General features: G+C 46.5%; 2 pseudogenes across 1 annotated transcript; both read right to left on the bottom strand.

Moving 5' to 3' along the window:
- Nucleotides 1–58,466: 58,466 nt before the first annotated feature.
- On the bottom strand, nt 58,467–105,436 carry LOC146871929 (uncharacterized; annotated as a pseudogene). The gene is made up of 5 exons (XR_014959629.1): nt 104,882–105,436; nt 84,512–84,676; nt 62,130–62,245; nt 60,792–60,907; nt 58,467–59,405 (listed from the first exon to the last, which is right to left on the bottom strand). The product of XR_014959629.1 is annotated as an uncharacterized LOC146871929 (transcript).
- A 3,202-nt stretch (nt 105,437–108,638) lies between these two features.
- On the bottom strand, nt 108,639–122,759 carry LOC146871928 (26S proteasome regulatory subunit 10B-like; annotated as a pseudogene).
- Between the last annotated feature and the right edge of the window lie 21,420 nt (nt 122,760–144,179).

Genomic DNA, 144,179 nt, shown 5'->3' with positions numbered 1-144,179 from the left:
CTCGCTTGTAAATACTGTGCATGATTATACATGGCAAGCACATGGGTGTGTGCTAAGAGTCTGCTTCTTCCCCCAAAAAATCGCTCCCCCTTTCCATCTAATGCAACTGTGAAATCACCAGAGCAATACGCAATAAATCTCTGCCTATAATTCCTCTCTGCACACAGAGTCATGTTTTCACATTAGTCCCAAAACGAAATTTCTTTGCCAATTTGAAAGCACACTTACTGCTCTTTTTTTTTGGGGCAAGTGAAAATCTCTTTTACAGACTGACACATTATGAAACCACTTTTTTCGATTTTCTTAAATGCACATGTCCAAACTTCTTTTTCAGACCACCTCCATGTGTAACCTGGGTGGCTGCCTACACTCCAGCAAGGGCAACCAGCCTTAGTGATGCTGAATGTATTTGCATTACAGACTGAAACCTGAAAACCCCACTCGCTTGTAAATACTGTGCATGATTATACATGGCAAGCACATGGGTGTGTGCTAAGAGTCTGCTTCTTCCCCCAAAAAATCGCTCCCCCTTTCCATCTAATGCAACTGTGAAATCACCAGAGCAATACGCAATAAATCTCTGCCTATAATTCCTCTCTGCACACAGAGTCATGTTTTCACATTAGTCCCAAAACGAAATTTCTTTGCCAATTTGAAAGCACACTTACTGCTCTTTTTTTTGGGGGCAAGTGAAAATCACTTTTACAGACTGACACATTATGAAACCACTTTTTTCGATTTTCTTAAATGCACATGTCCAAACTTCTTTTTCAGACCACCTCCATGTGTAACCTGGGTGGCTGCCTACACTCCAGCAAGGGCAACCAGCCTTAGTGATGCTGAATGTATTTGCATTACAGACTGAAACCTGAAAACCCCACTCGCTTGTAAATACTGTGCATGATTATACATGGCAAGCACATGGGTGTGTGCTAAGAGTCTGCTTCTTCCCCCAAAAAATCGCTCCCCCTTTCCATCTAATGCAACTGTGAAATCACCAGAGCAATACGCAATAAATCTCTGCCTATAATTCCTCTCTGCACACAGAGTCATGTTTTCACATTAGTCCCAAAACGAAATTTCTTTGCCAATTTGAAAGCACACTTACTGCTCTTTTTTTTTTGGGCAACTGAAAATCACTTTTACAGACTGACACATTATGAAACCACTTTTTTCGATTTTCTTAAATGCACATGTCCAAACTTCTTTTTCAGACCACCTCCATGTGTAACCTGGGTGGCTGCCTACACTCCAGCAAGGGCAACCAGCCTTAGTGATGCTGAATGTATTTGCATTACAGACTGAAACCTGAAAACCCCACTCGCTTGTAAATACTGTGCATGATTATACATGGCAAGCACATGGGTGTGTGCTAAGAGTCTGCTTCTTCCCCCAAAAAATCGCTCCCCCTTTCCATCTAATGCAACTGTGAAATCACCAGAGCAATACGCAATAAATCTCTGCCTATAATTCCTCTCTGCACACAGAGTCATGTTTTCACATTAGTCCCAAAACGAAATTTCTTTGCCAATTTGAAAGCACACTTACTGCTCTTTTTTTTTGGGGCAAGTGAAAATCACTTTTACAGACTGTCACATTATGAAACCACTTTTTTCGATTTTCTTAAATGCACATGTCCAAACTTCTTTTTCAGACCACCTCCATGTGTAACCTGGGTGGCTGCCTACACTCCAGCAAGGGCAACCAGCCTTAGTGATGCTGAATGTATTTGCATTACAGACTGAAACCTGAAAACCCCACTCGCTTGTAAATACTGTGCATGATTATACATGGCAAGCACATGGGTGTGTGCTAAGAGTCTGCTTCTTCCCCCAAAAAATCGCTCCCCCTTTCCATCTAATGCAACTGTGAAATCACCAGAGCAATACGCAATAAATCTCTGCCTATAATTCCTCTCTGCACACAGAGTCATGTTTTCACATTAGTCCCAAAACGAAATTTCTTTGCCAATTTGAAAGCACACTTACTGCTCTTTTTTTTTGGGGCAAGTGAAAATCACTTTTACAGACTGTCACATTATGAAACCACTTTTTTCGATTTTCTTAAATGCACATGTCCAAACTTCTTTTTCAGACCACCTCCATGTGTAACCTGGGTGGCTGCCTACACTCCAGCAAGGGCAACCAGCCTTAGTGATGCTGAATGTATTTGCATTACAGACTGAAACCTGAAAACCCCACTCGCTTGTAAATACTGTGCATGATTATACATGGCAAGCACATGGGTGTGTGCTAAGAGTCTGCTTCTTCCCCAAAAAAATCGCTCCCCCTTTCCATCTAATGCAACTGTGAAATCACCAGAGCAATACGCAATAAATCTCTGCCTATAATTCCTCTCTGCACACAGAGTCATGTTTTCACATTAGTCCCAAAACGAAATTTCTTTGCCAATTTGAAAGCACACTTACTGCTCTTTTTTTTTGGGGCAAGTGAAAATCACTTTTACAGACTGTCACATTATGAAACCACTTTTTTCGATTTTCTTAAATGCACATGTCCAAACTTCTTTTTCAGACCACCTCCATGTGTAACCTGGGTGGCTGCCTACACTCCAGCAAGGCCAACCAGCCTTAGTGATGCTGAATGTATTTGCATTACAGACTGAAACCTGAAAACCCCACTCGCTTGTAAATACTGTGCATGATTATACATGGCAAGCACATGGGTGTGTGCTAAGAGTCTGCTTCTTCCCCCAAAAAATCGCTCCCCCTTTCCATCTAATGCAACTGTGAAATCACCAGAGCAATACGCAATAAATCTCTGCCTATAATTCCTCTCTGCACACAGAGTCATGTTTTCACATTAGTCCCAAAACGAAATTTCTTTGCCAATTTGAAAGCACACTTACTGCTCTTTTTTTTTGGGGCAAGTGAAAATCACTTTTACAGACTGACACATTATGAAACCACTTTTTTCGATTTTCTTAAATGCACATGTCCAAACTTCTTTTTCAGACCACCTCCATGTGTAACCTGGGTGGCTGCCTACACTCCAGCAAGGGCAACCAGCCTTAGTGATGCTGAATGTATTTGCATTACAGACTGAAACCTGAAAACCCCACTCGCTTGTAAATACTGTGCATGATTATACATGGCAAGCACATGGGTGTGTGCTAAGAGTCTGCTTCTTCCCCCAAAAAATCGCTCCCCCTTTCCATCTAATGCAACTGTGAAATCACCAGAGCAATACGCAATAAATCTCTGCCTATAATTCCTCTCTGCACACAGAGTCATGTTTTCACATTAGTCCCAAAACGAAATTTCTTTGCCAATTTGAAAGCACACTTACTGCTCTTTTTTTTTTTGGGCAAGTGAAAATCACTTTTACAGACTGACACATTATGAAACCACTTTTTTCGATTTTCTTAAATGCACATGTCCAAACTTCTTTTTCAGACCACCACCATGTATAACCTGGGTGGCTGCCTACACTCCAGCAAGGGCAACCAGCCTTAGTGATGCTGAATGTATTTGCATTACAGACTGAAACCTGAAAACCCCACTCGCTTGTAAATACTGTGCATGATTATACATGGCAAGCACATGGGTGTGTGTTAAGAGTCTGCTTCTTCCCCCAAAAAATCGCTCCCCCTTTCCATCTAATGCAACTGTGAAATCACCAGAGCAATACGCAATAAATCTCTGCCTATAATTCCTCTCTGCACACAGAGTCATGTTTTCACATTAGTCCCAAAACGAAATTTCTTTGCCAATTTGAAAGCACACTTACTGCTCTTTTTTTGGGGGGCAAGTGAAAATCACTTTTACAGACTGTCACATTATGAAACCACTTTTTTCGATTTTCTTAAATGCACATGTCCAAACTTCTTTTTCAGACCACCTCCATGTGTAACCTGGGTGGCTGCCTACACTCCAGCAAGGGCAACCAGCCTTAGTGATGCTGAATGTATTTGCATTACAGACTGAAACCTGAAAACCCCACTCGCTTGTAAATACTGTGCATGATTATACATGGCAAGCACATGGGTGTGTGCTAAGAGTCTGCTTCTTCCCCAAAAAAATCGCTCCCCCTTTCCATCTAATGCAACTGTGAAATCACCAGAGCAATACGCAATAAATCTCTGCCTATAATTCCTCTCTGCACACAGAGTCATGTTTTCACATTAGTCCCAAAACGAAATTTCTTTGCCAATTTGAAAGCACACTTACTGCTCTTTTTTTTTGGGGCAAGTGAAAATCACTTTTACAGACTGACACATTATGAAACCACTTTTTTCGATTTTCTTAAATGCACATGTCCAAACTTCTTTTTCAGACCACCTCCATGTGTAACCTGGGTGGCTGCCTACACTCCAGCAAGGGCAACCAGCCTTAGTGATGCTGAATGTATTTGCATTACAGACTGAAACCTGAAAACCCCACTCGCTTTTAAATACTGTGCATGATTATACATGGCAAGCACATGGGTGTGTGCTAAGAGTCTGCTTCTTCCCCCAAAAAATCGCTCCCCCTTTCCATCTAATGCAACTGTGAAATCACCAGAGCAATACGCAATAAATCTCTGCCTATAATTCCTCTCTGCACACAGAGTCATGTTTTCACATTAGTCCCAAAACGAAATTTCTTTGCCAATTTGAAAGCACACTTACTGCTCTTTTTTTCTTGGGCAAGTGAAAATCACTTTTACAGACTGACACATTATGAAACCACTTTTTTCGATTTTCTTAAATGCACATGTCCAAACTTCTTTTTCAGACCACCTCCATGTGTAACCTGGGTGGCTGCCTACACTCCAGCAAGGGCAACCAGCCTTAGTGATGCTGAATGTATTTGCATTACAGACTGAAACCTGAAAACCCCACTCGCTTGTAAATACTGTGCATGATTATACATGGCAAGCACATGGGTGTGTGCTAAGAGTCTGCTTCTTCCCCCAAAAAATCGCTCCCCCTTTCCATCTAATGCAACTGTGAAATCACCAGAGCAATACGCAATAAATCTCTGCCTATAATTCCTCTCTGCACACAGAGTCATGTTTTCACATTAGTCCCAAAACGAAATTTCTTTGCCAATTTGAAAGCACACTTACTGCTCTTTTTTTTTGGGGCAAGTGAAAATCACTTTTACAGACTGTCACATTATGAAACCACTTTTTTCGATTTTCTTAAATGCACATGTCCAAACTTCTTTTTCAGACCACCTCCATGTGTAACCTGGGTGGCTGCCTACACTCCAGCAAGGGCAACCAGCCTTAGTGATGCTGAATGTATTTGCATTACTGAGTCCAACCTCAAACCCTTAAACTATTCTTTTTTTTTCCAGTACACCTTAATTTATTGTGAAAACATACTCCATATTATTTTACATGTTCCTCACATTTAAATTTCTCCCAAAACAGAAAATGATAAACGCAACTACAACAAAAAGAATTTCCATTTCTATTATTCATTTCTTAAGTTACCACATACATCCCCTCTCAAACTCTAAACTCACCTTTAAAATTAGTTAGTTGTGAAAGAAATGTGACACTCAAACAGCAGATTATCAGAGCCAGGATCTCTGTTGTGTTCACCTCTCTCCTCTCAGCAGAACCAGATAATGGCAAACTTTCCCTCTATTTTTCCACACATATACATGTAAGTTTCAAATCTCAGTGCTTCCCCCTTTTTTTCAAATGTAATCACACATTTCTATTGGTTGAAAACCAACCCTTTTCCAAAAGTACCCTGCCCCCAACTTGACTTCTGCCTAGTACCCTTCCCCCAACTTGACTTCTGCCTGCTACCATAGCAACAGCTCATGGAACACTGCTGTGTGGAGTTAGGTCAGAAGTTCGCCACACAATGTTTCAATTCCACAGAGCAAGAGTGCTTGACTTTTCAAACCTAACAGCAAATCCATAGTGCTGTTCTTTGGTAACACATTTTTTTGTACCAATACAAAACATGCTTCTATTAGTTTACACATACAGCCTAGTTTTTATTCTAGAATGGTATGAAACAGCCAATCAGTTCTTTTTGTTTTGAAAAAAATATGTATGCCTCCATTTCCAAACTGTCTTTCTTTTCATATTGCCATTCTACTGAAAGACACCTCCTGAGTGCATCCAGTTCTCCTTTGAAGATGTTCACAGTGTGGATTGTAGGGCACAGCTATGTCTTCTGGAGTGAAAAGTTTGCAGAGAAAACAGATATGGTGAGAGACCTTGCTTTGCCAAATGTAGACATTAAATGGATTGGTCAGAGAGGGTTAAAGTGGCACCAATTGATGCCATTGGTGAAATCCTTCATGCAAATCCAACACCCTGACCTCATAATAGTGCACTGTGGTGGCAATGACCTAGGCACTTTGACTGGGGTAGGTCTGGAAATGCTTATGAAGGACACCTTTGCACAACTGTTTTCACTTTTCCCTAAAACTGCCTTTGTGTTTTCCAACATATGCCAAAGGCAAAAATGGAACTGGTCCAATCATTTCTGTCCGCAGATTGACAAAGCAAGAAAGCACGTCAACAAATCTGTTTCTGCTTTCCTCCGTGACTGTGGTATGGGTGCCATTTACCACAACAACTTGCGTTTTGACATGCAAGACATTTATAGAGGAGATGGTGTGCACTTCAATGATAAAGGGAACAGAGTCTTCCTCTTGAACCTTAGACTCTGCATCGGTACTTACTTGTAGGTACCACTAAAAAATCATTTCATAAACAAAACGGCTCTTTTTAGAGCCCCCTAATATCTAAACACTTAAATCTGAATTTCATTTATTTTTTTATTTTTTTTTTCTACCGTACGCTTACCGTAAGCTTACCGTACGCGTACCCCGTGATTTTTTTAAAAAATCAATAAATGTTTTCTTTGTACTTTACAGTCCTTCTTTGACCCCCTCACAAATGTAAGGGGGTCTGTAACTCTCCTCATTGCCCCCTTTTCTTGTTTTCACTCTTTTTTTTCTGAGTGAAACACACAAAATGGCGGCCGCCGCTTCCTGGTTTCGGCCGATTCGAATGTTTACTAAGATCTAACAGCCAATCAGAATCGCGCTCGCGCACGCCACCGTACGCGTACCGTAAGCTTACCGTAAGCGTACGGTAAGCGTACCGTAAGCGGGCTCAGATATATATATTGATTTAAAGGCTATTTTCTCAGAATCTACTGAACAGATTTACACCAAACCTACAAAAGGCACTTCCTTGACATAGGGACTACCTCTCTGCCAAATTTCTAGTAATTCTGTTCAGCCGTTCGGGCTGTAGCTCGTTCTAAAGGTCCTATGGAAAAATGCATGGGAAAAACGCGTTTTGGGACCCCCCTTTTATCTCAGCCCCCGCTTGACGTATCCCCCCGAGACTTTCAGGGAAGGAGCGGAGCGTAGCGCCCCACCTATTTTGAGAAATTCGCGAGGATTCATCGACCGGCGCCAAAGTTATTCAAAATAGAATGTTGCGGATTTCCTATGGAAAAGGGGTCCTAACTGATGCTGAATGTATTTGCATTACTGAGTCCAACCTCAAACCCTTAAACTATTCTTTTTTTTTCCAGTACACCTTAATTTATTGTGAAAACATACTCCATATTATTTTACATGTTCCTCACATTTAAATTTCTCCCAAAACAGAAAATGATAAACGCAACTACAACAAAAAGAATTTCCATTTCTATTATTCATTTCTTAAGTTACCACATACATCCCCTCTCAAACTCTAAACTCACCTTTAAAATTAGTTAGTTGTGAAAGAAATGTGACACTCAAACAGCAGATTATCAGAGCTAGGATCTCTGTTGTGTTCACCTCTCTCCTCTCAGCAGAACCAGATAATGGCAAACTTTCCCTCTATTTTTCCACACATATACATGTAAGTTTCAAATCTCAGTGCTTCCCCCTTTTTTTCAAATGTAATCACACATTTCTACTGGTTGAAAACCAACCCTTTTCCAAAAGTACCCTGCCCCCAACTTGACTTCTGCCTAGTACCCTTCCCCCAACTTGACTTCTGCCTGCTACCATAGCAACAGCTCATGGAACACTGCTGTGTGGAGTTAGGTCAGAAGTTCGCCACACAATGTTTCAATTCCACAGAGCAAGAGTGCTTGACTTTTCAAACCTAACAGCAAATCCATAGTACTGTTCTTTGGTAACACATTTTTTTGTACCAATACAAAACATGCTTCTATTAGTTTACACATACAGCCTAGTTTTTATTCTAGAATGGTATGAAACAGCCAATCAGTTCTTTTTGTTTTGAAAAAAATATGTATGCCTCCATTTCCAAACTGTCTTTCTTTTCATATTGCCATTCTACTGAAAGACACCTCCTGAGTGCATCCAGTTCTCCTTTGAAGATGTTCACAGTGTGGATTGTAGGGCACAGCTATGTCTTCTGGAGTGAAAAGTTTGCAGAGAAAACAGATATGGTGAGAGACCTTGCTTTGCCAAATGTAGACATTAAATGGATTGGTCAGAGAGGGTTAAAGTGGCACCAATTGATGCCATTGGTGAAATCCTTCATGCAAATCCAACACCCTGACCTCATAATAGTGCACTGTGGTGGCAATGACCTAGGCACTTTGACTGGGGTAGGTCTGGAAATGCTTATGAAGGACACCTTTGCACAACTGTTTTCACTTTTCCCTAAAACTGCCTTTGTGTTTTCCAACATATGCCAAAGGCAAAAATGGAACTGGTCCAATCATTTCTGTCCGCAGATTGACAAAGCAAGAAAGCACGTCAACAAATCTGTTTCTGCTTTCCTCCGTGACTATGGTATGGGTGCCATTTACCACAACAACTTGCGTTTTGACATGCAAGACATTTATAGAGGAGATGGTGTGCACTTCAATGATAAAGGGAACAGAGTCTTCCTCTTGAACCTTAGACTCTGCATCGGTACTTACTTGTAGGTACCACTAAAAAATCATTTCATAAACACAACGGCTCTTTTTAGAGCCCCCTAATATCTAAACACTTAAATCTGAATTTCATTTTTTTTTTTTTTTTTTTTTTCTACCGTACGCTTACAGTAAGCTTACCGTACGCGTACCCCGTGATTTTTAAAAAAAATCAATAAATGTTTTCTTTGTACTTTACAGTCCTTCTTTGACCCCCTCACAAATGTAAGGGGGTCTGTAACTCTCCTCATTGCCCCCTTTTCTTGTTTTCACTCTTTTTTTTCTGAGTGAAACACACAAAATGGCGGCCGCCGCTTCCTGGTTTCGGCCGATTCGAATGTTTACTAAGATCTAACAGCCAATCAGAATCGCGCTCGCGCACGCCACCGTACGCGTACCGTAAGCTTACCGTAAGCGTACGGTAAGCGTACCGTAAGCGGGCTCAGATATATATATTGATTTAAAGGCTATTTTCTCAGAATCTACTGAACAGATTTACACCAAACCTACAAAAGGCACTTCCTTGACATAGGGACTACCTCTCTGCCAAATTTCTAGTAATTCTGTTCAGCCGTTCGGGCTGTAGCTCGTTCTAAAGGTCCTATGGAAAAATGCATGGGAAAAACGCGTTTTGGGACCCCCCTTTTATCTCAGCCCCCGCTTGACGTATCCCCCCGAGACTTTCAGGGAAGGAGCGGAGCGTAGCGCCCCACCTATTTTGAGAAATTCGCGAGGATTCATCGACCGGCGCCAAAGTTATTCAAAATAGAATGTTGCGGATTTCCTATGGAAAAGGGGTCCTAACTATAACTACCTACTGGCGACCGCCAGTAGGTAATATATATATATATATATATTACCTACTGGCGGTCGCCAGTAGGTAGTTATAGTTAGGACCTATTTTCCATAGGAAATCCGCAACATTCTATTCCCAATAAGTCTGGCGCCGGTTGACGTATCTTCGCGAAATTTTGCAAACTTTTGGCCAGCTCTGGTCTGCTTCTATCCTGAAAGTTTCGTGGTGATTCGTCAAGCGGGGGCTGAGAAAAAAGGGGAGTCCCAAAACGCGTTTTCCCCATGCTATTTCCCATAGGACCTGTTGATGGAGCTACAGCCCGAACTGCTGAACGGAATTACACCAAATTTGGCAAAGAGGTAGTCCTCAGTTCAGACTTGTGCCTTTTGCATAAATGGTGTAAATCTGTTCAGTAGTTCCTGAGAAAATTAGACTAAAAAAGATAGATATATCTATGGCCTCGGAGGATCCGCGCACCCTAAGCGCACCCTATGCGCACCCTCCCCGAACCGAGCTCGCACCCTCCCGATCACGTGCTGAATGCTAATTGGCTGTCAAGTGTCTGTCTACATTCGAAACCAGGAACTGTTGGCAGCCATTTTGTGCCTCAGTAGAAGCGAGGCTGAAGAAGTAAGGGGAATAAGTGTTTAAAACATATAAAGGGGGCAGGGTAGAAATACTCTGACCCTCTAGTGTTGCTTAGGGGGTCCCAGAAGGACCCCCTGGGGCCCCCTTTTTTTAAGAAAAAAAAATTGGCGAAATGTTTGGAGGGTGCGCGGATCCGGACGGAAAAAAAACCCCCTGTTAATAATTAGCCTCCGGGTGGGCCAAATCCCGGGGGTAAAATGTTTGGAAATTATTAGGGTGAGGGGGGCTGCGTGGCCCCCCTCCTGGAGCCTTTGAGGGCCCTGGGGACCACCACCCCCCAGGGCCGGCCCCTACAGTGTCCTGGGGTGTCCACCCCCAGGACACTGTTGTTTGCTATGAAATGGCAGGAGTCTCCTGCCCTCCCATAGCAAACTTCGTTAGGATTTTGAAAGAGAGAGCAGGGAAACCTGCTCTCTCTTTCAAAATCCAAACAATATTGCTTTTCCACACGGGGAGCAGCATGTCAGCAGCTCCTCATGTGGAAAAGCAATGCCGGCTCCCGAAGGACGCTGGGAGCCGGTTGGGACCGTAGGGGCGTTGGGGCTCCCCCCATGGTCTCCAATGTTTTTTTAATAAAAATTAGTGTTAGGGGCTATTTATTTTTTTACGGTAAAATTAGGAGTCGCGCATCCTAACGCGTTGGGTGCACGGTTCCTCTCGCATTGGGTGCGCAGTTCCTAACGTGTTGGGTGCGCGGATCCAAGGAAAAAAAACTGAAATTTTTGGGAGATAAACATCAAGCTTAAGTGTTTTGTTCTTGAGTGGCTCTAAAAAGAGCCGTTGTGTTCATTGAGAGTTTTTGGTACTTATAAGTAAGTACCTATACAGAGTCTAAAGTTGTTGAGGAAGACTCTGTTTCCTTCATCAGTAAAGTGTGCTCCATCTCTCCTATACATCTCTTGCATATGAAAGCGCAGATTGTTATTGTAAATGGACCCCATTCTATAGTCTCGGAGAAAAGCAGAAACAGATTTATTCACATGTTTCCTAGCTTTCTCAATTTGTGGACAAAAATGATTGGACCAGTTCAATTTCTGCCTTTGGCATATGTTGGAATACACAAAGGCAGTTTTGGGAAAAAGTTAAATCAATTCTGCAAAGGTGTCCTTCATAAGCATTTCCAGACCTACCCCAGTCAAAGTGCCTAGGTCATTGCCACCACAGTGCACTATTATGAGGTCAGGGTGTTGGATATGCATAAAGGATTTTACCAATGGCATCAATTGGTGCCACTTTAACCCTCTCTGTCCTATCCATTTAATGTCTACATTTGGCAAACTTAGGTCTTTGTGAATGCCTTTGTTTTCTGCATACCTTTGGCTCCAGAAAATATAGCTGTGTCCCACAATCCACACTCTAAGCATCTTGAAAGGAGGTCTGGATGCACTCAGATGGTCTCTGTAAATGAAATGGCAGTTTGAAAAGTAAGATTTTTCTAAAATGATGGCTAAGATGCAGTTTTAAAAAAAGACAAGAAACCATTGGTTGTTTGACAACCTTCTACACTAAAAGGTAGGGTGCATGTTTCTGTTTTTTAAACGCATGATTCTTATTGGTTAACAAAAAGTGATTGAAAGGAACATTATATATGATAAGCTGATATGTTGAAAAGTCAAGCACACTTGCTGTTTTGATTAGCAACATTGTGTGCTGAACTTGTGACCTGTGTGTTCAGTTCAGTGTTCCATGACCTGCTTCTGTGGTAACAGGCAGAAGGCAGATTGGGGGTAGGGTTGAAATTTATGTCGTTTGGAAAGGGTTGAAATGTTTAACCAATAGAAATGTGTGTTTGGTTTTGAATTTATGTGGGAAGGAATGTGATTTGATGTTTACATGTATATGTGTGGAAAATGAGAGGGAAACTTTGCCATTCTTTGGTTTTGCTGACAGGTGTACAGTGCAGAGATTCTGTATAGGAAAATCTGGTGTGTGACTGATATACTTCTTAATCTACAAAACAACTTGAAAGGTGAGTTATTTAATGGTGAGGGGATGTATGTGCTGTATTTTGATTTTAATCAGACTAATGTATTTTTCCTGGTAAAGTGCAGGGAGTACTTTTGTCTACAATCTTATTGACAGTGTGTGTGCATGTAGAAATCATTCTGTGATAAGCATTTGTGTTTTTCATGTCTTTGCAGAAAGATAACTGTGCTGTTTTTATATTTTGGTACAATTAAAAATCAGTCATTGTTCATAAATTTGCAAAATGAGTCATGTTTCTACACTAAAATGTAGTATTCGTAGATTAAGAAATGTGTTTTGGTATAGTGCAAGAGATAGTGTTGTTTGTCTAGGATCACACAGTGAGTCTGTGTGCATTTAGGAATCATTTTGAGAGAAACATTTTGGTACTAATCTGTAGTAGTAGATTTTCTGCAATGTGTGCAGTCACCTTAGATCTTGTAGACTAGTAAATGTGTTTTGTACAAGGGATCGTTGTCTGTCTACAATCATACTGTGAGTCTGTGTGTATTTGGGTAAGCATTGTGAGAGAAGCATTTGGTAAAATTATGTATTTGCTGACAGACAATTGTTTTAAAACCTGTCATGTTGTCAAGTTTTAGTAGCATTAGAAGCCAGTCTTTGCTTGTGCATTGATAAAATGAGTCAGGCTTTGACACTAAAGTGCAGTACTTAAATATGTAGATTGTGTGCAGTCCCCTTACCCCTTCCATAGTAGTGAACGAGTTTTGGCAAACTCCTAGGATAGTGTTGCCTGTCTAAAATCACACAGTGAGTCTGTGTGCATTTGGGTGAGCATTGTGAGAGAAGCATTTGGTAAAATTATGTATTTGCTGACAGATAACTGTTTTAAAACCTGCCATGTTGTCAAGTTTTAGTAGCATTAGAAGGCAGTCTTTGCTTATGCATTGACAAAATTAGTTAGGCTTTGACAATAAAGTGCAGTACTTAAATATGTAGATTGTGTGCAGTCCCCTTACCCCTTCCATAGTAGTGAATGAGTTTTGGTAAACTCCTAGTGATAGTGTTGCTTGTCTAGAATCACACTGTGAGACACATGTAGTGAACCATGCATTACCACATAGAGGGCTACAAATGTCTATGCAGTATGCATGCAGTCTTCTAACACACTATACACTTGTCTTTAACAGCTTCAATTCCCCAGTCAGTATCCATGTACTTTCAGCAAACATCCTGTCACTCCCCTTGCAGTGTTCCAATGACTTATTCAGCACCATGTAGTAATGCATTCACTGCGCCAAAACTGAAACACTTGTAAATTCATCCAGGTACGCTTCTTGCAATAGTCTAATCATTCAGTCAGTACCTAAGTACTAATGGAGTGAGGCAGGCCTTAGCACATGGATTGATTCAAACGTGTTTCCAGTATGCATGGAGGCCTCTAACTACCAACACAATTGCCTTTCAGACCTTCAATTTCTCTGTCAGTATCTATAAACTCCAATAAACACTCTGTCACTTTAATTGCACACCTCCACTGACTCATTTGGCAGTAAGTACTAACCTATTCACTGCACTAGAATCCAAAATCTTAAAAAGATTCACCGAGTCACTCTTTTTGTAGTACTCTAATGATTCAGTCAGTAGTCAGGTAGTTTTGCAGTGATCCAAGTGTTACTCTATGGACTGTTTCAAACGTCTATCCATTATGGATCTAGGTCTCTAGCCACCTACATACTTGTTCGCAAACACTCTGTCACTCTCCTTATACTCCTCCAGTGACCCATTCAGCACCATGTACTAATCCATTCACTGCGCCAAAAGTCAACCATTTATAAATTCAACCAGGCTCTCTCCTTGCAGTACTCTAATCATTCAGTCAGTACCCAAGTACTCATGCAGTGAGACAGGCCTTAGCACATGAATTGCTTCAAATGTCTATCCACTATGCATGCAGTCCTCTAACCACCTACACACTTGTCTTTCAAACCTTCAATTCCCTAGTCAGTATTCAGACACTTCTAGCAAACACCCTGTCACTCCCCTTGCAGTCCTCTAGTAACCCATTCAGCACCATGGACTAATCCCTTCACTGTGCCAAAACCCGAACACTTATAAATTCACCCAGGCACTCTCCTTGCAGTACTCTAATCATTTAGTAAGTATCCAAGTACTATTGGAGTGAGACAGGCCTTCACATATGGATGGATTCAAACATGTGTCCATTATGCATGTAGGTCTCTAATCACCTACACACTTGTCTTTCACACCATCAATATCCATGTCAGTATTCATACACTTCTAGGAAACACCCTGTCACTCACCCAGTGTGTCTCCTTATAGTATTGTAATCATTCAGTCAGTTAGCATGTAGTCTTTTAGTGAGGTAGGCTTTAGGTAATGAACTGCTTCAAAGTAGTATGCACTATGCATGTAGTGTTTTAACCATCTTCACACTTGTACTTCAGGGCTATAGTTTCTTAGTCGTTTTTTACATAAAATGTGTTTCTACAGTAATAGAATAGTATAAATTTGAAAGTTATTAATATACTTTTATTTGTGATTCTTTTTTACAGATACTGTTTTTCAACGTTAAAATAGAGAAATCATGCCAGAAAAAAAAGAACAGAGACAGGAGAATTACTTGAAGAAACATCAACCACAAGTATTGAATGTAAAGGATAATGTGGCTAAAAAGAAAAAATCTTCTGGTAAGATCACAAAGCAATTTATTAAAAATGTTTGTAGGAGCAAACAGAATGTACAGAATGCTGAAACCACTGAGAATGTTTCAACTAGAAAAAAAAAATCAAAATAAGAGGAAAAGCAAAAAAACAAATGTTCAGTCAAAGGAGACAAAGTATGCTAAAAGATGGCAAAATCAGTATAAGGAATTACGCAAAAAAATATTTTACAAGAGAGTAGTACATAATTTGCTGAAAGATGTGAAGAAATATAAAAAGAGAGCTCTATTTTATAAAAAGAAGAAGCATATTGAAAACATTGTTGAAAAGGCTTTTGAAGTAAAAAGGAAACTATTAATTTTAGTATTAAAAGAATTCGATTACTAGATTAACCAATCCATTTCTTGAAGGCCAAAAGTAGGAGGAAAAGAGTAATTAATAGAAAAAATTATTGTGATGTTTTTTTGGGAGAATGGAAACACAGTTCCAGTTCAGAGCCTTTCTTTAATGAAGAGAGTTATTTACAGAGCAAAAAAATGACTGTTTGCAGTTGACACCAGTGGTAGAGGTTATGAAGTTAGAGATGGTTGTCCAATTGAGAAAGAGAAAATGGTTTAAAGAAATGCAGAAGTAGTGATAGCTGATGAAGTTCTAGGGAGACGTCCTAAACACCCTGTGTATACTTGGGATTGCAGTAGTATTTGTAGTGTACGACAGGAATCTATTGATAAATTATGTAGTTTTTTTACGAGCATATAGTAAAAAAAGTGTGAAAAAAAGTGTGAAAAAAAAAGATTAAGGTGTTGCAAGGACTAGACCCTTGCAGAGTGAGAAAAAATACTGGTTTGCAAGGTCATTCTCTGGCTTGTCTTTTCTATGAAAGTTTGTGAAAGTGTTTTGTCACCATTTCAGGATGCTGGCAGTACATCATACTCAAATGCGGAAGTTAGTGAGAAGATTGTATTATGTGAAAAGTCCAGCACTAAAGTTAAATGAGTTGAACAGTGCTCTTTTGCGTGGCTCAGTATCAGATGTTAAGAAGGTTTATGATGATATTGAGTTTTGTTACTTTGGTCCTCAGCAAGAGAGTGCAGAAACTGACACATTAGTAGAACAAAATGTTGAAGACAATGTAGAACCCGTAATTACAAAAAATTTTGAGGATGAAATCACAAAGTTTAAGGTAATTTCAGGTGAAAGACCAAATGTTTCTTGTATTTGTTGTCGGCGAACTCACTATAAAAATCAGACTAGGGGTGTCAATCTGTATTTAAAAAGTGAAATTGAAGATAATGATAAGTGGATGGAATTTGCAACTTATTTGTTGGTAGAGGATTGTTTAGATTTGGGATTTGAGCAGCGTATTTGCAAATATTGTTATAACAAATTAGATGAGAATAAAATGCCTGCTAGAGATGTTCATAATAATCTAGAGTTGGTTGCTATTCCTCCAGAGCTGATAGATTTAAATACGTATGAGTCTATTCTCATTCAATGTGTTCACCCGTTTCAGGCTATTGTTCGTATGGAGCCTAAAACAGGTAAATTACCTCCATCAGAGTTGCAAAGAGGATTGAAAGGAAGAGTTGTGTATTTACCGTTAGATTTAAGGAAAAATATTGAAACTATTGGTGTAGACCATGCAGAAAATGAGACACTAGTCATTCTCGTTAATGGTGTTCCTACTAAGAATAAGAAAATCTGGCAAGAGTTAGTGGATGTTAGAAAAGTGCAAAAGGCATCATTGTATCTGTTAAAAAATAATGAGTACTATAGAAATGTGTTTGTAGGAGAAGAAGAAATAGATTTAGCAGAAGATACTGAAACATTAAGTGGACAAATTGAAAAAGTGGACATGTCCAGATGTGAAGAAATCTATGAACATTACAGTGTACATCCACTTCATTTCAAAGAAGTGATGGGGAATACGATTGAGTTGTTCCAAATGAAAAAAGCAACAGGAAGTCCCATGAGTGTATGGGAAGAGAGTTTGGAAGCTCGTTGTTTCCCGCAGTTGTTTCCAACAGGAAAAGGTGGACGATATGATGAACATCCTGTGTAGATTCCTGCATCTGAATATCGGACAACAAGATTATATGCAGAAGATCCAAGATCTCGACAATGTATCCCTTCTGTTTGAAAGTGACTTGTCTGGACTTTCATATGCAGTAAATCACATTTTAAAAACTGGAATGCATCTGCAAAATGTAACTGCAAAGGATTTTATGGATAAAGTGCATCAGAGAGATGATCATTTAGAATCTCAGTTGATTAATCTAATGGCATGTCAGCGTGGGACTAATGAATATTGGTGCCGTCGTCATGGAGAACTGAAATGTATGCTACGGAACTTGGGAACTCGTACTTGGTTTGGCTTGCTGAGTATGCTTGAGATGATTTACTTGAATTTCTTCGAGAGGCAAATTCCAATATAAAAAATATTGAATACAAGACACCTGGAGAATTGTGCTCATTGGATCCTGTTAATGTATGCAGATATTTCAATCATAGATTTGAAGCTGTGATGTCTTTCATCTGCAATAAAAAGAATCCTCCTCTTGGAGAAGTTGTGGATTTCTTTTGGAGAAAGGAGTATCAAGCAAGAGGTGCTCCTCATATACATATGTTGTTATGGATCAAGGACGCCCCCAAATTTGGAACAGATTCAGATGAAACTGTTTTGTCTTTCGTTGAAGATTATGCCACATGTGCTGTACCCAACAGCAGAGAACATAAAAACTTAAAACAACAAGTCTTACGATTCCAAAGCCATTGATGTGGAAAATACTGTCGACGAAAGTACAAGTCAAAGGATAAGTTCTATACCAAATGTCGTTTTGGATTTCCACGTCCTGTATTATCCAAAGGAAGAGTGAACAGTTTTATGTCAGCTATGCGACATACCATCACAAGAAAATCTCCGAAAAATACCTACAACTTAAGAAGAAGTGAAGAATCAAAATATATAAATGACTACAATCCAGTTATTTTATCCATGTGGAATGCTAACATGGATATTCAGTATGTTGCGGACAATTCCATTGCTGTTGCACGATATGTAACGTCCTACATTACTAAATCAGAAAAGACAGAATTGAAAGAAATGTGGGAAGAGATTTCTCACGACTCAGAGAAGACTCTAAGTAAAAAATTATACAGTTTCAGTTTGAAGATGTTATCGCATCGTGAAATTGGAGCATATGAATGTTCAGATCGGTTATCATCTGCAAGTCTGCAAGTCTATATTCCAAAAGTAGAAGAATCATTTGGGTGAGTCTAGGTCTTGCAGGAATGCGAAATCGGGTACTGAAATCTGTTCAAGTAATTGAATATTTAGCAGAAAAAGAACCAGAAAGTATAGATATTTTGAAAACGAATATGTTGGACACATATTAACCAAACAGAAGTCATCATCTTGAGAACATGTGTCTCTATGAAGTGCTGCAAAACTACACTTTTAAACGGAATACTACAGAGAACATCAATGATGGAAAATATGCATTGATTGGTTCTGACGGATGTCTGGTGAAACACAGGAAAGGAAATGTAATTAATCACAGGAAACTGAGTTGCAACACTGCTGATAAAAGGGAATTTTACTATTTAGCCCTTTTGCAAATGTTCAAACCATGGCGTTCAGAACTGGAATTACTTGGAGATTTTCAGAGCTATGAAGATGCATTTAATGCTTGTAAAGATAGCATACAATGCAGTGATTTTGCAAATTATGTGAAAATGTTGAATGATGAAAATAATCAAGAAGCTACAATTGCAGCTGAGATTGCTAGAGACAGTTTTCAAGACAGTCAAAGTTCTGCTGCAGTGAGTCAAGATCCACTTGGACAACCAATTGTTGAAAATGAAGCAGCAACTGCCATGAATGAGGTGGAAACAGCAATGTATCACGCTCAAGAAGATGTAATACAGTTAGGAAAAATGGAAGAACTACTAAGGGGCCGATTCCGATCCTGTAAAAAGGCCCTACGAATCGTCGTACGGAGCATTTTCTCCGTACGACTCGCACCCGGTAAACTGTCCCTACAACCTAGGAAGTACGATTCGTACAGAAAGCCTATTTCCGTACGAATCGTACAAAAGACCGTACGTGGAAAAAATACCTACGATTCTGATCCGGAACAGCTTGTATGCGACGTCCGGAGGTATTCAGTAGGCTTGGGCGAAGCACTACGCTACGCTCGCGTAGTTTGCGAAGTTCGCGCTACTTCGCACTACGCGAACTGCACGTAGCACAGTGCGAACACGCGTAGCGTAGTGTTGCGTAGTGCTGCGGTCATTTTTTGCTTGCTCGCGGTCCTCAACGTCAAGTTGGCGACCGCGAGCAAGCAAAATGACATCCTGGCGAGACTTTTTCCTTGTTCGCGATCGCGAGCATGGAAAATAAACCTCCCGGCGAGATTCCCAACGCGAGGAGGTCAGGTTTCTCATTGCGAGGGGTCGCGTATGCTCGCGACCGCTCGCGATGAGAAACTACCAGTTCGCGTTGAGAAAGCTGCCGCTCGAGTAAAAATCTACTCGAGCAGCAGAAAACTACAGCTCGCACTGTGCAAGATGCCATTTTCAATGATTGCACAATGCCGGTTGCTTGTCCGCACTGTGCAATCATTGAAAACAACATCTTGCACAGTGCGAACATGTTACTACGCAGTTCGCGAAGTGCTACGCGTAGCTCGCGTAGTGCGAACTTCACTTTGCGTAGCTTCGCGAAGTGCTACTTCGCGAACTACGCCCACCCTTAGTATTCAGGCAGCGGTTTCCGGCCCAGCAAGTACGATTCGTCCTTACGTCGCTCCGTACGGATCTTTTTCTCCGGGAGTCAAATGCAGCCGGAAAAGCAGAGTTCGATGCGAACCGCTACGCAGCGGAGCCCCGGTTCGCGACATACAGGCCAAGAACCCCATTGTACGTGTCTTCCCGGTCCTCTTGGCCTACGACCTGGTACACCGCCGCAGAAGGTGAGAACAACACCCAGGGGCCGGGGGGTGGTGAGGGGCACGAAACATACCCCATAACCAAACCCAAACCTATAATATGGAGGCCATACATTACCACCAGTGTCTGGTCACTTTGGGGGGCATGTCCAGCAACCCCTGCGTACCGCAACAACGGAAGTGGACGTGTATGGTGCGTACCACACGTACCCCTACGGCACCATTACAACAGTGGCACGGACCGTACCCACGCGTGAATGCGTGGGTACGGTGCGTACCACACATACCCCTACGGCACCATGACATCTCAGGTATGGACCATACCCACACATGAATGCGTTGGTACGGTGCGTACCACACATACCCCTACGGCACCATGACAACTCAGGTATGGACCGTACCCTGGGTACGGTGCGTACCATACGTATCCCTACGGCACCATTACAACTCAGGTAAAGACCGTACCCACGCATGAATGCGTGAGTACGGTGCGTACCACACGTACCCCTACGGCACCATGCCAACTCAGGTACGGACCGTACCCACGCATGAATGCGTGAGTACGGTGCGTACCACACGTACCCCTACGGCACCATGCCAACTCAGGTACGGACCGTACCCACGCATGAATGCGTGGGTACGGTGCGTACCACACATACCCCTACGGCACCATTACAACTCAGGTACGGACCGTACCCACGCATGAATGCGTGAGTACGGTGCGTACCACACGTACCCCTACGGCACCATGCCAACTCAGGTACTTACCGTACCCACGCATGAATGCATGGGTACGGTGCGTACCACACGTACCCCTACGGCACCATGACAACTCAGGTACGGACCGTACCCACGCGTGAATGCGTGGGTACGGTGCGTACCACACATACCCCTACGGCACCATGACAACTCAGGTATGGACCATACCCACACATGAATGCGTTGGTACGGTGCGTACCACACGTACCCCTACGGCACCATGACAACTCAGGTATGGACCGCACCCTGGGTACGGTGCGTTCCATACGTATCCCTACGGCACCATTACAACTCAGGTACGGACCGTACCCACGCATGAATGCGTGAGTACGGTGCGTACCACACGTACCCCTAGGGCACCATGCCAACTCAGGTACGGACCGTACCCACGCATGAATGCGTGGGTACGGTGCGTACCACACGTACCCCTACGGCACCATTACAACTCAGGTACGGACCGTACCCACGCATGAATGCGTGAGTACGGTGCGTACCACACGTACCCCTACGGCACCATGCCAACACAGGTACGGACCGTACCCACGCATGAATGCGTGGGTACGGTGCGTACCACACGTACCCCTACGGCACCATGACAACTCAGGTACGGACCGTACCCACGCATGAATGCGTGGCCCCATGCCAACTCAGGTACGGACCAAACCCACGCATTAATGCGTGGGTACGGTGCGTACCACACGTACCCCTACGGCACCATTACAACTCAGGTACGGACCGTACCCATGCATGAATGCGTGGGTACGGTGCGTACCACACGTACCCCATTACGGCAGCAGTAAATTTGGGATAGGATGCGTACACACACCAGGAATGTGGGCCTAGAGGACTGGCCCAGCATGTTACCTTCATATCGGTGTGTGTGTAGGTCCAGGTCAGCAGTGTACAGCCCCAAGGGGGTGCGTGGGTGGGTGCATATGACTCCCAGCAGCGTCCAGACATATGAGGGGTGGGTGCAGAGGACTCCCAGCAGTAGACAGACATATGCGGGTGAGTGCATATCACTACCAGCAGCGTCCAGACATATGAGGGGTGGGTGCATATCACTACCAGCAGCGTCCAGACATATGAGGGGTGGGTGCAGAGGACTCCCAGCAGTGGACAGACATATGAGGGGTGGGTGCATATCACTACCAGCAGTGGACAGAAATATGAGGGGTGGGTGCATATCACTACCAGCAGTGGACAGACATATGGGTGTGGGTGCATATCACTACCAGCAGTGGACAGACATATGGGGGTGGGTGCCTATCACTACCAGCAGCGTCCAGACATATGAGGGGTGGGTGCAGAGGACTCCCAGCAGTGGACAGACATATGAGGGGTGGGTGCAGAGGACTCCCAGCAGTGGAGAGACATGTGCAGGGTGGGTGCATATCACTACCAGCAGTGGACAGACATATGGGGTGGGTGCATATCACTACCAGCAGCATCCAGACATATGAGGGGTGGGTGCAGAGGACTCCCAGCAGTGGACAGACATATGAGGGGTGGGTGCAGAGGACTCCCAGCAGTGTTCAGACATATGAGGGGTGGGTGTAGAGGACTTCCAGCAGTGGACAGACATATGCGGGGTGGGTGCATATCACTACAAGCAGCGTCCAGACATATGAGGGGTGGGTACATATCACTACCAGCAGCGTCCAGACATATGAGGGGTGGGTGCAGAGGACTCCCAGCAGTGGACAGACATATGAGGGGTGGGTGCATATCACTACCAGCAGTGGACAGACATATGAGGGTGGGTGCATATCACTACCAGCAGCGTCCAGACATATGAGGGGTGGGTGTTGAGGACTCCCAGCAGTGGAGAGACATATGAGGGGTGGGTGCAGAGGACTCCGAGCAGTGGACAGACATATGAGGGGTGGGTGCATATCACTACCAGCAGCATCCAGACATATGAGGGGTGGGTGCAGAGGACTCCCAGCAGTGGACAGACATATGAGGGGTGGGTGCATATCACTACCAGCAGCGTCCAGACATATGAGGGGTGGGTGCAGAGGACTCCGAGCAGTGGACAGACATATGAGGGGTGGGTGCAGAGGACTCCCAGCAGTGGACAGACATGTGCGGGGTGGGTGCATATCACTACCAGCAGTGGACAGACATATGGGGGTGGGTGCATATCACTACCAGCAGCATCCAGACATATGAGGGGTGGGTGCAGAGGACTCCCAGCAGTGGACAGACATATGAGGGGTGGGTGCAGAGGACTCCCAGCAGTGTCCAGACATATGAGGGGTGGCTGTAGAGGACTCCCAGCAGTGGACAGACATATGCGGGGTGGGTGCATATCACTACCAGCAGCGTCCAGACATATGAGGGGTGGGTGCATATCACTACCAGCAGCGTCCAGACATATGAGGGGTGGGTGCAGAGGACTCCCAGCAGTGGACAGACATATGAGGGGTGGGTGCATATCACTACCAGCAGTGGACAGACATATGAGGGTGGGTGCATATCACTACCAGCAGTGTCCAGACATATGAGGGGTGGGTGCAGAGGACTCCCAGCAGTGGACAGACATATGAGGGGTGGGTGCAGAGGACTCCCAGCAGTGGACAGACATATGAGGGGTGGGTGCATTTCACTACCAGCAGCATCCAGACATATGAGGGGTGGGTGCAGAGGACTCCCAGCAGCGGACAGACATATGAGGGGTGGGTGCATATCACTACCAGCAGCGTCCAGACATATGAGGGGTGGGTGCAGAGGACTCCCAGCAGTGGACAGACTTTTGAGGGGTGGGTGCATATCACTACCAGCAGCGTCCAGACATATGAGGGGTGGGTGCAGAGGACTCCCTGCAGTGGACAGACATATGCGGGGTGGGTGCATATCACTACCAGCAGCGTCCAGACGTATGAGGGGTGGGTGCATATCACTACCAGCAGCGTCCAAACATATGAGGGGTGGGTGCAGAGGACTCCCAGCAATGGACAGACACATGAGGGGTGGGTGCAGAGGACTCCCAGCAGTGGACAGACATATGTGGGGTGGGTGCATATCACTACCAGCAGCGTCCAGACATATGAGGGGTGGGTGCATATCACTACCAGCAGCGTCCAGACATAGAAGGGGTGGGTGCAGAGGACTCCCAGCAGTGGACAGACATATGAGGGTTGGGTGCATATCACTACCAGCAGCGTCCAGACATTTGAGGGGTGGGTGCAGAGGACTCCCAGCAGTGGACAGACATATGAGGGGTGGGTGCAGAGGACTCCCAGCAGTGGACAGACATGTGCGGGGTGGGTGCATATCACTACCAGCAGCGTCCAGACATATGAGGGGTGGGTGCATATCACTACCAGCAGCATCCAGACATACGAGGGGTGGGTGCAGAGGACTTCCAGCAGTGGACAGACACATGAGGGGTGGGTGCATATCACTACCAGCAGCGTCCAGACATATGTAGGGTGGGTGCAGAGGACTCCCAGCAGTGGACAGACATATGAGGGGTGGGTGCATATCACTAACAGCAGTGTCCAGACATATGAGGGGTGGGTGCAGAGGACTCCCAGCAGTGGACAGACATATGAGGGGTGGGTGCAGAGGACTTCCAGCAGTGGACAGACATATGAGGGGTGGGTGCAGAGGACTCCCAGCAGTGGACAGACATATGAGGGGTGGGTGCATATCACTACCAGCAGCATCCAGACATATGAGTGGTGGGTGCAGAGGACTCCCAGCAGTGGACAGACATATGAGGGGTGGGTGCATATCAATACCAGCAGCGTTCAGACATATGAGGGGTGGGTGCAGAGGACTCCCAGCAGTGGACAGACATATGAGGGGTGGGTGCATATCACTACCAGCAGCGTCCAGACATATGAGGGGTGGGTGCAGAGGACTCCCAGCAGTGGACAGACATATGCGGGGTGGGTGCATATCACTACCAGCAGCGTCCAGACGTATGAGGGGTGGGTGCATATCACTACCAGCAGCGTCCAAACATATGAGGGGTGGGTGCAGAGGACTCCCAGCAGTGGACAGACACATGAGGGGTGGGTGCAGAGGGCTCCCAGCAGTGGACAGACATATGTGGGGTGGGTGCATATCACTACCAGCAGCATCCAGACATATGAGGGGTGGGTCCATATCACTGCCAGCAGCGTCCAGACATATGAGGGGTGGGTGCAGAGGACTCCCAGCAGTGGACAGACATATGAGGGGTGGGTGCATATCACTACCAGCAGCGTCCAGACATATGAGGGGTGGGTGCAGAGGACTCCCAGCAGTGGACAGACATATGAGGGGTGGGTGCAGAGGACTCCCAGCAGTGGACAGACATATGCGGGATGGGTGCATATCACTACCAGCAGCGTCCAGACATATGAGGGGTGGGTGCATATCACTACCAGCAGCATCCAGACATATGAGGGGTGGGTGCAGAGGACTTCCAGCAGTGGACAGACACATGAGGGGTGGGTGCATATCACTACCAGCAGCGTCCAGACATATGAGGGGTGGGTGCAGAGGACTCCGAGCAGTGGACAGACATATGAGGGGTGGGTGCAGAGGACTCCCAGCAGTGGACAGACATGTGCGGGGTGGGTGCATATCACTACCAGCAGTGGACAGACATATGGGGGTGGGTGCATATCACTACCAGCAGCATCCAGACATATAAGGGGTGGGTGCAGAGGACTCCCAGCAGTGGACAGACATATGAGGGGTGGGTGCAGAGGACTCCCAGCAGTGTCCAGACATATGAGGGGTGGCTGTAGAGGACTCCCAGCAGTGGACAGACATATGCAGGGTGGGTGCATATCACTACCAGCAGCGTCCAGACATATGAGGGGTGGGTGCATATCACTACCAGCAGCGTCCAGACATATGAGGGGTGGGTGCAGAGGACTCCCAGCAGTGGACAGACATATGAGGGGTGGGTGCATATCACTACCAGCAGTGGACAGACATATGAGGGTGGGTGCATATCACTACCAGCAGCGTCCAGACATATGAGGGGTGGGTGCAGAGGACTCCCAGCAGTGGACAGACATATGAGGGGTGGGTGCAGAGGACTCCCAGCAGTGGACAGACATATGAGGGGTGGGTGCATATCACTACCAGCAACATCCAGACATATGAGGGGTGGGTGCAGAGGACTCCCAGCAGTGGACAGACATATGAGGGGTGGGTGCATATCACTACCAGCAGCGTCCAGACATATGAGGGGTGGGTGCAGAGGACTCCCAGCAGTGGACAGACACATGAGGGGTGGGTGCATATCACTACCAGCAGCGTCCAGACATATGAGGGGTGGGTGCAGAGGACTCCCAGCAGTGGACATACATATGAGGGGTGGGTGCAGAGGACTCCCTGCAGTGGACAGACATATGCGGGGTGGGTGCATATCACTACCAGCAGCGTCCAGACGTATGAGGGGTGGGTGCATATCACTACCAGCAGCGTCCAAACATATGAGGGGTGGGTGCAGAGGACTCCCAGCAATGGAAAGACACATGAGAGGGGTGGGTGCAGAGGACTCCCAGCAGTGGACAGACATATGAGGGGTGGGTGCAGACGACTCCCAGCAGTGGACAGACATATGCGGGGTGGGTGCATATCACTACCAGCAGCGTCCAGACATATGAGGGGTGGGTGCATATCACTACCAGCAGCATCCAGACATATGAGGGGTGGGTGCAGAGGACTTCCAGCAGTGGACTGACACATGAGGGGTGGGTGCATATCACTACCAGCAGCATCCAGACATATGAAGGGTGGGTGCAGAGAACTCCCAGCAGTGGACAGACATATGAGGGGTGGGTGCATATCACTAACAGCAGTGTCCAGACATATGAGGGGTGGGTGCAGAGGACTCCCAGCAGTGGACAGACATATGAGGGGTGGGTGCAGAGGACTCCCAGCAGTGGACAGACATATGAGGGGTGGGTGCATATCACTACCAGCAGCATCCAGACATATGAGTGGTGGGTGCAGAGGACTACCAGCAGCGTCCAGACGTATGAGGGGTGGGTGCATATCACTACCAGCAGCGTCCAAACATATGAGGGGTGGGTGCAGAGGACTCCCAGCAGTGGACAGACACATGAGGGGTGGGTGCAGAGGAATCCCTGCAGTGGACAGACATATGCGGGGTGGGTGCATATCACTACCAGCAGCGTCCAGACATATGAGGGGTGGGTCCATATCACTGCCAGCAGCATCCAGACATATGAGGGGTGGGTGCAGAGGACTCCCAGCAGTGGACAGACACATGAGGGGTGGGTGCATATCACTACCAGCAGCGTCCAGACATATGAGGGGTGGGTGCAGAGGACTCCCAGCAGTGGACAGACATATGAGGGGTGGGTGCAGAGGACTCCCAGCAGTGGACAGACATATGCGGGGTGGGTGCATATCACTACCAGCAGCGTCCAGACATATGAGGGGTGGGTGCATATCACTACCAGCAGCATCCAGACATATGAGGGGTGGGTGCAGAGGACTTCCAGAAGTGGACAGACACATGAGGGGTGGGTGCATATCACTACCAGCAGCGTCCAGACATATGAAGGGTGGGTGCAGAGGAATCCCAGCAGTGGACAGACATATGAGGGGTGGGTGCATATCACTACCAGCAGCGTCCAGACATATGAGGGGTGGGTGCAGAGGACTCCCAGCAGTGGACAGACATATGAGGGGTGGGTGCAGAGGACTCCCAGCAGTGTCCAGACATATGAGGGGTGGGTGCAGAGGACTCCCAGCAGTGGACAGACATATGAGGGGTGGGTGCAGAGGACTACCAGCAGCGTCCAGACATATGAGGGGTGGGTGCAGAGGACTCCCAGCAGTGGACAGACATATGAGGGGTGGGTGCAGAGGACTACCAGCAGTGGACAGACATATACGGGGTGGGTGCATATCACTACCAGCAGTGTCCAGACATATGAGGGGTGGGTGCATATTACTACCAGCACCATCCAGACATATGAGGGGTGGGTGCAGAGGACTCCCAGCAGGGGACAGACATATGTGGGGTGTGTGCAGAGGACTCCCAGCAGTGTCCCACTCCCAGGAGGATGGATGTCTTACACACACTGCATGGCACACCACATGTGGGTGTGAGGACATATAACACATACATACCCAACCATGGCGGATGCAGCACAATACACACCCAGATTTCATGCCAACAGACTGTATAGTCACGTAACTGCATACAAAACTAAGATAGCCAAAGGGAACACACACTGTCACGCACATCCCAGGACTGATAGGAATGTCCAGGTGCTGGTCCAGCCACCAAGATGTTGTCTCTCATGGAAGGAATAGGGTTCAAGTCCACCAGATACAATGCCCACAATTGTGAGTCAGGTGCCCAAATACCCTGCATAACAAGTACCATTTGTGTGGTAGGCCGTGATTACACACATGCATAGTGCTGAAAAGGGACAATTTGTCCCTGAAGGCATTCCTACATACCCAAAACACAAGTACAGTGACTAGCACGGATGGCACAGACGATTCAGCAGGAGACATAGGTGAGCAGGCATGGCCATTGTTGAAGGGATCCGTCACCAACAAAGGAAATGCTGACACAGGTCAGCACAACAATTGTGCAACTGTTTGCAGGGAAGATGTCATGTGCCACAGTGGAAGGAACACTCCTTGGGACAATGTATCCAAAGAAAAGGAACACACACTACCAATGCTTCTTTGCAGAGACATTGTGATGGCACACAGATACCATGGTCCATCTCATGACCATCATACAAAAACATTTCTCAGAACCCTAGCACATTACCAGAACAACAATTCCAGGAGCCCTATCACCAACATCGAGTACCTGAAATGCAATAGTGTTGAAAGTAAAAGAAAAGGCTTTATTCAGCACACAAAAATAATAAATTAAGAATACACTATCTACAAAGGCCAATGGCCAGTCCTTTGTTATAGTCCAAGGGTGGACGTAGGGGATTGTGTCCACCCCTACCTTGCCTGCACAAAGTAACCCTAAGGTTTGTCGACCAGGGGGGGGCATCATCTGGGGCAGGACCAGGCACCGCTGGGACAGGAGGGGGTTGGGTAGGTGTGGTGGGTGCAGGGCTGGATGTCTCCACCAGAGGGGGTGGGGCAGCGCCAAAGGTGGAGGTGAGCTCGGCGCTGCACACTGCTGCCAGGGCATCCAGAGTAACCCCTGCACCTGAAGAGACCCCAGGGCCAACAGAGGGGGGGTGGCCGAGGGATGGGGTGCAGCGCTCATGGGGGAGGGGGTGGACATGGGGGGACTCAACTCCCCTGCCCGGGGACTTCCTCGCACACTTGCGGGGTGGTGTCACAGTGGGGGTGAGGGCCAGCCCACCCATGTAGAGCTCTTTGGGTGACAATTTGGCAGGGGAGCTAAGGGGAGTAGATTTGGAGGGACTGGGTTGTGAGGACTGCGGACTCTGACTGTTGCTGCGTGTCTGTCGTTTGCCCCCAGACCCTGTGGGTGTGCCTACATCCCCCTGAGTGTGTGTGCCAGGAGGTGTGCGCAGTGCCTTACTTGGGGATGTGCTGGATGTGTCTGTTGGGGTGCGTGCCCGTGACTGTCTGTGTGTTTGTTGGGCAGTCATGGGAGAGGGCAGTGTGGATGGGTCCGGGGTAGGGGGGGGGGCAGAGTGCCACAGGAGAGAAACTGCTTCCGTCAGTGAAGAGTCCATGGACCGCAGAATCCTGCTTTGCTCAGACATCATTGATGACATGCCCTCCACGAATGACACCAACTGTGTGAGCAGTTTAGTGTGTCCATGGAGGACATGCAGCACTGATGCCTGACCAACCTGCAACTGGCGCAGTGTGTCCACAGACTCTTCACTGAGGGCACCAGGGGTGACAGGGGCAGGGGGTGCGGTGCCTGGTCCGAAGGAGACACGGTGGGACCCTGCACGGACAGAAGGGACGGGAGCAACTGGGAGGGCGGAGATGTCAATGGAGGAGGCGGGTACAGATGGTGGGATGCTGCCAGTTGTTGGGGCATCCGCGGCCGCCTCAGGGAGTTCAGCCTCGGACCCGTCGGCATCGTAGATGCTCTCGCCTCCAGACAGGTCCTCCGACTGACTCCCCTCGCCCTCTGTGTCACTGGCTCCTGCTGACTCCACAGCACTCAAGGTCCATGCAGGTGTCTCCCTCGCTTGCGGATGATGATGCTGTGGGCAAGAAGAAGAAACCAAAATGCATCAGTCACCTGTATACATCTGACACATGAGCACAAGAACAATTGGTCACAGTGCATATCAGGCAATGCATCATGAGTAACAGCTAGCTTACTCCGCACATATGTAAGCCCTGTACTGCCCAGTTGTTAGACCCACCATGCCACTTTGACACCAGGAAAATACATACACAAAAGGCCACAACTTGAATGAGAAATACACTGAGAAGCTAGTGTCTGTGAACCGGTGAGCACAGCAATACAATGAAGCCATGACACCTCTTGTCTAGCCTGAAAGAAACAGTAGTGATGCACTCAAGGTAAACTAACTCACCTTAATACTCAAGGTGTCACCACACTCAGAGACCTGTAAGTCCTTTGGAACACAAAACGAACAAATGTTGCTACCTTGGGACTCGCAATACTTTACACAATCTACATATTTGGAATGTGCCAATTGGCCATTTCGTGAAAACAACACTCATGTGGCTGCATGCAATATGTCGCACAAGGCAGTGCACACAAAAGTACATGTACACTGTCATTGAAGAAGCTGGCACCTTTGCTGAGAAGGGTATGCTCAGACGTGAGTCCCTTGCTCACTTTGCCACTAGATTCAAGCAAGCCTGGCTGAAGACGGCTGAAATGCCAGAAACTAGTCCTAGGAAGCTTGTTTCCGGTCCAGGGAAGGCATGGCTTGGCAGTTCGGGCTGGACTGTTCCCATGAGGCACAGGGTCAGACTGATTTGCATATGGCCATGTCTGAACTGGGGTGGCAGAGTGGGCTAAAGAACGGTGATGGATCAAACCCAGATCTGTTGACTGGGTGTGAGTGTTTGATTGGTTCTGATGCTCGGTCCATCACCACCTCCTTTTGTACCGCTTTGTTCGCCATTAGTTGGCAGGGTTTGCTCAGAAGTGAGTCCCTTGCTCACTTTGCCACTACATTCAAGCAAGCCTGGCTGAAGACGGCTGAAATGCCAGAAACCGGACCTAGGAAGCTTGTTTCCGGTCCAGGGAAGGCATGGCTTGGCAGTTCGGGCTGGACTGTTCCCATGAGGCACAGGGTCAGACTGATTTGCATATGGCCATGTCTGAACTGGGGTGGCAGAGTGGGCTAAAGAACGGTGATGGATCAAACCCAGATCTGTTGACTGGGTGTGAGTGTTTGATTGGTTCTGATGCTCCGTCCATCACCACCCCCTTTTGTACCGCTTTGTTCGCCATAAGTTGGCAGGGTATGCTCAGACGTGAGTCCCTTGCTCACTTTGCCAATAGATTCAAGCAAGCCTGGCTGAAGACGGCTGAAATGCCAGAAACCGGTCCTAGGAAGCTTGTTTCCGGTCCAGGGAAGGCATGGCTTGGCAGTTCGGGCTGGACTGTTCCCATGAGGCACAGGGTCAGACTGATTTGCATATGGCCATGTCTAAACTGGGGTGGCAGAGTGGGCTAAAGAACGGTGATGGATCAAACCCACATCTGTTGACTGGGTGTGAGTGTTTGATTGGTTCTGATGCTCCGTCCATCACCACCCCCTTTTGTACCACCTTTGCTGAGAAGCCACTGTTAGAAATAAATGGTGTTGCAGAAAGTAGATATACATGGGCCCACGGAGGTCCTGATGTTTTGAGACTCGTTAGTGTGTATCACCAACAACAAAGGAGTCTCACAAAATAAAGACCACTGTGGGAACATGTATATGGAGAATATGCAACACCATTTAATTTGAACAGTGGCTTCTTTGAATAGGTGCCAGTGTGTTACATGAAAGTTGAAATGTCGTTTGGTGTGCGCTTCCTTGTTAGACTTTTTTCATGCAGGCACATCAGTGTAATTAACACAAATCATCCAATTTCCACATTTAAAACATGAACAACTGTTGACAAGTGCTGTGAGTGCCAAGGTACAATTTAGTAAGAGTAACAACTTTAATTATGTCAGTTGTCACCAGGCCATCCGTCACCTGATTACACAGTTGGCTACACATATGACCTACTGCCTGTCATCTGGAGTGGCCCACATGTCCACACCCAGGACAATGCATGCGCTAATGGGCATGCAATTGCCTGGTAAAAAAGCCCAGCTGTACTGTGTACACCCTCATGGCAAGCCAGAATGGACACACAGATGTCAGCACACAAAGTCCAAAATGCGTTGCATCTGAACCACACACAGGTGCAAAAAATGTATGATCAGGATTCATGTTTGTAAAAAAATTACACAGGCTGCAAAGCACGAACATTGAGCACTGGCCACCATCACAGGGGCACTGCACAGTGTATTTTTGTACAGGCAATTTTCACACACAAGTCAGACCTGGCAATGAAAAATCAGGGTTGCACATGTATGCCTCTCCCGCACACCCCCCCCATACCTGAGTCAATGTGATTGATACATATCAAGAACTGACACCTCTTATTCTGGGTTACAACAACTGTGCTTGAAAAATAGCTTCATTTACACAACATCACCTTGTGGGGCTGCAAACACATATTTGTGACAAACAACCATCAACAGATTGTTGTGAATAGCCACACAGGCACTGCCCAGTGTGAGTATGCACAAGCAAAATGGTGTATCCCTGTCCAGTGGACACAGGTAGCACACATTAGCAAAATACAAACTAGACCAGGGAACAATGCCACAGAGGCAGACCTATGCAGAACACACAGAGAAAGTGCACAGTGTTGGATGACACACATGATTAGGAGGCCAGAGTGTCTCAGGAGACTGTACTGGGCACACTGCTCCGTGGTCCTGGAATGAGCTGACTGTACCATCTTCAACCGTCATGGCACTATGCATATCTCACACTCATGCACATAATGTCTGAGGCCACAACATTGGTCATGCATGCTGCAAGGGTTTCCAGTTGAAAGCTCACACTCCTATGTGGAGAGTCAGCATCAGTGACAACTATGGACCCCCAACATAGTGAACAGGTCATGGCACTGGCAAGGTACCAACACAAGTCACAGACCACCCTCCCACATGATGCAGAAAGCAATGTGCACTGAGATTTACTGGCACCCTAGATGACCATGTGCAAATGTGATTACACACAGACCAGGGGACACATGTCAAGAAGGGGAAGGGCTGAAAAAGAGCAACAGGTGACATTGGGGAACAGAAAATGCACTGCACATATCAACTCTGGGAGTGTATCCAGGCTACAAAGCGCTTACAAAAGCTTGCGACACATAACACGACAAACAGCCATGTACCTACCCCCTCCTTGCTGCAGTCTCTCCTGTAACTGCCTATCGAGGTCTGGGAAGACCACCGCCAGGACACGTCTCATTTGGGGGGTCAGCCGTCGGCGTCCGCCGTGGGGGCGAGGAGGGTCCAGCCCCAGCTGGACCCAGGCAATCCGCAGGGTCCAGTACCGGATGTCCTGCCACCTCTTGCGGACCTGTGGCAGCCGGCGACTACGCTCCCCCTCAGATCTCACGGCCCTGACGATGTGGTTCCAAATCACCCCCTTCTCGTAGGCAGTTACCTCTCAGTATGACAAAGTGACACACCATCAATATACCTGCTCCATGTCCCCGAGACACACATTTGAACCTCTTAGAAATATTGAACAGGGCATAGGATACAGACAGGAATTACATCATACCCAATAAGAAATTGGCCTATGTGCAAGCCCCAATGCAATACATGGCATTGAAAGTCAACCGGTTGGCATGAGGGTTGCGACACACTCACTGATCATGCCACACACTGTGCAGCACATGCAACAGCAGGCTGATGGCCAGCACGTGTCAAGCAGTCACATGTCCCACTCCACTGACGCACCATCAGCATACTAGACAGACACACCCAAGCACAGATCACTCGCCTGTCATTGACAACAGCGGATACAACCCTCACTCTGCACATGTGCCACTTGCCAGTGAGGTGTCACAGGTGTCATGCTAGCTCTGCAAGTCAGACACACAGCACGGCTTACTTGTCACATCAGATGGGTTGATCTGTTGCCTCCTCCATGCAGCTGTGGTGCAACACTTCACATAGACACTCACCCACATGACAAGGAACATTCACACACATCACTGTCCATGAGGTCGTACACATCATTTGGACACTCTCACCACAGGTCCACTCAACTCATACACATCTGTGGGTACAGTCCCCTGTCACACCAGGGGGAGCACTGAATCACCTCAGGACAATAGGAAAAAAAGCCACCAAGGATTTCACAGGCTGCATGTGTCATGCACTATGCAGTGAATGTCACTGTAAGCACTATGCAAGTGAGGAGTGCACACAGGGACTACATCAGGCTCTGCATGAGAGACATCAGCATGTCCCCCACCCTGGGACCCACTCTAAACAACATAGCATGTCTGTCCCACCTGGACACAATATTGACAGTCACACAACAGGTGCCTAGGCAAAGGTAGTGGACTCAGCACTCACCTGCTCCCCTGGTCTCCCATACAGGCTGGTGTACTGTGGGAGGAGGGCATCCAGCAAGGTCTGATTCTCCTCCTGGGTGAATGGCTGGGCCCTCTCCACAGTACGTGAGATGGTCCGGAGGAAGCAGAGAAAGCAGCAATGTTGTCGACTGGAAAGTTGTGCAGGCAAGTGCCCTCTCATGGGTTCTGGCTGCCTTATATCTGTCTTGCTGAGGGGCATTCATTTAGAGGAGTACATAGTGATTGGTCAGACTCATTAGCATCCTACGTTTACTCCAATCCCTTTAAACATACACCAATGACTTTAAACATACACCAATGACAGCATTCGCATCGTTCAAATTTTGAGCATCATGTCAAGTCAACAACCACTTTGCAACATTGTATTTTGTGGCCAACTGACTGTTCCAGGACACCTGATCGACACTTTTCAACTGAAAACTCTGTCTCCATGACAACCAGCATGCATTTAGGGCCTAATACTTGTCCCTTATGTGTCCCCTATGTAATTTTGAAATCCACACACCGGTACGGTGCGTTTCACACGTACCCCTACGGCACAAGTACAATGGTGAAACGAAGCATACACATGCAATGATAGCGGGTGTACGGTGCGTTTTACACGTGCCTCTACGGCACCAGTTGTACAGTGCGTTTGACAGGTACGTGTACTACTAGTGCATACACATACGTGTACTACCTTAGTACACGTACCTGTACGCACTAGTGGTACACGTACGGGTAGTGTGTACTACTAGTGCGTACGGGTATGTCTACTACTAGTGCGTACACGTACGTGTACTACCTTAGTACACGTACGTGTACGCACTAGTAGTACACGTACGAGTATGTGTACTACTAGTGCGTACAGGTACGTGTACTACCTTAGTACATGTACATGTACTACTAGTGCGTACACGTACGTGTACTACCTTAGTACACGTACGTGTACGCACTAGTAGTACACGAGCCCTTTGATGTCCGGACCCTTGCGCCTGGGGGGGCGGAGAGGCCTGGTGGGGAGAGGCCAGACGCCCAGCGGGAGAGGCGCCAGGCCCGGGGAGGCCGGAGGACGATCGCACCTAGGTGTTGAGGGACGGCGGGGGTCCCATCAAAACTCTCCTCCTCCGGGAGTGGTGAAGTGGCCATGCGGTGCCCCCTGGCCAGATCTTGGTGCCTCGATGTCGGGGCTTCACTGGGGCCGAGGCCGGAGGGAGCCGGGCTGCGTGGGCTGGTGCATGGAGCAAGCATGGGGGGTCCCTGTGCGGCCTGGAAAAGGGGGCCGCTGCGGCGGGTGTAGGAAAACGGGTACAATCCAAAGGGGGCCTCGAAGGGAGGAGGGGTCCCTGGCGGCCTGAGAGGGCGGCCCGTGTAGGCCGGTGCGTGGGACGAGCACAATCCAAGAGGGTTAAGACCACGCCACGAGGCCGGGTCCAGCAGGCGTCCCCCCAGCCGAAGGCAGGGAGAGTCACCCATTTCCTTGGGGGTTCTACTCGTCGAAGCGGAAGAAGCGGGACAGGCCGTCGGCGTTGGTGTGGTCATTGCCGGGCCGGTGTTCAACAGAGAAGTCCATCCCTTGCAGCGAGATGGACCATCGCAGCAGCTTGGGGTTCTCGCCCCTCATTTGCATTAACCACCGCAAGGGCCGGTGGTCGGTCTGGACCCGGAAGTGGGTGCCGAAGAGATAGGGCCGGAGCTTTTTGAGGGCCCACACTACAGCGAAGGCCTCCCGCTCGATGGTGCTCCACCGCTGCTCCCGGGGCAGCAGCCGTCGGCTGATGAAGGCCACGGGTCTGTCGAGTCCCTCTGAATCTACCTGGGACAGGACGGCCCAAACTCCATATTCGGAGGCGTCCGTCTGCACCACAACTCCTTGCTGTAGTCAGGGGCCTTTAGCACGGGGGCAGTGCACATCGCCGTTTTGAGAGTCTCGAAGGCCGTCTGGCAGCGGGGGGTCCAGTGTACCTTCTTGGGCTGCTTTTTTGACGTGAGCTCTGTGAGGGGGCCAACAATGCTCCCATAGTTTCTGATGAATCGCCGGTAGTACCCGGTGAGGCCCAGGAAGGCCCGGACAGCTGTCTGGGTGGTGGGGGGTTCCCACGCCTGGATGGCATCAACTTTCGGTTGGAGGGGAGCCACCTGACCGCTCCCTACTTGATGGCCCAGATAGGTCACTGATCCTTGGCCTATCTGGCATTTGCTGGCCTTGATCTTGAGCCCGGCCCTTTGGAGGGCGGCCAGGACTGCTTTGAGGTGCCCCAGGTGCTCAGCCCAGTGGCTGCTGTATACGGCAATGTCATCTAAATAAGCCGCGCTGAAGGCCTCTAGCCCGGCCAGGACCTTGTTCACTAGTCTCTGGAAGGTGGCCGGGGCGTTCTTCATGCCGAAGGGCTTCACCCGAAAGTGGTAGTGCCCATCAGGAGTGGAGAAAGCGGATCTCTCTTGGGCACCGGGGGTGAGCTGGATCTGCCAGTACCCAGCGGTGAGGTCAAAAGTGCTCAGGTAGCGGGCTGCCCCTAAGAGGTCGATGAGCTCGTCGGCCCGGGGAACAGGATGGGCATCGGTCTTGGTAACAGCGTTCAGGGCCCGGTAGTCCACACAAAATCATAGCTCCGGGGGGGTGCCTGGTGCGGCGGCCTTTGGCACCAGGACGACGGGACTGGCCCACGGGCTGTCGGAGGGCTCGATGACCCCGAGGGCCAGCATCTTCGCCACCTCAGCCTGGATGCAGGCCCGCACCCGGTCGGGTACTCTGTAGGCTCTGTGTTGCACGGGGGGACTGTTCCCAGTGTCGACGTCGTGGACACACCAGGGAGTCACCCCCGGAGTGAGGGAGAAGAGGGCCGCAAAGGGCTGCAACAGTTGCTGACAGTCGTGGTGCTGTTCCGGGGTCAGGGAGGAGGCGAGTTGGACGCCTTCGATGGTCCCGTCGTGGTCGCTGGTCCGCAGGAGGTCGGGTAGGGGCTCGGAGTCGCCTTCGCCCCCGTCGGCGGTCGCTAGCAGTACGCTTAATTCAGTCCGGGCAAAGTGGGGTTTGAGCCGGTTAGCGTGTAGAACCCGGAGGGGGTTCCGGGGAGACTCCATGTCGATCAGGTAGGTGACAGGGCTCTTCTTTTCCACCACCTTGAAGGGCCCGGTCCATTTGTCCTGGAGGGCACAGGGGTCAACCGGTGACATGACCCAGACTTGCTGGCCCGGCTCAAACTCGATGGTAGAGGCGTTTTTATCGTACCATCTTTTCATGTCCTCTTGGCTGGCCTCGAGGTTGGTTTCGGCCAGGGCTCGGAACCTTCGTGTCTGGTTTCGTAGGGTCAGGAGGTATCTGTAGACGTCGGGAGGGGCATCTCGGGGCTTCGTCTCCCAGCCCTCCTTGACCAGGCTGAGGGGTCCTCGGACTGGATGCCCGTACAACAATTCGAAAGGGCTGAATCCCAGGGACTTCTGCGGGACCTCCCGATAGGCAAACAGGAGGCACGGCAGCAGGACATCCCATCTCCGCCGTAGGGGTTCTTCCAGGCCCTTGATCATGCCTTTTAAGGTTCTGTTGAACCGCTCGACCAGTCCGTTCCCCTGAGGGTGGTATGGGGTGGTGAACTTGTACGTGACCCCGCACTGCTGCCACAGGGACCGCATGTATTTAGAGATGAAGTTCGTACCTCGGTCGCTCACCACTTCTCGGGGGAACCCCACTCTCGAGAAGATCCCCATTAAGGCCCGGCCCACTACGGGGGCTGTCACAGTTCGAAGCGGGATGGCCTCAGGGTACCTGGTTGCGTGGTCTACGAGGACCAGGATGAAGCAGTGACCCAGGGCGGTCCGGGGATCCAGGGGCCCTACGATGTCTATTCCGACCCGTTCGAACGGGGTGTTGACTGCTGGGAAGGGCTGGAGAGGGGCTTTGACCCGTCCCCCCGTCTTGCCGCTGGCTTGGCAGGTCTGGCAGGACCGGCAGTGGTTGTCCACGTCCTTCCGCATCCGGGGCCAGTAGAAGTGGGTCACCAGGCGGCTGTAGGTTTTGTCCTGCCCCAGGTGTCCAGCGAGGGGCACATCATGTGCCAGGTTAAGGAGGAACTCCCGGAATCGGAGGGGGACCACCAGCACTCGACTGGCCCCCAGTTCTGCAATCTTCTGCTCGCTGTACAGTAGTCCTTCGGCCCAATAGACCCAGTGGGTTCCGGTCTGGTCACCATTGGCCTGCGAGGCCGCTTGCTGCCGGACTCCTTCAAGGGAGGGGCAGGTCTTCTGTTCCTGCAAGAACTGTTCTCTGGTGGGGCCCCCGTCGTGGCGCCATTGGGCAAGCTCCGGGAGTGTGCCGAGAGAGGCGATCTCATCCGGGGGGGGCACCGTGGATCTGGCATCGGTGTCCACTTCTTCCTCGCTGGAGGCAGGTGGTGGCACGGGCCCCTCGGGCTCGACGGTGTCGGCGGCCATGGACGAACGGGGGGCCTGGGCGGCCATGGACCGGGTGGTGGCGCAGGCCCATTCGGGTAGTCCTAGCATTCGGAGATGCTCTCGCCGCTCCACTTGAACCCAGGGGGAACTCTCGAGGTCGTTCCCCAGGAGGCAGTCCACCGGAGCGTCGTCGCGGACAGTCACCTTCAGCATGCCCGTCACCCCTCCCAATTCGAAGGGAATCTGGGCCATCTGGCACATGCTCTCGCTGTTGTCGGCCGTCCGGACGGGGCATAGCACATTCGGCAGGATCTGTTCGGGGTCCACCAGGTGGCAGCGGACAGCGGTGACACTGGCTCCGGTGTCACGGAGGGCTTCGGCCCGTCGTCCATTGATAGTGACCCACTGTTGGTACTTCTGGGTGTTGCTCGGGATGGGTGTTCGGGGCACCATTTCTCGGCTGCCCAGGCAGACCAGGGACATGGCCGCCGGCTCCCACTCAGTGGACCCCCCGTCGAGGGGCTCTTCCTCTTCCTCTCCTTCTCCCAGGGCGGCAGCTGCTAGTTGTCTGGGCGGGGGCCTGCTGGTCCCACTTCGTCGGTTCCGGGGGCAGGCAGGGTCGCTGGCATAGTGTCCTGTTTGTTGGCAGCCGTAGCAGGTTATCGTGGGCCGTGGTCCAGTTTTGGCTGGCGTTGTCCCTCTTCGGGCTAGGTTCGGGGAGGTGTGTTGCTGAGGCGGCCCCCGAGGCGGACTCCGGGGCGGCCCGGCTGGGATGTCTCGATTCCTGTTCGACCCTCCTCCCCCGCCGCGCTGGCGGGGGGGTCCGGTGGGGTTTCGCTGGTACTCCCCCATCGAGCTCCGGGGGACTCGGGTGTTGACCCATCGATCGGCCTCGGCGGCGAGCTTCCACGGCTCGGTCAGCTTGCTGTCAGGGAGGTGTTGTCTTAGCTCCACGAAGCAGTTGTTGGAGAGGTGTTCCCAAATAATGAGGTCGACCAGCTGCCCGTAGGTGGTGACCTTGCTCCCCTTGATCCAACCTTCCTGGCCCTGCTGAAAAAGTCAACGTACTCTACCCACGTGGTACCGGGGATTTTCTGGCAGTCTCTGAAACGCTGGCGGTACATTTCCGCGGTTAGTCCATAGCGGGTGAGCAGGGCCTCCTTCATATGGTCGTACGAGGTCATCACCTCTTCCGGGAGCTGGAGTAGGGTGTCTCGGCCCTCGCTATGGAACCGACCCCATAGGCCGGCACCCCAATCCTTCCGGGGTACCCGATGGGAGGTCATGGCCACCTCGTACGCCTTAAACCACTGCTGGATGTCGTTGTTTTTATAGTACTCCTTGATGACATCTTTGGGAATATGGACCTTGGCTTTGGTGGGCGGCAGAGCGTCTCTATTGATGGGGGTGCCGGTCTCCCCCTTATGGGCCTTGAGCTCGAGTTCTTTGAGGCCCCGCTCGTGTTCGAGGGTCAGCCTTTTCTCCTCCAGCTCTCGATGCCGCTTCTTCTCCTCTATCTCCTCTTGTAGCCGTAGCTGTTCCATGGCCAATTTCTTTTCGGCCAGCAGGAGTTCGCCGTCCAGCCGAAGTCGTGCGAGCTCTAGCTCATGGGTCCGGACCTTCTCCCGCTCTCGTATTTCTTCCGCAGAGAGGCCGGTTTCCAGGCTGTTTCTCCCTCCGTTCGCTGGGGTCGGTGCTGGTGGCGTGGCTGCATTCAGGGGCAGGGGACCTTCACTCTGGGAGGGACCTGCCTCAGACTCTATCCAGGTTCTCAGGGCTTCCTGCATCTCTTCCTTGGTACCTAGGCCGGTCGTCGCAATGCCCTTGTCCTTGCAGAACTGTTTTAACTCTTTGTGCGTGTACTCTTCCCATCGTTCTGGTTGGAACTCCATGGTCGCTGTTCGTCTGGATGGATAGCAAGTGGGTTACTTGCTTGTACGATCTGCGTTCGGCTCGGATCCCGTCGCTGGCCACCAAATGTTGGAAGGCGGACCTCGGGGGGGTTGGAGAGACCACCCAGGGGGGGCCCCCACACTGTACGAAGTAGCCGAGCGCTGCTGAGAAGCCTCCTAGGAGAGGTCCTTCTCCTATACCGTACTAGCACAGTAACACCACAACACAGGACTCGAGGATGTTTATCAAGACGAGCAATTCTTTATCAGCATTTAGGAAGTTACGGTGATCGATATATACAAGGGGGGATCGAGGGATCCGCAAGAGTCTCAAAGTCTTTGGTCGGGACGGGGTAGCGGGACAGTTTTTAGTAGCAGCTGGGTACGAGGGTACCTTAGGCCCAGTTCTTGATCCTCAAGCTGGAGGGGCTCCGGGTCTCGGAGTGGTCGAGCCGGGACGGCGTCAGCTAGGCTCTGGTGATCAGTTCATGGAGCTTGAGCCGCGACTAGGTCAGCAGGGCTCTTAAGGTGGTTCAGTTCAGCTCGAGCCGCGACGACGTTAGCAGGGCTCTGGTGGAAGTTTCAGCGAGGTTGGGCCGCGACAGCGTCAGCAGGGCTCCGATGTTCCGTGAGGTTCCTTGTCTCAATAAGGTGGAGCCGCGACGCAGTCAGCAGGGCTCGTGGTAGTGTCAGCAAGAGTTCTTCTCCGTAGGGTCAGCCGCGATTCCATCAGCAGGGCTCTTGACTCCGGGATACAACTACTGTCCCATTGCGGGGTTGCCCCAGATATAGGTCTGGAGCCCTTTGATGTCCAGACCCTTGCGCCTGGGGGGGCGGAGAGGCCGGGCGGGGAGAGGCCAGACGCCCAGCGGGAGAGGCGCCAGGCCCGGGGAGGCCGGAGGACGATCGCACCTAGGTGTTGAGGGACGGCGGGGGTCCCATCGAAACTCTCCTCCTCCGGGAGTGGTGAAGTGGCCATGCGGTGCCCCCTGGCCAGATCTTGGTGCCTCGATGTCGGGGTTTTGCTGGGGCCGAGGCCGGAGGGAGCCGGGCTGCGTGGGCTGGTGCGTGGAGCAAGCATGGGGGGGACCCCGAAGGGATGAGGGGTCCCTGTGCGGCCTGGAAAAGGGGGCCGCTGCGGCGGGTGTAGGAAAACGGGTACAATCCAAAGGGGGCCTCGAAGGGAGGAGGGGTCCCTGGTGGCCTGAGAGGGTGGCCCGTGTAGGCCGGTGCGGGGGACGAGCACAATCCAAGAGGGTTAAGACCACGCCACGAGGCCGGGTCCAACAATTCGCACACCTCATCTGCAACATCCCCCACCCCAGCCCCATCACCGTCCACCTGAGATAGGTACAATGGCTCACTGTGTGCTGCAGGATCATCTTCTGACTCCTCAACCACACTCAGGAGGCAGTCCACAACCCCAGACCCAACACTGACCTTGGATGTCTGTCATCCAAAACCCCGTTGGACCAACTCCATGCAGCCCACCTTGCCCTGGCCACCATTCATCACATCCACATAAAAACTGCATGCAGGAGATAGTTCTCCTACCTCGCAAAACAGACCTGGGACTCCCTCCCCGGGCACATCAACATGACCCATGACCTCTACACCTTCATGATACTCTACCAAATTGGTCTGTCTGAGCAGTATTGCAAGCACCCCCTCAGCATCTTGAGGCCATCACGTGTGAGTATTGGGCTCCATGTCTGTATTTTGTGATACATTGTGACCCATGTGTGTCCTCGACCGGACTCAGATCCAAGTGTGGGGATGGCTGGAGTTTGTTCCACGCTCAGGCATACTTTGACATATCCCCACACGTATGTTGTGTAATCATGCTAAATGACTGCAACATAAAATTTCATGTCTGAATTTTTTATTTATAGCTCTGGGGCGTGATTTGTGCACAGAAAAAGGTGCTATGCAGGGACCATAGAATCCAAAGTTCACAGGGGGAGATGGGATCCTTGGCATTTGAAGTCATCAGAGTCCAGACCACAGTGTTTGGCATCATTGGTCAGACTGTGACCAGCAAGTCCATGTGGCAGATGATGTCAGTCAATGAGGTGATGCTGTCGCACATGAAGGCCAGGTGCCAGGCCAGGTGACCTGGGAGATGTGGATGGGCCGCTGCCTCTCATGGTCTTTTCCGTGGACAACCCACCTTCCTTGCGGGACCCTCAGATGCAGGCCTTGGCGATGCTTGAGACGCTCCGTCGGACGAATCCTCCTCCCTCCCTGTGGCTGGTGCTGGTCTTCGCCTGGTGGCACAGGGAGGGTTGCCCATGTTGTCGGCAATCCGACGGAGTGAATGGCTTATGTCCCTTTGCACCGCCAGGAGCTCAGCCAGTCTTGCCTCCATCCGTCCTTGGTGTTCTTGTTGACTGGTGTGTTGCTCGGCCTGCTGGTTCTTGATCTCTGTGAGGGTCAACACTACCTGGCTGAACTCCCTGGTGTCATGCCGGTATGCCTCCATGATGTTGTGGATGTGTGACATACCGGTCCCTTCAGCTGGCTGGTCAGGTTCTCGCCTCCGCCGTCCTCCACTCCCACCACCCCTGCCCACATGAGCCCGGCCTGCCGTTGTGGGCACATCGGGTCTGCGGGACCCCTGAGGGATGGCAGTGTCGGTGTTGTCTGCCTCCTCCTGGGTGCCCGCTGCACCTTGTCCCTCCTGGTCAGACTGGCTCAGTTGTTCACTGCGGGCAGGGCTCCTCGGTGTCTCCTGGGATGTGGCAGGAATGGGGGTGGTGGTTGCCACAGATGGTCCTGAACCAGGTTCTGCAGGGGCTTGGACACCAGAGGGTCCAGGTCGGTCGGGGTCATCCGCGGAGTGTTGAGAGGCGTCGCTGCCGGTGGGATCAGGTTCCTCCCGAGCCTGTGACTGTGATTCTTCCCCCCCATTGTTGGGGGGATATTCCTCACGTTGCCCTGTGTGTGAGAGACAGACAATGTTAATGCTGTTTCATGCAACATGCATATTTGATACACATTCAAGTTGGCACTGTTCCTCCAGGTAGTTGTATGTGCCTAGCATTCTCCTCAATGTTCACTTGTGGATGGGTATGTTGCGGGGGACAGATTGATATGGTCTCCTGCGTCTTTGACATATCGATTTGTGGCTGGATGCTTCTTCGGCTATGTATTGGTCTTGTTGTGTTGCATGTCCATTGTGACAGTGGGTAAATTCATTGCCTGTCCTGGTGGTGTCTGCTTGTGTAAGGGGTGTGTGTGACAGGGCCTGCTGGTGGGTGTAGTGTGATTTGGCAGCGGGGCTCCTAGGTGATGTACCTGTCCCCTCATGGAGCATGCTGCCATGACAGTGAGTGTGAGTTCCTGTCCTATATATCTGACCTTGTTGTCTTGGTGTTTGTGTTGGCACTGGTCACAGGAGGGCCTTGTGCTGCCTACACCCAGGCCGAGTGTGAGCTATCTTGTCAGTACTTTCCCAATCCCAGTGCATTGGGCATGGTGCATGGGTATGTAGCTGGGCCATATGGAATGAGGGCAATTGTGTCTGATTTGGAGTTCAACAATGTGTTTTGTGCCACCCACCCTCCCAGCATATCGGACATCCATTCTTGGGTTGATGCTTCATGTAGCATGGGACGTAGCATGGCCTTGCTTTGTCAATGGGGTATCCACATGTTATTGGCATTAGCATAGTTTTGGAGTGTGGTTCGGGCCGGTGATGGCTGGGGTAGTTAGGTGCATTTGGTGTAGTTGGGGTGTGGATGGCATTACCCCCATGTTACGTAAGTTGTTTGTGTACTCACCAGGCTCTGCAACTCCTTGGAGTCCATGTACTCCCACCGGCGGAAGCATGGCCATCACCTTCTCCTCCCAAGGATGGTAATGTACTGGTCTGCGGGGCGCACCACCTCCAGTGATGTTGCTCTGGGCGTAGTCCTCATTCATTTTGCGCTTGACCACCCTCCGCAGATTGTACCACCTGGCTTGGCATTCATTCCTGGTCCTTCTGATGGGTGCAACAGCATTCACCCTATTGATGATCCTCTGCCACAGGCGTGATTTTTCAGCTATGCTGGTCTGTCTGACCAATGTTCCAAACAGCTGTGGCTCGACTCTGATGACTTCATTGACAAGGATCTCCAGCTCCTCCCTTGTGAACTTTGGATTCTTGCCTGTGGGCATGGTGTGGGGTGAGGGTGTGGATGGTTGTGGGTGTGTGGGTCTGAATGTGACGGTGTGGGTGTGAATGTGTAGAGGGGGTATGTGTGAAGGAGGTTGTGTGAAGGTGTATATGGTAAGGTGGATGGGTGCAGTTGTTGGTGTGTGCTCTGTAGCTGCAGTGAGTCTGTTGCAAAGGCTCATGGTTTGTGTGTGTGGGTCCTTTTTATTGGTCCATTTGTGGGTGTGGCTCAGTTTGAATTTTTGGTGGGTGTGTCATAAGAGGTGGTTGTGAGTTTGCCCCTCTGTTTGCCTGTTTGGATGTGTCCAGGTGAGTCCTTTCCATTTTTTGTGCAGTGTAGACGTGTTTTGTGGTGTTGTGCGAGTCGAATAGGCCCTCCTTGTGCTGCTTTCCAGTGTCCGTGGTTCAGTACGGTACAGGGGTACGAGTCGTACAGACACACGGCCCCATGCATTGTGTATGTACGGGGCGTAGGCCACCATTGCTTTGTACGGTACGTACACCGCCATCGCTATGTACGGTGCGTACACCGCCATCGCTTATGTACGATGCGTACACCGCCATCGCTATGTACGGTGCGTACACCGCCATTGCTATGTACGGTGCATACACCGACATTGCTATGTACGGTGTGTACACCGCCATCGCTTATGTACGGTGCGTACACCGCCATCGCTATGTACGGTGCGTACACCGCCATCGCTATATACCGTGCGTACACCGCCATCGCTTATGTACGGTGCATACACCGACATTGCTACTGTACGGTGCGTACACAGACATTGCATTTGTACAAGTCATTCCCGTGTACGGGACGGACGTTTTCCGTACAAATCGTAAATCGGTAAGACGGTCCGGATCGCACTTGTATGCTCGGACTGTGTTTTTACGATTCGTACGGAAAAGTGTCCGGGTCCGTCTCGTGAAACTTTTCCCGCTACGATTTGTACGGATCAGGCCGATCCGTATGTACTTTTTCCCGTACGAATCGTACTTCACGGGTCGGACGTTACTTGTACGATTCGTACGGAAAAAAATACAGATACGAGTCGTACGGCAAAAAAAATACAGGATCGGAATCGGCCCCCAAATGTTGAACAGAAACAAATATATCAACAAGTGAAAGAGCACATTGACCATGGATTACTTCATGAAAAGAAAGGGTGCTCATGTACATCATTTCAACCTATCCGAATGTATGTGAGTGGTCAAGCTGGAATAGGAAAAAGTTTCTTAATTAAAGTAATTAAAAGTTATCTGCAAAAAACATCTGAGTCGCATTTGACTTGTGTTGTCACTGCTCCAACTGGGTTGGCAGCACATAACATTAAAGGAATTACTTTACATCGTTTACTAATGCTACCAGTAGAGCATGAGAACAAATTGGAATACCACAAGCTATCTGGAGAAGCTTGTTGTGAAGTTTCAAGAGTCTTGAAAAAAATGAAACTTCTCATTATTGATGAGGTGAGCATGGTCACAAACTTGATGCTTGCCTTTGTGCATTTAAGAATGGAGCAATTTCTTAAAACAGAGTATGACGTGTTATTTGGAGGAAAACACGTTATAGTTTTTGGAGATCTATTGCAACTGACTCCGGTAAAAGGACAACCAGTATTTAAAACACCTGCACATGAAGATACCAGAAAGTCTCTTGGTAGTGTTGGTAATGTGAACATTTGGACTAATTTTGAATACAAAGAACTGACAACAAATATGCGACAGGCAAATGATGCTGAATATGGAAGTATTCTTCAAGATATAAGAATTGGAATTCTTACAAAACATGGCAAACAAGCTTTGGAAATTCGATTTCTTTGCAACGTCTTTCCAAATGAAAATGTAGTTCCTGCAAAAGTGTACATGAAAATTGCTGAAAATAAATCAGTGATCTGTTTAATGCCAACACTGCGCGAGTGTTCCATATTCATCGAAGAACTATTGAAACTGGAAAATGAAGAAATTATAAAAATGGAAGCCATCGATAAAATAGAGCATGAAGGAATCACTATTATTTTGATGGGAAAGTTGAAAACAAAACTGGATTCTTTAGAATAAACAATATCTAAAACTGTCGGGTAATTTTAAGGCGTAATTTGGATGTAGAAAAAGGGTTAGTTAATGGCGCAATGGGTAAAGTGGTGGATTTTGTTAATTATCAGAAAAAAGAAGGAATTTAATTTTTAAAAATTAAATTTTATCAGATTGAAGATGTTAAAGAAATTGGTCGTTGTTCAGTTCGTTTTTTGCTTGTTAAAGATTTATATGTCCGTAGGAAACAATTTCCATTTTCTCTGGCATATGCAGTGACTATTCATAAATCTCAAGGATTAAGTGTAGACAGTGCATTGGTGAACATTGGATCTACTGTATTTAAAGAGGGTATGGCATATGTTGCTTTGTCGCGAGTCAGAACATTTTCTGGTTTGTTTTTGATTGATTTTGATGAGACAAAGGTTACTGCAGATGCAAACTGTGTAAAAGAGTATAATAGGTTAAGAAGGGTGTATGCTCCAAATTTAGGTCAATATCTTGTATTTGAAAAGCGTGTGATTAGTCGAAAAAGAAGGTTTGAGAATATCTTGTTCTGAAGGTGTCGAGAAGGGAATAGAACAAGATAATGTTGTGATTGCAAGTAAAAAGAAATTGGACACGGTTGAAGAGGTTGTTGGGTATCAGTTTGAAAATAGTTCAGGTGTCAACTGCTATGCTAATGTAGTGGTCAATGTTATTTTTTATCTTGAAGGTTTGCAAGAATAAATTCGGCAAGAAAGATTTTGTTCTCTGTTGCATTCTGTTTTTGAAAAATTGACAACAGATACAAGTAAAATCCAATCTGTTTCAGATGTTCGTAATCTTTTGGATGTGTGTTCTGGTTCTACACAATTTACACAAAATATCCAACAAGATGCTCAGGAATTTTTAATGTATATGCTTACCATTTTTGAAAATGAAGGTGTAGAAATAGAAACTATATTTGGCCTTTCTTACTAAATGGGAACATCATTGTGAAAATTGCATGTTCCACTAATGTAGACACTGAAAGATTTCTGTATTTAACATTACCAGACTGTAAATCAGTGTCTTTCAATAAATTAGTTAAAAGTGCAAATCAAAACATGGAGTGAAGCCATTGTAAATCAGAAATGTTATCCACATTATTTTTAACAAAATATGGACAATACATAATTTTAATGATGCAACGTTGTACAGCTGATGGAAGAAAATTGGATACTTTAATAAAGCAGTTTGTAGCAACACAAGTATCAATATCAGGAAGGACTTTTGTAGCAATTGCCATAATTTTCAATGATGGTCCTTCCACCACATCTGGACATTACACTGCCTATCTAAAATGTGACAAAGGCTGGACACTTTGTAATGATTCCCAGTTGGTTTTCAAACAATGTTTGCCTAGGGAATTACCAAATTCCTACCTAATATTTTTAAAGTCAAAGTTTCAGGAAGATAATTCACTCTCTGAGGAATTTATTATTATAATTTAATAGGACTACCATTGGACAATTTACATCAAAAGGAGTGCAAAAATACCATTTGGCCTCAAGGAAAGGTATATGTTTGAATTATGGACTTTTTTGTGCTCATTGACTCGGTGAATATTTTTAAGCGACAACATTTACAGTTTTTATAAGTTAAACTTATCAAATTTTGTTAGCCATAAGCATTTCATATATGTGTAATTTGTATCTTGTGGTATTTTACTGAGAATAGCATGTTGTTTTTTTTTTAAACAATCTTTTTGATTGTTTTTTTTTTGCCCGCGGTTAAGTGATGAGTATGATTGAAATCACTATTTCTAGTGAAATTCACTATATTCTGCGAACAGCAAAAAAGGCAAACAAATTACTTTGTTGAAATTATGCTGTGTTGTAAAAAATTTATTATTACATGTTATAACTATTTTTTCTTTTCTTTACAGATCCTAATTCTAAAATAAGCAGTTTACATCAATTTTTATTGCAAAAAAAATCTGAAAAAAATGTATACCATTTTTAATTTCTATTACTGTGAAGGTACGTTTAACTAAGTATAAATATGCAGAATGGGCAGATCTGCAAGAACCTACAAAGATTTAACAACTTTTTAAAAACACTCTGTTTATACCGATGTAGTTTTGAAATCTCTCTGTTACCGGATATTATGTGACCTGCAAAAAAACAGATCTGAGTGGTTCATAATATTTCCCATTGTACCTATGGAAGGACCGCAATCATTTCAATCATTCTTGTTTGAGCATCTTTGCAGACAAAACTCAGTGATTACCTTCTATCATTCGAAAGCAATTTTAAAACAGAAATATGTCACTTTTTGTAACATAGTTATTGCGCAAGACACTCTTTCATATTTACAAAGAGAGGAAAAGGCGCTCTGTGTACTTTTTCTACACCATGTAAATACAACCTCATCATACACACCACGAAAGCACAACAAGGAGAATTGTTTTCTTTTCTCCTCATTTTTAAATATTCAATGCATGCTAAAATGTTCAGCATACATTGAAGGAGAAAAGTGCGTTTATTGATTGTTTTTGTGCAGGAAGGTGTGTCATTCTGCACAAAAACAAACAGCACATGACACAGATATCCTTCCATTATGGTGCAAGGGTGCCTGTGTCACCACATGGCTGCAATTTAAGCAGCTGTGCAGAGAGAAGCATAGATGTGCAACATATTTATGTACATATGTTGTATCCCTGTGCTTCGGAAGTACTACAGCACACTGCAGTTAAAGAGGTTACTGTGTGATGCTGCAGCACTTCCTCATAGTTCTGCACTATTACATTCACCATACGCTATTAATGCATTCATTCAGTCAATTACGTTCTACACATACATTCATCTAAACTTTCACACACCAACAAACAAGTAAATAGCTCTTTTTTTAAACCAGGACAGTTAGTTCTTAGAAGAACTTTTTTTTTCTTCTTTTTTCTTTTATATTTTTTTTTGTTTTTTTGAACAATTTTTAATTTTTTTGGGATTTTCTTTTTTAAAAAAAAGGAAAAAATAGAACTGGAGGAACAAAACAATGAACTTCAGGGAAAAAAAAAAACAAGCAATGGTGACTTTCTTGCTTGTGGCAGATCAGATCAATAGACTGCTCCCGTAGCATAAAGTAGCATTGCATTTTATGCAGAGCACTTTCAAAAATTGGAACTGCGGACGGATGTCCAAATTTTGTGCAGAAGGATGCACTCTTGAAGTGCTTGGCTGTGATGAATCCGTAGGAGCAGGAACGACTCTCATCTTTCGGCATTCCTCCCGAGCAAGATTTACTGGATGAAGGGTCCTCAGATGCTTCATCATGCTCGCCGTTCCGCATGAATATTTCTTGTTGGGATCCCCACGAGACAGCACTCTCTGGCAGATCTTGCAGGTCACCAAGGTGGCATTGGTCTTTGTTTGCCCCTCTGGATATGTGAAAAATGTCCACACCAAAAACATGGTGTGCGTGGTGGCTCTTCCAAAAATTCATCCTCAGGTGAATGAGGAGATCCAGGAGATGCCTGCTGCCCTGAAGCCATTGTTTGGTTAGAAAAAAGTTTGAACTAAGTTAAAACCTTGTCAAAAAAGCTTCTTCTCTGCAAAGAGATGCACCTCCAAAGAAGGTCAAAGAAGAATGATTGAAATAGGTGGGGTCTTTCAATAGTTAGAACAGGAAGTGTAATGAGCCAATCAAATCTCTTTTTTTCAGGTCACATGGGATCCGCGCACCGTGCGCTTATGCAGCAAGCACCCAGCGCACATACGCGAAATTGAATTTAAAAAGAATAGAGCATTAAATGTAAAAATATATTACTTTTATGAGTAGTTTACAGTTTGTCTTCAATTAATATTCACATAAAATACATATATATTTTTTTTAATGTAAAATATTTTGCGGGATTCGCACACCCACCGCGTCTTGCACGCACATGACGCATCCCGGAAGCGCGCAAGTGTCGCGTAACGTGCATCATACGTGTCGTGTATAGGCTTGGAGTCGCGTACCGGTCACATCGTATTCGTTCGCATACGGGTCGTGAAGGGTGCGCATAGGGTGCGCGAATCCCCAAAAATTGGAGAGAAAAAATAAAAAATAAAGTTTTGAAAATATATTTTAAAAAATATTTTTAGAAAATATAAAAATATATTTTAAAACATTAACAATTTTTTTTAAACCCAATAAAAGCACATATTATTTTTTTAATTTTTAAAAGAATTAATTGAAAAAATACGTTAAAAAAAAGGTGATAAAAATGAATTTTAAAGAAACATAAAGAAGGAATTGAAAGACTGAAATAGAAAAATTTAGATATCCAATGAAAATCATTAAACATCTTAGCTTTAGTGATAAATTATAGATAGGAATTAGCATTTAAAAAACCTTTCAAATTCACTGAAAAAACCATAGGTTTCATGCATGTTATAGTTAGGAATTGACATTTAAAACACCTTAGAAATTCACTGAAAAAACCATAGGTTTCAAGGGCGTTATAGTTAGCTGGACATTTCCCTCGTACAAAACCCTAGAAATTCCCCCGTTATAGTTAGTTCAGCTAACTATGACTCGCGCCCCCGCAATGCACTGCTGATGACGTCACATATTACATCACTCATGACATGGTCAGTGACATCACTGATGACATCACTTATGACACCTCAAATGACATCACTGATGACGTCATCCATGTGATAAATTAGTGCATCTTCTCACACCCTAATATAACCTTTGATTCACCGACTCAAAATTTCAGACGGCCGTTCTAAAAACCATAGATACTCCAATACCAATAACTACATACCCACTCATTGACTCTTAGGTCTACACACACCTCCACTCACTCACCTGTACAGTCACACATAATTACAGTCACTCAGTACAGGACTATCATATGCAATCATACACCTATATAGACACTCAGACACCGCCAATCATCCATAGGCGTACTCACACACCTAGTCAGTCATGCAAATAATTAATCACACTCCAATTTACTCACCTATACAGTTATACACACACAAGTTCACTTACTCATAAAAATACTACCACATTCTGACGCTCTTATACAATTACTGATACAAGCACACACTCATCCATACAGCCACTCTCACAATCGCACACTCTCACATATAGCCAGTTATATACTCTTACACACATATACACTGCCTTTCACATATGTAGTTACACACACCCTACCCACACAAACACTCAGGCACCCATACAGATACTCAGACAACCAATCAATAACCCATATAGACACTCATATAGCTATTCACAAAACCATGCAGCCACTTATACACCAACAGAAAGACAGATGCAGACATTCACACAGTTTAGTCACTAGTCTGCAGTAAGATACATTTAATGACTCACTTATAGAGTCAGTCACGCACCTAGAAAATCATCCATTCACACACTTGTACACCCACTCATTCTTCAACAGGCCTTTCCCTATATATATTAAACATATTAAAACTTTACAGAAACACAGACTCACTGGATGACGTCATCAGTGATGTCATTTGAGATGTCATCAGTGATGTCACTGACCATGTCATGAGTGATGTAATATGTGACGTCATCAGCAGTGCATTGCGGGGGCACGAGTTATAGTTAGCTGAACTAACTATAACGGGGGAATTTCTAGGGTTTTTTATGAGGCAAATGTCCAGCTAACTATCACACCCCTGAAACCTATGGTTTTTTCAGTGAACTTCTAAGGTTTTTTAAATGCCAAATCCTAACTATAACGTGCATGAAACCTATGGTTTTTTCAGTGAATATATATATATATATATATCTTTTTTATTTTTATTTATAGACTAATTGGACAATAGGTTAATCTATTTAAAATCAGCACATAGCACTTTTTGTTATTAAGGGTTATACACTCCTAATCAGGAACTTTTGATCCTTGCACTCATGCCAGTAGAATTTCACTCCCAAAAAATAAATCTAATTTGGATTAATCCTGACATTGTTTACATCATATGAATACTCATATATGAGCCAACGGAATAAAATGATTATACAAAAATACAAAAAAATGTTTTAGATCACAATATTTACTAATGTTTTTATAACATTTAAAAACGTTTTTAGATGATCTATCAGGACATTTTAAATATTTTAGTGTCTTATTATATTTAAGGTTATTTATTTATTTATATAATATTAGTTTTTTAACCTTCAACATTAAGGGGCCGATTCCGATCCTGGAAAAACCGGGTACGGACCGTCGGTCGGAGCGTTTTCTCCGTCCGACTCGTACCCGGTAAAAACACCATACAAACTTGCAAGTACGATTCGTACGGAAACACCATTTCCGTACGAGTCGGAAAAAACACCGACCGACAGCAAAATACATACGACTGTGATCCGGGACACCGCGGACGTGACGTCCGGACGGAGTTAGGCATGTTTTTACGTCCCAGCAAGTACGATTCGTACCGACAGCAGTCCGGACGGCAATATTTTTACGGCACCCAAAAAGTGCCGGAAAAGCGAAGTACGCCGCGATGCGAGCGGAATAGGGGGCCCGGTACGCGCCGTCCCCCCCAGCCCCCCATATGTACGCGCCGTTCCCCCCCCAGCCCCCCGTATGTACGCGCCGTCCCCCCCAGCCCCCAGTATGTACGTGCCGTCCCCCCCAGCCCCCCGTATGTATGTGCCGTCCCCCCAGCCCCGCGGATGTACGCGCCGTCCTCCCCCAGCCCCGCGGATGTACGCGCCGTCCCCCCAGCCCTGCGGATGTAAGTGCCGTCCCCCCCAGCCCCGCGGATATACGTGCCGTACCCCAAGCGCCCCTGCGGATGTACGCGCCATACCCCCAGCCCCCCCGTGGATGGACGCGCCGTACCCCCACCCCGGTGTGTACGGTGCGGACCTCCACCCCCGTAGGTACAGTGCGGACCCCCACACGTGCATGTGCGGCACAGACCCCCACCCGTGTATGTACAGTGCGGACCCCCACCCGTGTATGTATGGTGCGGACCCCCACCCGTGTATGTACGGTGCGGACACCGACCTGTGTATGTACGGTGCGGACCCCCACCCGTGTATGTATGGTGCAGACCCCCACCCGTGTATGTACGGCACGGACCCTCATCCGTGTATGTACGGCACGGACCCCCACCCCCGTAGGTACGGTTCGGACCCCCAGCGCTATCATGGCATTGTCATGTGATCAAGGTCCTTCTTGGACCGAAACACGTAATGGCCGACATTAAACAGCTATTGTAAGCACTAAAATCGGGTCTGTGTCTGCTTGCCGAGAAAAGGAAAATCGACCGAAGGTTGCTCTGGTGAAAAGCAGTTACTTTTATATATATATATATATATTCACTGAAAAAACGATAGGTTTCAGGGGTGTTATAGTTAGCTGGACTTTTCACTTGTACAAAACCATTGAAATTCCCCCGTTATAGTTAGTTCAGCTAACTATAACTCGCGCGCCTGCAATGCACTGCTGATGACGTCACATATTACATCACTCATGACATGGTCAGTGACATCACTCATGACATCACTGATGACATCTCAAATGACATCACTGATGACATCACTGATGACATCATCCAGTGAATGTGTGTTTTTCTGAAAATTAAATATGTTTTATATATGTATATCTCAAGGTCGATGGAAGAATAAATGGGTATATAAGTGTCTAAATGGATGATTTGTTTTTGAAAAATTGATTGTGTAACTGACTGATTAAGTGTATCATAGTGAATACCTGGCTTAGTGAGTAATGTTTAAATATGTAAATATCTGTATCAGTCTCTCACTTTGTGTATGAGTGTCTGCATGGTTTGGTGGGGGGTATTACGTAGTGCATAGGTGCATGAATGAGTGACTCACTGTTTGTATGTGTTGAAGACAGCATGTGTGCAGGACTGTATGGGTGGATGAGTGTGTGTATGGGTGTATTAGTGATTGAATGACTGTCTCAATAGTGTCTTTATGAGTAACTACATATGTTTTAAACTAGTATATGTGACTATTGGTGTATATAAGTGAGTATATGTGAGAGTGAGAGATTGAAAGAGTTCCTGAATGAAGAAGTATGTGTTTCTATAAGTGATTGTTTAAAAGACTAAGTATGTGTAAGTTTCCCTAGAAGTAAGTGTGGTGGTGTGTGTATAACTGTATATGCAAGTAAATGTATGTTTGATTATTTATTAGCATGAGTGACTATGTGTGTGAGTAACTCTATGGATGAGTAGCATTGTGTAACAGGATGTATAGGTGTATGAGTACATATGATGAGTGAGTACATGTATGAGTGACTGTATAGGACTGTTGGTGAATGAGTGGATGTGTATGTGGATCTTAGAATTACTGAAGAGGTTGTTGTAACTGGTATTGGTATGTCCATTGTTTTGAAAATTTTAGTCTCTATTTTTGAATGTGTGTATCAAAGGTTATATTAGGGTGAGAGGAGGTCTGCCACTCTATCACAAGGATGATGTCATCAGTGATGTCATCAGTGATGTCATTTGAGATGTCATCAGTGATGTCATGAGTGATGTCACTGACCATGTCATGAGTGATGTGATATGTGACGTCATCAGCAGTGCATTGCGGGCGCGCGAGTTATAGTTAGCTGAACTAACTATAACGGGGGAATTTCAATGGTTTTGTACAAGTGAAAAGTCCAGCTAACTATAACACCCCTGAAACCTATGGTTTTTTCAGTGAATTTCTGAGGTTTTTTAAATGCTAATTCCTAACTATAACGTGCCTGAAACCTATGGTTTTTTCTGTGAATTTCAAAGGTTTTTTAAATGCTAATTTCTAACTATGCCTACAGAGATAGGACATGTGAAGAAAGAAGAAAAAATGCACAGAAAGAAAAAAACAGAAGTGCAGAAAGAAGCAACAGAAGTCCTCAAAGACGAAGAAAAGTGCAGGAAGAAGGATAACGTGCAGAAAAAACAAAAAGAAGAGCAGAAAGAATCCTTGTTGCAAAATCATCCTGTACCCTCAACTTTTTCAGACGGATACTGGTGGTAACTGAGTCTGACTAACCAGTCCTAGAGCCAGTGCTATGTTAAAAGACACTTAGAATAAAGTGAAAACACCTACATACACTAGGGAACATTATGCGTTGGGGTCCCCCTGTGATTAGCATGACCTCCTCTGTAAGCCCCTATTATATAATAGGGCAGGGTGATTAAAACTACCTCTTAAAACAGGCCACAGGGCGTTTTTGCACACGTTAACTCAGGCCCCGTCCCCTCCGTTCACCACTGTGTAAACACGCCCTGTGACCGTTTTTAGTTGGGAGATTAAGTTCATTTGAATCCCTAAGGTCCAACTAGCCCACTAGGTACCTCCAGTAAGTGGCACAGAGCTGCATTGCAGAGAGGTGTAAAAAGTGGCACGGCCTGGACCACCTCTCTGCAATGCAGCTCAGTGGCGCTTACTGGAAGCACTTGGTGGGCTAGTTAGCCCCCAGGGGCCCTCAGTATTGAAGGGAAATTATATCCCCAATTTAAAACGTGCCATAGTGCGTGTTTGCACACGTCACCTCGGGCCCCGTCCCCTCCCTTCACCACTGTGTAAACGCACCCTGTGGCTGTTCTAAGTTGAGAGATTAAGTCCCCTTGAATCCTAAGGGTCCCTAGGGTCAAACTAGACCACTAGATACCTCCAGTAAGCGCCACAGAGCTGCGTTGCAGAGAGGTGTAAAAAGGGGCTTGGCCTCAGAACACCTGTCTGCAGCGCAGCTCCCTGGCGCATACTGGAGATGCCTGTTGGGCTAGTTGGCCCTCAGGGACCCTCAGTATTGAAGAGGAATTAATTCCCCAACTTACAACTCGCCAGGGGGCGCGTTTGCAGAGTGCTGCAAGGAGGGGTGTGGCCTCCGGCACGATGCCATTCTTTTATTTATTTTAATTTTTTAAGAAGGGGGGCTGTGTGGTTCCCCTTCTTATTCAAATTTTTTGGCCCTGATTACCCCATCCCCCTGGGCCGGGAAACAACCTTTACTGTTATATGGTAAGTACTTTTACAACGCATATACCATTACAACGCATTTTTATTTTTTTGTTTATTTTTAAGAAAAATGTTGTTTGAAAAATATTTAATTAATATTTTATTTTTTATATTAAATACTATATTTGATAAATATGAAAGAGTAATTATTGAGTATAAATTATTTAATAATTTAAAAAAATTAAAAAATGTGAGTAGTTTAATAAATGATTAATACTTGAGTATTAATCAAATATCAAAGAGTATTTTTTAAGGAAAATTAAATAAATAAAAATGTAATAATACATGATTTGTATTTTGAGAAATTAATACTTGAGTATTTTTTAATTTCTTATAAAAACATGTAATAAATAATTTAAAAGATTTAAAAAAAGAAAGTACTGTTGGAGTATATAAAAAATAATTATGTAAGATTTTATTATTAAATTATTTAATAAATATGTAAAAATATTAAATATGAGAAGTATTAAAAAATAATTAAGTAATATTTTAATAATTATATTAAGTACTATATTTTTAAAAATATGAAAGATTATATATTGTGTATAAATTATTTAAAAAATATGTAAAAATATTAAATATGAGAAGTGTTAAAAAATATTAATACTAGAGTATTTTTTATCAAAAAAAAATTAAAAAAATGTAATAAAATATTAGTATTATGAAAGATTAATACTTGAGTATTTTAAACCTTCTTATTTAAAATGTAATGAATGAAATAAAATTAATAAAAAAGAAAGAGGACTTTTGGAGTATTTTAATATAAAATATGAGAAATGTTAAAAAGAAAAATTAAAAATAAATAAAATATTTAAATTATTAATAGAGTAAAAAAAATGTATTTAACATGAAATTATACCAAAAGAAAATAGAGCAAAGAAAATAGAACTTACTTTAAAAAAAATTCCCACGCTTTTGCATTGAAGTCTATGAGCTTATTTGTCCTTCATTTATTTTGGCAGCTTCAGAATATACAAAACGCGGTACAAGAAAAGAAGGAGCAGAAAGAGAAGGAAGAGCAAGTTTGGAAGGAAAAAGAAAATAGAGTCGAGGTAAGGAACACATTTAGTAAATTTACGAAAAAAAATAACATTTTACATGTTTAAATTACAATTTTAAAAAATATTAACAGTAAACAAATAAGGTTTATTAAATATTTCTTTATTGGAATAAACTTAGAAAAAACTATTAAGTTTTATTGATTTTTTAAACATAATGTACATTTTTTATAAAACATATACATAATTTATTTACATTTATAAACATTTATTTACAGATAAAGTAAATAAAATAGTCCTTTTAAACATTGATGCGCGCGATGACGTCATGACGTGAACGTAGACGTAAGGCGCCATTTTGAAGAGCATCGGAGGAGGAAGCAGCAGGAAGCTGATCTGCGTCCAGGTAGGAAACATTTTCACTTTTATTTATAGATTAAACCTTTAATAAAGATACATATATAGTAAGAAAAGAATAAGGAGAGGTTGCGGAATAACTAATTGATGTTGAAAATGTTTTAAATCATGTCCACATTTATGTCATTAATTTATGCCTATGTTGGGTCGCGCAAATGTATTGGTTCATTACAAAAATGTAAGTAACTGTAAAATTAATTTAAGTTACTGCTCACAAAGTTTATTTCATTACTTCGGAACCAATAATAAAGATTTATATCTTCATTTTTTAGAAAAAAAAACATGGCGTATTCTTAAATTTTGGGAAAAAGTGATTGTTAAAAATTTGGTGTTTATGCAGCAATGTGCATTTTGGATAATGGCTTGACTTCTGAAATTTTGAGTAGTTGGATTTTTGGTGTATTTTTAGGGTGGTAGTTAATAATGAAGTTTTCTGATAGTAATCTACTGGCGTTTGGTTTTAGAAAAATTGGTTGAATACTATGGAACAGTAGATTTGGTCACATTGGTATTTTAGCAAAAAATGAAGATTTGAAAAAAAAAAAAAAACGGAGACCCGACTTTTAAGTTTGGAAAAATTTTTGAAAAAACATTGTATGCCAATTGTAATTAAATGATATTTAAATTTGAAACAAAGCAAGAAAGTAAGTACAAAACTTAGTTTAGAAAGAAAGAATGTTAGAAAGATTTTCCAGGTAGTCTATAGCCACACACAACGAAAATTGTTGTAATATAGCCAATAGTCTCTCAGACATTTCTTTAGTTTTGACAGTTACTCGTGGGTTTAGACTACCTGCAAGTGTTTGGGCTAGTCTCATTTCTTGAAAACTTTGCTCCTTCTTCAAAGTTTCCAAGAAAGAGTAGAAGTTTGGATGAGGTTTGCCAATTGTGTGGTTGAAGGAGTTATGCCATCCCTCAATGGCATTGTTTGTTTTTGCTTCTCCCTCTAAACAGCTCGTGTAGCAGTTCCACCACTCCACATGGAATCGTCCCCAGTCACAGCATGACTGGGGACATGCTGTGCAACCTCTCTTAAAATGGATCCTGTAGAATCATTGGAGGTGCTTGCAATAGCTTTCATTTCGTTAACTGTTTCTCTTATTTCTACCTCCATTGCAGAGGCAGAGTGGTTATGTTCTGTTGTTTTCACAACTAAATTATCAAGAGTAACCGCTCTGCCACTGCAATGGGTAGTGTAGTATTGCACACACCTCCAATGATTTCTAGGAAAACTTATTCTTTCCTTACTATATATGTATCCTCCATGGTTTAATAAATGTTTTCCTTTCCTGGATTTAATGTATTTCGCTGCTTCAAGACTAGACATCATCTGAAAAGAGAAGAGAAGAAAAACAAATTAGGATGTAAAAGTAAATACTATACCTCAAATGTTACCCCTACACCATCCAACACTTTCCCTACTGCTGCACCTTCCTGGAGTTAGAATAGTAAATTATACCCCTACACCATCCAACACTTTCCCTACTGCTGCATCATCCTGGAGTTACAATAGTAAATTATACCTCTACACCATCCAACACTTTCCCTACTGCTGCACCTTCCTGGAGTTAGATTAGTAAATTGCACCCCTACTACATCCAACACTTTCCCTACTGCTGCACCTTCCTGGAGTTAGAATAGTAAATTGTACCCCTACACCATCCAACACTTTCCCTATTCCTGCACCTTCCTGGAGTTAGAATAGTAAATTGCATCCCTACACCATCCAACACTTTCCCTACTGCTGCACCTACTAGGAGTTTGAATAGTAAATTGTACCCCTACACCATCCAACACTTTCCCTACTGCTGCACCTTCCTGGAGTTAGAATAGTAAATTATACCCCTACACCATCCAACACTTTCCCTACTGCTGCATCATCCTGGAGTTACAATAGTAAATTATACCTCTACACCATCCAACACTTTCCCTACTGCTGCACCTTCCTGGAGTTAGAATAGTAAATTGCACCCCTACTACATCCAACACTTTCCCTACTGCTGCACCTTCCTGGAGTTAGAATAGTAAATTGTACCCCTACACCATCCAACACTTTCCCTACTGCTGCACCTACCTGGAGTTAGAATAGTAATTTATACCCCTACACCATCCAACACTTTCCCTACTGCTGCACCTTCCTGGAGTTAGAATAGTAATTTATACCCCTACACCATCCAACACTTTCCCTACAGATGCACCTTCCTGGAGTTAGAATAGTAATTTATACCCCTACACCATCCAACACTTTCCCTACTGCTGCACCTTCCTGGAGTTAGAATAGTAATTTATACCCCTACACCATCCAACACTTTCCCTACTGCTGCACCTTCCTGGAGTTAGAATAGTAATTTATACCCCTACACCATCCAACACTTTCCCTACTGATGCACCTTCCTGGAGTTAGAATAGTAATTTATACCCCTACACCATCCAACACTTTCCCTACTGCTGCACCTTCCTGGAGTTAGAATAGTAATTTATACCCCTACACCATCCAACACTTTCCCTACTGCTGCACCTTCCTGGAGTTAGAATAGTAATTTATACCCCTACACCATCCAACACTTTCCCTACTGCTGCACCTTCCTGGAGTTAGAAAAATAAGTTCTTTCAACTGCAACCCTTATTTTATCTATTTTGGGATTTTATTATCATTAATAAGTAAATGGTTTGGCTAACATATTGATGTTTTTAAAACAATGCTGTTTAAAAATACCTTGTTTTTTTGGGATTCCTTTCCTTGGAGAGGCTTCTGATGTGGTGTTGGTCTGCTGCCTGGAGTTTTCACTTATGTGTTGGACTGAATCGTACAACAAAGTTGAAAACAATTGTCTGGAAAAATGGAGAAAAAAAAATTGAAAAAACTGAACGTTGGTGACAATTGCAAATTTAGATTAAAATGTTTAATTTAAGACATTCTATTTAACTATTAGTACATAACACTTTCCCTACTGCTGCACTTTCCTGGAGTTAGAATAGTAAATTGTACCCCTACACCATCCAACACTTTCCCTATTCCTGCACCTTCCTGGAGTTAGAATAGTAAATTGCATCCCTACACCATCCAACACTTTCCCTACTGCTGCACCTACTAGGAGTTTGAATAGTAAATTGTACCCCTACACCATCCAACACTTTCCCTACTGCTGCACCTTCCTGGAGTTAGAATAGTAAATTATACCCCTACACCATCCAACACTTTCCCTACTGCTGCATCATCCTGGAGTTACAATAGTAAATTATACCTCTACACCATCCAACACTTTCCCTACTGCTGCACCTTCCTGGAGTTAGAATAGTAAATTGCACCCCTACTACATCCAACACTTTCCCTACTGCTGCACCTTCCTGGAGTTAGAATAGTAAATTGTACCCCTACACCATCCAACACTTTCCCTACTGCTGCACCTACCTGGAGTTAGAATAGTAATTTATACCCCTACACCATCCAACACTTTCCCTACTGCTGCACCTTCCTGGAGTTAGAATAGTAATTTATACCCCTACACCATCCAACACTTTCCCTACAGATGCACCTTCCTGGAGTTAGAATAGTAATTTATACCCCTACACCATCCAACACTTTCCCTACTGCTGCACCTTCCTGGAGTTAGAATAGTAATTTATACCCCTACACCATCCAACACTTTCCCTACTGCTGCACCTTCCTGGAGTTAGAATAGTAATTTATACCCCTACACCATCCAACACTTTCCCTACTGATGCACCTTCCTGGAGTTAGAATAGTAATTTATACCCCTACACCATCCAACACTTTCCCTACTGCTGCACCTTCCTGGAGTTAGAATAGTAATTTATACCCCTACACCATCCAACACTTTCCCTACTGCTGCACCTTCCTGGAGTTAGAATAGTAATTTATACCCCTACACCATCCAACACTTTCCCTACTGCTGCACCTTCCTGGAGTTAGAAAAATAAGTTCTTTCAACTGCAACCCTTATTTTATCTATTTTGGGATTTTATTATCATTAATAAGTAAATGGTTTGGCTAACATATTGATGTTTTTAAAACAATGCTGTTTAAAAATACCTTGTTTTTTTGGGATTCCTTTCCTTGGAGAGGCTTCTGATGTGGTGTTGGTCTGCTGCCTGGAGTTTTCACTTATGTGTTGGACTGAATCGTACAACAAAGTTGAAAACAATTGTCTGGAAAAATGGAGAAAAAAAAATTGAAAAAACTGAACGTTGGTGACAATTGCAAATTTAGATTAAAATGTTTAATTTAAGACATTCTATTTAACTATTAGTACATAACACTTTCCCTACTGCTGCACTTTCCTGGAGTTAGAATAGTAAATTGTACCCCTACACCATCCAACACTTTCCCTACTGCTGCACCTTCCTGGAGTAAGAATAGTAAATTTAACCCAAACACCATCCAACACTTTCCCTACTGCTGCACCTTCCTGGAGTTTGAATAGTAAATTGTACCCCTACACCATCCAACACTTTCCCTAATGCTGCACCTTTCTGGAGTTAGAATAGTAAATTGCATCCCTACACCATCCAACACTTTCCTTACTGCTGCACCTTCCTGGAGTTAGAATAGGAAATTGTACCCCTACACTATCCAACACTTTCCCTACTGCTGCACCTTCCTGGAGTTACAAAAATAACTTCTTCCAACAGCAACCCTTATTTTATATATTTTGGGATTTAATTAACATTAATAAGTAAATGGTTTGCCTAACATATTGATGGTTTAAAAACAATGTTGTTTTAAAATACCTTTTTTTTGGGATTCCTTTCCTTGGTGAGGCTTCTGAAGTGGTATTGGCCTGCTGGCTGGAGTTTTCACTTATGTGTTGGACTGAATCGTAAAACAAAGTTGAAAACAATTGTCTGGAAAAATGAAAAAATAAAAAATGAAAAAACTGAACGTTGGTGACAAATGCAAATTTTGATTACCTTTTTGAAATTATGACGTTGAATTTAACTATTAGTACATAACACTTTCCCTACAGCTGCACCTTCCTGGAGTTAGAATAGTAAATTTTACCCCTACACCATCCAACACTTTCCCTACTGCTGCACCTTCCTGGAGTTAGAATAGTAAATTGTACCCCTACACTATCCAACACTTACCCTACTTCTGCACTTTCCTGGAGTAACAATAGCAAAAGGTATGACTATTACATTGTGGAATTTATAACAGTGTAAATTTAAAATACCTTTTTCTTTAGCTGATTGTTTTCTTGGTTTCTTGGTAGTGCTGGCTGCAGGATTAAGTTATTTATTTTAGTGATTTAATCCACAAAGTTGCAACCGATTGACTGTGAAAATGAAAAAAAAATTTAATAGTTAATGCAACTTTGACAACTTTGGTTAAAAAAAACAAAAGAGACAAATTGATTGTAAATCTGATATTTTATTTCACTCTAACTACATCACATATCATACTTTTGATGGTGCTGCATCACACATGAGTATGAGTAATAATTGGTACAGCAAAACATAATACACTTTCAATGCATTATGAAATAAGAGTAATAATGGATACCCCTACACCATCACTCAATTACCCTACTGCTGAACATTCTGGGACTTAGAATAGTAATAGTTACCCCAGTACCATGAAACGCTTTCTCAAATGCAGTACCTAACTGAAGTCATATTAGTAATTGTTACCCCTGCACCATCGCATAATTTCGTTTATGATGCAGTGTGAATGTGTAAAAAATTAATATAATCCCCTTTACCAAACAACACTTTTGCTAATGCTAAAAATATATTTTTAAAGTAAAAGAATTACAATTAAAAAACATTTACCTTCACAATAGTAAAGGTGAGTCGATTACGTTGAGGTGATGGAAAATTAGGGACAAGATTTCTTGATTTTGAAAGAATAACAAGTTTCTGTTTTTGGAAAAAAAACGTAGATGATTTAAGTTGGTATATATTACAGTTTTTTTAGTGATAAAAAATTAGAAACAGTACATTTTAAAAGTTAATATAAATTTTTTTTAAACATATTTTGTATGGAAATAAAACATGATTAAGTATAAAACAAGGTGGTAAAATATATTAGTGACTTACTAGTAGTTGCAAACTAACAATGCTTTTCCAAACGAATGCAGTGCTCTCTCAGTGGAGGTCACAGTGGAGGTGTCAGAGGGTCAGGTTTTTACGTCTGGTCTCTCTGGTAGTTGATAATCAACTGATTGCAAAATGGTGTCTTCCTGGTATTTATAAGTTTTAGTCAGTGTCACTATTAATTTTTTTTAAAACTGCGTCCGTTGTGTTTTTTATTATACTTTATTTTTCTGTGGAAAATGATAATTTAAAAAAGCATTAAAAGATGTATTGTTTTCATTCATTTGCTCCGTTTTGGCATCCATTTTGGAACATGTCTTTTACTATTGTTTTCATAGAAAGTGTTGTAGGACAAGTTTTACAAGTGAGATGGATAAAATGGCGCCTATGTGTATGTGTCTTCTGTTTTACTCTGTTTACTTATTTTCCGATATATTCATGATTAAAATGTGTATGAACTGTTGTTTATTTTTTTGTTATTTGTGTTAAACTTTGAAATGTGTGAAAACGGATTTTTGGGGGAAATGGGAGTATTAATTTTAATACTCGAGTATTCATTTTAATACTCGAGTATTAATTTTGTAATGCATTTCAGTCAATTTACGTACAGTTTTTCTCCACATTTTAATACACTTCCCCACCCTAAAACCCCTAATTTATCTGCATCCCGTGCCAGATTTTATTGAACTTTTTATAAAAAAAATATTTTTTCCGCGTTGTAATGGTATGCGTTGTAATGGTTTTCGTTGTAACAGCACTTTTAAGTATTTTAACAAGTTTAGCATTGTAAAAGTATTTGTTGTAAAGTATAGCGTTGTAGTAGTGTTTGCGTTGTAAAAAATGCGTTGTAACGGTAGGCGTTGTAATAGCATGCGTTGTTTTTGGAAAAAAAACGTAGATGATTTAAGTTGGTATATATTACAGTTTTTTTAGTGATAAAAAATTAGAAACAGTACATTTTAAAAGTTAATATAAATTTTTTTTAAACATATTTTGTATGGAAATAAAACATGATTAAGTATAAAACAAGGTGGTAAAATATATTAGTGACTTACTAGTAGTTGCAAACTAACAATGCTTTTCCAAACGAATGCAGTGCTCTCTCAGTGGAGGTCACAGTGGAGGTGTCAGAGGGTCAGGTTTTTACGTCTGGTCTCTCTGGTAGTTGATAATCAACTGATTGCAAAATGGTGTCTTCCTGGTATTTATAAGTTTTAGTCAGTGTCACTATTAATTTTTTTTAAAACTGCGTCCGTTGTGTTTTTTATTATACTTTATTTTTCTGTGGAAAATGATAATTTAAAAAAGCATTAAAAGATGTATTGTTTTCATTCATTTGCTCCGTTTTGGCATCCATTTTGGAACATGTCTTTTACTATTGTTTTCATAGAAAGTGTTGTAGGACAAGTTTTACAAGTGAGATGGATAAAATGGCGCCTATGTGTATGTGTCTTCTGTTTTACTCTGTTTACTTATTTTCCGATATATTCATGATTAACATGTGTATGAACTGTTGTTTATTTTTTTGTTATTGGTGTTAAACTTTGAAATGTGTGAAAACGGATTTTTGGGGGAAATGGGAGTATTAATTTTAATACTCGAGTATTAATTTTAATACTCGAGTATTAATTTTGTAATGCATTTCAGTCAATTTACGTACAGTTTTTCTCCACATTTTAATACACTTCCCCACCCTAAAACCCCTAATTTCCCTGCATCCCGTGCCAGATTTTATTGAACTTTTTATTAAAAAAATATTTTTTCCGCGTTGTAATGGTATGCGTTGTAATGGTTTTCGTTGTAACAGCACTTTTAAGTATTTTAACAAGTTTAGCATTGTAAAAGTATTTGTTGTAAAGTATAGCGTTGTAGTAGTGTTTGCGTTGTACAAAATGCGTTGTAACGGTAGGCGTTGTAATAGCATGCGTTGTAACGTCATACATCCCCCTGGGCCTGTCTCCTAATTATATTTTTTTGACCCCAATCCCCAGGGCCAGCCACAGTTTTTTATTATTTTTAAAAAAATATATATTTATAGACACACCTAGGACATGCTGGACAAACCGTACGTACCTATCACCATGACGATTTGCGTGATATTCATTAAAAGGCGACTATGCATACAATGAATCCACGTGGAATGTATTTACACCACTAGTGAAGCTCTGACATGTCTGATGCCCTACCGTGCCTAATCCCGGTAGACACCCTTGTCGTTTATTTATACAAACATGGGTAGGTATTGACGTGCACATTTAATACACATGCACACCAAGCCATTCAAAGGGGATTCGACAAAAATTCGACCAAAACTATGCAAGAAACCCCCCTCACGGTTAATAAAACACACATCCACTGCCGGATGTGTAATACTTTTTATTTTACTCTCTGGAAAGGGGACGAACATCACTTGAGAGTCACAGCGCGCTCCTGGCAGAGCCCAATGCTGTGTTACACCCACCATTGCCTGCCGAGTGCCACACACCTCTGTGTTGTATTCCACCAGCTAGTGCATATGCTATGACACTCTCTAGCCCATGTGCACTGTAACACCACCCCGTGAATATGTCATGCCACACTTGTCTTCGCACAGGTTATATTGCCCCATCTAACGTGCCTTCCTCAATGCCTATGTTATAACGCACAGTGCTATGCCATACATATTACAATCTGGGATCCATATCTTTGTCACAGTGCATATGCAACGTTACACTCCCCAGCACATATTTTATATTACAACTTTAGAGACTAGTTAGGTTACACAACACTGCCCTGTGCATATTACACTCCAAGGCGCATATCGCATAGCATGCGCTAGTGCCTGTGCTATCTCGCGCTCTCCAATGAATCTGTCATTGCGCACAATGTATTGCATATTATATTTCACGCCCGGTTCATCTTATATCACACTTTTTGGTGCATAGTTTATACCATACACTATATCTAGTTTTAATTTTCAATCGTGCTATCAGGACTATGTTCTATATAACACTGTGTTCACCTACCCTTTTCACGGGCATTACATTTTGCAATAGGGGGTGGAGGGTCAGGGGGTGTTTCTGCCAAGTGAGCCCGGAGTCACAGTCACAAACGTCCTCTTCTTCCTAAATAAAAGTGAGATTATGCTGCATACTTGTTCATATTTTAAGTAGTTCGCAAAGACACACGTTTTAAAAACAATAAAGTTCCTAATACCCGCCTTCTCTGAACAGTTAGCTTGCTGCCCCATCCCCCTCCTCCCTATCCTCTGTTGTGTGAATCCATGGACTAGCCTCCTCCCTCCTGCCATGCATGGTCTGATGTGCTGCCACTAACTACATACCCACTCATTGACTCTTAGGTCTACACACACCTCCACTCACTCACCTGTACAGTCACACATAATTACAGTCACTCAGTACAGGACTATCATATGCAATCATACACCTATATAGACACTCAGACACCGCCAATCATCCATAGACGTACTCACACACCTAGTCAGTCATGCAAATAATTAATCACACTCCAATTTACTCACCTATACAGTTATACACACACAAGTTCACTTACTCATAAAAATACTACCACATTCTGACGCTCTTATACAATTACTGATACAAGCACACACTCATCCATACAGCCACTCTCACAATCGCACACTCTCACATATAGCCAGTTATATACTCTTACACACATATACACTGCCTTTCACATATGTAGTTACACACACCCTACCCACACAAACACTCAGGCACCCATACAGATACTCAGACAACCAATCAATAACCCATATAGACACTCATATAGCTATTCACAAAACCATGCAGCCACTTATACACCAACAGAAAGACAGATGCAGACATTCACACAGTTTAGTCACTAGTCTGCAGTAAGATACATTTAATGACTCACTTATAGAGTCAGTCACGCACCTAGAAAATCATCCATTCACACACTTGTACACCCACTCATTCTTCAACAGGCCTTTCCCTATATATATTAAACATATTAAAACTTTACAGAAACACAGACTCACTGGATGACGTCATCAGTGATGTCATTTGAGATGTCATCAGTGATGTTACTGACCATGTCATGAGTGATGTAATATGTGACGTCATCAGCAGTGCATTGCGGGGGCACGAGTTATAGTTAGCTGAACTAACTATAACGGGGGAATTTCTAGGGTTTTTTATGAGGCAAATGTCCAGCTAACTATCACACCCCTGAAACCTATGGTTTTTTCAGTGAACTTCTAAGGTTTTTTAAATGCCAAATCCTAACTATAACGTGCATGAAACCTATGGTTTTTTCAGTGAATATATATATATATATATATCTTTTTTATTTTTATTTATAGACTAATTGGACAATAGGTTAATCTATTTAAAATCAGCACATAGCACTTTTTGTTATTAAGGGTTATATACTCCTAATCAGGAACTTTTGATCCTTGCACTCATGCCAGTAGAATTTCGCTCCCAAAAAATAAATCTAATTTGGATTAATCCTGACATTGTTTACATCATATGAATACTCATATATGAGCCAACGGAATAAAATGATTATACAAAAATACAAAAAAATGTTTTAGATCACAATATTTACTAATGTTTTTATAACATTTAAAAACGTTTTTAGATGATCTATCAGGACATTTTAAATATTTTAGTGTCTTATTATATTTAAGGTTATTTATTTATTTATATAATATTAGTTTTTTAACCTTCAACATTAAGGGGCCGATTCCGATCCTGGAAAAACCGGGTACGAACCGTCGGTCGGAGCATTTTCTCTGTCCGACTCGTACCCGGTAAAAACACCATACAAACTTGCAAGTACGATTCGTACGGAAACACCATTTCCGTACGAGTCGGAAAAAACACCGACCGACAGCAAAATACATACGAATGTGATCCGGGACACCGCGGACATGACGTCCGGACGGAGTTAGGCATGTTTTTACGTCCCAGCAAGTACGATTCGTACCGACAGCAGTCCGGACGGCAATATTTTTACGGCACCCAAAAAGTGCCGGAAAAGCGAAGTACGCCGCGATGCGAGCGGAATAGGGGGCCCGGTACGCGCCGTCCCCCCCAGCCCCCCATATGTACGTGCCGTTCCCCCCCAGCCCCCCGTATGTACGCGCCGTCCCCCCCAGCCCCCAGTATGTACGTGCCGTCCCCCCAGCCCCCGTATGTACGTGCCGTCCCCCCCAGCCCCGCGGATGAATGCGCCGTCCTCCCCCAGCCCCGCGGATGTACGCGCCGTCCCCCCCAGCCCTGCGGATGTAAGTGCCGTCCCCCCCAGCCCCGCGGATATACGTGCCGTACCCCAAGCGCCCCTGTGGATGTACGCGCCGTACCCCCAGCCCCCCCGTGGATGGACGCGCCGTACCCCCACCCCGGTGTGTACGGTGCGGACCTCCACCCCCGTAGGTACGGTGCGGACCCCCACCCGTGCATGTGCGGCGCGGACCCCCACCCGTGTATGTACAGTGCGGACCCCCACCCGTGTATGTATGGTGCGGACCCCCACCCGTGTATGTACGGCGCGGACACCCACCCGTGTATGTACGGTACGGACCCCCACCCGTGTATGTATGGTGCAGACCCCCACCCGTGTATGTACGGCACGGACCCTCACCCGTGTATGTACGGCGCGGACCCCCACCCCCGTAGGTACGGTTCGGAACCCCAGCGCTATCATGGCATTGTCATGTGATCAAGGTCCTTCTTGGACCGAAACGCGTGATGGCCGACATTAAACAGCTATTGTAAGCACTAAAATCGGGTCTGTGTCTGCTTGCCGAGAAAAGGAAAATCGACCGAAGGTTGCTCTGGTGAAAAGCAGTTACTTTTATATATATATATATATATATTCACTGAAAAAACCATAGGTTTCAGGGGTGTTATAGTTAGCTGGACTTTTCACTTGTACAAAACCATTGAAATTCCCCCGTTATAGTTAGTTCAGCTAACTATAACTCGCGCGCCCGCAATGCACTGCTGATGACGTCACATATTACATCACTCATGACATGGTCAGTGACATCACTCATGACATCACTGATGACATCTCAAATGACATCACTGATGACATCACTGATGACATCATCCAGTGAATGTGTGTTTTTCTGAAAATTAAATATGTTTTATATATGTATATCTCAAGGTCGATGGAAGAATAAATGGGTATATAAGTGTCTAAATGGATGATCTGTTTTTGAAAAATTGATTGTGTAACTGACTGATTAAGTGTATCATAGTGAATACCTGGCTTAGTGAGTAATGTTTAAATATGTAAATATCTGTATCAGTCTCTCACTTTGTGTATAAGTGTCTGCATGGTTTGGTGGGGGGTATTACGTAGTGCATAGGTGCATGAATGAGTGACTCACTGTTTGTATGTGTTGAAGACAGCATGTGTGCAGGACTGTATGGGTGGATGAGTGTGTGTATGGGTGTATTAGTGATTGAATGACTGTCTCAATAGTGTCTTTATGAGTAACTACATATGTTTTAAACTAGTATATGTGACTATTGGTGTATATAAGTGAGTATATGTGAGAGTGAGAGATTGAAAGAGTTCCTGAATGAATAAGTATGTGTTTCTATAAGTGATTGTTTAAAAGACTAAGGTGCCGATTACGATCCGGTAAAAACCGGGTATGAACCGTCGGTCGGAGCGTTTTCCCCGTCCGACTCGTACCCGGTCGTAAAACTATACAAACATGGAATTACGATTCGCACGGAAATACCATTTCCGTACGAATCGTAAAAAACACCGACCGACGAAAATATACATACGAATGTGATCCGGGAATGCTGCGACGTGACGTCGGGACGCTTTCAGGCAGCGTTTCACGACCCAGGAATTACGATTCGAACCGACAGCAGTCCGGACGGCAATATTTTCACGGCACCCAAAAAGTGCCGCAAAAGCGAAGTACGGCGCGAATCGACCAGAGTAGGTGGCCCGGTATGCACCGTACCCCCCACCAGCCCCCGTAGGTACGCGCCGACCCCCCCACAGCCCCCGTAGGTACGCGCCGACCCCCCCCAGCCCCCGTAGGTACGCGCTGACCCCCCCCAGCCCCCGTAGGTACGCGCCGACCCCCCCCAGCCCCCGTAGGTACGTGTCGAACCCCCCGTGTACGTTCGAGTCGAACCCCCCCGTGTACGGTCGAGTCGTACCCCCACCCGTGTATGTACGGTGCGTACCCCCAGCGCGTAGCGTACATACACGGGTGGGGGTACGACTCGACCGTACACGGGGGGGTTCGACTCGAACGTACACGGGGGGGTTCGACTCGAACGTACACGGGGGGGTTCGACTCAAACGTACACGGGGGGGTTCGACTCGAACGTACACGGGGGGTTCGACTCGAACGTACACGGGGGGGTTCGACTCGAACGTACACGGGTGTGGGTTCGACTCGAACGTACACGGGTGTGGGTTCGACACGTACCTACGGGGGCTGGGGGGGTCGGCGCGTATGCGGGCACGTCTCCATGGTTGCTATGGGAGTTCGGTGCGGACGGTGATTTTTCCATCCGGTTGTAACCTCGGACGCACGGGATGGATCGTGATTCCTCGGTCGGACTTCACCTTTCACGTTTGTACGGTAATTCGTACGAGGACATGTCGGACACATTTTCCGACCCGAGGACGTGTGGGGAATGATTCCCAATGCGGTTCGTATGGACTTTTTACCATGCGAATCGTGATTGCCAGTTCGTACGGCACTTGTACGATTCGTACGGTAAAAAGACCGGATACGAGTCGCACGGGGATATTTTTTACCGGATCGTGATCGGCACCCTAGTATGTGTAAGTTTTCCTAGAAGTAAGTGTGGTGGTGTGTGTATAACTGTATATGCAAGTAAATGTATGTTTGATTATTTATTAGCATGAGTGACTATGTGTGTGAGTAACTCTATGGATGAGTAGCATTGTGTAACAGGATGTATAGGTGTATGAGTACATATGATGAGTGAGTACATGTATGAGTGACTGTATAGGACTGTTGGTGAATGAGTGGATGTGTATGTGGATCTTAGAATTACTGAAGAGGTTGTTGTAACTGGTATTGGTATGTCCATTGTTTTGAAAATTTTAGTCTCTATTTTTGAATGTGTGTATCAAAGGTTATATTAGGGTGAGAGGAGGTCTGCCACTCTGTCACAAGGATGATGTCATCAGTGATGTCATCAGTGATGTCATTTGAGATGTCATCAGTGATGCCATGAGTGATGTCACTGACCATGTCATGAGTGATGTGATATGTGACGTCATCAGCAGTGCATTGCGGGCGCGCGAGTTATAGTTAGCTGAACTAACTATAACGGGGGAATTTCAATGGTTTTGTACAAGTGAAAAGTCCAGCTAACTATAACACCCCTGAAACCTATGGTTTTTTCAGTGAATTTCTGAGGTTTTTTAAATGCTAATTCCTAACTATAACGTGCCTGAAACCTATGGTTTTTTCTGTAAATTTCAAAGGTTTTTTAAATGCTAATTTCTAACTATGCCTACAGAGATAGGACATGTAAAGAAAGAAGAAAAAATGCACAGAAAGAAAAAAACAGAAGTGCAGAAAGTAGCAACAGAAGTCCTCAAAGACGAAGAAAAGTGCAGGAAGAAGGATAACGTGCAGAAAGAACAAAAAGAAGAGCAGAAAGAATCCTTGTTGCAAAATCATCCTGTACCCTCAACTTTTTCAGACGGATACTGGTGGTAACTGAGTCTGACTAACCAGTCCTAGAGCCAGTGCTATGTTAAAAGACACTTAGAATAAAGTGAAAACACCTACATACACTAGGGAACATTATGCGTTGGGGTCCCCCTGTGATTAGCATGACCTCCTCTGTAAGCCCCTAGTATATAATAGGGCAGGGGGATTAAAACTACCTCTTAAAACAGGCCACAGGGCGTTTTTGCACACGTTAACTCAGGCCCCGTCCCCTCCGTTCACCACTGTGTAAACACGCCCTGTGACCGTTTTTAATTGGGAGATTAAGTTCATTTGAATCCCTAAGGTCCAACTAGCCCACTAGGTACCTCCAGTAAGTGGCACAGAGCTGCATTGCAGAGAGGTGTAAAAAGTGGCACGGCCTGGACCACCTCTCTGCAATGCAGCTCAGTGGCGCTTACTGGAAACACTTGGTGGGCTAGTTAGCCCCCAGGGGCCCTCAGTATTGAAGGGAAATTATATCCCCAATTTAAAACGTGCCATAGTGCGTGTTTGCACACGTCACCTCGGGCCCAGTCCCCTCCCTTCACCACTGTGTAAACGCACCCTGTGGCTGTTCTAAGTTGAGAGATTAAGTCCCCTTGAATCCTAAGGGTCCCTAGGGTCAAACTAGACCACTAGATACCTCCAGTAAGCGCCACAGAGCTGCGTTGCAGAGAGGTGTAAAAAGGGGCTTGGCCTCAGAACACCTGTCTGCAGCGCAGCTCCCTGGCGCATACTGGAGATGCCTGTTGGGCTAGTTGGCCCTCAGGGACCCTCAGTATTGAAGAGGAATTAATTCCCCAACTTACAACTCGCCAGGGGGCGCGTTTGCAGAGTGCTGCAAGGAGGGGGCGTGGCCTCCGGCACTATGCCATTCTTTTATTTATTTTATTTTTTAAGAAGGGGGGCTGTGTGGTTCCCCTTCTTATTCAAATTTTTTGGCCCTGATGACCCCATCCCCCTGGGCCTGTCTCCTAATTATATTTTTTTGACCCCAATCCCCAGGGCCGGCCACAGTTTTTTATTATTTTAAAAAAATATATATTTATAGACACACCTAGGACATGCTGGACAAACCGTACGTACCTATCACCATGACGATTTGCGTGATATTCATTAAAAGGCGACTATGCATACAATGAATCCACGTGGAATGTATTTACACCACTAGTGAAGCTCTGACATGTCTGATGCCCTACCGTGCCTAATCCCGGTAGACACCCTTGTCGTTTATTTATACAAACATGGGTAGGTATTGACGTGCACATTTAATACACATGCACACCAAGCCATTCAAAGGGGATTGGACAAAAATTCGACCAAAACTATGCAAGAAACCCCCCTCACGGTTAATAAAACACACATCCACTGCCGGATGTGTAATACTTTTTATTTTACTCTCTGGAAAGGGGACGAACATCACTTGAGAGTCACAGCGCGCTCCTGGCAGAGCCCAATGCTGTGTTACACCCACCATTGCCTGCCGAGTGCCACACACCTCTGTGTTGTATTCCACCAGCTAGTGCATATGCTATGACACTCTCTAGCCCATGTGCACTGTAACACCACCCCGTGAATATGTCATGCCACACTTGTCTTCGCACGGGTTATATTGCCCCATCTAACGTGCCTTCCTCGATGCCTATGTTATAACGCACAGTGCTATGCCATACATATTACAATCTGGGATCCATATCTCTGTCACAGTGCATATGCAACGTTACACTCCCCAGCACATATTTTATATTACAACTTTAGAGACTAGTTAGGTTACACAACACTGCCCTGTGCATATTACACTCCAAGGCGCATATCGCATAGCACGCGCTAGTGCCTGTGCTATCTCGCGCTCTCCAATGAATCTGTCATTGCGCACAATGTATTGCATATTATATTTCACGCCCGGTTCATCGTATATCACACTTTTTGGTGCATAGTTTATACCATACACTATATCTAGTTTTCATTTTCAATCGTGCTCTCAGGACTATGTTCTATATAACACTGTGTTCACCTACCCTTTTCACGGGCATTACATTTTGCAATAGGGGGTGGAGGGTCAGGGGGTGTTTCTGCCAAGTGAGCCCGGAGTCACAGTCACAAACGTCCTCTTCTTCCTAAATAAAAGTGAGATTATGCTGCATACTTGTTCATATTTTAAGTAGTTCGCAAAGACACACGTTTTAAAAACAATAAAGTTCCTAATACCCGCCTTCTCTGAACAGTTAGCTTGCTGCCCCATCCCCCTCCTCCCTATCCTCTGTTGTGTGAATCCATGGACTAGCCTCCTCCCTCCTGCCATGCATGGTCTGATGTGCTGCCACTAACTACATACCCACTCATTGACTCTTAGGTCTACACACACCTCCACTCACTCACCTGTACAGTCACACATAATTACAGTCACTCAGTACAGGACTATCATATGCAATCATACACCTATATAGACACTCAGACACCGCCAATCATCCATAGACGTACTCACACACCTAGTCAGTCATGCAAATAATTAATCACACTCCAATTTACTCACCTATACAGTTATACACACACAAGTTCACTTACTCATAAAAATACTACCACATTCTGACGCTCTTATACAATTACTGATACAAGCACACACTCATCCATACAGCCACTCTCACAATCGCACACTCTCACATATAGCCAGTTATATACTCTTACACACATATACACTGCCTTTCACATTTGTAGTTACACACACCCTACCCACACAAACACTCAGGCACCCATACAGATACTCAGACAACCAATCAATAACCCATATAGACACTCATATAGCTATTCACAAAACCATGCAGCCACTTATACACCAACAGAAAGACAGATGCAGACATTCACACAGTTTAGTCACTAGTCTGCAGTAAGATACATTTAATGACTCACTTATAGAGTCAGTCACGCACCTAGAAAATCATCCATTCACACACTTGTACACCCACTCATTCTTCAACAGGCCTTTCCCTATATATATTAAACATATTAAAACTTTACAGAAACACAGACTCACTGGATGACGTCATCAGTGATGTCATTTGAGATGTCATCAGTGATGTCACTGACCATGTCATGAGTGATGTAATATGTGACGTCATCAGCAGTGCATTGCGGGGGCACGAGTTATAGTTAGCTGAACTAACTATAACGGGGGAATTTCTAGGGTTTTTTATGAGGCAAATGTCCAGCTAACTATCACACCCCTGAAACCTATGGTTTTTTCAGTGAACTTCTAAGGTTTTTTAAATGCCAAATCCTAACTATAACGTGCATGAAACCTATGGTTTTTTCAGTGAATATATATATATATATATATATCTTTTTTATTTTTATTTATAGACTAATTGGACAATAGGTTAATCTATTTAAAATCAGCACATAGCACTTTTTGTTATTAAGGGTTATATACTCCTAATCAGGAACTTTTGATCCTTGCACTCATGCCAGTAGAATTTCGCTCCCAAAAAATAAATCTAATTTGGATTAATCCTGACATTGTTTACATCATATGAATACTCATATATGAGCCAACGGAATAAAATGATTATACAAAAATACAAAAAAATGTTTTAGATCACAATATTTACTAATGTTTTTATAACATTTAAAAACGTTTTTAGATGATCTATCAGGACATTTTAAATATTTTAGTGTCTTATTATATTTAAGGTTATTTATTTATTTATATAATATTAGTTGTTTAACCTTCAACATTAAGGGGCCGATTCCGATCCTGGAAAAAACGGGTACGAACCGTCGGTCGGAGCGTTTTCTCCGTCCGACTCGTACCCGGTAAAAACACCATACAAACTTGCAAGTACGATTCGTAAGGAAACACCATTTCCGTACGAGTCGGAAAAAACACCGACCGACAGCAAAATACATACGAATGTGATCCGGGACACCGCGGACGTGACGTCCGGACGGAGTTAGGCATGTTTTTACGTCCCAGCAAGTACGATTCGTACCGACAGCAGTCCGGACGGCAATATTTTTACGGCACCCAAAAAGTGCCGGAAAAGCGAAGTACGCCGCGATGCGAGCGGAATAGGGGGCCCGGTACGCGCCGTCCCCCCCAGCCCCCCATATGTACGCGCCGTTCCCCCCCAGCCCCCCGTATGTACGCGCCATCCCCCCCAGCCCCCAGTATGTACGTGCTGTCCCCCCCAGCCCCCCGTATGTACATGCCGTCCCCCCCAGCTCCGCGGATGTACGCGCCGTCCTCCCCCAGCCCCGCGGATGTACGCGCCGTCCCCCCCAGCCCTGCGGATGTAAGTGCCGTCCCCCCCAGCCCCGCGGATATACGTGCCGTACCCCAAGCGCCCCTGCGGATGTACGCGCCGTACCCCCATCCCCCCCGTGGATGGATGCGCCGTACCCCCACCCCGGTGTGTACGGTGCGGACCTCCACCCCCGTAGGTACGGTGCGGACCCCCACCCGTGCATGTGCGGCGCGGACCCCCACCCGTGTATGTACAGTGCGGACCCCCACCCGTGTATGTCTGGTGCGGACCCCCACCTGTGTATGTACGGCGCGGACACCCACCCGTGTATGTACGGTGCGGACCCCCACCCGTGTATGTATGGTGCAGACCCCCACCCTTTTATGTATGTACGGCGCGGACCCCCACCCGTGTATGTACGGCACGGACCCCCACCCCCGGAGGTACGGTTCGGACCCCCAGCGCTATCATGGCATTGTCATGTGATCAAGGTCCTTCTTGGACCGAAACGCGTAATGGCCGACATTAAACAGCTATTGTAAGCACTAAAATCGGGTCTGTGTCTGCTTGCCGAGAAAAGGAAAATCGACCGAAGGTTGCTCTGGTGAAAAGCAGTTACTTTTATATATATATATATATTTATTCACTGAAAAAACCATAGGTTTCAGGGGTGTTATAGTTAGCTGGACTTTTCACTTGTACAAAACCATTGAAATTCCCCCGTTATAGTTAGTTCAGCTAACTATAACTCGCGCGCCCGCAATGCACTGCTGATGACGTCACATATTACATCACTCATGACATGGTCAGTGACATCACTCATGACATCACTGATGACATCTCAAATGACATCACTGATGACATCACTGATGACATCATCCTTGTGATAGAGTGGCAGACCTCCTCTCACCCTAATATAACCTTTGATACACACATTCAAAAATAGAGACTACAATTTTCAAAACAATGGACATACCAATACCAGTTACAACACCCCTGAAACCTATGGTTTTTTCAGTGAATTTCTGAGGTTTTTTAAATGCTAATTCCTAACCATAACGTGCCTGAAACCTATGGTTTTTTCTGTGAATTTCAAAGGTTTTTTAAATGCTAATTTCTAACTATGCCTACAGAGATAGGACATGTGAAGAAAGAAGAAAAAATGCACAGAAAGAAAAAAACAGAAGTGCAGAAAGAAGCAACAGAAGTCCTCAAAGACGAAGAAAAGTGCAGGAAGAAGGATAACGTGCAGAAAGAACAAAAAGAAGAGCAGAAAGAATCCTTGTTGCAAAATCATCCTGTACCCTCAACTTTTTCAGACGGATACTGGTGGTAACTGAGTCTGACTAACCAGTCCTAGAGCCAGTGCTATGTTAAAAGACACTTAGAATAAAGTGAAAACACCTACATACACTAGGGAACATTATGCGTTGGGGTCCCCCTGTGATTAGCATGACCTCCTCTGTAAGCCCCTAGTATATAACAGGGCAGGGGGATTAAAACTACCTCTTAAAACAGGCCACAGGCCGTTTTTGCACACGTTAACTCAGGCCCCGTCCCCTCCGTTCACCACTGTGTAAACACGCCCTGTGACCGTTTTTAGTTGGGAGATTAAGTTCATTTGAATCCCTAAGGTCCAACTAGCCCACTAGGTACCTCCAGTAAGTGGCACAGAGCTGCATTGCAGAGAGGTGTAAAAAGTGGCACGGCCTGGACCACCTCTCTGCAATGCAGCTCAGTGGCGCTTACTGGAAGCACTTGGTGGGCTAGTTAGCCCCCAGGGGCCCTCAGTATTGAAGGGAAATTATATCCCCAATTTAAAACGTGCCATAGTGCGTGTTTGCACACGTCACCTCGGGCCCCGTCCCCTCCCTTCACCACTGTGTAAACGCACCCTGTGGCTGTTCTAAGTTGAGAGATTAAGTCCCCTTGAATCCTAAGGGTCCCTAGGGTCAAACTAGACCACTAGATACCTCCAGTAAGCGCCACAGAGCTGCGTTGCAGAGAGGTGTAAAAAGGGGCTTGGCCTCAGAACACCTGTCTGCAGCGCAGCTCCCTGGCGCATACTGGAGATGCCTGTTGGGCTAGTTGGCCCTCAGGGACCCTCAGTATTGAAGAGGAATTAATTCCCCAACTTACAACTCGCCAGGGGGCGCGTTTGCAGAGTGCTGCAAGGAGGGGGCGTGGCCTCCGGCACGATGCCATTCTTTTATTTATTTTAATTTTTTAAGAAGGGGGGCTGTGTGGTTCCCCTTCTTATTCAAATTTTTTGGCCCTGATGACCCCATCCCCCTGGGCCTGTCTCCTAATTATATTTTTTTGACCCCAATCCCCAGGGCCGGCCACAGTTTTTTATTATTTTTAAAAAATATATATTTATAGACACACCTAGGACATGCTGGACAAACCGTACGTACCTATCACCATGACGATTTGCGTGATATTCATTAAAAGGTGACTATGCATACAATGAATCCACGTGGAATGTATTTACACCACTAGTGAAGCTCTGACATGTCTGATGCCCTACCGTGCCTAATCCCGGTAGACACCCTTGTCGTTTATTTATACAAACATGGGTAGGTATTGACGTGCACATTTAATACACATGCACACCAAGCCATTCAAAGGGGATTCGACAAAAATTCGACCAAAACTATGCAAGAAACCCCCCTCACGGTTAATAAAACACACATCCACTGCCGGATGTGTAATACTTTTTATTTTACTCTCTGGAAAGGGGACGAACATCACTTGAGAGTCACAGCGCGCTCCTGGCAGAGCCCAATGCTGTGTTACACCCACCATTGCCTGCCGAGTGCCACACACCTCTGTGTTGTATTCCACCAGCTAGTGCATATGCTATGACACTCTCTAGCCCATGTGCACTGTAACACCACCCTGTGAATATGTCATGCCACACTTGTCTTCGCACGGGTTATATTGCCCCATCTAACGTGCCTTCCTCGATGCCTATGTTATAACGCACAGTGCTATGCCATACATATTACAATCTGGGATCCATATCTTTGTCACAGTGCATATGCAACGTTACACTCCCCAGCACATATTTTATATTACAACTTTAGAGACTAGTTAGGTTACACAACACTGCCCTGTGCATATTACACTCCAAGGCGCATATCGCATAGCACGCGCTAGTGCCTGTGCTATCTCGCGCTCTCCAATGAATCTGTCATTGCGCACAATGTATTGCATATTATATTTCACGCCCGGTTCATCTTATATCACACTTTTTGGTGCATAGTTTATACCATACACTATATCTAGTTTTCATTTTCAATCGTGCTCTCAGGACTATGTTCTATATAACACTGTGTTCACCTACCCTTTTCACGGGCATTACATTTTGCAATAGGGGGTGGAGGGTCAGGGGGTGTTTCTGCCAAGTGAGCCCGGAGTCACAGTCACAAACGTCCTCTTCTTCCTAAAAGTGAGATTATGCTGCATACTTGTTCATATTTTAACCCCTTCAGCGCTGCGCGGATTCCTCCGCGGTGCTGAAGGGTTCGAGCGCGGGCGGGGCCATGACGGAACGGTTCCGTCATGAGCACAGCTCAACCGATGCTCATGACGGAACCGTTCCGTCATGAGCATAGAAGGGGTTAAGTAGTTCGCAAAGACACACGTTTTAAAAACAATAAAGTTCCTAATACCCGCCTTCTCTGAACAGTTAGCTTGCTGCCCCATCCCCCTCCTCCCTATCCTCTGTTGTGTGAATCCATGGACTAGCCTCCTCCCTCCTGCCATGCATGGTCTGATGTGCTGCCACTGCCCTCAATTTAGTATGATGTACCAGTCCTCTCCTCCTGCCCTCCATTGCCCAATTCTATGCCCCATCATTGACCTCCTGCTTAAACTCCGTGCTTAGCTTGCTGCCCCTATTCTCCTTCCCCCTGCCCTCCGATGTCTTTGTGCATGCCCCTGCTCCATCCTTTTTGCCCACTATGTTCCATGGACCTGCCACTCCTATCTACTCTGAGTGTTCTGTTGAGCTGCCACTCCCCTCCCACCTGCCTAGCATTGTCAGATGACTGTAACCTGTCCCTGCCACCTCCACCCTGCCTGTCCACATGCCATGCCCCTATCCTCTTCCTTCTGTCCTACATGGTCCATTATACTGCCACACCCTTCTGCCCTCCCTGGTCTGTTGTGCTGCAACTGCTCCTCCTGCCTGCCCCGTGCGGTCTGTTGTGAGGCCCCTTCCCCTGAACTTTCTTGTCTGTGCACAGGTCCTGACCCTCCCTTCTATCCTCCATCGTCCTTTGTGCATGCCCCTGCACCCTCCTTCTTGCCCATCATAGCTATTGTGCTGCCACTAACCCTCCCACTTGCCATGCATGGTCTTCTGTGCTGCCATGGCCCCTCCCACCTTCCCTGTGTGGTCAGTTAGCTGCCCCTGACCCCCTGCCACCTTCCCTCCATGGTCTGTGTGTATGCCATCACAGTCTCACTGTTGCTCTTCATGGTGTGTCTTGCTTCTAGTGCCCATCCTGCCTGACCTCCATGGCTATCTTGCTGCTCCTGCCCTGCCCCCTTGCCCCCAGCCCTCTGTTTACATGTGCAGACCCCTACTCCCTCCCTCCTGGCTTGTCTGTTCCATTGTAATGCCCCTGATCCGTCCCTCCTGCCCTTTATGGTCTGTTATACTGCAGCTTTCTCTCCTGTCTGTCCATTATGGTCAGCTAGCTACCATTGCCTCTTGCCCCTCTGTTCTCTGTTGTCCATGTGCATGGTCCTGTCCCCTCCCTCTTGCTGTCTATCGATTATTGTGCTGCACTCCCGTCCCGCATGCCCTGTGTGGTGTATTGTGCTGCTGCAAACCCTGATGCCTGCCCTGCAGGGTCAGTTTGGTGCACCTCTCCATGTCCCTCCTGTCCTCTGTTATCCAAGTCCATGTCCCTACCCCATTTCCTTCCATGATCCAATGTACCATACTTGCGAACATTTTGAACTTGGTAAGAGGGAGATTTTGAAAAAAAACTGGGGTATTGATTTTCCCCTTTGAGTTACATTGAAAAAGAGGAGATTGTAGACAGGAGACAGATCAAATAAAGCCCATTTGAGCTTAAAAACATTGGACGTTTCCTGGCTGAATCGGGTCTGTTGGCATGTATGGTTGTACTACCATTGCCTCTTCCTTCTGCCCACAATGGTCTATTACATTGCCACAGCCTCTCTTGCAAGTCCTGTATTGTTGGTTTGTTGCCCCTGCCCCCCTTTCCACTGCCCTCCATAGTCTGTTGTGCTGCCACGGCCCTTCCTGCCTGCTCAGTGTGGTTAAATTGTTGCCTTTGCACCCTCCTACCTGCCTTCAATTTTCAAAGTCCGTGCCCCTGGCCTCTGCCTCTCAACAGTATCCTAATGAACAACTAGATTGCTAACATTCTATATTTATTACAAAAGTGTGGAACGCCTGACGTCATCTTGATGTAATCAAAACTGTAATACCTAGAGCATTTCCTTTAGAAATTACATATATGAGAGGGTCTTATTGGCATCAAAATTATGGTTAGTGCTCTAAAAGACTAAAATAAGGACATATTTTCTGAGTTTTCAAATAGCGACAAAGCACTTTTAAATTATTTGTTATCTTTATGTTTTTTTATCCAGTTGACCACTTGATTAAATGTTGCACTTAGGGGAGAGGATGTGGTGTTACTTCCAGAACTGCAGACTTTGCAACTGGGGAACCAGGTTGGAGTTTCTGCTTCAGCTCGACATTCTGTGATTCTGGTCAAATCACTTAGTCTCCCCATGTCTACAACCAAAATGAATTTGTTCTTGTGTGATGTAACCAATGCTCATGTAAAGCACTCCAATACCTGACAAGTATGCACTATATAACACTGCAAAAACACAAAATAATAAGTGTTTTGCACACTTCTGTCATTGGGCTATATTTGGGCTACATCTGGATGATTTTGGGCTACATTTGGGCTCTTTTGTCTACGGTGGCTATCTTGGGAGATTTATTTGTTCTGAAGTTTCCTAATTACCTCATGTACTGCAGTCTCCTCAGTAGGAAATGCTTTCAGTTTTTTCCATCATGAAGGTATTCAGATATGTCACACATTTGCCATACATTCTGAAAGTTAGCACTCTAGTTGCTCATTAGATCACTGTAGTAAAAATACTGTTCACCATGGAAGTCTGCTCCTGGTATTAAAAGTGCATGTTTCAGTCTGCATGTCAGAATTTTTTAATGAAATAGAAGAGGATTTGAGAAGTCACTCAAAATGTGCCCTCATTTTCTTTCTGCAGCATTAATCATAATTTCTATGGCAAAATGAACCCCCTCATTGTGTTCCTTTTTAAATTAAATGTTTTAAGTGTTACCAGTTTATTCCAATCAAGATGGCTTCAGTGATGTCATTTGAGATGTCATCAGTGATGTCATGAGTGATGTCACTGACCATGTCATGAGTGATGTAATATGTGACGTCATCAGCAGTGCATTGCGGGCGCGCGAGTTATAGTTAGCTGAACTAACTATAACGGGGGAATTTCAATGGTTTTGTACAAGTGAAAAGTCCTGCTAACTATAACACCCCTGAAACCTATGGTTTTTTCAGTCAATATATATATATATATATATATATATATATACATATATATATATATATATATATATATATATATATATATATATATAGGTAAAGCACTTTTACACACCACGCATGCGTTTGCATTGTAAAGGCATGCGTGGTAAAGTCATATTAAGAGTGAAAGTTTGCGGGGTAATGGTATCGCGGAGCAATTGTATTTTCGTCGTGAAAAATGCGAAGTGATGGTATGCGGGATGAAAGTATGCGGGATAACGTCGTATATTCATTTGATATAGATAAAGGGTGACAAATTAGGTGCTTTTACATGTACGACAAAGATGAGGACCCTGTTAAAAACACAGAGACTCCAATTTTGCCTCACTTTTTTGCATTCTGCAGCACACATACAAAAAGGACAACACCTCCAGTGATGGTTTTTGCGCAGGAAGGCACCCCTTCCTGTACAAAAACTATCCTGACCATAACACAGGCACCCAAAAACTATACACAAGGGCCTGAATTGGTGCTATGTAGACCAAAGTGCACCAGCACTGGGAGAGAGCAGAACTATGCTATTTCTTTAAAAATATGGTACAGTTCTCCTCTCTCCCTTTTAAGAACATAGCAGAGCAACTTGCTGCTCTGCGTTGTGTCAACTGTTCGTAAAACTGGGCCATAATCCTACTGAGAATTTCAAAGAAAAGAAAGTGAACTGACATGTCTTTTATAGAAGAAACAATGTTGCCTTTCTTGTGGTGATGACCCAACTCCAAGAAGTTCGACTCATGGAAATTAAGCCACTTGGTGAGTAGGACAAGAAATCAATCATATACTGTACATCACAACTGACCTGATGCATATGAGGAGGTATGAAGTGGATGGTGAGAGTACTGTGCTCTTCTTGTCTTGCACTTATTGAGACTGTATACAAGAATCACTAGAACAACAATGCCCAGAATGATGCTGAAGGCAATAGTCAGAATAGCTTCTGAATGTTTTAGATGTACACTCTCGACTGAAAAGCAGAAAGACATTTAGAAAACATGATTACCAATACTTTTCAATTTCATCACTGCAGTTTTAAAAAAGAGTATTTATGGCTTTCATAGTTTACCATCAAAAGAAATTATTTTTATTCAAAACAATAAAAGTAACATCAACATACGCGTTATTTCACAAAGGCATTAATTACCAACAAAATGGAGCATCTGTAGTCCAATTACATGTACTCTTAAATGCTTCTATGACTTGAATGCAGATTGGGATCATGGGACAATGTGGTCTGGTAATTCCCTATCTAGTTTTGATGGTCAGGCTATACATGATCTCCAGCTTTTCCCTTGCTTCCTTGGCTCTCCTGTGTCTGTAACAGACTTGTGGGGGAATCATCTGGGACCTGATTCACATGCTCTCTTTCTCTTTGAGGTCTCAGAGTGCATTATACTTGGGTCAGGAATACAAGAAATCTTTGTAGACAGTGTTTTCAAGATGCCCTCACTTTGCCTGCATGGACTTGCTCTAGATCTTGTGGCATTCGGCAGTTTGCATCATATTGGGGCCAAGCACAATTTGTTTTACAAATTGTGATTAAACGTTTGTTTGGGAAGTGTGATGTCGCCTGCCCTTGCTGATGTCCATTTTGCATGTATGTAACCTCTAAAGTAATAGGGTGATCCATTATTTAAATGTAATGTCTAGGGTTTTTAACATATTCATCTAACACTTCCTCTGGGCACAGCCTTTGCCCTTTCGCAACTTGGGTTTGGCACAGGCCCAATTCCCTCCTGGTGGCTAACCCACCACAGCCTGCCCTCCATGGTCAGCTTGCCGCTCCTGCTCTCCTCCTGCTTGCCCTTTGTTTTCTATCTGTTTGCCTCTGCCCACACCTCTTCCCCTCAGTGGTCAACTTGCTGCCTCTGCCCCTGATCCTTCTTGCCCTCTGTTCTGTCTCTCTGCATGCCCTAGCCCATCCTGTTTGCCCTCCGTGTTCTGCTTGCTCTCCCTGCTCCCTCCACAATGTTCTCTGTGAGCATGGTCCTGCCCCTTCTCAACTTCACCTTCATGGTCCATTATGCTGCCCATTCCGGCATGCCCTCTATGGTCAGCTTGCTACCCCTACTCTTGCCTCCCACCCCCTGCCCTCCATTCTTCATGGTCCATTGTACTGACCTTGCCCTTAACCCATAAAGGTCTACTCACCGTGGTTTGATTGCTGCCCCAGTCTCTCTTCTGCCTGTCCTCTATTCACCATGTGCATGCCCTTGCCCCATCCAGTCAGCCCTCTGAGGACAACTTACTGCCCCTACTGGCCTGGAGTCAGCTTACTCCCCCCGCTCCCCCCGCTCCTGCCCCGCCTTTCCTGCCCTATATTCTCTGTGTTTGGGCTCTTGTCACTCCCTCCTACCCTCCATGATACACTGTGCAGCCCATGGAACAGCTGGCCTTTCCTCCATGGTCAGCTTGCTACCAGTGCCACCCTCCTCCCTGCCCGGTGTTGTTCAAGTCTGCCCCTGCTTCCTATCTTCTGCCCCATTGTGTTGCCACTGCCCCTCCCGCTTGCCCTCTGTGCTTAGCTTGGTGCTCCTGCCAAATCTTCTCCCTTCCCTCTGCAGTCTGTGTCCATAGCTCTGGCCCCTCCTCCTGTCCTTCATTGTCCATGTGTGTGCCCCTGCCTTCTCTCTCCTACCCTCCATTGTCTATTGAATTGACACTGTCCCTACCTCCTGCCTGCCCTGTGCAGTCTATTGTGCTGCCATTGCCCCTCCCACCTGCCCAGCATGGCCAGCTTACTGCCCCTGTCCCTGCACCATTTGCCCTGCCTTCCATTGTCCGAGTCCATGCCCATATTCCCTCCCTACTGCCCTCCATGATCTGTTGGGCAGCCACTGCCCCTCTTGTCTGCCCCGTGTGGTTACTTTGATGCCTCAGCCCCCTGCTGTCTTTTGTCTGAGTACAGCCCCTATTGCTTCCATTCTGCCTCCCATTAACCTTTGTGCATGCCCCAGCCTCCTCCCTCTTGCACACTATGGTCTGTTTAACACTCCTGACTGCCATACATGGTCCATTGTGCTGCCACTGCCCCTACAAGTATGACAGCTTGATGCCCCTGCCTCTGTCCACCTCCCACCTTCCCTCCATTTTCCATGTGCATACACCTACCCTCTCCCTTCTGGCCTCAATATTGTGTTGTGTTTCCACTGTCCCTTCCGCCTGCATGATCAGCTTGCTGCTCCTTACCTCCTCCCCTCTGCCCTTCATTGTCTAAGTATGTGCCCATACCCCCCCTTACCCTCCATGGTCCATTGACCTGCCGCCCCGCCTAATTGCCCTGCGTGGTCTGTTATACTGTTAATTCCCATCCTGCCTGCCCTGTCTAGTAAGCTTGTGGCCCCTGTCCCCTCCTGCTGCCCTCCGTTATATGAGTCTATGGTCCTACTCCATCCCTTGTGCTCTCCATTGTTCTTTGTGCTGCCACTCCCCCTTTTGCCTGCCCTGCATTGTCTGTTGTGCTGCCATTGCCTCTGTCACATGCCCAGCGTAGTCAGCTTGTTGCCGCTGCCCCCCTCTTGCCAACCCACTGTTTCTGGTGTCCAAGTCAATATCTCTAGCCCTTCTCTTCCGCTACCTGGGGTCTGTTGTCATGCCCTTGCCCCCTCCCCTCCTGCCCTGCATTTTCTGTTGTGCCACGATGCCCCTTCTGCCTGCCCTGTGTGGTGAGCTTGTTGCCCCATGTCTCCCTACCACCTGCCCTCCGTTGTCTGTGACATGCCCCTGCCCTCTCCCTATTGCCCTCCATGGTCCATTGTGCTGCCATTGCCCTCTGGTCTGCCCTATGTGGTCCATTGTGCTGCTACTACCATCGCTGCCTGCCCTACATGGTCAGTTTGATGCCCTTGCCACCTCCCTCCTGCCCTACATTTTCTGAGTCTGTGCCTCTACCCCAATCCCCCTCTGCCCTCCTAAGTCTGGTATCCTGCCACTGCCCCTCCCACCTGCCCTTCATGGTTCGTTGTGCTGCCACAGCCTCTCTTGTCTATCCTGCATGGTTGGCTTGCTGCACTTGCCCCCTTAGCCCTGCCTTCCATGGACCGTTGTCCTGTCTCTGTCCATCCTCTACGTATATACAGCATGCCAGTGAAAATAAAGGTAGCCCAATAGTGTACTATTTGAAGCAAGCATATTATTAAACACATTCTCATGTGATTACTACAATGCAAAAGTAGTTTGGCATGTTATGCCTACACTCCAGCTTAAATAACATGAAAACTCATTCTACCACACTGTGCTTAACTTCTTGTAAGAAAGTCATCAATCATTGCTAATCCACCAATAGCAAACTGTCAGCCAGCCCTGAATCGTCCTTTATGTGGGCTCCACTATCTAGTCTCGAAAAGGGAAGCTTTCATAACAACTAATTGTGACAGAAAAAATGAATTAATGTGAGGAGGAAATACAATCCCTGCTTGATTTATCTTTAACTATATACCAGTTTGATGACCCTGATGTAGTGAGTCAGCACTCTAGCTGACTGCTACAGTCTTCGCACCGGATATGTTGCACCCAAGCGCTGACGCCGGGAAGGCGGCGCGTGCTAAACATAAAGGAGCGTGGCCGCTCGAGGTCACTTGGAGCCCAACTAGTAAACTGTGCAGTCTCAGTTATTGCGTGCAGCCCAGCGCGATCAGGCCCCAGTCAGAGCATCACATTGGCGACAAGGAGTGGAGCCGGATCCATGCTCCGACCCCCCGCAGCACTGCAAGGGAGAAAAATAAAAGAAAATAGAAAAGGAAAGGGTACCACACAATTTCTGCACCGGCCTGTAGGCCTGCCCAGAGGACACTGGGTCGACGGCGGCAAGGCCGCAGAAGCACTAAGAAGGCGCACGCCACCCCCGAGAAGGCACAGTTGGTTTGATAAGTCCCGCCACGTCACCTAGGATAAAATGCAAGCTGCTGCAGATGCACTGACAGGCACCTGTGCATACAGAAGCGACTGCCAGTGGAAAACAGCCACGTGAACAGCTGCCCACATATCACACAGCACAAGGCCTGCACCCATCTTTATCAGGCAACAACCTGAGTCACAATCACGCCCAAGGAAGAGGCACTCCTAACTAGCCCAGGAAGCAGCACAGATAAAACAAGGTACCCAGCATCTCATGCGCCACGCTGTGCGAAGCCACCTCCTCACCACTGTAATGGGGGACAACCCAGATGAGAACCAGGCGTCAGCCCGCATGACCCCACAACATCCCCCCACTGGAGTACTACCACCATTTAGTGAGGCCACCGACCCCACCACTGCATATCCAAGATGGAAGACGTGGCTCAGACGTCTCGAAAATTACTTTTATCGCAACCAGGGAAACAGACGGAGCCATCAAGAGATCGCTCCTGCTCCATTATGCCAGGAAAGAGGTGTACCTGCTTTTCAAACACCTCCCAGATGTTGGTCCCCCAAATGACTATAACGCAGCAGTAGCCACACTCAATGCACATTTTGACCCTCAACTGAACCCAGACTTTGAGAGGTTCAAGTTGAGGAAAGCCAGGAAAAGAGAGGGGGAATCAATAGACACTTTCCACGCAAGGCTGAGGGAATTAGCCAGCAAGCACCTAGTGGACGAGAGAGCGGCCGAAGAAATCAGAGCACAGCTCACCCAAGGGATACGCAGTAAAGTGCTGTGCGGACTCATCCTACGACAACCAAATATACTGTTGAATGACATACTAGTCATGGTCAGTTCGCACGACCTATCAGCAGCGCGCACTGACGAAATGGACATAGCCTTAACACGCTCAACCGAGAAGAGTGCCACCATCAAAGTAGAACGGGACGATGCAATTAGGACACATGACAGAAGCAACAGGCTGTGAGACTGTATGCTGCCAAACCCGAGAGGCCAGTGCGAATACTGCGGCCATAAGGAAGACCCCCACCAGTTCTGCCCGACCCAGGGTAAAACATGCACCAACTGTGGGATACCAAACCATTTCACGTCGGTGTGCAGGAGGAAAGCCCCGAAAAAGACGGACGACAAGCTGCACCTGCACAGAAGAAGGTGCTCCAACTCTCAAGCCTTGCCCTCGTATCCTCACACGGGGGAAGGAAAGGCGAATGGACCACCTACCAGGTAGACCACACTACCTCGGAGGAGGAGGAGGAAGGAGAGACATACCTAGTCTCATTTGAGCAAGCACTCAAAATAAGGAGAAGACCCCAACCCACGTGCATGGTGCGAGTTGCAGGGTCTGAAGTCAGCGCTGTAATCAAAATTGGCGCATCAGTGAATGTCATGGGGGTTCAGCAGTATAACCGGCTGAGGCCAAAACCAGAAGTCAGGCCCTCCAAAGCAAAGATCTTTGCATATGGGAGTGACCCACCCTGCCCCTCAAAGGCAAGATGACCATGCCCAGATGGACCGAGGATAATGAGATTATCACGGATGTCCACATGATAAATCAAGAAGCGGACACCCTACTAAGCAGCCATGCAGCGGAAGATCTCGGGCTGGTGACATTCGCGAGGAGTGTACAAGCGGACCAAATAAAGGACCTACTTAACCAATTCGCAAGCTTATTTGAGGGCCTGGGACGGATCAAGAAAAGTCCAATCAAGTTGCACATAGACCCTTCTGTCACCCAGACAGCCTTGAGACACCAGAGGATTCCTTTCCACCTGAGACCGCTAGTAGAACAGGAGCTACAAAAACTTGAAGATTAAGGGGTCATGAGAAGGTGTCTGGACCCACACCATGGATGTTCCCCATGGTGATCGCAGAAAAAATCTGCCAGCCAGGGAAAATCAGGTTGTGCATAGACATGCGCCTTCCCAATAAAGCCATCCGTCGCGAATGCCTCATCACGCCAACGATGGACAACATTGTGGCTGACCTCAACGACTCGCGGTGGTTTTCAAAATTGGACCTGAATGCCAGCTATCACCAGCTGGTGCTGGTGAAGGAGAGCAGGTACATTACTACGTTCAGCACCCACCTGGGCCTGCGGAGATATAAGCACCTCAACTTCAGCATCTCGTCAGCGGCCGAGATCTTCCAGGACATAAAGGAGATCCTGACTGGGTTTCCGGGAGTACTGAATGTAAGTGATGATATCCTCATCCACTCGAGGACTGCGGAAGAGCATTACAAACACTTGAGGGCCACCCTGAAGCGACTCTAAAAACATGGAGTCACCCTCCACCGAGAGAAGAGCCTACTTTTCCAAAAGCAAATAGAATTCTTCGGATACACTTTCAACCAGGAAGGGTTCCAAGTGGACCCGAGGAAGTCCCAGGCCATCAAGGATGTCCCGGTCCCCCTGACGGTATCAGAAGTACGGAGTTTCCTGGGGATAGCCACATACTGTGGCAGGTTCAATACCCGACCTACCCACCATCGCGGAGCCCCTTCTGAACCTCACACATACGGATGCCATGTGGCAGTGGGGAACTCAGGAAGAGACGGTATTCCAGAAAATCAAGAGAACCCTCCTCGACCACACCACGCTAGTGTACTTCGACCCGGCCAAGCAAACAGAAATACTCATGGACGTCAGTCCAGTAGGCCTTGGGCCGGTTCTCACACAAAAGTAGGAACCAGGAAGATGGGCCACCCTTGCCTACGCCAGCAAAGCACTGTCCCCCACGGACAAGCGCTATGCGCAAATCGAGAGAAAGGCCCTGGCAATTCGATGGGCATGCCGTCATTTCCACCTGTATGTCTGTGGCCAACCCTTCCGAGTCATCACAGACCACCAGCCATTGGTGCCCCTATTCAAAGGGTCAGCACCGCACCCGCCCCCGCGAATTGAGCGATGGGCCATTGGACTCCAACATTATGAGATGGATGGGGTGTACCGGCCCGGCGCCAAAAATCCCACCGACTTCCTTTCGCAACACCCCAGCCCACAAGAGGGTGAGGAAGAAGAACCGGAAGCCAAAGCATTAGAGGCACACCTCAACATGATCTCTACCATCACCTACCCAAAGGCCCTAACACTAGAAGAGGTAGCCCCAGCAGCGGAAAAGGATCCTGTCATCACCAAGGTCCGCGCGGCCGTCCAAGGGGGACACTGGCACAACTTCTTGCAGTCTGCCAACGCCTGGTCAGGCCCGGAGAAGGAAAGTCTCATGCAGATGTGGCAGATCAGGGATGAATTGAGCGTGACTCAAGGCGGGATCCTGCTGAGAGGTGCCAGGATTGTCATCCCAACAACGCTACAACACTGGGCTGCACAATTAGCTCACGGAGGCCATCAAGGCATGGAAAAGATGAAAGCCCTCATGAGTGAGAAACTCTGGTTTCCAGGACTGGAGACCCAAGTCGAAGAGACAGTAAGAAAGTGTCCCGCCTGCCAGGTGACAAGCGCCTCAGAGAGACCTGTGCCTGTTCACACAGAAGAACATGGAAGAGTCCCGTGGGAAAAAGTGAGCATTGACTTTGGGAGTTCCCCCGACGGCCGAGCGACCCTGGCCCTCATCGACAGCTACTCCAAGTATCCCATCGTGGAAGTTGTCAGCTCCACCGCCTTTTCCCAGGTGGGCTCAGTCCTTGAGAAGGTGTTCGCAATGTTTGGATGCCCAGAAGAAATCAAGAGTGAGAATGGGCCCCCGTTCCAGGGCCACGAGTTCCGAGAGTTCATGCAACAGCACGAGGTACGACACAGGCACATCACCCCACAATGGCCCCAAGCCAACAGGGAGATTGAAAGATTTCTGAGAACTCTGAACAAAGCCCTCCACATTGCAATGGCCAAAAATGTGGACCCCGAAAGACACCTACAAATGTTCCTCCGGGAGTATCGGAGCACCCCTCACTGCACCACCCACCATGCTCCGTGGTCGCTCATGTTCAACGGCGCTCGCTGCGACACCCTCCCCACCTGCCCAGAGTTGTCAACCCCTCCATACGAAGAGGAAAGCGCTACAAGGAAGAGAAAGAAACAAAACCTAACGGCCAGCCAAACACGGAGAGCGACAACCCGTACAGTGCAGAACGGTGACACGGCCATACTGCAGGACAGGAGGCCAGGAGGAAAATTACGGACGCGTTTTGAACCAAGCCAGTGGTTGGTGGTTGGCGTAAAAGAAACTATGGTAACAGCAGAAAAGGAGGGGGAAACCGTAACACGCAACAACTCATGGTTCAAAAGGGTTCCAGTTTCCCCCACTGAGGAAAGAGCCAGTGAAGATCCTGGTACATGGGAACAAAGTGAGCTACCGCAAGAAGATCCCTGCAGGAGTCCGCCGGCGAGGCCGCAGCCCACTTCACCCTGGGCAGTGGTGACAGGAGAAACCCCTGAGAGGGCCTCAGAGCCCCGAGAGCCAGTGTCTCCTCTCAACACCCGGAGTGGACACCCCGGGTATGGAATAAGGGGAAACCCTCGCCCGAGCACACGCCTGAAAGACTTTGCCTGCCAAGTAAGTGACCGGCGGAATCCTGGGGAAGGACAAAAGAACATAGGTGGGATGGGATGTAGTGAATCAGCAGTCTAGCTGACTGCTCCGGCCTCCGCGCCGGATATGTCGCACCCATGCGCTGAAGCCAGGAAGGCGTCGTGCACTAAACATAAAGGGGCGTGGCCGCTCGAGGTCACTTGGAGCACCGACTAGTAAACTGTGCAGGCTCCGTTATTGCACTCTGCCGTGGCGCGCAGTCCAGCGTGAGCAGGCCCCAGTCAGAGCATCACACCTAGGTAAGGAAAGAAAGAGGACGAAATGTGTATGGGGCACAGTGGCAGACATCACCTCTTTTTGCAGAGGATGCTTGAGAACAGTGGGCAAAACTACAACTGGACATTGATAAAATGAAACCAGAAGTTTTTGAAACATACCAGGATATTCAAAGTGTTCAAATGTTTCTGAAGGAAAGGATCAATATATTAAGTGAACTGCATAAAGTGCCACCAAAAATGTTCGATAATTAACCAAACATGCAGAGCACAGAATGTAAAAAGCTATTTTTACCATTTTTGAGAGGGGAGGGTCTTCATGATTCACTTGAGGCTTCGCCTTAGTTGAGTCATGGCCACTCCCCACACTCAGCAATGGTAATAAATAGCACATCACAAATATTACAGTCTGTGTCTGCATATATTCAATCAGTTGTTACTCCACAGCAAAAATGTGTTCCACACAGCTGGATGAATTTTGTGAGGGTTTATTAACAGAAGCAGATCCACGTTTGTTTATAAACCCTCACATAGTGCATGAAGCACGAAGGAAGCATGTTTTTCCTGTGGAGTACAGCTGATTGCATTGGTAGCAGGGAACCTGACCTGCATGATGCACACTGACTTGAAGGGGCAGAGACAGTCAGCATTGGAACAAATGGAGTTTCATACATCTATATGTATATAGTACGCAGTGGTGGTAGCCTTTCTATGGGAAGAGTGTTTTCTGTTTTGCTAATAAGGTTGTTGCCATTTGAGGAAATGTTGCAGCAGCCATTACAGGATTCCGGGACTTGGTCACTGTCCTGAAAATGTTTTAAAAATACCCTATAATGGGGCAAGGAAGGGGTACGCAGATCCCTTGGGCCTTTAGTGGGGGTCCCAGAGGAACTTCCATGTCCCCCAAATCAAAGAAAAATGTTGGATGTCACTGAGATGTCGCAGGACTCTCAAGGGAAATTAATTTAAAAACACAATGTATGGTGGGTGTCTGTGGGGGATGGCCGCCCATAGGGGAGTTGGGCACTGGGCCTGACCAGGCCCTGCACCCAACTCCATGCCACATACGGTCATAGGCTGTGCAAGGCATGGCTTTGGTGACCTGCAGAGGGGTCGGTTGCAGGGGTAAGTCCTGTGTCAACTTCATGCTGCGCACTGTCATAGGGTGTGTACGGTGGGAGATTGGCTGTCCGCTGGGGGTGGGTATGGCAATAAGTTCTTACTTTACATTGAAAAAAAACTAGAAATACAATGAAAAAAAACAAAGGTTAAAGTGAAACTTCGGTTATGTGAAAATGTAATTTATAAGTTAACATTTTAAACTCAAAAGGCACGGAAATTCTCCAGTTATAGTTTAATGAGCTAACTAAAATGTGTGCCCCCACCATGCTCTGCTTATGACCTCACAGATTGCATCACTCATTGTAGGAAGGTGGATATCTGACTATGGTTACCCCCAAATTTTTGCCTAGTGTCTAGCTGGTTTTTCGACTTAGTTGGCCTGAGATCCTGCCATTCAGGCTCTCAGGCTATCTGCTCTCTCTGTAAAATGGACTCTATGCACCCTAGGTGCATAACCAATTGGAAGTGGATCACCCTGTCAGCCCCTGTACCAGTGTACACTAGGTACCCAGGGCATTGGTGTACCCAAGGCCTGCCAGGGGCTGCAGCATGTATTATGCCACCCCAGGCTTGGCCTAACAATCTGACACAACTGGCTGATCACTCAGCTGGGGTAAGTTGGTGTAATCACCTCTTACTTAGGTGTAGTATACCTATACCTAAACTTAAATGGGACACCTGGTAACCTATAAGTCACTCCTATGGCAGGCCTTAACAATCCTGAAGGCAGAGTGCTTGGTTCCATGTGAGATGGTGCTCTGGCATGAGCTGAGCCTGTCTGCAGTGGTCGGAACAACTTCCTTCTACTGTTTCCAGATATCGTCATACCATATACTCTTAAGTGCATTATGAACCTCGCGGTTAAATGCTATCTTTGGTTTGGCTTTATCAAAACATGTCGAGTAAGGTGTCATACGAATTGGAATACTAACCCCTCGCCAATTCTGGCGACGGGGTTAGCATTCCACCCTTCTAGAGGGACACGACATGTACAGTACCTGAAACCCGGGTAAAATCAGACATAGCCTCAGCTCCACAAAATGGATGCTGCCACCACAGACACAAGTCTGCCCTCCTGCTGCTGGGAGTCCTTCCAGCTTGGGAGGTGTGGACAAAGGGTTTCCTGCCAGGGGAGGTGCGAGCACCACCCCAGACAGGATTTTGTGTATTGGTCAGGTAGGGCTTGAAAGAAACCAGACATGCCTGTGGCTCACAAGGAGCCTCGGTGCATATGCCAGATCAAACCGGTCCTGGGGCACACCAGTCCCGGGCCTGGGGCGAGCTGGACAAAGGATTGGGGGTGTAACCACCCCCCTTCCTGGTCCCACCCATAGGGAGGGACCTAGCAGGTAGTCCGGCCCCTAGAATCCGAATAAAGGTAGGAGCTGTGTGCTAAGACTTTAGACATCCTGGAATCAACTTGAAACTAAGAAGAAGACGGGAACTTCGACATTCTGCTGCACAGAAGACTGAAGAAAATCTCCCCTGTGGTCAGGGAGTGACCACCTTGCTAACGCAAGCACCATCCAGCGAATCACCGTCTGCTTTGCCGCCGCCTCCCGCCGGAGCCCGAGCCCAGAGACTGACAAGACCTGGACCTCCAGACCTCTCACCGCCCGATCCACAGTCCCTGCAAAGAGGAGACCCGTGGAGGCACCGAGACACGTGGAGCCAGCCATCTTGAAACGACTACGACAAGCTGACAAGTGCAACAACCGAGGCTCCCTCCAAGTTGTGCTTTGGGTCCTGAGAAGCCCAACCCTCGAGCAGCATCTGCACCGAAGGTGAGCCCTCCAGCATCTCCACGATCTGCGTGGGGCCCTTCTGCATTTTGCCACTCGACGCGCCTAACCGGTTGCTGGCCCGCTGGCTAGTGGCCATCTTGGCGACGAAATCTACGACAAACACCGCTGGTCTGGTTGCTCCAGACTGGCCCTTGCTCCCCTCCAAAGGAGCAATCCCTCTGACCTTGCTGGTCAGAACCAACAGCTGATTTCCGAATCCTTCTACAATTGCTTTTGCCAAGGCTTGTTTGCTTCAATCAAGTCGCCGACACCGCCGACAGCGAGAGCCTGCGTGGGACAGCTCGTGAGCCGACTCCTGGACGTCGTCGACCTTCAGGGACCACGTGGCTGCGGAGACAAGCTACCCCTCATCACCTGTTTGCACCCGACATCGCCTGGTACCCACCTGGTGCCACGCTGGTCACTGGCTAGTGACTGTGAACACTGTCCCCTCTGCTTACAGGTCTTCCACATCTCCGATCCACTCTTGGATCCACTGCATCTCTTCCCGACCGACCGCCTGCAGCATCTTTGTCCCAGGCTCAACGGAACAGATAGAAGAAACCCGACGCACTTTGAGGCCTATGCACCCGCTTCCTGTGGGTGAGGTAAAGCTGGTACTCCGGTGCCCATGTGTAGTAATACATCTCTAGTGCCTGTGTTCCAAATCTTAAGTTCCTAGTCAACCCGGAAGATCTCCTTTGCAGTAACTTTGTACTTTTTACGCACCCATTGAAACCTATGGGAGCACGCGTGTGACTATTTGCTCTGCACACGCCACCCGTGGACCTCCTGGTCACTAACTGACGTTAGCTCCTTGTAGGCCCAGCGATTCTAGAGGCCCTAGGCCTTTTCCCTTTTCTGTTCGTGGTACTTATACCACTATTTTAGTATATGGTTTGAGTGGCCACCAGGGCCTATCCATATAACGTGCAACTTCTGTGTATTCTGTGATAATCTTGTTTGACGATTTGTGCTCCTGTGCTCATAAAGAGACTAGGGGTTACTTTGAGAAATAAATACATATATATTTTGAATATATATCTGTGTGGTGTCCTTTCATTGGTATAAAAGGGGGTTACTATTGGTAAAACAGCCTGCTTAACACGCTTCACGAGTTTAGCCTCAAAGACTGCTTAGCCTACGCTACCACTAGGGCAGCTAGTCCGAAAAGGTTGACTTACAACCACACCATAAGGGTTGCTTAGCATGGTACAAGGTGGTCACTAGAACTAGTGAACAGCATATACCAGGCCAACTTCTCACATTGGTGAGCAGCGGTTGGATTTGAGCTTGCTGTGTTTTACCATTGTAATCTCTTGGTTACCAATTGAAAGATCACATAGGTACCTGTAGGTACATATAAAACAAGATTAGATATACATAAGTTCTACTGAACTTAGTTGTTGTAGAGCAAAGGGAGTAGCACACCCTGACTACAACTACTAGATAGGTTTAGTAGGTAAACCCAAGTGTAGGTAGATTGCAACACATCCACCCACACTTAAGAGCAATGGCCGGGGCAGAGGGGTCCACTGTACCCATCTCTGTTGAGAGTGACCCCCAGAGGGCACCATCCAGCTTTGCTACCCTTAATCAGAATGAGCTCAGGCATTTGGCAACTCTTAGAGGCCTTAAACAGCCCAAGAACCCAAACTCTGCTGAGCTCAGAGAGCTCTTACAGAATGATGAGAATCAGAGAGCACTCAAGAAAGCTTCCCAGTTAGCCCCCTTAGGGACAGGAACAGGAGGCCCCCCTTCTAAAGATGCCACTGAAGTACCCCTTCCCAATAGTCACCCCTTAGATGGGATGCCTACCACAGAGGATGAGAGTGAAAAGGATACTGACAGTAGTGAGGATGAAGGGAGAACTAGCCCAGTGCCAAGTGTTATACTTGGCCCAGCTAAACCAAGGCTATTGGGGACTGACAGTGGGTTCAACCCACTGGATCTCCCCAGTGGACTTAACACAGGGCTGGGAAGGCAAAGGAATCGCTCAGGTGACTCCAATGCTTCCCATGGCTCTAGAGGCTCTCAAGGTCACTCCAGGAGAAGGATGACCACCCCTCAGAGGAGGGAACATGAGGCCAAGATGCAAGAGGCCCAGCTGAGGATCAGGAAGCAGGAGCTAGAAGTAGCCCTGATGGAAGAGAAACTTAGCAAGGCTAGACAGCATAAAGAGAGTGGGTCTATACCCACTGGTGGCAGCATTGTCCCTAAGGACAAAGATAGGGTTTTCGACAATAGAAACCTGTCTAAGGTTGTGCCCCCCTACAAAAGTGGGGATGACATCCACAAGTGGATAACTGCTCTTGAGAGAGCCTGCAAAGTACAGCAGGTTCCTGAAGATCAGTGGGCAGCAATCCTCTGGCTCTCCTTTGAAGGAAGAGGCAGAGACAGACTCCTCACTGTTAGAGAAGAGGATGTCAGAAATTACAGAGTCCTGAAGAGTGTCCTAGTTGATGGGTTAGGCTTAACCACTGAACAGTACAGGTTAATGTTCAGAGACACCCAGAAGACACAGACTCAGGACTGGTCTGAATATGTGGAATGTGCCACTAAGGCTTTGGAGGGTTGGTTGCTGGGAAGTAAGGTGTCTGATTATACAGGATTGTACAATTTGATGATGAGAGAGCAGATTTTAAGTAATTGTCAAAACCAGCTTCTCCATCAACACCTGGTAGACTCAGATTTGACCTCTCCCCAAGAATTGGGAAAGAGGGCAGATAAATGGGTCAGGACCAGGATCAGGCCTAAAAACCAGGGTGGTGACCAAAAGAAAGATACCACCAAGCCTCAAGAGAAGGGTGGGGATAAAGAAAAAGAGAAACCTTCCTCAGGGCCCCAAAACTCCACACAGGGTGGTGGGTCCCAAGCTCCCTCCTCTACCACAGCTAAAAAGCCCTACTGCCATGAGTGTAAAACTCCTGGGCATTGGAAAACTGACAGCGGTTGCCCAAGGGCTAAAAACAAAACTGTTCCTCCAATTACTCCTGTCACACCACCTATTACTGTCAGCAGTAATCCCCCAGGTGGTGGGAGTGCCCCCAAAAATTTGGGTGGGTTTACTTGGGGAACACAGGGGGACCCTGGCTTAGCCAATTCCCCTACAGCAACCACTCTTGTCTGTGATGGTGGCATGGGGTTTGCCAACTTCACTGCCTGTCCCAACACTTTGGGTAGGTACAGACAGGAGCCCTACATCAATGGTACAAAAGCTGAGGCCTACAGAGACACTGGAGCTAGCATCACAATGGTGGCCCATTGGCTAGTTCCCTCTGAGCAGCTTTTGCCTGGTTTCTCCTACCAGGTGACTAACATTGATGGCAAACAAAACAGTCATCCCATGGCAGAGGTATGTCTCAGCTGGGGAGGGGTCACTGGCCCTAAAAGGGTAGCAGTGTCCCCAACCTTGCCTGTAGACTGCTTACTGGGGAATGACTTAGAACTCTCAGCCTGGGCTGGAGTTGAACAAGACACCCATTCTAAAATGGTAGGCCTGTCACAAAAGGGTAGGGGGGTTGTGCCATTCACAACCCCTGTCCAAATAGATTTCCTCCCTGAAAAGGTTGGAAGGGCAGTGGTAGCCACCGCCCAGGCACAGACAGACTTCCCTGTAGAGACTGGCAGAGCTGTGACGGTCACAGCTCAAACACAAACTGAGTGCCCCCCTGAAAAGGTTGGCAAGGCTGTAATGGTCTCAGCCTATACTCAGACTGACATAGGTGTAGTGAAGCCTGAAACTATGGATCACTCCACACAAACAGAGAGTAGTGGGGAAGAAGAAAAGTCTCCCTCTCCCCAGACATTAGGAAAAAGTCAGCCTCCTCAGGGAGCTGACCTCACCCCTTGTGAAGGAACTGCCCCAGAGGTAGCCAGGCCTGGCCTGGCAGAGCCTCTGATGTCAGTGGCCCCTTCCAAGGTGGGACCCAGTCTGGTGCAGGTAGCCTGCCTCTCTCTACCCTGCCTCAGTCAGCCCAGGGCTGCAGAGGTCAGGGAGGCCAGTGGACCCCCAGAGGGCCCCTGTCCACAAGAACCCCCCCATCAAAAGAATGAGGATTGCCTGGCTAGTAGTCCTAGCCAGGTGATGGGTAAAAACATTCCTGAGGGATCTCCTTTACAGGTAGTTAGGGACCTCCCCCAGAGGGATTCTGTTGGGCACAGGCAAACATGGGACCTTAGGGCCCCAGACCTGACCTGTCCCTCCAGTAAGCCCACAAAAGGGACCCAGCCTCCAGCTTTAGGTAGCCAGAGGCTGACCCTGAGAGCACAGTGCAACTCAGTTAAGGAAAGAAAGGCATCCATGGTGGAGGATGATTGGAGGAAGCTGAGGCCTCACTTTGAGGACACTCACTTCAGTACTCCATCTCAACACCAGCCTTTTACTTTGCCAAGACACACCAAAGGTAGAGATTCCCTATGGTGGAGACCCTCTGATACCCTTAGGGTGAGGGATTGCTTAGTGGACCATGAGACAGGGGGTAACCATGCCAGTGCTGGTTCCTCCTTATATGGCCACTTGGGCAATATAGGCTTACCTGGTCAAGGTCAGCCTTATCTCCCTTCGTTTGGGGGGGGGTTGTGTAGGAAGGTGGATATCTGACTATGGTTACCCCCAAATTTTTGCCTAGTGTCTAGCTGGTTTTTCGACTTAGTTGGCCTGAGATCCTGCCATTCAGGCTCTCAGGCTATCTGCTCTCTCTGTAAAATGGACTCTATGCACCCTAGGTGCATAACCAATTGGAAGTGGATCACCCTGTCAGCCCCTGTACCAGTGTACACTAGGTACCCAGGGCATTGGTGTACCCAAGGCCTGCCAGGGGCTGCAGCATGTATTATGCCACCCCAGGCTTGGCCTAACAATCTGACACAACTGGCTGATCACTCAGCTGGGGTAAGTTGGTGTAATCACCTCTTACTTAGGTGTAGTATACCTATACCTAAACTTAAATGGGACACCTGGTAACCTATAAGTCACTCCTATGGCAGGCCTTAACAATCCTGAAGGCAGAGTGCTTGGTTCCATGTGAGATGGTGCTCTGGCATGAGCTGAGCCTGTCTGCAGTGGTCGGAACAACTTCCTTCTACTGTTTCCAGATATCGTCATACCATATACTCTTAAGTGCATTATGAACCTCGCGGTTAAATGCTATCTTTGGTTTGGCTTTATCAAAACATGTCGAGTAAGGTGTCATACGAATTGGAATACTAACCCCTCGCCAATTCTGGCGACGGGGTTAGCATTCCACCCTTCTAGAGGGACACGACATGTACAGTACCTGAAACCCGGGTAAAATCAGACATAGCCTCAGCTCCACAAAATGGATGCTGCCACCACAGACACAAGTCTGCCCTCCTGCTGCTGGGAGTCCTTCCAGCTTGGGAGGTGTGGACAAAGGGTTTCCTGCCAGGGGAGGTGCGAGCACCACCCCAGACAGGATTTTGTGTATTGGTCAGGTAGGGCTTGAAAGAAACCAGACATGCCTGTGGCTCACAAGGAGCCTCGGTGCATATGCCAGATCAAACCGGTCCTGGGGCACACCAGTCCCGGGCCTGGGGCGAGCTGGACAAAGGATTGGGGGTGTAACCACCCCCCTTCCTGGTCCCACCCATAGGGAGGGACCTAGCAGGTAGTCCGGCCCCTAGAATCCGAATAAAGGTAGGAGCTGTGTGCTAAGACTTTAGACATCCTGGAATCAACTTGAAACTAAGAAGAAGACGGGAACTTCGACATTCTGCTGCACAGAAGACTGAAGAAAATCTCCCCTGTGGTCAGGGAGTGACCACCTTGCTAACGCAAGCACCATCCAGCGAATCACCGTCTGCTTTGCCGCCGCCTCCCGCCGGAGCCCGAGCCCAGAGACTGACAAGACCTGGACCTCCAGACCTCTCACCGCCCGATCCACAGTCCCTGCAAAGAGGAGACCCGTGGAGGCACCGAGACACGTGGAGCCAGCCATCTTGAAACGACTACGACAAGCTGACAAGTGCAACAACCGAGGCTCCCTCCAAGTTGTGCTTTGGGTCCTGAGAAGCCCAACCCTCGAGCAGCATCTGCACCGAAGGTGAGCCCTCCAGCATCTCCACGATCTGCGTGGGGCCCTTCTGCATTTTGCCACTCGACGCGCCTAACCGGTTGCTGGCCCGCTGGCTAGTGGCCATCTTGGCGACGAAATCTACGACAAACACCGCTGGTCTGGTTGCTCCAGACTGGCCCTTGCTCCCCTCCAAAGGAGCAATCCCTCTGACCTTGCTGGTCAGAACCAACAGCTGATTTCCGAATCCTTCTACAATTGCTTTTGCCAAGGCTTGTTTGCTTCAATCAAGTCGCCGACACCGCCGACAGCGAGAGCCTGCGTGGGACAGCTCGTGAGCCGACTCCTGGACGTCGTCGACCTTCAGGGACCACGTGGCTGCGGAGACAAGCTACCCCTCATCACCTGTTTGCACCCGACATCGCCTGGTACCCACCTGGTGCCACGCTGGTCACTGGCTAGTGACTGTGAACACTGTCCCCTCTGCTTACAGGTCTTCCACATCTCCGATCCACTCTTGGATCCACTGCATCTCTTCCCGACCGACCGCCTGCAGCATCTTTGTCCCAGGCTCAACGGAACAGATAGAAGAAACCCGACGCACTTTGAGGCCTATGCACCCGCTTCCTGTGGGTGAGGTAAAGCTGGTACTCCGGTGCCCATGTGTAGTAATACATCTCTAGTGCCTGTGTTCCAAATCTTAAGTTCCTAGTCAACCCGGAAGATCTCCTTTGCAGTAACTTTGTACTTTTTACGCACCCATTGAAACCTATGGGAGCACGCGTGTGACTATTTGCTCTGCACACGCCACCCGTGGACCTCCTGGTCACTAACTGACGTTAGCTCCTTGTAGGCCCAGCGATTCTAGAGGCCCTAGGCCTTTTCCCTTTTCTGTTCGTGGTACTTATACCACTATTTTAGTATATGGTTTGAGTGGCCACCAGGGCCTATCCATATAACGTGCAACTTCTGTGTATTCTGTGATAATCTTGTTTGACGATTTGTGCTCCTGTGCTCATAAAGAGACTAGGGGTTACTTTGAGAAATAAATACATATATATTTTGAATATATATCTGTGTGGTGTCCTTTCATTGGTATAAAAGGGGGTTACTATTGGTAAAACAGCCTGCTTAACACGCTTCACGAGTTTAGCCTCAAAGACTGCTTAGCCTACGCTACCACTAGGGCAGCTAGTCCGAAAAGGTTGACTTACAACCACACCATAAGGGTTGCTTAGCATGGTACAAGGTGGTCACTAGAACTAGTGAACAGCATATACCAGGCCAACTTCTCACACTCATGACATGTTCAATGACATCATTGATGACATAACGGATCGCATCTCAATGATAACACCAGGCTTGATGGAGGGCCATAAATTCTAGTTAGTTCTGCATTTTTTTAGTTTAAAATGTTACTTTTAACCAGCCGTGGTCCGTGCAGGTAACAGCTGTGGGGTCGGGTGGGGGGGCAATTTCAATGGACGATGCAGAGGAAAAATTAATTATTTATTCAATTTCCCCTCAGCATGATCCCTCGAAATCCCCCCGCCCCACCGATGTTTCCTGCACGGACCGCGGCTGGATTTAACTCACATTTTCATCCAACTATAAGGTCCACTTAAAGCACAAATACGCAGTCAGACAGTTGCATCTCTGTAGCTCAAGTTGCCACCTCTTCACTGCAGTGGAATTCTGATATTTGCGCCCTGAATAACTTTGCTCCCTCTTCGCCAAACCGTTCGAAACTTAGGGATAGAGGTTTGGGTCAATATCAAAGAGTATGTGAAATTCGGTGAAGGACAGTGAAATGGTCCAAAGGTTAGGAGGGCTACATTTCATTTTTTCACTCAACAATAAAATATAATTTCCCACAGGAATCTTTTCTCCACCTGACCTTTCTGAAATCGCTGAAGTAATGGTCACAAATCTTTTATGGCACAGCAGCCATTCTGTTACGGTTTGGTGAAAATCCATTCATTCGTTTTGGAGAAAGCACAATGAAAGGGTCTAGTGCGTATGACAAGGTAAATTTATATGTGTCATCGTTTGATTTATCATAGATTATATATAATAGCATCACTGTGCGCATGCACAATACTGTGAGCATGCAAACTGGACACTCACAAAGCTTTTCCTATGAATGTTCAAAAACATTGAGAGGAAAAAATAAGAAAAGAAAGTTGCACGGTGTGCTGTACCATTCACTGGTGGGCAGGTAAGTGGGCTGAGGAGTGGGTGCTATTTTCCCCGCTCTTCTGTGCCAATGGCATTGTATGGCCACAGAGAAGGCTGTCACCTGACACACGCAGCTGCGCCCTGTTTCCAAACATCAACAGGGTGCAAGAAGGGTGCAAGCTGCCCCGCTCTTCTGCGGCACTAGCTTGCATCCACTCTTGCTCCTTGTGTGCGCCCACCTTAACCACTGAGGCGCGTTCATCTCACGTCTTTCTCAGTTCCAATTATTTACCCTTCACTTTTTCATGGTTGCGACACAAGTCTTCTGCATCCCACAGGTGCCAATTACCCCACAGTTTCATATTAACACCGGATTAACTGGGCCAGAAATCGCAACAGCAGGCCCTCTTTGCGAAATGAGCGTGCTTACCCGTGAGAGCAGTTGTGTAAGCCCCCGTGGCGTTCACCTCTGTTCCTTCTGTAGTATTAATAGGTTTTGAATAGTACACATGTGTTGCTGGTATTCCAGTAATCTCTGACGTATTTGTGTAGGTGAAGGTCTCATGAGCTGTCCCTGTGGTAGACGGCAAAGTAGCTGTTGTTTTTTCACTGGCTAATCCCGAAGAATTATCGGAGCTATAGCCAGGTGTGACGGTGCTGGTGATTGTAAAGAGATTTATCGTGGTTCCCCCAGGTCCGCTGACATTTGCCGTGGGTGACGCCTCTGAGAGTTTGTTCCTGTCGGTACCTTGAGTGTGCACCAGTGTGGGAGCTGTGGGCATCCCTGTAGGGGATGGAGATTCAGGCAGCTCTTTTGGAGTGGCTGTGCCATTAATTTCAGTCAAATGTACTTCCTGGGCACTTGTAGTTGTACTGTTATTTGCTAGCGGAAATTCTCCAAGTGCATCTGTCGTCTTGACAACAAATAATGTAAGAGCACATGAAAGTACCAAAAATCCCAAAAATGATTTTTTCCATAGGTCATTGTGCCTTATAAAACGTTTTCACCAACTTAATTTTCCTTGTTAATTCAGATCTGCAAAGAAGAAGGAAACAATCAAATTAAACGTAAAACCTAGTCTATACAATTAACAAACAGTTGTGTCGTGTAGTAAGATGGTGCATTATCTTTGGTTCAAGCTTACAGAGGCATGTTTTATAAACAGTCATAAATTCATTCAGGGTGATGGTAGATCCAAGCCTCTATATTGAGTTTAAAATATTAAAGAGAATATGTCGCTTTTTATGTCCAGCTTGACAGTGCAATAGTCCGTGAGAGTGCTGTTTCCAATTCTTTAATATATAAATGAAGTGAGCGGGCTTCAACTTCTACTTGAGAAATAATATTCTCTCATCTCTTGCTATTGGCAATTTGGTATTTCACTCCCCTTTCCAGGAGGTTCATCAAGGGAAAGCATTAGGGTGTATATTACATCTGTAAAGTAGACTCAATGCTAAAGCTTTTTGCCACATTCAATTATTTGTCTCCAGTATGCATTCCTACATAAACAAAAAGTTTCTTTTGTTATTTTCTCCCAATAATGTATACAATAAAACCAGACCTCCCACCAAAGAACCCTTGAATCTGCGCTTTTACCAAGTTTTGTTCCCAGACGGTTGAAAGCTGAGAACAGCTAAACTTCAATATACTGCCATCTCTGACACCGTATATTTACAGAACTGAGAGCTGCAGACGACATGTAGCCACCCTTATACAAGTGGCTTCAAACAGCTTGGCAATTTGCATGAGGCGCTGACAGCCACAATATGGCCATTTGCTTGGAGGAACAGACATCTGAGCGTGTCGAACTGCATGCAGGCAGACCGAAGCCAGCATTGAAGCACCTTTCGCACTTTATCACCCCCGTAGACTGGTACACTGATGAGCATTAAGGAGCTGCTTGATACAATGTAAATGAAGGTGCTCTGATCACACCAATCAGCATGTCAGACACTGAATCACAAAGGAGAGCTCTCATCCTTCGGACAGAGTGAAGGCTTTTATAAGAAGTATACAATCGGCACTCATAGGAGTTGTGACAAAGTGCTGGCTTGCTGTAATTGGCAAGGTTTGGATGTCCCCATCCAGAATTATGCAAGTAAATTAATTAAACAATATGCAGACCCGGTTGTTTACCTGAACACATTGGTCCCTTGGACAGTACAGAAGTGACATGGTTTTCACTCACACTGGACAATTTTATTTAATGAATTTATTATGTCGGCCTAGAGAGCAATGTGGAGTCATACATAGCTTGGGGATCACACAGTGGCTGTAGTACACTACAAGGGGTTGATGTTGTGGCATAATAAGTTAGAAAGGGTTGCACATTTTGCATCCCTCTTGCCCCCCCGACCCTCCACATGCAACCCATATTTGACAAATTCTGCCTCATGCAAAAAGTTTCACAGTTGAATGACAGGTCATTTTCAAACCAATACATACATAAAATAAGTAACCTGGTTAGTTCTTCTGAATATGGCCCACATTTCACAAATTTGCCACCCTGTATAATGGCTTGAAGGTGGAGGGGGGGGGTCATTTTTTCTTAACCAAATATGTAAAAGTATGGTCAGTGCAGATGTGCCACAACATGTTCTGGTTATACATTTGTATGGCAGTGACCTACATACATAGGAAGGAGCCCTTTGCTTCAAACCATGAGAAAGAAAGCTTATCTAGGTCAATGAATGATTGGGCTCCTATGAAATAGTATGATCGGTAACAAGAAACAGCATACATTCTCGTGGGGCCAGGAGTGAGGCAGTCATTGAGATTACTCGTAGGTGGGTCAGTAACTCTAGGCAGAAATTCACTAGCAAAATAAGCTTGGGCTCAACACAAAGGAATGGCTAGTTTTCAGGTGAGGGGATCCACTTATTTACACTGAGACAGATGTTTTCTATTGGTTTGCAGAAAGTGTTGGAGTTGGTTGGTTACTTTTAAAAGGGAATCCAGTGTTAAAGGAAAAAGGGGCGGCCTCAGAACTGGTGGCAGCTTCTCCTAACCCAGGACTTGCTGAGTTTCTGGGCTATCCTACAGTTGTGGTACTTAAAATTAACCAAGAAAATGTGCACAGATGGCGTGGTCTCCGTGATCCATCACAAAAAATTGGGGACCTAGAGCACTTAAAGGTCCAGAATACATGCTCCTCTGATAATTCTCAAAAGAAAAAGGTATGCTGTTCCTAAAGGGGACAAGGGACAAAGGGGAGTAGGTCAGAGAAAAGGAACCACTACAAAGAAGTGGTTCCTTTTTAGGTCGAGCCCAGAGTCAGCGCGCATGCGCTGCTACGCCAGACTTGCTATACTGGAGTAGAAGCCCCTCCCACTCTCCGTCCATATTTGTCATTGGCTTGTGTCATTGTTCTTTGTAAATGCTGGCTTCTGATTCGTAAATAGGCTTGTTAGTCCCTCTTTAGTACCGCCTTGTCTTCATTTGTAACCTCCCATGGTGACTGGCCCTTTTTCTTAGTTGTTACACGGTACGTGGTATTAAGTCTGAAAGCACTATTTTCTTTTTTGAGTTTCTCTCACTGCAGGCATGATGTGCTTTGCTTACATTCAGCGCGCCGTGCACAACTTCTCTTTTCAAGCAGCCGGGACAATTGCAGCCACTTCTTTCCAATGCCATAGGTCTCACATTTAAATTCAAGACCTATTGCATTGCAAATATTATTATCCTAAGCCTCCCATCTCCTTATTTTCTCACCACCCTACCACTTCTCCTCTCCCCACTACTTGCATGTGGTTCTATCTCCTCTCCAAAAAAGGTGGATGTCGTCAATGTATCTTCACCACAAAGTATTATTTGTGCTGTAGGGGTTAATGGTGTGAAAGATGTTTTCCTCCTTAAAAAAATATAGAGGCAGGCCAAATTAGGTGCTTCCCATCGAGGTCCCCTGAGTCTGGTGGTATAGTTGTTAACCAAATTGAAAAAAGTTTTTTGTCAGGGCAATAGTGGCATAATCTATAATGAAACAGACTGGAGTAGGGGCAGTACAGTCCTCAGAAAGTAGGGCTCTCTTGACCACTGCCAGGGTGGCTGTTTGAGAAATGTTAGTATAGAGGGCCTCTACATCTAGAGTCACCAGTAAATCAATTGAGTCTGTGTGGTTAGTTGTTTCTATGAGACATAGTACATCCATAGTATCATGGAGGAAGGAGGGAGTTTTTTTCACCAAGGGTTAGAGGAAATAGTCGCAGAATCTGGACAATGGTTCCAGAAGTGACTCAATGCCTGACACAATTGGTCTCCCTGGTGGTAGGAGGACACTCTTGTGAATTTTGGGGAGGATGTAAAAGTAGGGTATCTTCTGTTGAGTGTTAACCAAAAATTCAGCCTCATTCTCACTAATCCACACTTGGGATTCTGCTGTTGATACCACAGAGGTAATTTGGGTACTCAAACGTCTAGTTAGATCAATGGAGATAGGAGTATAGTATTTCCTGTCTGACACTTGGCAGTTACATTCAGTGTTATAGTCAATGGTAGACATGATAACAATGGCGCCCCCCTTCTCTGCCTGTTTTATGGTGATTTCTTTGTCATTGGCTAACGAACTAATTGCTGCCAACTTAGAGTTGGAAAAGTTCTGGAAGGTGGGACCCCTTTTAACCTGAGTTTTTTCATTTAGAACTTCCTGTTCAAAGGTCAGTATCTTTATAGCAGTTATATTGGTAGTGGGGGTGAACCTAGAAGGGTTGCATAGCCCTGAGTCAGTTTTTTGAAGTCCAGGTTTGTCCTGGAAGAACGCCCTCAATCTTATTTTCGGGAAGAAATTGTGGAGTTCATAGTTGTCCTGAGGAAGTCACTATACGTGACGAAACACGTGTCGGCTGTCATCCATTTGGATCAAGATTTAGAAAACACAAGTCTCCTTTCTACGAATCAACAACTAGAACCAAATGTACTAGGGAGTTCTGATTTATGTTCATGATTATGACTTTCCTTTCTGTAAAACGTATGAATTAAATTACTCTTTGTCATATATTTCTGTGAGGACCCAATCTGTTCCGCAGCCAGTTTTTCATTATCACTACTGTGTTCCTTGTTTCTTTGGTTAATAACCAATAAGAATAATATGTGACTCTAGAGTGCCGGGATTTCTTTATGTATAAAATCTGTTAATTACGGGGATTGCTTTGCATGATCCGTATATTTCAGCACTTAGGTAGTAGGGTGCTTCCCTATCCCGAGTGGCACCACTTACTCAACTTGTTATCGATCTTACTGTTTTTCTGACAACTATTACTATACACCCAATTTGATTCCAATAATTGCTATGATGTGCACCCTCAGATGCATTACTACCCCATTCTTTTGTTGTTGTCCTAGAATGTATCTGTCCTAGGTGTGGGGACTAAGCCAAGGCCCTTCTTGAGTACCTTGGTCTCTGTGTCATTCAGGGTTCTCTTTGACAGATTAACAACTAGTTTTTCTTCCCTGTCTGACTCCTTGCCTGTACCTGGTGCGGGGGTGGTTCCTGCCACTGTACACGTTTGAGCCCTCCTCTTTTTCGACCTCTTCCTCTGCCCAAGCCTCTGTCTAAAAAGCAGGTTTGTAGGGTTGAGGGAAGGTTTGTTGGCCTTGTGGAAACAAGAGTTAATGGTAAAAGGGGGCTGCCTGAAAGATAGGACATGCCCTGATGTGTGTGGCATGTCCTGATAGTGAATTACAGCCAATTTGTTTTTCACTATAGCAAGGCTACCTGTTACCATAGGCAAGAATGGGCAGTTTGATTATAACATCTTATAATCCTAACTGACTCAGGGAACTAGGTAGAAATTCGAGTTTAGTATGCCTGAACTCATAATGTTAAAAAACATCTTTTAGTGAGGGTGATTTTTACATTCTATGTTTGAAAATACCACTTTTAGAAAGTAGGTATTTTCTTGCCTAACCATCCAGCATGCCTCTGCTAGGTTTGTGTATTCCATGCCTGGTTTGTGAGTGATAGCATCTGGGGGGGGTCCAGGAGTCTGGGTGAGTCAGCACTAGGCTGAATAGACCTATCTGCATTTGGAGTGGTGGGAGGAATAGCACCTGGGCCTGAATAGGGCTGTGCCTGCCTTCCACAATGCTGGCTCCACCTCCTGTGGTGAATCTGATGACCCTGGCTCACACTGACAAAGAAAGAAGTTGTGCACTAGCAGAGTGCACCCAGAACTGGTTTGGACTGGGTCCAGGACCTCTCACACATAGAGAACAAAGACTTTTGGGGTATAAATGTGAGAGCTGAAACTGCTGAATTTTAGATCACTTCTGGGAAATCAAGAGGAACCTTTGCCAAAGAGAAGAAACTGGAGAAGCTGAAGAAGGATTACTGCCCCTGTGCTGTTTGCTGTCTGGGGTTGGCCTGCAGTGGTTACTTGTTGCTAAGGAAAGGAGAAAAGGACCTTGCTGTTTGCTTTGTCATCTTGAAGAAGATCTCCAGGGGCTTGAACTGAGCTTGCCTCCTGTCTGAAGTCTCAGGGAAACAAAGACTTCACCACTAGCTCCCCCTGAATTTCCATGCTGGGATTTCTAACCTACAGAGAGGTGCCTGCAGCTGTTTAGGACCTCTAGAGACTGTTTGTCGCTGGAAGCTGGAAGTGCGACGCAACGAGGAGAAGCGTGTCGCCGCCGCAGCAGTTGCCGTCGCATCGCCGAAGAAGCATGCCGCCGCAGCTGTTCGCCGTTGCATCGCAGACGAAGCATGTCGCATCACTGGAGAAGTGTGCCGCCGCCGCAGAGGTCACCGTCGCCTCACCGGGGAAGCGTGTTGCAGGGCCTGTTGCGGCTCCAAAGATCATCGATTTTGCCGCACGACCATCGGGCGTGCAGGCATTGCATCCACGTTGTCGCATCACATCAAAGACGCCATTTTGTCACACCGCATCGAGGCGCCATCTTGTTGTATCGCACTGGACCACAGTAAGAAACCGACGCATCAACTCCTCTCCGGTAAGGAACCGATGCATCACCTCCCCTGCGCTGCAGTAAGGAACCGACGCATCACCTCCCCGAAGCAAGGAACCGACGCATCACCTTCCCTGCGACCCTTTTGTTTGTTTTGCTTGACGCATTCAAGGTACTTTGACAGTAAAGTGTCGCTTTTACCATCTACATTGAACTAAGCTATTTCTACCATTTCAAAAAGTCATATTTTTATTACAGTATTGTGGATTTTGTCGTTTCGTCTTGTGTTAAGTCTACTAAAGATTACTTATTTTTCTAAACTGGTGTGGTGTCCATTTGTAGTGTTTTCACTGTATTACTGTATGTGTTCACAAATGCTTAACACACTGCCCCTGAGATAAGCCTGTCTGCTTGTTCCAAGCGACCAAGGGGGTGAGCAGGGGTTATTCAGGAGTGTATCCCCCTTTCCCTGACTAGAAGCAAGGGTCCCTATTTGGACAAAGGTGTATACCATTGCCAACTAGAGACCCCCATTTCTAAGTTTTTATATGAGTATAAATATTTGTGTGTGTGTGTGTGTGTGTGTGTGTGTATATATATCTATATATATATGTGTGTGCATTTAAGTTGGGGTGCTGCTATGTTGATGAGCTCTTTGTGAAAGGCAGTAGTAGCGAGTGCATTCGATGAGAGTGCAAGATGCTCTCAGCGTGTGCTATTCGGGAGTGTGCTTCAGTGTGTTATGATGCCTAACATTCTGCAGCTGCTCCTGTGTGTCCCCTGTAAACGGTGCACTTTAAGATGCTGGATAGGCCATCACCATAAAATTAATCCAACGCTGAAATTCTTGAACAGGAGTTCTGTCTTTAGGGTCGTTATAAAGTGATACGGCAACAATTCTTTGTTCAACAGTAACACTGACAGTAAGTGGCCACATGCTTGCACTTCCTTAATCCAAGACTGCATTATGAAATGTTGTTAGCTGGTATGCAGTGATACTGAAAGATAGTATTGCTTTTGCTTCAACCTAGTTTGAATATAGAGGTTACGCTGAGAGTTGATACTTTTGGAACTATTCACAAGGTCGCAAATCTAAAATTGTCCCTTGAGTGATTAAAAAGGACTCAGCTCTGACAGGTACCAAATCAAGTTTCCAAAGTGTAAGTTCTAGCCACTGCAGTTATATACCTCTGTGTGGAATTGTACACGATATTAAGACAGACTTTATTAGCGCAATTCATTCTCTAAAGAAAGAGTAATCCTACTACCTGAACTTGGTGAGAAATATTCCCTAGAGGAAAAATATTTGTTATTGTTCTCAATTGTAAGATCCCTTCGATACTCATGAAATGTGTAGGTGTAGGGTACATGTAAAGCTAAGTATGCAATATTAGTTCCAGATTTTTAAGCTGTTGCAATGGAGTAGGGCACATTCCCAAATAATATAACTTAAGCGATAAACAAATCTGGAATTTAAATCAACATCTTAGAATATGTTTCTATATCGTAAATTGATATGGCTATGATTTGAATCATTCATTTATGAGGTTAATGGCAGAAACCCCGTCTTGACCAGAAGAAACATTGCCAAATCAGTCTCTATTGAAATCCCCTAGACAGTGGAGACTTTTGGTTGTCTTTGGTAATCCTTATTGTGTAAACACTTCATGAATATTTTGTGTATTATAGTACTTTTATCAAGTATAGCAGAGACTATAGATTCTGACATGAAGGGTTATTCTGATGGCATACTGCATTATGAATGGCTGACCTGCACCACCTCTTGAGTGATCTATCCAGCTGTTCTGAAGAAACAAGGTGCCAAACGAGAGTAGGTGGTTACCTCCTTTATCGAAGCATTATTATGGCCCAAACATACCAGTTATAAACAACTCCAAGTGTTTAAATCAGACACCAGTGATCCCTAGCTGTTCTGGGATCCATGGTACCCAAGGAATCTGTCCTCATTCTTGGACATGGAAATCTCAAAGTCAATGTGCTATCCAAGGGTCTCTCTTCGAGAGGACAATATCTACATATATAGTAAAGACAGTGCCTGGACCTCAAAGATAGTTCTCACCTTTCTAGGTGGAGGCTGCGAAGAAACCCCTGTAGCTCTCTCAATCCATTAGGCCTCCAATAGAAAAAGGAGAGAGTTCTTTGTGCACAATTCACACCTTGTTTTATTTCTGGAAGAACCAATAAATATTCTTCCCCAATCCTCTCCTGGAATATGAATTCTACAGATGTCAGAAGGAGTAAATAGGTCTAAGTAGTACTCATCAGCATTTAATTAACAAAAATATCTATTTTTAAACATACCTTCCTTTTGTCCACAAATACCACCATTATGGGGAAACCTGTGTTCTATGACACTCTACTCTGCGCTCTGAGGAAGTTAGTTGTTACTGGGGTGTATGTGTCGAGCCTTTTATCATGCAGCAGTAGTAACACAGAGCTTCAGGCACCATTGAACAACATTTGTATATATGTCTCTTCAAAATTAGTCAAGCATGCATTTAATATTTACTTCACTATAAACTTCGACATTTTATGATACAAGTGTTTGCACACAAGATTCAATGTCCAGTCAGAGGCTTATGTTTGGAAATCATAGGTCTTCATTTACAAGTAGTTCAAGGATGGGCACTTAAGAAAGGATGTACACAACATGCACTTTATGTGGAAGAGGTCGAATTCCAAACATTGTTACGGAGATTATGCGATAAGGTGCTTTATTTTATTTTTTTAAATCATTCCGACAAAGGCCAGATTAATTATTTTCTAAAGTATTCAGGTGTCCTCAGCAACCTCTACAGGTCCTTGTGCTTCCTACAATGTTTTTGTCTCCAAACGAATGTGGCTGAAGTCTGAGTCAGGGCTATAGTAGGTCTCCCCTCTGTCCTAGTTTCAGTGCAAGCATGGATGCAAAGCTTTCAGTGAGTTTAGGCCAGTTTGGTTCAGTTTATCGCAAAAAAGTTCAAACAAAATCCACCAGCCAAACGGGAACATGGATGACAAATAAGGGCCTCATTTATAAAAAGTGCCGCATCGCTGGTTGAAAACAGCGATGCAACACTTTTCATTGTGCCATCCTTGCGACACCATGGATGCACCATATTTAAACTATGGCGCTCCATGTCGCAACGATTGAGCAGATACTTCAAGAATCCTGACTTATCATTTGGCACAGTAATGACGCATTGCTGGACACATGGTCGCGTCCCATGTGAAAGGCCCTGCATCAGTCCTTAGGTGTAAGGATTTGACGCAGTGAAATCGTAGAAGTGGTGCAGTGAAATCTCACAAATTTCACTGCATCACTTTTACGAGCCTTTTTTATGGGGGAACGCCCACCCTGCATACATTATACCTGATGCAGGAATAATGTAGCGTAGGGCTTTACAAAGTGACGTATCTGCGTAGATGCGTCACTTAAAATGGGCCACAGTGTGGCACATTGATTACGCCGCAGCAACGTCACACAAATAAATCTGAGGCAACGGCAACATAAGAACTTCAAAAATAAGGTCCTAAGTCTAAAAGTGTTGCAAGGGATGCGGAATGTCTGTCCTCAATTACCTCAATTAGTCCCGGTTCTGAGTACAGGGATGAGGGTAGCGGACAGCCACAGTGATCTGTTTGCACTGTGGGTTGTTTCGAACACCACATTTTAATGTTGTTGTTCGAGCACCCACAGGACAATGCAAGTTTACTAACAGTCCCTCTGCCACCCCCACAAGCACAAACAGGAGGGGCAGGATTGCGATAGGTACTCCTTTCTTGTTCTGCCAGAACATTTTAAAACTGAATTCCTTCAGTTAAGAACACCTGGGCAACTGATGTCTCTGTGCCCACAATTGAAAACAAGCATTGGCATAGCCAATAGGATTCGCCTTTGGGACCTTATGAGTGTTTAGTTATCCAGCACAATATTCTTGGTGCAACAACATCAAGTGTTGCAAGGCTAAACACTTATAAGGTCCCAAAGGCAAGACCTATTGGCTATGCCAATGCTTGTTTTGAGTGAGTGGCTTGTGCAGGTATGCCACTGTGAGGTAGAGATGCTGCGAGAGCTTTTACAGGAGCCCCTGTGACATTGCGCCTCTTCAAAATGCATCTTGGGTCTGGTGTAATACTTCTAGCCCCTATTCCTGTCTTCTCGCACCCAATGCATCCTTAAATGTCCCATGTACAGCCAGGGTTGACACTCCTATTACCCCTGCCCTTCAGTGACACTTTACCCGTCACGGGTGGTGGTGGTGGATGTGGGGGTGGTGGTGGGCGTGTTGGTGGATGTGGTGGTGGACATGGAGGTGGTGGATGTGGTGGTATTGGATGTGGTGGTGGTAGACATGGTGGTTGACGTGGTGGTTGTGCTCGTGGTGGTGGATGTGGTGGGTGTGCACGTGGTGATGGATGTTGTGATGGTGGTGGACGACGTGGTGGATGACGTGGTGGTGGGTGGATGACGTGGTGGTGGTGGATGACGTGGTGGTGGTGGACGACGTGGTGGTGGTGGACGTGGTGGTGGTGGACAACTATTGGGTAGAAGGGTGCTGGCAAACTGCAGGAGGAGGACCTCGAAGGGGGCACATGGGAGAGCAGAAAGAGGCCAAATATTAGAAACAAAAAACGGCCGTTCATGTAGCGCACACACAGAAATGAGGGCTCTGTACAGCCCAGTACTGCACACTACACAACAAACAAATATCAGTTCATGTAGGGCACGCACAGCAATGAGGACTCTGTACAGCCCAGTACAGCATTTAAAATTTAAAGCGCAATGCTCCGTTAATAAAAAAAAAACACGTAGTGCCTGCAGTGAGAGTGGCTCACAAAGAAAAGAAAAAAGTGCTTAACGGCTAATTAAGAGACACTGTCTCCCGCCGCAAGTAAAAGATCCAATCCCTGTGGGCGGGGCCAAAAGTGGACAGGGTGGTAACCAGTAGGGACTAAAAAGCCTCCTGGACAATCGTAACACCCGGTTTTGCATAATTGGTGATGCAAAATGACGCGCACCAATGCAAAACACAGGCGGAGCAGAAAGCGAGCTTCTGGAATCGTATTGATTCCAAGAAGCCCTCGCATGGCGAGTGCAGCGCTTGCGCGCTGCAAACGCCAGGAAAGACCACAAAACTGGTACCATGACACCAAATATATATATATCTGAAAAAACAATGCAGTGCTCTAGCCAAACCAAAACGCCCTGCTACCCAAGGGTGTGATATGTGGGATCCCAAAGAATTAAGGTCCCACTCCAGACACAGGAAGAAAGGTTGGAGGACACTCGAAATCAGTTACAATAATAATCATGAAGTCTATAGAAGGGAGTGAAAGAGCAAGTGCTCCAATATATAGATACTATATTTGTTGATGGCTTATCATGGCCTGACAGGCTATTGAATAACAGCTTTTTACTGGACCTACATATTGGATTTGGAGCAATTTGGCTTTCACTCCCTTCACGACCTCCGACATACCGTTCCCTTCTCAGACCATTTACATTTTTCCGTTGTATGTTCACTGTTTTCATGGTTGATATTTTTGTACGTTTAGATACAAAATGACAAATTATTTTAGTGTTCCTTCTTTTGGTTTCTACAGCAAAACATCTATAGTATGTAAACAGTGACCATATACATGGTACTACATGAATAAATAACCACTTTGGTTACAATTTTATTTGCTTACCAGTCTACCATTTGCTCCCAGGTGTTTTATCATTCTTTTTTTGTGATGGTCATGCTCCAATTCTTTGTAGATATAAACTTACTATATATTCGCCCTATGTGGACAGGTATTCTTTTCCTTTAGGGTGCTTTAGTTTATCTTATCACTTTGGGACTAAGGATCTTAAACAAGTGGAGCAAGTCCCTCTTTGTCCAAAGACAGCCACCCCCTCCGATCTCACAATGTTCATCTGTAATGATCTATTGAGTTACACAGAACTATGGCAATTTTACTATAAAATTATGATTTATTCTTTGATTTGTTATATTGCAGCCTTGATAAAAGTCCAACAAGATGAAACTTGTTGACTGCAATGATCGCCCTATGTAATCAGCTGTTTTTTCATAACTTTATATAAGTATGACCACCTGTGAAGAAGAACAAGTAAATTAAAATTGATGGACTGAAATGTATGCCTTGCATAGATTTCATGACTATTTTTATAGCTGATTCTGAGTGTAGACCATTCTATAGTAGTTACGACTATAGAGGCTTCCAAAATGCACGGGTAAATTCATTTATCAGACTTTGAAAACAGTGAAAGTAAGGTTGGTAAACTCTCCAAAGTGAATAAGAGGGAAACTATCCAATGACAGTGCACTGCAAATCAGGTACTTAGTACAGATGAAGGAGCCATACATGACCCATCAAATAAAATGTTTTTTCATACCAGGGCTTTGGGGCATATTAGGCAGTGGAAGTCACTAATAGTAAAAGCTATTTTAATTTATAAAAAACAGAATATATATTTTTTTTTTTGCTACTTTCTTGTTTCTAGAGAGGACATAGAGTCTTTGTACACATGAAGAAAAACTTAAGTACACCATTTGTTTAGTAGTGGCATCTGAGACCCTAGGAAAAACTACATCTAACTCTGCAAGGATGACAAATAATCCAACTTCAGCTCTTCAGCCACAATTTCCAATACTGGTATTTGATCTCTTCCGCCTGAAACCTTCGCCTTAGGGCTAGATTGACTTCTCCACAATTCCCTTTCACATTTTGGCCTTAAATACTCTTACACAAATGTACCCAATGACACACAGCAGCATGTACTAGCTGTTATGATCCAAAACCAAAATCTATAAACACATTTTCCTTGATGACCTCAGCTGCATCCTCCTAACCTTGGCCAACAGTAGCATACTGACCAGCACCAAGCAAGTCAAATCAGAATCTGACACACACACACTGTTGTGCATATCTAAACACAAGTATCTGCCTCACAAGAAAGTATGGGCTACACAGCACTCACAGTCTCTCACATAGTGAAATCCAATTAAAAGATAAAAGGTAATGTAGACAATCAAAAGCAAGGATTTGTTCAGTACATGCACTGTGTACATACATATAGGAACATGTCTGTAGCAAACTTGGCTGCCTCATGAGGGAGAATGTGCTGACTAGATATGGTGTAATACTAGGTGTTTCTAAACAGGTCTGATATATGTTTAATTTGCATTACATCCCTATAGGCACTATGGTCAGCAGACCCTTTAAAAAGTTAAGACATCACCGTTTGGTGACATAACAGTGGGAGCGAGGCAAGACTTTACCTAGAATTAGAACTGCCTCAAAACTATGAAAACACTGTCAAGCTATTTTTGTAATTATTAGTTTAAAAAAAAATACTTTGGAAAACAAACATTGACAAAATACTGAAGTTAAGCCTGTGAACAGGTGTGGGATTAAGGATACAGAGGTTATGGGTGTGGGAATAAAAGTTAAGAGTATAGGGCCCATAGTAGGGGGGACCAAAGGTTAAGGATTTGAGATGCTGACATTAAGGAGTTAGAGGATAGAAGTTTGGGCATAGTCAAGGGTTTGTGGAATAGAATTAGGGGTTTAAGGATTTGACTTAAAATTTAACTGTTTGTGGTGCAAAACGTAAGCAATGGTGTATAGTGCAAGAGATTTAGGAATGAAGGGTATGGCATTAAGTTTAGAGGTGTATTGTAAAATGCTTGCTATATAGGGTCAGATATAGATTATGGGTACAGCGTAAGGGGATTGCGGTATAGACAGGGTCACTGGAATTATGAAACAGGGGAGCACCAAATTATGCAGCAAGAAAAGGCAAATTATGCAGCACAATGAGGCTCTTTTTATAGTATTACTTCATTATTCTGTATTTCATACGCATAGTAATACTATCCATGCAAAGATTTCACCTCCTTAGTACTAGTTTAACAACGAAATACTGAAATAAGCAACCGAAATATGACCAGTTAACCTTTGTGAAGGGCCTTCCACTGCCTGCAAACACGTTGCCACGATTTTTAGTAATTTTTAATGCGTCAGAATTAGAAACTTTTGTTGAAATCTGCAGATTATGCAGCAGATGATGGATTATCTACAAAAAAACAATTATGCAAAAAAGCTGCAGACTCGCATAATTCAAGTGTATACGGCTATAGGGCTAAGAATTGTGGCATTAGGTATAGAGGTTAGGGGAAAAGGGTATAGGAGGTAAAGCTGTAGGGTGAGGGGTAGAGTATAGAGTTACAGGTATAGGCTTAAGGTTTTGGAGTGTAAGATTAAGGGGTTGGCAGTTAAGGGGGCTTGACTTAACCTTTATGACTTATTGTCGGGATCACAGATGGAAACGTGGTTAGTATCAAGAGTGTTAGTGAATGTTTCCGTCATTTTGTAAGATGCTTTTTACAGTAACACAGAGGTTAATTTCCATGACAACACTTCCAACTGCGCCACATCAAAAGTGAAGTGTTAAAAACAAACTGATACCATTTATCAATGATTTTTTTTATTTTACTCCACAAAAGGACTAGGATCTACATGTATTGGATAAACCCAGCTGCCTGAAAGTATGCATCTCTGGAAGGCCTTGTTGGAACTGGCTCCAAAATTGAGCCAGGGTTTAAGTGCACATTTTAGGGTTAAACCGTGACAATTTTCCCCTGTTTGCATCTGTAAGAATGCTAGTGTTTTGCATTCCAGTGATTGTGCATCTCATCAGAGCGTAAATACCTTAAAACGTTATCAACGCTTACAACGTTCCACAACTCCTAGCAAATCATAACTTGTGTTACTACACTATTATTGATCACATTTTTGAACCACCAGTGGCTGTATGTACGTTTCTTTCAGTTCCCACGAAATAAAATACATAGCTGTAGAAAAGGTTCTAACAGGATGCATATGGGGGTTTATGCCATTTCTTGTGACCCTCCTTTTAAAGTGAATTTTTTTATGGCGCTGATTAAGCCCGACCCCCGCATTTAGGAGGTGTTGCATTATCCGTTATACTATGGTCAATAGTAACACAGATATTAGGGTGCTGCGGTGACAACAACCAGGGTGGAGAGTTATTGAGTGTAGACTGAAATTATGCATTAGTCATTCGGGGAGACAATACACACACTCTGATAGCATAATCTAAGAGCGATAACATCAACTGTAGCTTGGTTTCAAAACGGTAATAGGCAGAAGGAAAACTGCAAATATATATTGGCAGGTAAAATAAATGTCTCAGAACTGTCAACTTTAATCGCAGATCGATGTCTGCTATTTTTCAATGTATCAATCCATCGGAAAAGGCCTCTGGCATCTAGAATAAAGCGCTAACTGGTGTAAACTATAGGGTGTGAGGCGAGGGAGGGGATGCACTGTTTTGCGGACTGGAAACAACGTGTTACTGAGTGCATTGGTCTGCAAGCATGCCTGGGTAGGGACCTAATAGGGGCACTGAGTGTATGCATGTGTGCGTATGTTGGTTAAGTTAGCTGCAGCAAGGAGACCGATCAATATGTACAAGGGGGTTCTATTTGATACTGCGGAGATACGTATTGGCAAACATCGACTCACTCACCAATCAAGCCACATAACGTACTAACCGGTCTATCAATTTATCCGCCATGCATGTACTAATCCATGAATATTGCTGCGGCCAGACACGCTTATTCTGACAGTGCATGTACAGTAACTGATATGTGCAGCCGAGTCAAGTCTGTCCCGCTCAATTAGCTACCCATGCTGTCACTATTAGCACGGTCATTTCACTACACAAAGAGGAATACCGAGCAACATTACCAAAGCTGTGTTTATCACAGCTGGAACTACTTTTACGCAGATGTAATCTTTAAAGGGCACACTGCATATACACGGCCACACAAGACAAACACATTCATCACGATCAGCACTTTCGAAAATGGATTAGTGTATGCCAAAACCAACGAGAAAACGGACATGTACACTGTCCTGCGGGCTAAAGACATCCCTATACAAAGCGAAGACTTGACAATAATTTTCAGTACGGTGGCACGTTTGTTTTGCATTAGAACAACATATATATGACAGGAAATTGAGAAAGATGCAAATAAGGCTGAAAAGCCTGATTGGAGGCGCAGAGGCAACGCATATATTTAGTGCTAAGCTGCAAACGTACGATTGTTCACAAACAAAAATACTGCACAAATGCCATTAATATTTATTATTCGTGTTCGAAAAAGTAAACTATAATCCGCTGCATTGCCAAACACCACGGTGTTGCCTGAAACAAGATACAAATGGCCACTGCCGAGTATAGGGCTTTATTCTGCTAACAAAGAAAGGAGAATAGATCTAATGGTTAATCTGGCTGCAAGACATATTCTATAAAGTCTCCGACCCAGAGTTTACAAAATATTTCAAACAAGAGGCCTGTCCCGGGAAATTAGGCACATTCTTCACGAGTCGTTAAACTGGGCTCTAGAGTCACTTATTTTTCAATGACTTTCAATGCCAGTTACAGTCACTTTCCTCAGACGGGTTGTAGTCCAGCTTGGACTCGAGCTTCTTGGAATCGGCCACCTTGCGCATGGCCTTCATAAAGTCCTCCTGTACTACGAAGCAGCCCCGGTCGGTAGTAGGAGTAACTGCAGGGCGGTGACGTGGGGAGGGGGAGGGGGAGGGGGAGGGGCAGGGTGGGGGGTAGTAAACTATGGATTCTGGAGGTTTACAGGTAAGTTAATAAACGAATTTCGTTGCGTGCACAGCATCGCATTTGGGGATGCAGTGCACGCAACGAAATTCGTTTTATTAATTTATATGTTAACTTACCTGTAAACCTCCGGAATCCATAGTTTACTACCCCCCACCCTGCCCCTCCCCCTCCCCACGTCACCGCCCTGCAGTTACTCCTACTACCGACCGCGGCTGAGAGCAGGCAGCCCTTGGGCGGCATGATGGCCACACGCTGGAAGAGCTCCCGGTTGGTGAGCAGCAGCTCGATAACCTCGCGTAGCTCCCGGAACTGCTCCGAGAGGCCGCTGATGTCCGAGTAGGACACGTCGGCGGGGTCCTCATGTGACATGTTGTAGACCAGAGGGTTCACCTCACGGGGCAGATAGCGCATGACGGTCAGGGTAGTCATGTCGAGGGCCACACGCATTCCAGGTTTTAGCTTAGTGCGATCAAACTGCCTGCGACAGCCCACCACATAGCGCGGCCCGTTGGTGGGCTTAATGATGAACTTCTTATCTGTGAGCTGCTTCAACACCTCGCCCACAATCTGGCGTACGCTCTGAAGGGCCTTCAGATCATTCTCGGACTTCTCATACTGCTTGGTGAGCTCTCAAAGCTGCTCCTGGAGCTCCTTCAACCGCCCATCCATTTCCTTATGCTCCAGCAGCTTCTTGGGGTAGTCCTGAAGCGCCTTTTCCCGTGGGTCCGCCATGACAGTGAGCCAGCAGTTGCCAATCTGGCTGGGAAAGATGCGCGCAGGGCATGCCAGGGCAAAGGAATACAGAGAGGCATGCCGGGAAAATAACACTCTTTGTGAGTCACTACCTGAGAAACTGAAGGTGAATGACTGCACCAGTGGTTTAAGCATGGACATAAAAGAAAGAAATGACAGCCTCAGCGATCTGCAAGTTAGCATGCCACGCCCACTGCTCTAGCCCCAATGGACAGGACAGGACAGTGTGATATAAGAAAATGGATCATGTTTCATGATCGACACTCTTGAAAAGAATCTTTAGTAAGCAAACTATATTCCTTTTCATTGACCGAAATATCATCATTAAAAACAGCTACACAGTTTATAGTTTTCCGTGAGGTGTCATCGTAACTGAAAATTATCTGAACCACGTAAATGAATAGAATATCACACTGATTCTACCCTAAAAACAAGCATTTGCAATGTAATCGGTCTGATTGCATTGCAAATGCTTAAGTTTAAAACTGAGCGCGGCGCCGCTTCACGGACACCGCGCTCAGTTTCTTTATATATTTCTTAACTTCAACACTGAGCGCGGTGTCCTTGAAGTGGGCGCTGCGCTCAGTGCTAAAGTTAAGAAATATATCAATAAACCGAGCGCGGTGTCCGTGAAGCGGCGCTGCGCTCAGTTTCAAAGTTAAAAAAAAGTTTTAAAAAAAAGACTCGCAGAGCGTTTCCCTTGCGGGAGCGAGCAGGGGCACCGTATGTTTGCAAGTTAATTACAAACATATGGTGTCAAACTCGCTCCCGCAAGGGAATCACCAACCGTGCAAGCGTTGCCATTGAAAGCAATGCAACGCGTGCACGTTTTTAGGGCGAAAAGCGAGTTAATTCCAAAAGGTCTTTTTACTAAGCAACGCATGCGTGCTGCGTAGGCGAGACCTAAAAAGCAATTTTAAACACGCCTTCAGTGTGGGAAACGAGACTCTGCTGCCAAAATCACAAGTTCAAGACTTATGGATACCCCACACTTAAATAGGAGTCTTCACTTCATCTGTGTGTTGTCGTTTGGCACTAAATGTACAGACATTAACTTAGTGCCAGACTGTGACACACTAGCTGCCAGACTGCCTTGCCACGACAAAGGATGGTCAAGTGCAGCTTTTCAATATGCAGCGGAGGCTGTTCTCTGCGTGTTTAACATCTGTCAAAAAATACTATTGAGCCTTGAAGTAAACACCTGGGACGCCTGTACTGCATTTAACCTGCAGTGCAGCACCCAAACTGGGGCACACTGGGCCTGATTCACAAAGATACATTTACACTTTAGTGTACATTTACGATTTTCTGGGTGTTCGCAAACAAATTTTACTAGTAGCATCTTTAAGACTACGAAGTCTCCACACTCAGACAGACACACTGCACATAAAAAGACAGGCCAGGCCTGTGAATATGGCCCTCAGTGTTGAGCTGACAGGCCTGCTGGGGGCCTGGTGGTCAGAAAATCAAAAGAAAAGGTTCAGGGGGACGCGAGTTAGGGGCGCAATTCGACATGTAAATATGACAGAACATGTTTCAGAAATGGCACTTGCACCCAAACTACCTTACCAAGGGGAACCAAAATTCCACAGCAAAAATCAGGATAAAGATCAAGGCCCAGTGATGCCACCAGTGACGCCTGGAATTTAGAGTCAGGAGCCACCAATATCTTTAAATGGTGCTGACTCGATTCCTTAAAAACACACGAGATGATGGGAGGAATGCTTACAATAAGTCTTACCACTGTCAATTGCTCGGGGTAGCATTACAACCCATCACTCCTTTGCAACCATGACAGCTCGATTTGAACCCAGTGATATGCAAATCAGTCTTGTCTCTGCTCCAATAGGAACAGTATTGACCAAACTGCCAGTCCAGTCCCTCCCTGAACCGAAAATCAAGCAACCCAAGACTGGTTTCTCCCTGATTGGGGCTTGTCAGTAAAGACTGATTTCCATATGGCTGGGTGCAAACTGAGGTGCCATGGTGGGCTAAAGAACAACTGATTTTAATGCTACCCAGAACGATTGCCAGTGGTTAGAATTATTGCAAGCGTTTGTGCAAGCATTTACCTCCCAACACCTTCTGTGTCTTTGGCTAACTCAATACCTCTAGAATGGTACGCTCTATATGGTTAATTCAGGCTCGCTACACCTGTAATAAAGTTCAACAACTTTTTGACACCTCGTTGCATATATAATTTCTGGTAGATTATGACTGGCTGGGTTACCCATCTTCATCACTCAAGTCTTTTTTACTTCTTCTTCTTACACCTCTCCCTACAAAAAGCAGCACATCTTCCAGTTCCTGCAGGGCATGGTATGGCAGAAACAGATTGTTTAAGAATCTGGACTAGTCCTGGAGAGAAACAGTAATAACTAGGGCAATATTCCTAGTAGAGTTTTCTCTAGGATCAGGCACAGAGTCTCTCAAAGCCCTGGTAAAGAATTATATTACTACAGTCAATCACAAGAAATCACAAGTGGACCTAGGCTCTTTTGCCCTACAGGAAATCACATCCAAGAAGTTGTTCTGATTTTGGCAGGGCTGATATCTGATACCCTTGACAACCCGTGTGCACCTGCACCATTATGATATCTTGCACTAGCTATATTAGAGCAAATCCAAGATTTGATACATTTATCTCCATGACAATGGTACATTTCCGCTAAATAGGAAGAGGAAATGATGTCTTTGCTGCTCAAGAAAGGCTCCTTTTGATACTGGAAATGCAACTTTTGGCCAATGACTCTTCTCTCTGCTATGGGAAAGCTAGTTAAAAACAGTGATTGCAAAACAGCTTCCAGAGCTCTTCGAGAGTTCTGATGCCTCACCCTGGCAGAAAAATGAGCACTGCTTTATGAATAGTCATTGGTGAAACGAGAACAATCTTGGATGAGGTAGATTTTGAAGGAGGTTTCCTTTGGGGCCTCTCTTTTGTACTTGGCATTGTGGACCACACATTACAGAATGTTGTCTCCTTAGTTTTCAGGCCAATCATTTTGAAGTCAGTTGTGGGGTTCCATATGATTCTTTGCTGCCCCGTATGATAACATCCATGCAAGACCTCTGACTGCATTGACTTAACATCAATGCAAGACCTCTGAATGCACTGAATAGAATTTGTGGCTGCTTTTCACAATACTATGCCAAAGCATTCATATCGTTGTTTGGCAAGACATAAAGGCCCTAAGATTCACATTTCCTGTAAGGGAATGTTTATTTGTGATGCAAAAGATTAAAGTGGAAAAAACAAAGCAAAGAGGTGCAATGTACTCTGGCCATCAAGCATGGGTAAAACTTCTATTCCTATTTCTAAAGGTAAATCAGTGTTTGAAAGTTCTTGAATCAAGAACACTCCCTAAACGTTAACAGTAACCTGGTAGCCAGATTTATTTTTTGTCTCCTTGCCCGTCGTAAAAGATCCTTCTAACAAGTATATCATGCCAAAGTAATGTATTTTTGTGTACTTTGAAGCCTAGACTAAAATGACTGGTTGCACTTGGGGACGGACCCCACTCTATATTTTGGACAAAGCTGCAGAGCGAGTCCTGAATTGTGCAGTTTGGACTGTCACCCACCTGTGTAAGTGGAAGCTTGTCACACAGATGCTTGCAGAGTTCTGCTGTGGCTTGCAATCAAACACAGAGTACCTTCTAAGGGCCACTCTCGAGTGCTTAAATAATTCTGTATAGTTGGAGTGCCTGTTCTAGCTGAGCATATACTAGTTCTTCTAGCTCCTTTTATACGAGAAAAGTTTACACTATCTACTGCCTTGGATTAAGCGGTAGTGCTGTGACAGACAATCCTTCCGATTTCATGGCCCAAATATTTTGGAATGAACTTTCATTACATAGCCAGTTTATTGAATGTTATTGTACTTTTAGGGAAACTCAGAAGGACTTTTTCTTTTGCTGATTGCTGAACCTCCACAAGTCATCCCCCTGTCAAACCAAGGCCCTGTCTCAGACACTCACTGGATCACTAGTCCAAGAAGTCTACTGTTCCCCCATAAATGCTTAATCAAATTAAGTAATCAAATCACATGATATTTTACAAAGAACAAACAGTGATTGAGACTTGGCTAACAGATTTCAGATGCAAACAATTGTCACAGCAAAACTGAGAATAAAACACCAACAGGTGGAACTTCCTACATCAGCCATATGTAAAAGATGGTTGGGGAAGATTTTAGGTGGACTTCCCTTATCCGACATAACCCACCAGTACAATTTGAGTGGGTATGGTTATGCAATTGTGGTAGCGTTTTTTCTGGAATTATTTTTCAAGGAAACATGAATAATAATAATTTTTATGTTGGATCCAACATGTAAATGTTGATTTAATATGACTGCAGTTGAAACAAGTCTTATATGATGTGTATGAAAGTGTGTTTATTAAAGTAATTAGCTCTCCCATAATTCTTATGAAAAATACTATTTTGTATATAATAGATGTGCTGATGCAGGTCTTTCATTCAATCCTGTATTCATCCTCTCCCATCCCGTCTCCCTGTGAAACGTTTCTCCTTGCAAGGTATTGAAGAAGCGAAGATAAGCTGATGTAATTGATTTTTCCTGTTGTGCTTTGACTGAACTTTGTAGTGTTTCTAACTGTTGCATTTTTCAAGTCCCTTTTGTTGTAGTTCAGTTGCTGCGCCTAGTCTTATTCATTTATGTGAAGTGTCATTGTTTAAATGTTTCTTATTAATTTGAACATCTCTCGATGACAATAACATTGAAGATGCTGGTTGGTTTCTTTAAATGAGATAGTGCTTATGTACTTAGGTAGTGACGTGTATTATGTTGATTGGTCAAGATAATTGTTTCTTGTGATTATTCCATGATGCCTCTACTGCTTTCTCTAATTTGTTATGCAGGAATTGTGAATAATAGCCCCTTGGTTTTGGGGTGAGCTAGAAGACTTTCCTTTATTGTTAGGGATGATGCCTGATGTATTGATGATTTTGCTGCACATTTGCGACTTATATTGAGTTCTGATTATTGATTACTCTGTAGATTTCTGCATTTCAGCCTTCATGGCATTTTTTCTCTACAACTTGATTTCTGAGCTTTTTGTAAATCAACCTTGTAACTTTTTTCTGATCTACGACTTAATTATTGAGTGTTTCCAGTTATATCTATGTTGGAGAGGGTGCCTTTTAGTGCACGATCAACCTGGGGGACAACCATCTGAGGTAAAAATTGTAGGCGGTTTGAATTTTGGGATCTCTTAAGTATTGTTATACAGTTCTGCTGCCACTAAACCATACCCGAAAAAAAGAATTATAGGGCCATGATGTCCTGTGGCCAAGGTTCATCTACAAAATGGTAATATGGACCATTAGCAAGTATCTTCCTGCTTGTCATGCAACCTAGATGGGGGCTGCAGCCTGACTTGCGTAGGGGGACCTGTCTATGATACTGATTCTGAGATTGAGGGTCTGCGAGTAGAGCTTGCGGAGCATCACATGATCTGGAGTGAGTGGGCTGCTCGCCACGCGCAGGCAAACTTCTCTGTTTCGTTCACCCAGCCATGCTTAGGGCCTCGAAGTGCCGAATAAAGAGCTTCGTACTGTACAACGTGTAGACCACATGCACTCAGGGGAGACTACGAACACAGCTGCCGGTGGGAGTTCACCCGATCATTCTGGTCGGAGTTTGGCTGCAATGCGGGCCCCGGGGGAAGCAGGGTCGCAGACCAGTCTTCCCCCGGGTTATTCGCGCACCCATTCGGTGGGTGGTGGGAAGTCAAGGGGTGGGGTTAGGGGCGGGCCGGTGGTGCACTTAAAAGGTGCTGGGAGGGAGGTTCCGGCCTCTTACTTAGCACCTCGCACCACCGGGATAGGGGGGGGGTAAAGGGAAGAGTTTTTGTGAAGTGACAGTTGGCGTAGGCCAGGCGGGTATTGCGTCGCAGCTCAGATTCCCCCACTTGCACGCGCAGGAACGTCGGTTACCTGTGTGGTGGGGGACCATGGCAGGCCCCGATCAGGATGCGGTGCGGGAGGCGCTGAGGATAATTGGACAGGCGGGCTGGGCGGATCTCCTCCGCCCCGGCATCCTGAGTGAGGCGTGGGTCGGTGTGGTCGGGTCCACGCATACAGCCTCAGCGGGCATGGCCGCTGCTGTTGCGGCCTGTGAAGACGAGGCGGTGCCAGGGTACAAGCCCCCTGGGACAAAGGGACAGACCTCAAAACAGAAGCGCTGGGGCAGGCGATAGAGCCTTGTAACCTGGGAAGCACATTGTCAAAGTGCTTTAAATGGGCTGGTACTTTCCGGTTACTGAGTACCTGCTCTCGCGAGAGCTTTTGTAAACGGGGGATTTGAAAGTGCAAACTAGTGCTTTCAGGCCGACAACTACAGTGCATGTGCGCCGGGCGCGCGCACCATTTGGCAGCCTGCGTGATCATTTCGCGGCCGCTTTGATGTTCTCAGTGAGCCGCGCGGCCACTGAGAACACCAAAGCGGCTGTGAAAGTGCTCACCATTTGCCACCCCCTCCCTTATACGACTTCCTGCTTGTTGAAAGAGGTAACCAATGTAGTGGTTTAAGGCCTCCGATGCAGAGGAGTGACTTGGACATTGTAATGCTAATCTGGCAGCAGCAGTTTGAATTCTATAATGCTTCTTCAAAATATAATCTGGAGAACCTAAAAAAAGTGCGAAACAATAGTCTAGCTTACTTAAGATGGTGAACTGTACTACCAGAGGTCGCGTCTGAGCCGGAAGAACTGGTAGAATTTTTTGTATCACTCAATATGGAGAAGCAAGAGGATGACACCTTATTTACTTTACTTATTAGTGGCAGATCTTCATTCGTCCAAAAGCCAAAGTTCCCAATATTGGCTAAACACCAGAAGGAAGCTCTCTCAAGGATTGCACAAAATTTTAGTTTTATCACCATTGAATTGCTGAGCATTCATGGATCACTAAGCTGAAATTTCCCTCATACAACTATAAAAAAACAAGCATTGGCATAGCCAATAGGTCTCGCTTTTGGGACTTTATAAGTGTTTAGCCATGCAACAGTTGATGTTGTTGCACCAGGGATATTGTGCTGCATACCTAAATACTTATAAGGTCCCAAAAGCGAGACCTATTGGCTATGCCAATGCTTGTTTATTTTGAGAGGCAGAATACCTGCACTTCTCAAGAAAAACGTAATACTTTTAATTGGAGAGTACCGACCCTTCTCAGAGACAAGCAGTTACTCTGATACAGAGTACCTGCACTTCTGTTTCTCCATTTCAAGCACTGCCTGGTCCCCATCCTGGGTGCCCCCAACCTGGGAGTCCCTCGCTGGGGGAACATTGAATTCTTGTGATCTGCGGGTAAATAATGAGAACCGCATGTTCATCAAGCAAGAAAGAAAAGCCAAAAATAGACAATGCAGCATTGAGTGGTCCACAAGTAAGTCTTTGAGGCATAATAAGTTACATTACACCAAGGTGCCGATTCCGATCCGTTAAAAATAATTTGCGTACGACCCGTATCCGTATTTTTTTACGTACGAGTCGTACAAGTACCGTACAAACTGCCAAGTACGATTCGTCCGTGAAAAATAACTACGAATAGCGTCAGTAAAAGTCTACGAGAGTGCATCGGAAAGTTTTTACGTCCGAATATCGTCGGGAAAAGTGTACGAGAGTGAGACGGACATTTTTACGTGCAAATCGTAAAACACAAGTCCGAGCGTGCAAGTACAATCCCGACAGTCCGTCCGAATACACGTAAAATGGCCCGTACGGAGCCAACGCAGTAGCACACATGTACACGTGTAAACTTATGCCCATGTACGAGCCGTACAGCCCCCCCACCCCCAAATATGTGAGCACCGTACACCACCCTGTCCGCACTGTACCCCAGCCCTGCAACAGTACACGCCGTACCCCCCCATGTACGCCCCATACCCCCCATGTACGCGCCTTACCCCCCCTGTCCGCACTGTACCCCAGCCCCACACCTGTACGCGCTGTACCCCCATGTACGTGCTTTCTCCCCATGTATGCGCCTTACCCCCGCATGTACGCGCCGTACATCTGCATGTACGCGCCGTACCCCAGGGCCGCACCTGTATGCACCGTACCCCCATCGCATGTACGCGCCCTCCCCCCATGTATGCGCCCTCCCCCCATGTACGCACCTTACCCCCGCACACATGTACACGGGTAAACTTATGCCTGTGTACGAGCCGTACAGCCCCCCCAACCCCAAATATGTGAGCACCGTACACCACCCTGTCCGCACTGTACCCCAGCCCTGCAACAGTACGCGCCGTAGCCCCCCATGTATGCGCCGTACCCCCCCATGTACGCACCTTACCCCCCCTGTCCGCAAAGTACCCCAGCCCCGCACCTGTACGAGCCTTCCCCCCATGGACGCGCCTTACCCCCGCATGTATGCGCCGTACCTCCGCATGTACGCGCCGTACCCCAGGGCTGCACCTGTACGCACCGTACCCCCACTGCATGTACGCGCCCTCCCCCATGTATGCGCCCTGCCCCCCATGTACGCGCCTTACCCCCGCATGTACGCGCCGTACCTCCGCATGTACGTGCTGGACCCCAGGGCCGCACCTTTACGCACCGTACCCCCACCGCATGTACGCGCCCTCCCCCCATGTACGCGCCCTCCCCCCCATGTACGCGCCCTCCCCCCCTATGTATGCACCTTACCCCCCATGTACGCGCCGTACCTCCGCATGTACGCGCCGTACCCCAGGGCCGCACGTGTACGCACAGTACCCCCACCGCATGTACGCGCCGCACTCCAACACAGTACCCCAGCACCCTCACCCAGCATCGCGTATGTACAGATCGTACCTACGCGAAAAAGACTCTTACAGAACCAGGACACTGTAAAACAGCACAAGGAGGGTCAATTCGACTCGCACAACACCACAAAACACGTCTACATGACAAAATACATCTCAATGACTGACCTGGCACATCCAAACAGGCAAACAGAGGCCCCAAATCACAACCACCTCTTATAACACACCCACCAAAATTCAAACACAGCCACACCCAAAAATGGACCAATAAAAAGGGCCCACACACACAACCCATGAGCCTTTGCAACAGACCCACTGCTGCCAGACCCCACTGAGAAACAACTCCACATTACTCATACCTCCACTACACCTTCACTCACACACCTTCACACAACCTCCTCCACAAACATCCCCCTCTTCACATTCACACACACACCGTCACATTCACACCCATACACCCACAACCATCCACACCAACACCCACACCCCACACCATGCCCACAGACAAGAATCCAAAGTTCACAATGGCAGAGCTGGACCTCCTTGTCAATGAAGTCATCAGAGTCGAGCCACAGCTGTTTGGAACAATGGTCAGACAGACCAGCATAGCTGAAAAATCTGCCATGTTGCAGAGGATTGTCGATAAGGTGAATGCTGTTGCGCCCATCCGAAGGACCAGGCATGAATGCCAAGCCAGGTGGTACGATCTGTGGAGGGCGGTCAAGAGGAAAATGAAAGAAGAGTATGCCCAGAGTAACATCACTGGAGGTGGGCCGCCCCACAGACCCGTACACTACCATCCCTGGGACGAGAAGGTGATGGCCCTGCTACCGCCGGTGGGAGTACACGGAGTCGAAGGAGTCGCAGAGCCTGGTGAGTACACAAACAACTTACGTAACATGGGGGCAATGGGGTCCACACCACATATACACTAAATGCACGCAACTTCCCCCAGCACTCACCGCACACACCCACACTCAAAGACCACGCTCATGCCACTAACGTCTCCATGCACCCTTCACAAATCAAGGCATGGCCATGTCCAAGGCTACAACAACCACAAACACAAGACTGGATGTCCGGGAGGCTGGGAGGGTGGGCCCCACACAACACATTGTGAAAATGAGACGCAGACACCAATGCCCTCAGCCCATATGGCATAGGTTCATACCCATGCACAATGCACAGGGACTGGCAAAGTACTGACAAGGTAGCTGACACTTGGCCCTGCTGTATGCAGCACAAGGCCCTCCTGGGACCACTGTACACTCAAACACCAACTCCACAAGCACAGGTATCTAGCACAGGAACTCACACTCACTGTCATGCCAGCATGCACCATGAGGGGACAGACACATCACCTGGGAGACCCAATGACAACTCACACTACACACAACAGCAGGCCCGGTCACAACCCCACCCCCCCCCCTAACACAAGCACACACCCCCGGGGCAGGCAACGGATTTACACACTCCCACAATGGACATGTGACACAACAAGACCAATCCAGAGCCAAATAAGCATCAGAGCCAACAATCTACAGGTCAAACACTCAGGTGAACATCCCAATCTGTCCCCCGCAACATACCCATCCCCAAGTGGACATTGAGAGGAATGCTAGGCACATCCAACCACCTGGAGGAACTGTGTCAACTTGAATATGTATGAAACATAGATGTTGCATGAAACACCATTAACATTGTCTCTCTCTCACACACAGGGCAACGTCGACGATCTCCCCGCAACACTGGGGGGAAGAATCACAGTCCCAGGCACCGCGTGAAGATGATCCCACCGGCAGCGACGACTCTCACCACTCCGTGGATGACCCCAACCAACCTGGACCCTCTGGTGCCCAAGCCCCTGCAGCACCTGCGTCAGGTACATCTGTGCCAACCACCACCCCCATTCCTGCCACATCCCAGGACACACCCAGGAGCCCTGCTCGCACTGAACAACAGAGCCAGTCTGACCAGGAGGGACAAGGTTCTCCGGGCACCCAGGAGGAGGCAGGCAACCCTGCAAATGCCATCCCTCAGGGGTCCCATAGACCCGATGTGCCCACAAGGGCAGGCCAGGCTCAAGTGGGCAGGGGCGATGGGAGTGGAGGCAGGCGGAGGCGCGAACCTGACCAGCCAGCTCAGCACACCGGTATGTCACACATACGCAACATCCTGGACTCATACCGGCGTGACACCAGAGGCATCAACCAGGTCGTGTCCAGACTCTCCGAGATGCAGGGGACTCTCGATGAGATTAAGAACCTGCAGGTCGAGCATCATGCCAGTCATCAACAACACCAAGGACGGAGGGAGGCAAGACTGGCTGAGCTCCTGGCGGTGCACAGGGACATGAGCCAATCACTCTGTCAGATCGCCCAAAGCATGGGCAACCCTCCCTGTGCCACCAGGCGTAGACCAGCACCAGACACAGGGAGGGAGGAGGAGGAGGAGGATTCGTCTGACGGAGCGTCCCCAGCATCATCAAGGCCTGCATCTGAGGGTCCCCGGAGGAAGGTGGGTCGTCCACGGAAAAGACCGTGAGAGTCAGCGGACCATCCACATCTCCCAGGTCACCTCGCCTGGCACCTGGCCCCCTGGCGCAACAGCAGCACCTCATCCAATGACATTCTCTGCCACATGGACTTGCTGGTCACAGTCTGACCAATGATGACCAACACTGTGCCCTGGACTCTGATGACTTCCAATGCCAAGGATACCATCTCCCCCTGTGAACTTTGCATTCTATTCCCCCGGTAGAGCACCTAATTGCATCTACCAAACCACTTACCCCACCGCAAATAAATATATCACTTTGGACATGAGACGTTCCTGTCATTTTGCATTATTCAACGACATATGTGTGTGGAAATGTCAAACTATGCCTGAGTGTTGAACTAACTCCAGCCATCCATACCCTGGGATCAGAGTCTGGTACAGGACACACATGGGTCACAAGGTATCATTCAATGTAGGCATGGAGCACAACACTCACCTGTGATGGCCTCTGGCTGCTGAGGGGGTGCTTGCTAAACTGTGCGGAGAGACCTATTTGGGAGATTATCATCAAGGCGTAGAGGTCATGGCTCATGTGGAGGTTCCCGGGGAGGGAGTCCCAGGTATGTGTGGCCAGGTGGGAGAACAATGTCCTGTATGCTGGAGTACGGTGGATGTGAAGAACGGTGGCCAGTGCAAGGTTGGATGCACGGAGATGGCCCAACGGGATCTAGGATGACAGACGTACAAGGTTGGTTGGGGTCGGGGTTGTGCACTGCCTCCTGAGTGTGGGTGGGGAGTTTGGAGGTCATCCTGCAGCAGACAGTGATCCATTGCAGCTATCTATGGTGGACGGTGAGGTGGCTGGGGCGCAGGGTGTTGAATCTGAGATGTGCAGATGCACCCTGGAAGTGGACCAGTTTCCTGGGAGTTGGGATGTACTTGCTCCGTAGAGGGCAGGGCAGTATTTGACACGGATGTTGTCATGGACCGAGGGGATGGTCTGTCTTTTCTTGGAGTGGATCTATCTGTGGATCATGTGCATAATGCAGAGGGCGTTGCAGCATGAGGTACAGATGGTGTGGACTAGCATGGCATATGTGAGCGAGCCAAACATGATGCACACCATCTTGTGTGTGTGGCCACTGGGTGCTTGTGCAGGGCTGTTGCGGGTGGGACACAGGCACTTAACCCAGCTGGAAGGGGACAATCCTCAGATGATCACCTCAGTCCTGTACAAGTCCAGCCTCAGGTGGCTCGTGTTCAGCCGTTCATCAATGGATCTCATGCATACTTTAATGATGGAACTGCCAACGTCTGTGTCTTTGTTGAGGGTGAGGAGCACCTGGCTGTCAATGGCATACGAGCTGATGATGAGGTGATGTGATGGTGAAGAGGGGGGTCCTGGACACTCTGTAGATTGACATGCTGAGAGATGATACCTGTGCCATGTCCCAGATGATGACACCATACTACATGCTGAAGCCTTGAGTCCCACTCCCATGCCCTTGCTGGGCTACACAGGCTGTGGGGAGTATTAAGGACGTGACCTGGTTGGTGTGACAGGGCCTGGAAGGTGGGGCAGCGCAGTGTAGGCAGTTGGGGTTGCACACTCAGCATGCAAAGGTGTCGTGTGTGTGCCCAGGGTATGTCTGACAGCAGGCGTTAGATGTGCGGATGGACATAACTCGGAGTGTGGCTGATACATCAGACTGTAGTGTGATGTGGGTTATGCAAGGACAGGATGGTGGTGCAATGTGCACCTTGCATGTGCTGATGGTCCAGCCTTTGGCACCGCGTGGCGGCAACAGCGGCATAGACAAGCTGAGGACAGCCAAATGAATGGGTGGAGGGAGGAAGTGAGGAGCATCTTGGAGGCGTGTGTGTTGCCAAATCTGGATACTCTGTGGGCCCTTGCTGCAGGGGCCGCAGCAGCAGGTGGCATCTCCTTGCAAAATGACAGAATTTGCACACATAGACTAGGATGTCAGAAGGACAACTGCAAAAGGCGCGTGTGTAAAGTAAGGAGTGTCCAGTGTCACATGGCACACCCAGAGACAATGCATGCACAATCACCAAAGAAGCATGACACCGGATCAGGAAACTGAAGGCCGACCTGCGCACAGGAGACACACCCTCAGCAGCTGTTGATGGCCCATTGTGTGGACCAACATGGCAAAAAACATACACGACCATGTACTTCATGCCCAATAGGGAGCCTAATCCATGAGCAACTGCATGCATGTTGCTAAACTACACATGGACCCATATGCATAATCGTCCACAACTATGCCAGATATGCCGCATGCAAAGTGGCAAGAGACCTGCATTGACAGAGATGAGGCACCTTGGAGTGTGACGAACACCTTTATTACTCAGCCTCACACTAAGGGAAATGCATCAATTGGAACAGACTCACAGGTCATTTGGCTGACCATGTGTGACCTACACTGGACACCCCCTTCAACACACAGATGTGGTAAATCCTACTGAGCTGGCACACAAGTGAAGGGGTTGAGCCTAACACCCCTTGCTTCACACTGAGAGTCTACAATTCCCCATTGAGCCTCATATGGGGATGTCCCACACTATGTCCACCATTAGCATCCCGTATGTTCCTGAGGGACGTTATTCACACATTGATGCCTTCATCAGAATCCACAAACCATTACAGATGACTGTCAGGAAGGGTGACTATCAATTCATGGGAGCCATGCAACACGTCATGTGGCCCATGGTGAGTCGACATGTATGAATGGTAACACAACATGCACAGGAGCAGTCCCCACATATCACAAACACGTACCACCCACAAAATGCCTTGCTGCATTCCTTACCCCAAATGACTTTTCACCATGTCTGTGCATGTAACTCTGATCCAGCACACATTGCAATACTCATGAGGAATAGCAGGAGGGCAATGATGACATGAGCAGATGACAGCCGCAAGAACATGTGGAGGCCAGACACACAACAAGTCAGCGAAGAGCTAGTAATCCTCAGACATGTACATGTACTCTACAGGAATGATGTTGTCACCATGCCCTTAATAAATTTAGTGTCCTAGCTAATATGTGTGGAATTACATCATCACTTGAATGACACATCAGAACACACCTCCAAGTCACTTAGCACACAGTCAGCTCGACACACACATTGCAACACATACCACACAAGGCTCAAAGCGTGCACACTCAGACACAGGGACTCACCATCATGAGAAGAAGTTGCGGATAAGCTGACTCCGGATGTCCTCATCCTCATCCTCATCCTCACTTGCCCTGTGCCCGAGCCCTTCATCCTCCACGGGTGGATGATCCTGCTCATCCGGATCAAGGATGAGTGGCACGGCCTTCTCCACTGCCATGTTGTGCAGCATGCAGCACACAATGAAGATTTTGCAGACCTTCACCGGGGCATATGGGAGGGCGCCGCCGGTCTTGTGGAGGCACCGGAATCTGCTCTTCAGGAGTCCAAACGTCCTCTCAATCTCGCGCCTCGTCTGCCCATGGGTGTCGTTGTACCGGTGTTCTGCGGCTGTTCTGGGGTTGCGGAGAGGCGTCATCAGCCATGGCATGTTGGGATAGCCAGAGTCCCCTACATGGAAACATCATGTGAAGAAGTGGGTCAGGAGATGCCGTAAGATACAAAGATAGCACTGAACACAGGACTAACAGAGTATACCCACCAACAAGACATGCTCGTTCCGCGTGCAGCTGCAGCATCATTTCTGGCACCCTGCTACGCCTCATGATGTATGCATCATGTGCGGACCCTGGAAAATGGGAACAGACATGGGAAATCAGCATGTTAGCAAGACACACCACAAGGGCATTAATGGAGTGGTAATGTTTTCTGTTTCTATAGGCTACCTCCTGTGCCTGTGGTGGTACCAAAGCCACATGTGTCCCATCAATGGCGCCAATTACATGAGGCATCCCTCCCAGGGCATAGAACTCACCCTTGACACCTGTCAACTGCTCACGAGTGGGAAAATGGATGAATTCATCCAGGTGCACCAACATGGCTTCTATAACATCATGCAGGACACGGCTGAACATTGTCTGGGACATGCCACCGACATCAGCTATGGTCAATTGAAACGTGCCGGTGGCAAAAAAATGTGGGGCTGCCATCACCTTCATCTTGGGGGTCAGAGCTGTAGGATACCTGTGTTGTGGTTGGAGGTGTGGTGCAAGCCGGCGGGTCAAGTCCTCTATCAACTCTTGCAAGAAGCGGTATCTGCGTATGCAGTCATGTTCACGCATGGCATCCAGGTCTGGCATTCGTCTGGAGAGAGGCGGTGCCCTGCAGAGATTTGGAAGAAATAACGAAGTGAGTACATTACCACACCAATGTCACTGAGGTGAGCACATGTTCAACAGCTAATACACATCTGCTTAATACAGAGTCTGTGCTGTGCAATACATCCAGGACACGTGGGCCAGCCAGGTGATTCTCCTACCAAGAGCCAGCCACAATAGTTGCATGGCAATGTTGACGTGACATGCCATTAAAATAGCTGTGGGCCAGTGTAAGTGACAAGCCAGACACATTACATGAGTGACAGACATCCACATATCAGCATTAGAAGGATGTCATCTCATACAGACAGCTGGCGGGAGTCTAGACGCACAGGTCACATGTCATCTGGAAAAGGACAGATAACACACATTTCCATGAAGGGGTACATATCAAAAACTGATGACACAGACATTGAGAGAACGCAGATATTGCCTCATGTCAGGAAGTCATCTTCGAACCATCATGACACATGTAACGTGTGAGTCCACATGTGGCATGGTGTGCGTATATGTGTGTCATGCACATATGCACACAGACACATGTTGGATGCTGCAACAGCAAATGGAGTTGACGGAACACCAACGGAAAGCTCATGGGAACACATGACACACACATGACATAGTCACATCGTGGCACGCTGGGAGTCACATGTCAGATGTAATTATCCGTGTACCTGGCATCAGGGGACAGTTGCGGGTGTTGCTCACTGTGCCATACCAGTGATGCAGTGCTTGACACGTGTGTCGTACATGCACACATATGCAAAGTGTGACGGGGAAGTGTGCCACGTAGTGCCCCATCACACATGACATGTGTAAACAGCTCATCACACATCTATTGTGCCACAACATGAGGAGACATGTGCCACATCACTGCCTGACACACCAAGGCCCTGCACATGAAGGACTGCACTGACAATGACTTGATGTACAGCCTTGTGCGAGTCTGACACCTCCATTCCTTTCGTGTGTCGCCTCCTATCACCAGTGTAAGCTGTGAAACGCAGTACACACGCTCTGAGGGCGTGTGTAGGGCCCGTACTCACGCGTGAGTACCTGCCATACATGCGTGAGTACGTGCCTATCACTATAGTTGTGTTACTGTAGGTCCGAGTGATACGGCACGTACTCACGCGTGTACGGGCCATACACGTGTGAGTACATGCCGTATCACTAGGCCCTACGGTACCCCCAACTAGAGTGATAGGCACATACTCACACATGTACGGCCCGTACACGCGTGAGTATGTGCTGTTTCACTCGGATCTACAGTAACACGACTATAGTGATAGGCACGTACTCACATGTGTACGGCCCATACACACGTGAGTACGTGCCGTATCACTAGGCCCTACGGTACCCCCAACTATAGTGATAGGCACGTACTCACGAGTGTACGGCCCATACACGCGTGAATACGTGCTGTATCACTAGGCCCTACGGTACCCCCAACTATAGTGATAGGCACGTACTCACGCGTGTACGGCCCATACATGCGTGAGTACGTGCCGTATCACTCGGACCTACAGTAACACGACTATAGTGATAGACACGTACTCACGCGTGAGTACGGCCTGTATCACTGTAGTGATGGTGCCCTAGGGGTACGTGTGAAACGCGCCGTACCTGTGTGGGATTTAAGAATTACAATGGGGACACATGAGGGACAAGTATTAGGGCCTAAATGCATGCTGGTTGTCATGGATACCGAGTTTCAAGTTCAAAATTTAACATCATGTGGTCTGGAAAAAGCAGTTGGCCACATTATACAATGTTGCAAAGTGGTTGTTGACTTGACATGATGCTGCAAAATCGAAAGATGCAAAGGCTGTCACTGGTGTATGTTTAAAGGGATTGGAGGAAACGTAGGATGCAAATGAGTCTGACCAATCACTCTGTACTCCTGTAAATGAAATAGGCCAGCAAGGCAGATATAAGGCAGGCAGAACCCATGAGAGGGCACTTGCCTGCACAACATGTCAGTCGATACCACTGCTGCTGTATTGTCTCCCTCTGGCACCATGTCAAGGACTGTGGAGAGGGCCCAGCCTTTCACCCAGGAGGAGAACGAGGCCCTGCTGGATGTGATCCTCCCACAGTACCCCATGCTGTATGGTCGACCAGGGGAGCAGGTGAGTGCTGACTCCACTACCTTTGCCTGTGCACCTTTATTGTGTCTGTCACTTCTGGCATTGTGGCCAGGTGTGACAGACATGCAATGTTGGTTGGAGTGGGTCCCAGGGGGGGGATGGCTTATGTCTCTCATGCAGGGCTTGATGTAGTTCATGTGTGCACTCCTCACTTGCATTGTGCTTACTGTGACATTCACTGCATAGTGCATGGCACATTCCGCAAGCCTAATCCTCTTGGGCATTCTTGTTCTATTGTCCTGCAGTGATTCAGTGGTCACCCCGGTGTGACAGGTGACTGTACCCACAGATGTGTGTGAGAGTTGAGTGGAGCTGTGGTGAGAGTGGTGAGAGTGTCCAAATGATGTGTACGCCCCCTGGACATTGATGTGTGTGAATGTTTCTTGTCATGTGGGTGAGTGTCTATGTGGAGTGTTGCACCACAGCTGCATGGAGGAGGCAACTGCTCAATCCATCTGATGTGTGAAGTAAGCCGTGCTATGTGTCTGACTTGCTGAGCTAGCCCCACACCTGTGACCCCCCCTGGCAAGTGGCACATGTGCAGAGTGAGGTTTCCATCCGCTGTTGCCAATGGCAGGTGATTGATGTGTGCCTGTGTGTGTCTGTGTACTCTGCTGAGGTTTCGTCAGTGGCCTGGGGCATGTGACTGCTTTGCGGTGCTGTCCATCAGCCTTGTGTTGCTTGGGATGCACAGTGTGTGCCATGATCAGGGATTGTTTCGCACCCCTCATGCCACCTGTGTACTTACTATGCCATGCAGTGCATTGGTGCGTCCCCAGTGGAAAAAGTCCCTATGACTAAGGTGCTATTACTTGCCAGCATACTATGCCCTGTTCAACAAATCTAAGATGTTCAAATGTGTGTCTCTGTGACATGGTGCAGGTGTGGTGATGTTGTCCCACTTTGTCATCCACACAGGTATCCCCCTACCACAAGGGGAAGATCTGGAAGGATGCCATCAAGGCCGTGCAATCAGTGGAGGGTCGCAGTCGGTGCCTGCCACAAGTGAGGAAGAGATGGCAGGACATCCGGTGCTGGACCCGGAGGATCGCCCGGGTCATGCTGAAGGACTCACCTCCTCGCAAGCATGGCGGGCGCCGGCGCCTGACCCACCAGATGCGGCGTGTCCTGGCGGTGGTCTTCCCTGACCTGGATAGGCGGATACAGGAGTTACAGCAGCAGGAAGGGGGTAGGTACATGTGTGTTTGTTGTGTGTCGCCAGCTTTTGGAGCTGCTCAGTCGCCTGGATACACTGCCAGGCTATATATGTGCAGTGCATATCCTGTACCCCAAAGTCAACCTGTGCTGTTCTTCCTCCCTTCCCCTCCTTGACATGTGTTACCTGGTCTGTGTGTTATCACTATTGCACATGGTCATCTAGGCTGCCAGTTTATCAAGGTGCACACTGCTTTCAGCATCATGTGTGGGGGTGGTCTGCCTGTGCCCTGTCCTGTTCAGTCATTTGGGGGTGCATAATTGTTGGCACTGATGCTGAGTCCCAACATAGGAGTGTGAGGGTTCAAATGAACAGACTTACAGCATGCATTACCAATGTTGTGGCCTCAGACATGATGTGCATGAGTGGGATATATGCATAGTGCCGGGACGGTTGCTCCTGTAACAGTCAGCTCATTCCAGGACCATGGAGCAGTGTGCACACTACAGTCCCCTGACACAGCCTGCCCTCGTACTCATGTGTGTCATCCAACACTGTGCACATTCACTGTGGGTTCATCATGGCTCTGCCTCTGTGGCATTGTTCCCTGGCCTAGGTAGTAGTTTTCACGTGTGATACATTTGCCCACTGGACAGGGATACACCAGTTTGCTTGTGCATACTCACACTGGGCAGTGCCTGTGGGGCTATTCACAACAATCTGTTGATGTTTGTTTGTGACCAATATGTTTTGGCAGCCCTACAAGGTGATGTCGTGTTAATGAAGCTAGTTTTCAAGCACAGTTATTGTAACCCTGAATAAGAGGTGTCACTTCTTGATCGGTATCAGTCACATTGACTCAGGTATGGGTGGGTGTGTGCGGGAGGGGCGTACATGTTCAACCCTGATGTTTCATTGCCAGTTCTGACTTGTGTGATATGATTCGCAGTACAGAAAGTCATCGTGCAGTGCCCCCGTGATGTTGGCCAGTGCTTAATGTTCGTGCTTCATTGCCTGTGTCAGTTTTTGACAATCATGTATCCTGCTTGTACATTTTTGCCACCTGTGTGTGGTTCAGATGCTACACAGTTGTGACTTTGTGTGCTGACATCTGTGGGTACATTCTGGCTTGCCATGAGGGGGAACCCACAGTACAGCGAGGCTTTTTTGCTAAACAATTGCAGGCCCATTAGCTTATGCATTGTCCTGGGTGTGGACATGTGTGCCACTCCAGATGACAGTCAGTAGGTCATATGTGTAGCCAACTGTGTGATCAGGTGACGGATAGCCATGTGACAAATGACATTATTCAAGTTGTTACTCAGAGAAAATGTCCATTGGCACTCACTACACCTGTCAACATGTCTCAATGTTTCATATGCTTGACCTTGTTGTTTGGTTGTGAAGGACAATGATGTACCTGCATGACAGATATCTCCCAAGGAAGTGCACAAGACACCAACTTTACACTTTCCACCTCCTTGTGTGACTTCTGCTATACAGACACATGTGTGTTGTGTTCACAGAGTGCCACATTCACACATGCTAGACATGTCCATTGTGTAAAGGGTTGTGATTTTCCAGGAGTCACAATGTATTTCTTTGGGGTGTCAAAAGTACTCACAGGTCTCTGAGTGTGGGGACACCTTCTGCATTGGCATGTGGTATTTGGCCTTGGGTGCGACAATACTGTTCGTTTCACAGTGAACAAGAGGTGGCATGCCTTCATAGTCTTGCTATGCTCAACTGATCCCAGACACTAGCTTCTCATGATCTTGTGATTTCAAGTTATTTGCTGTTGTGTCCTAATTTTCATTGTTTCCAAGTGGCATGGTGGGTCAACCAACTGGGGAGTGCAGGGCTTACATATGTGGGGAGTATCCTAGATGTTACTCATGATGCCTTTCCTGATATGCACTGTTGCCTATTTTGTTTGGACTCATGTGTCAGATGTATACAGGTGACTGATTTTTTCCTGTCTCTTCACCTTGCCCACAGCATCATCGGAGGCCACCGAGGGAGACACCGGCACGGAGGTGGAGGAGGGATCGAGCAGTGGTGCCACCACTGCTGAGGAGTCGGTGGAATCTAGTGGCACGGAGGGTGAGGGGAGTGAGGCGGAGGACCTGCCCAGTACCAACACTGACTACGAGGCAGACGGGTCCGAGGCTGAGCTCCCAGAGGGGGCGGAGGCTGCTCCCACAGCTGAAAGCAGCAGTACATCTCTCGCTGCCCCCTACATTCCCATCACCGCCCTCCCACTTGCTCGGGTCAGCGGCAGTTGCAAGTTGGGCAGACATCGATCCTGACTGTCCTCCATGGCCACACCAGACTGCTGACCCAGATGGTGTCGTACATGGAGGGCATGTCATCAGCGATGTCTGACCAACGGATGTTGCTGAGGTCTCTGGACTCATCACTGACGGCAGTAGTGAGTCACCTGCAGTGCTGCGTCCCCCCCTACCCCTGCCCCATCCACAAGTCCCACACCCATGCCTGTCCCAAGCACACCAAGACATCCA

This window comes from Triturus cristatus, chromosome 1_1 (genome assembly GCF_964204655.1).
Source record: "Triturus cristatus chromosome 1_1, aTriCri1.1, whole genome shotgun sequence".
In the NCBI taxonomy this organism is placed as follows: Eukaryota; Metazoa; Chordata; class Amphibia; order Caudata; family Salamandridae; genus Triturus; species Triturus cristatus.
Note: the sequence above shows the minus strand (reverse complement) of the source record. Positions and strands in the feature narration are given on the sequence as shown.